The sequence below is a fragment of the Strix aluco genome, chromosome 6, assembly GCF_031877795.1.
Source record: "Strix aluco isolate bStrAlu1 chromosome 6, bStrAlu1.hap1, whole genome shotgun sequence".
Classification (NCBI taxonomy): domain Eukaryota; kingdom Metazoa; phylum Chordata; class Aves; order Strigiformes; family Strigidae; genus Strix; species Strix aluco.
In genome coordinates this window covers 41514541-41636068 of record NC_133936.1, presented here as the reverse complement: position 1 = coordinate 41636068, position 121528 = coordinate 41514541, and the positions used below count along the sequence as shown (strand labels likewise).

General features: G+C 46.8%; 1 protein-coding gene and 3 long non-coding RNA genes across 7 annotated transcripts; 3 read left to right on the top strand and 1 right to left on the bottom strand.

Moving 5' to 3' along the window:
• Positions 1 to 24792: 24792 nt before the first annotated feature.
• Positions 24793 to 38256, top strand: ACKR3 (atypical chemokine receptor 3). Of its 3 annotated transcripts, none has more exons than XM_074829807.1 (2): positions 24793 to 24814; positions 36265 to 38256. In XM_074829807.1, the coding sequence occupies exon 2, from the start codon at positions 36292 to 36294 to the stop codon at positions 37384 to 37386; it is 1095 nt and encodes a 364-aa protein (XP_074685908.1). In that variant the 5' UTR covers positions 24793 to 24814; positions 36265 to 36291; the 3' UTR covers positions 37387 to 38256. The 3 variants fall into 3 exon arrangements, with proteins under 3 accessions (XP_074685908.1, XP_074685907.1, XP_074685909.1); XM_074829806.1 differs by lacking the exon at positions 24793 to 24814 and adding an exon at positions 31916 to 32007; XM_074829808.1 differs by lacking the exon at positions 24793 to 24814 and adding an exon at positions 33714 to 34257.
• On the bottom strand, positions 28289 to 31146 carry LOC141925475 (uncharacterized). The gene is made up of 2 exons (XR_012623873.1): positions 30556 to 31146; positions 28289 to 29454 (listed from the first exon to the last, which is right to left on the bottom strand). It is a non-coding gene; the product is annotated as an uncharacterized LOC141925475 (long non-coding RNA).
• Positions 38257 to 38745: 489 nt separating the features above from the next.
• Positions 38746 to 48310, top strand: LOC141924991 (uncharacterized). Of its 2 annotated transcripts, none has more exons than XR_012623721.1 (3): positions 38746 to 38870; positions 39673 to 39838; positions 48166 to 48310. It is a non-coding gene; the product is annotated as an uncharacterized LOC141924991 (long non-coding RNA). The 2 variants fall into 2 exon arrangements; XR_012623720.1 differs by lacking the exon at positions 48166 to 48310 and adding an exon at positions 40282 to 40472.
• Positions 48311 to 58091: 9781 nt separating this feature from the next.
• Positions 58092 to 119919, top strand: LOC141924992 (uncharacterized). The gene is made up of 4 exons (XR_012623722.1): positions 58092 to 58160; positions 72934 to 73160; positions 76410 to 76500; positions 119766 to 119919. It is a non-coding gene; the product is annotated as an uncharacterized LOC141924992 (long non-coding RNA).
• The last annotated feature ends 1609 nt before the right edge of the window (positions 119920 to 121528 follow it).

Here is a 121528-nt window from a genome sequence, read left to right as displayed (position 1 = left end):
CCCCTTCCACCTTATTCTGCAAAATAGCATTGTGGCCACTAATGTCTTTTCCCCTAAAATCTATCAGTTGCTGTTGGGAGGCAGTGAAAGCTGCTGGGTATTTTCACAAACAAACCAAATATGGTTTTAAGGAAGCACTTGTATTTCCTATTTATGTTTTGCTTTTAGAACCTGCCTTCCAGAAACGCTTTTTGCCCAAGAAAAATGGAGACAATCAGACCATTATTTTTTTTAAAACAGGTAGGAGATGAAGGATGAACATCCGTGAGCAGCAAGTTTCCTTTCAAGCGTATCTGAGCAAAACCGAAGCCTTTTTGAAGTGGTTTGCTGCACTCACAGTTTGTCTTGTTTCCTGCTCATGCTTTCGGCAGTTCATTTCTTGGGCACACCTCCCAGTATGGTGTCTGTGGTTACAGGCAGTGGAGGAAGCTGGAAGGCCAACAAAAGGCAAGGGGGCTTTAAAGCCTTACTTATTTCTTTTTCTATTTAGAATGCTGCTAACGAGACTTTGCATTTTACTGCGCCTTGATGGTAGGAAGGAATATCTCCCCCAGCATCAGCAGCGATGGAGACAGGGGAGGAGGGGTATGAAAGAAATGGGAACAGGAGATTTCATGCTGGATGAGTCTCCAGTTAGGGGTCCAGACTGTGGGCAGTGTCAAAAAAAGCTTTGTTTAGTCTGCAGTCAGTAGCTGGTGGTTGCTTTTAGCATGAGCCCTGGGGGCCGAGCTGGGAAGTGGGGTGTCCTCCTTCTTAAGCTGGTGTGATTTACAGCGTTGGGATAGAGCTGTAGCGCAGCTATGGGATCGATGGAGCCAAAGCAGAGGGAAATGTGTGTGGAGAGCTTGTCTCAGTGCCAGAGGGAGAGATGTGAGGGCTCCTTCCTCATGCCCACGCTTTGCAGGGATGTTTCTCTTGACGGCCATGTCCTTCCTACCTGCCGCCCTCTGCAATATCTGGACCATCTGCTGCCCCATGGTTGTGCTGGCAGAGCTGTCTGCAGGACCTCGGGATGCACTGGGTGAGAATGAAGGAAGGTTAAGATAGCTTTGAAACCACAGCCTAGAGTGGTGCCGGATGGTTGGGACATAGTGAGTGACGAAGGCTGAAGACGTCGCTGCCCCGCCAGCTGTCTGGCCCCATCTGTGAGACTGGGAAGCACCTATTGAGTCCCTCCTGGCCTAATTTCTTTAATAAATATGTTGTCAGAGCAGGACTCTGCCGACTTGGTGAAAAGCTGTGACTTGCAGAGAGGCTGCGGCTTTATGTCACCATGGTCATGCCAGCTCCTCCAGTGGTGCAAACTAACTCATTGCCTTTGGTGCTTGCTGTATTTCATCAGTTTGTACCAGCAGAGGAGCTGAAGGCCTGAATTTTACTTGGCAGCTGTTTCAAAGCAAGATGCTGTTCTCTTTGCTTGATCAGCGTGCGTGTTAACGTATCTGTTAATCACATTAATGCAACCTGACGCTGGGCTCTTGCAAAGACCTCCTCCTGCTGTTGAAGGTGGTGATGGAGACCCTCGCTGGAGTGAGCGATGAAGCAGCATGTGGGGGATCTAGGCACATCTGAGCCACGTGAAAACATGCTGGATGGTGAAGATCTGTCCACTCTCTAATGTCCTCGTGGGTGTGGAGTCATATCAGTGGTGATAGTGCCACACTGGCCTCAAATCGCCTTGCATGGCTTGTAGCCAGGAAATGTACCTTCTGGCAAGGCTTCTTGTCCAGGTCTTCACCCTCTCACAGAAGAGTACCTTGGTCCCGGGCACATGTAGTGCTATCTCACAGAATCACAGAATCATCTCGGTTGGAAAAGACCTTGAAGATCCTCCAGTCCAACCATGAACCTCACCCTGACCGTTCCCAACTCCACCAGATCCCTCAGCGCTGGGTCAACCCGACTCTTCAACCCCTCCAGGGATGGGGACTCCCCCCCTGCCCTGGGCAGCCCATTCCAACGCCCAACAACCCCTTCTGCAAAGAAATACTTCCTAAGAGCCAGTCTGACCCTGCCCTGGCGCAGCTTGAGGCCATTCCCTCTTGTCCTGGCGCTTGTTCCTTGGCTCAAGAGACTCATCCCCCCTCTCTGCACCCTCCTTTCAGGGAGTTATAGAGGGCGATGAGGTCTCCCCTCAGCCTCCTCTTCTTCAGACTAAACAACCCTCATTCCCACACTGGTGGGGAGGAGGTCCCATGACAAAAGGAGAGGGGAGGTGGTCGTGTCTCCCTCTTGATGTGTGGAATGGGGCAGGTTTGTATCAGTAGCACAGGTTTCTGGCTCTTTTGAGCTACAGCTTGGTTAGATGTGGTTCCCTCATTGAATCGCCTGTCTCGTGAGCAAGGTCCCAGGTTTAATTAAAGCCTTAGTTTAGCTTTCAACCCTTTAAATTGCACTGATAAAGAGCAGCCTTGATGCTAGTTTTCCCACTGGCTTGTGCTGTTGTATGCTGTTCCCATGCAGATGGTACCCCAGGGCTCCAGTGTTGGTGTGAGGTGCTCTCCCATCCCAGCACGAAAGGACCACTTGTGTCCTGGAGGGCTCACGTGTTAAACAAATGGGCTTTGGCTCCAAACCCGGAGTCTAGCAAAGAGCATATGGTCCCTAAGAGGTGCAGCTTGTTTTTCTAGAAGTGCCTGGAAAACTGGATAGCAGCCTTTGCTTCTTACTAGTGCCTGACCTGAGGAGGAGCAGGATTTAGGCACGTACTTATATTTCAGTATGTGCTTAAGTGTTGTCCTGAATGGAGACCCCCTTGAGCTTTTGCTGAAGGGTTTTCCTGAACCAGGGCCAGCAGGCTGTGAAAGTCGTCTCTAACTGTTTCTGCCCCGCTGTGTAGATGCTCCTTGTGGCTTGCTGGCTATTCATCACAAGGAGAAAATCACTTTATTTAGTTGCAGATAGCTAAGTAACTGAGAGCAGGCAGGTTAGGAGAGTCACACGTGAGCTGGGAGCGAGACATCTGACCTTGTCTCTTGTCTGTCTTGTTTCTATGATCCTAATTCTGCTCTAAATTAATTCTTTTGTTTAGCTGCTGGGTGTTTTTTTTTTTTTTTTTCCTCCTTTTTGTTTTCGCATGAATGCTTGTCTCTATATTTAGGTCTGCCGGGGCGGGATGTTATGAATAATTGTTGATTGATATTATTAAACACTAACACGCTTGGCTGTGTTGCACTAATGATGGGGCTTTGGGGATATGCAAATCAATTAATTGCAGTAATTGCTGTAATAGCTGTTTTGGAGGATGCTGTTGAAGAGCCCTTGGGAGGGCGGACAAAGAGGGAGACATTTAGAAGCACAGAGAAGAAGGGGTGCTTGAGAGTCACTGGAGATGGCTCATTCAAGCTGCTGATTTGTAAAGTTTGGTTTGTTTTGCTCTCAAACCCGCTCACGCCAAATTCTCTCTTGCTTTGTTTCAGAGTTACCCCAGTGTGGCTACTCCTGGACTTTTCCCATGGCCATTTCTGCTGAGGTGGAGCTGAAGAAGTTCACAGATGAGACAGAGCCTTTTCCAGGTAATGTGTTGGCTTAGAAATCTGGGAGACCTTCTTGGAAAACAGCTGAGGAAAAAAAATATTTCCAATACTAGACCTCTGCGTCACCTTGCACTGAACAGTTTTGGTTTGCCATCTGATTCTCATTCACGATAAAACCTTTTTTCCCATTCTGTGGCAACATCACGGGGGCCTCACAGTGGGCACAGAAGGGACGTGAGATGCCTCAGGAACCATTGTGGGGAGGCTGTGAAGGCAATGGGATTTCGGGTATTGTGAGGATGGGGAGGAAAACGTCTCTTCTGGCTTCTTCCCCATCCTATATGTGCTCTCCCTGCCTTTGTGTATTATTGTATATTCTTTTGTCTGGGTTTCTATATGCAACGTGCTTTAGTCTCCGTGCTCTGGGGTTAGTGCTCAATGTGCTGCACAGATGGTGCTCCCAGAAATCCCGTTATTTGCTAATGGGATTTTGTGCAAAGCGTTTCCACTGTTCTTTTCAACAGTCTGCATGTTTGTGTAAATATGACCAGACCCTCATCTTGCTGAGACACCCCTTCCCGTGCAGCTGAGAACACGGCTTTATTTTTTATTTATCTGGATTTTTTTAATCCCCGAGAAGGATGTCAGGCCAGCTACTGTGGGAGGCAGTGGCTGCAGGATCCGGGCAGCGCTGCAGTCTGTACCTGTGCCTTGCACAGTGAAGGAGTGTCGGTCCCTGCCGGCTCTGCCAGATGTCACAACCCTGCCAGGTGGCCTGGCCACACTGGTCGGGCCACTCCACTCTCATGCCCTTGTTACCTTTCTGGTGGTCTTGTCCTTACATTTTGCACTTGATGTATGGCTGAGATATGCTTATCTATTCAGCATCTTCCCCGCTCCCTCCCCGAGTCCTGCAACATTTCTGTAATGCAACGTTCAGCTATTATGTAGCTATTCCCCTCTGTGCCCTCCATTCTTCAAGTAGTGCTCAAAATCATGATATAAATAGCAGTAGCCTAGAATATGTTGCTTTTATCACCAGAGGCCTTTCAGAATAGGTTAGATGTGTGCCTGATGGGGATAATACAGCGCTGACTCTTCCACAGGGCACAGAGCTGGACGAGGTGACCTCCCGAGGTCTTTTCCAACCCTTATTTTTCCATCGCTGTGTGACATTCGCTGCTAGTGTTGAAATGGGTAAGTGGAGCTTTGTTTTGCGTCATGCTCACTGGAGGGAGGTCAGGGCTCAGCAGCCGTCGTGACTAACAGACAGTTACGGGGCGTGTGTCAGGAAGTTCCCTGTCCATCTGCGTACTCGTGTACTTCTCATCCTGCAAAATGCTCTTCCCCTAAATGCTTCTCAGGCTCTTCTGTGATGGGAAGGTGAGTCATATGAGGGCAGAGGTTCTTCTTTAGCTGGCCAAGGACTCCAGGTGGTTCCTCTGGAGCTGGCCTTAACCAGAAAAATGTCACCGCAACCCTGGTTCAGAAAGTACAGGCAGCTCAAGGCAGGAATCCTGCCAAGGACTGTTCCCATTATGGTATGGTGCTGTTGAGCTGGCTGATTGGGGATCCGGGGCTGGCCATGGCTTGCTGACCAGGCAACGGAGAACCAGCTGTGAGATACTGCTACATGCAGATATAGGATTGACGCTTACAGCCCCACAGTGCTTCTCTGAACATCCAGGACTGTATTGTCCTCTAAAGTGGGGTCCCGGTCTCAGAAAACCCTCATCTCCAGCTCTGTGCCTGTGCCAGGGTCCAGCTCTGGGCTGGGGAGGTGTGTGAACAAAATAAGACTTGTGGTCATCTCTACAGCACCTGGATCTGTCTCCTGTGTTTTGTTTGGACATCACTGCACCTATTAAGCATCTGGCCAGCATGGTGTCAGTCCATCTGTAGTGGTTTTGTGACCACTTTGTCCAAAATTTAGGAGCCATGAGGGATTTTGGAACAGCCCTCTGTGCCTCATACCCCTCTTCCAGCAACAGAGTTTAGGAAATAACGTTTTTTCAGTCTGCCAAAGGTGGCAGAAAACCTGCAGAGACACCGATCTCCAGCAATGCCCCACTGTGATCTGATGTCCTCTGTGAGGTGGGATCTTTATCAGAAAACACCTCTTCAGAGGTGTTGGCTTTCTGTGCCCATCAACAAATACTGCCCCAGCTTGTGTTTTTGTAGCCTCTCAGTTTTGCTGATTTTATCGCCCTTCTGATAAGGGTGATTAGATCTGATTTGTTTGAATTATAGCCTGACGGCTTTCAGCTCTCACAGACACAACACCGTGCTGCGCTGGGTTCACACCAGCTTGTGTATGGGGGGAAGTGAAGAGGGGAGAGCCTTTCTCCTCCTCTGATAATAGCTAGCAGATGTGATATCATTACCAGGTCGAGACTCTGAAAGCATCAAACAGCAGGAAAAAAGCTGTGCTCCGATGGCACTTTAAAGCTGTAAAGGGGAGGATGTGGCAGAGGCTGAATCATCCCGTGCTCAGCAGCAGGTCTGAGCGTTGCTCTGCGAGGTTTCACAAGCTGTGATATATTTAAGTAGTCCTGGTTTGGTGATTTGGCCCCAGGAGCTATTTCTTTAGGTCTGTACTAAACCATTAACAATTTCTTCATAAAAATCAAGTGTGCCCATGTCTCGTTTATGTCTTGGGAGCTGTGTGCAGTCAGTTTGTTAGTGTGTCTTGTTTATCTGGAGGTGTGATGTCCCATTTCTTTTTCCTTTTTAGAGGCTCCTGGACCGCTAGAAAGGCTTTTCCCCTCTAACCAGGTTTTGTCCGAGGTTGGTGACCTGCTGTAAGCCAGACCATATTAAGACCTGGCTCTTCTGTGTTATTGGGAGCATTGTTTTTTTTTTTCCTAAAGTCCTTGCAGTAGCTTTCCAGTTCAAAAAATCTGGGGCAGGTCAGACTGCAGCTTATTACTATGCCCTTGTGCCTTTGTCCTGTGATCTGGTGGCTGAAAGTCTGAAATAAGACACGATCCAGCTGTTGTTTGGGGACCTTTTGGGCTCTGGGAGAGAAGCTGAGTTCTGTCTGTAGGTGCATCTTTTCTGCAGGGCTTGGCCAGCTGCATCCTTGGCTTGCCCTCCTCATCCTCTCAGTCTCCTCTGCCAGGTAATTTAAATCATGGTAGCAGATCCTTGTAAGATTGCTGTTTAGAAAACAGGATCTGCTTTAACTTAGGATAATGGTCTCAAGTGAGAACTATATGCTTTAAAAGCCATGTTGCAGTCCTGGGCTCTATACGGCCCCTGGAAAAAGAGCATCCCAGGTTCTGGCCGAATGTGGTCATCAAAGAATATGTGGTGGCTCCTAGCATGATGCTGGAGAACTGCAGGAGTTTTAAGGAGAGAACTGAGTGTGCCTACAGCATGCCAACGAAGAACAAAATACCTAAAAGTACAGGAAAAAGTCTTGAGGAGCCACTGTGGATAAAAGAGGACCCAGCCTTACTTGAAAGTGGGTGGGTTGCATCTTTGAGAGCTGCCATGGGGAGGAGGTATGGAAGTGGGCTGGAAGGGAGGATGTGGCAGGAAAGCAGCATGGCAGCTCCATCGTAACATCAGAGATGTGCGTTGGGGGGGAACAGCTCAACCTAGGCTATCTTTTCATTACAGCATTGGGTGGCTGTTAAATGCTCTAGTGGTGGCTTCATGGCAAAAAACTTGTCCCTTTCTCATTCCTCTGCTTCTTGCCCCCCGCCCCTGCTCCCCTCACCTCCAGCAAGGTCTTCTCCAAGTTAACTTTAGGATAAGAGAAGGAAAGTCTATGTGTTTAACTTAATGGCTGGTACATGCTGTGTGAATGCCACGCAGGGTCGTAGGTGCAGCCAAGAAAATACAGTGGGCGCACAGGTGTGTGTATGTGTGTTGGGAGAGGTTATAAATAGCATATAGATGTGCATTCTATTACGTTGTATTTTGCTTTTCTCTTATGCTGGTGGTACATTTTCTGGCAGCGTAGATGACAAGCCCTTCTATGTGGTATTTGCCAATATTGAGAGCACTTGTGAACTCTTATGCCACTGTGATTTGCTGTCCAATGGACATGGGAAGAAAACTGCAATGCTTCCAGTGCGCTTGCTCTCTCCCACCTCCCCCCTACATCTTCTTCCCCAGCTGATTTGACCAGGTCACTCCCCATCTTTGATTCTTTCCTCTTATTTAAAGACCTCCTGTGGCTGCATTGTCTGGAAAAGCTCTGGTAGAGGCTTCAGAGCCGTACTTCCACCTAACTAGAGAACATGCTCTCATTAACAGCCCTCGAGGAGGGTGAATATCGCTGCTACCTTCAAAGGAGAGACGGAGGTACAGAGCAAACTCCTGGCCCTCAGTCAGATGGAGCTCTGCTGAAGACATCAGCAAGATCAAAACGTCAGCTGGTGAGAACAGAAGTGATGCAGCTGTTCCTCTATGATGCAGGAGCTGCGGTGGCTTTGTGGTTCCTGGAGACATGAGGTGAACTGGCTTTAACTAGCTTTGGTACCGATAAAAGTGCAGCAGCCACTTGGGCGAACGGCCCAACTACTTGCTTAGCCTCTCGGGAGGGTTTCAACGCACATGCTGAACTCTGCTGCCACTGTCAGCAGTGACTGCTAGTTATCTTAAAGTTAGCTTAGGACTGCCTGCGCCATCTGCAGCTGCACCATCTGCAGAAGAGATGTACCCTCAGTTGCTGTCAAGTGAAACTGCGCTGAAGCTTGGGAGCCAAAACTCTCTTCTCAGCTGCTATCTGAACACCTCTGCCAGGCACTCAGTCTCCTTCCTCAAAGTTGCACCTCGGTGGATGAGCTCCAGGTGGTTGAGTGGGAACCTTGCCAAGCATGGAGGGCTCTCAGCAGTGTTACGGATGACTGTAGGCTTCCTGCTGGGAAGTATGTAAAGATCTGTTGGCTTCTTATTTTAGTCCCCTAAAAGAGCACTCTCATAACTACTTTTGGCTTTCCTTTTAGCCTAATGAGTTCTCCCTTTTCCAAAAAGAAGCGAGTCAGTCCTAAACTATCCACAGCATCTATTTGTCTGATTTCCCCCTTCTCTGGAAGAGTATCAGATGAGTGCAGTGGGGTGGAGGTAGGTTGGACTTCAGCCATCCTTTGGCTCCTGCTATGAGTGCATAGACTTTTATCTTTTCAATGTGACCATTAAGGGGAGGGAAAAAAAAAAAAAGGAAATTAAACCACAAACAACTGCATTAAAATAATAATCAAAGCCTTATGAAAGCACACAAAACCCCAGTAAACTCTGTTCTTTGAAACTTGAATCTTCTTATCTCCCCCTGTCAAGGTTAATTGTTGCTGGGTTCAAACCATGGACAAGCTTTCATTATGACTGGAGATCTGAGCTGTGGCTGGCCAGGTTCATCTGCCGGGTGGTTTGTAGCAGGGTTGAATGTGGTCCAGTCTCATACAGATGGAGTTTCATCTGTAACTCTGCATTTCATTATATTTGTGGATTTAAATCTGACCTTTAATGTTTCTTGAGTGTCTTCTCCCAGGATTATATTCTGTGGAGCTATTTTAAAGGTGGTCACTTTATTTCTTTCCATATTACATTGAAAACTACAGTATGGAGAGATGAGGAACATCTGATAGAAGGTCCCCTAACATAAGAGACCTTTCTAGTTTATGTGGCGGGGAGCAAATAGTCTGTTTGGGAAGCAAGTCCTCCTCATTTCTCAGTTAATTAAGCTACCAAGAGCCACAGACTGAATTTTTTTTTTTTTTTTCTTTGACCGCTGCAGAGTCACTGTTGCAGCCCAACCTGCATGTTCAGGATCCCAGCTCTCTTCTAGTCATGGTTTTCACTCCTGCAGCTCTTGATACTGTGAAGGGGTGCTTGGAGGAATGGGCTATTAAGAGCATTAGCCATGAAAAAATGCTAAACTACAGCACAATATTAAAAATACATTAATAAAATGGGCATAATGAGTATTGGAAATAGTTTTATACCCCCTTGAGCTAGGAAATATAAATATACATATACTAAACAACAGTTCCCCCCTTGCCCCCCACAGAGTCATATTTTCAACTGGCTAGGTTAATTTGGGAGACAGTATTTCGCATGCAAATAAGTTGGGATTATGGTTCTGCTTGGGTAAATCACAAACTGTTTGATGCCTCAATTTACTCAACCTTAAAAGGGGGTTATTGGTGTTCTCTTCACCTCTGCACCGTCTCCTGAGATCCTCAAGCACAAAATGAGGCTGAGGAGATATTAGGAGAAAAGGAAATGAACTTCTTTTCTCACTTTCACCCATTTTATGAGATGGGTAAGAGAGTTGCTTGTATCAGTGCTGGACTCTTTCCTGGTGTTTGTGTTAGAACTAGCGATGGGGAAAACAAGCTTGTTTTTTTCAGGAATTTGCATGACTTATCAGAACTTGCCAATTTTTTAAAACCAAACAAAATTCTTTCCTATGAACTCCTTTCCCAAAATTGCATAATAACTTTGTAAAGCATCGTTGAAAACATTGATTCTACAGGACTGAGCCTTCAGTGGTTTCTAGGTGTTTCTGTTGCAAAGCGATGGAGCCACGGAGCTGCCGATGCGTTGAAGGAGCCTGTGTCCAACAAGAGAGCCCCAGGTGCTGCAGGACTGGGCACACAGGATTATTCCTGTGCCACAGAGGTGCTGTGTTGACATGAAGAACCCTCAAACACAGCTAACAGGATGTGGCTGGCCGTGACTTGACAGTCGCTTAGCGTTACATCTCCCTCTTTTCCCCCATCCCACTTAATTCCTGTGGACTGTTTTCATTTCCTTGCTAATTCAAGCATGTCTAATGTTAGCATGAGGAATTTCTGTATGGTGCAGGCAGGTCAGGGAGATCTGACTGAGATTGCATTTTACAGGTGACCTTCATACATACAGGTGGGGGAATAGGATAACAGAAAGGTCGTGGAGATGGGACCTGTGAAAAATGCTGTTGTAGACAGTGGGGAAGTCTGGGAAGGTGAAATGTATAAGAATAACTTGCAGCAGTAGGTGAAATGAGGTTGAAACGCTTGAGAATGGGTGCAGATAGGTGCAGTCCATTGGGATTTGTGTTACCTTCTGCTGTCAGAGAAACATGAGCATCCGCTCCCTGTCTTTGGACACCAGCCTCTGGCACTGGGTACCATCACGCGCTGTCCCTGCCAGCGCAGAAGCGCTGGTGATAAGCAGGTGTCCCTTGCTGGCGTGTCGAAAGAAGAGTCGGCTTGCTTTGTGAATGCTTTCTGCAAAGACAACTTCAATTGTTGCATTTGTGGGGCTTAGTCCATTCACTCTGACTGTGAATTACAGAAACCAGACCTCTTGTTTTCATATGGACTATATCCACTAGCAACCAGCTGGTGCTGGTATTTGATATCAGCTGGTCAGGAAGCTTTGACTTTCCCTTTTTTTTAATTTTTTAAATTTCCATCCCTTTCTCAGGCTTGCTTCTCACACCCTGCTTGGTCTGTCTGGTTCATCCCCTTACACGTGCCCCAGCAGCTCACTTGGCACAGGGACCTACGCAGTGCCAAGCTACAGGAACTTCCCTGGTGTGTCTCACTTTGGGCAGTCTGAACTCAGCATAATTTCTATGAAACTGGAGAAGAAGGCTGCATAGCTCTGGAGCAGTAATTTTTTTTTTGCAGTCTAGTGCATTTCTATGCCTGAAAATGGGTAGATATGAAATTTATTAAAAACGATGCTTAAAAAACTAAGGGCTGTATCTTTTAAATTTCTTGTGTGTTTGTTTTTATGAAAAAGAATTGCCATGCTTCCTCCATTGATGGATAGTATTTACTTTAGGTACAGGAGAAATCTGATGTTGACTTTCAAATTAAGTCAATCTCCATTTATGAAAACCCTAAGTGCCTCTGTTTCCAGATCTCTTCACGGTACATTTAGGCTCCCTGTCCGTGTTGGAGACTTAAAGCTCAGCAGCCTGAACTTGGATCTAGCAGGAAGGGATCTAAATATTGGTCTGACTTTTAGGCTGTGTTAAAGGCTGGTGCCAAGGAGGGGTGTGAAAAGCCTTTCATGTGGCCAGAGGAGGACCCTCCAGAGACAGCCAGGGGCCAGCCTCGGTGGAGGAGAGTCTTAGGAGCAAGGTGAAGACAGGAATCCAGCCCATTAGAAGCACAAGATAATGTTTCACTTCTGGGGGCTGGTTCTTTTGCTCTAAAGCAAACAATACCTTGGTTTTGACTTTGCTTGGTTGTTTTTTCTTTTTCTGGAAATGTATTGCTTTATCAAGCCGTGCAGGAAGCCTCCAAAAGCTTGGTCTAAAAAACTGGATGCTCAAGCAATTTCTTCTCATTTTAAAAGATTTCTGTGTGTTGGATGCAGTCAGCTGATGACAGACAGCTGGACACTCTTCCAGATTTAGCAATTGAGGCACTTAGTGTCACCAGCAATGTCACCCTGCAGTATGTTATGCCTGGTGGCCAGTGGCATGAGAAAGCTGTTTCACATGTATGTTTGCTGGGTCAGGACCACAGTACTTGGCATTCTGCAGGATGGAGTTTGAGAGTGCTGCTCTCCCTGGCCTCCACTTCATTAGCAGTTTCTGAGTAACGAAGTTTAAAGGAGAGGTGGTGCCTATCTCCAGCGCCAGTGCTGTTGTGCTTTTTAAACTTTGTGTCCAGCTTGGTGTGACTGTGTGCCTTGCAGCAAGGATCATTAACAGATAATTGTCCCCTTGGGAAATCAGGTGAAGCCTTTGGATTTGTCTTTGATTTGTCCAGTGTCAAATGAGTACTGTAAGGCTCTCCCTCCTGTCCAGAGGTGATTAGTGCCCAAGGATCTCAAGATGAGGTAGGTTAATAGCAACTGTGAAAATCTGTCCTTTCTTTTTTTCCTAGCACTTGATGCTGTGTTAGGGTGGATGCACCGTTTTTAGAAGAGAGGAAAACAGTTGCTCTATACTTGCACAAGCAGATTTGGCTCTGTCATACACTTTTGCAGTATTCTGGTGCTGGTATTATATTAACTAGAACTGGTAATAATAAAACCAAATCATCAGCCCAGCAAGGAAAAAAAAACTCAACCAAAAGCTCCAGAAGACATTTGACATCTCCCCAGCCCTCCCAGTGTTCAAAATGTCAAAAAGCTTCTGTGTACTGGAAAAATACCTGAGGAAATGTGCACTGCTGCTGTTAGGCTATGCAGGGACTTGCATCCAGATGCCACGGGTGAGGGTCACGAGGCGCTCTGCCCTTGGCTCTCCTGTGTGGAAGCCTCCCTGCAGCCATCTTCCTGTCCTGGAATAAGGAGGCACATTCCTGCTTAAATAAATCACATTGCATACCACACCTTCTCCCCATCTCCTCTGCCAGGCAAAACCCACCCCGAAGTGATAGGCGTTAGCATAAGCAAAGCTAATTCACTAACTTATCTCCAGTGTACCGTATAATTGATTTCATCAAATAAAATCTGTGTAATAAAGCTCTGGAAGTTAAGGAAAAGCTACAACTTAATTGTAGTTCAGCCAAGAATCAATCCCTCGTTTTCTTTCTTGTTTTCTGACAATTTCTGCTTGCTGGTGAGGGCCAGAAAGGGTGGAGATTTTACAGATGCGTTGATATCCTCTGTATCATGGGCATTTCATAGCCAGACTAAAAATGAAAGGAAAATTGTGCAGATTTTCTTGGATCAGCCACAGTAAGGAAATGTCTATGTCCAAATAGTTGTCCAGTAATGAAGAGCTTTACCCCTGCATAAAGCTAAATATGGTTTTTATCTGTAAATTTTTGTTTTAGTTCTTTCTGTAGTTTCCCTTGAACACCGAGTTAGGGAAGAAATGGATTAAGACTAGCTTTTTTTACGGTGTCTCCATTTCAGAGATGCAATAAAAATTTAAAGCACAGTAAGAAGTTAAAACCTCAGCCCTCTTGCTGAGTGAAGACGTTTAGGAAATGTTTTAGATAAAACCTCTGCAGTAAAACCCTGCAGTCGTTCAAGCTGATAGATATTTAGGGTTTTTTTTTCAGTTCAGAATAAATGCATTATCCAGGAGGAAAAAGGAAGAATTGGACCACATTTTCTGGGATGCCTCGGTAGCTGGAGGAGTGATGGATGGTCTAGGTGAACAGCTGTTGCATAGCCATAAGTTGCCTGTGAAAACATATGCTGTAGGAGTCCAGCCCATCCAAAATGCAACATGTAGTTTTTTCTCTAGATGGAACTGTTTGCCTTCCAAGTGCTTTTTTAGGAATGGCTTGGATCTATCCAGTGGGTACATCAGCTGCAACTTTTGAAAGCTTTATGAGGCTGATTCTTTTAGAAAACCTCCATTCTACTCCACCTCTCAATTTGTTGACCCTTTTCATGACCAGAGCAAATGCAAGATACGTTTTGGGCATGTAATAAGCCTCAGGCTTTTCAGAGGAAGATGCTAAGGGGAATGGTGAAGTGAGAACTGGCATCTCCTCTCCCTAATCTTGTCAGCCTTGGAATTTCAACGTGGGCCAAGTAAGAGGTGGCTGCTTAAATGGAAGCATCATCTCGATTCAGACAGTACATCTCACTGGGGCACTAGTTTCTTTTCCAGGTAGGTTGAACGTGCCAAGTGCAGCAATCTGGGTTCAGTAAGGGTTTTTAAAGCGGTCATATCATTGCAGGCTTTTTATTTTGGGGATGCCCCATGTTTGTTTTGCAAGCTGAGAGACTGCATAGATCAGGGAGGGTCAGGGATGGAAGGAGCAAGAAAAATGAGCATGCTATCCAGAGCCTTAAATTTCCCTAGTCCACTATCCACCTTGTTTTTGAGCTGACCTCCAGCCCATGTGCTGCAGAGCTGGGCTTCACCAGAGATACTTCTCCTTGCTTGCTTTGCTTACACAGCTGGTTTTTAAGTACGCTCTTGAAAAACATACATTCAGTACAAATGTTATCCCTATACATCCTCCCCCTGTTATTTCTTGCGTGCAGGATCAGCAGTTTGCAGTGTGTACCTCGAATCCCATAAGACGCTAGAGCTACCCTGAAAAACGTTGCCTTAAAAAAAAATCCTTCACCAGGCCAGCTAAGAGGAAAATGCAGATGGTGACTGAAAGGTACCAGTGTCTCTGGGATGGGCTGTATTCAGCCAGATCGTAAAAAGGCAGTGGATCTTGAGAGAGGTTTCGGTCTGCGGGGAGAAATGGCGAGGTGTGAGATGGCTGGCTTTGTGCAGCTCATTATGCTCCCGTTGCCGATTTCTAAATGGAGTCCTGTTGCTGAGAGAGGCCAGGTTTGCTTTTACTAAAAACATAGGGGTGGATTTTTTATTTTTCTTGTACCGAGGTATGTAACTTTAGATGGCCATCTCTGTGCCTGGTCACCTCTGAGATTTTTTTCCACTGACATTCACCTTGACAAGCTACAAAGAGGTAAAAACTGCAGTGGCTTGCTGCGTCTTGACTAGTGTCTTGCTTTGATATAAATCCTCAGGGTAAAAAACCCACCTTGTGCAGCGAAAGCAAAGGCTGAAGTAGCTTTCATGAGGCAGGCTTAGTTCCCCTGGAGGACTGACGTCCCCATTTTTGAGTACTAATTGCATGAAGTCTCCTGTGATAATTTCTTAGACAGCGAGGAAAAGCGGCTGGAGCTGGCCTCTGGCATTGAGGGGTACGAGCCCAGCGGGTCAGTGTAGTGTCTTGATAGGGCAACAAAGAGATCCAAAGACTTGGACAACACTCATCCTGTTGGATGTGGTTAAAGCTTTTTTTCATCCATTGCTAACACAGATTCCTCACGTTGATCAATATTAAACCGCTTCACTTAAAGGTGCATTTCCTTTGCAACTTGTAATGATAAAGGAATTGGTATTAAGTTGTTGTTTTTCAGTGGAGGCAGTGTGTGTAAGAGTCATGGGTCTGACACTGGGCTGATGTTGTCAGCCTGGCCACGCAGAGCTATCGCAAATGCCCGTTGGCAGCATCTGCCCTTGCGCTAGCCGGGAGGGACCGCAATCCAGGCTCCCTGATACTCCCCAGGTCTGCAGCAGTACCCTGGAGGTGTTGTGTTACTGGCTCCCCTCCTTCACTCTGGACTGCAGGATCAGCCAGAGCTGTGCTTCCGACCTGCGCGTTACGCTGTGCTGAGGGGCTGTGCCTGGGGCTGCCAGCGTAGCCCTTCCTTCTTTGCTTTGCTAGTGATACAATGTCACGACCCCCTGGCTCAGTTTGTAGCAGTGTGTGGGGTATTGATTTCCGTTTCACAAAATGATAGCCTTCAAAGGATGGCTGGGCATAATGAGTTGGGCAGCTGCCAATAGCTCCCTGTCGCCAAAAGCCTATAACTCTCCATGTGTTAAAGCTTTCTTGCTCCTCAGTAGTTCAGATGGCTTTGTGTCTGTAAGAGCAAGCACAATTTCTCAGGTTCTTGGGGTGCGCCTACATCTTCTGAACCCTTTTTGAAGCTATTTCTGCATTTGATTTGACAGCCTAAAGCCCGCAGAAGGGAAGAACATAGATAGTTTTTAGGCATGCAACCCCCACGTTTAACCTGGACATCATAAGCCCGAAGTAACAGCAGTTTTGAAAGCCCTCTGCAGTATTGATTTATATTTTTCTGCAGCATCAGCATCACTTTAAAGGACAAGGGATTTTATAATGCAGTTGTAAATTATTCCTGTAAGTATCTTAAGTGCCTCATGGGAGTGTATGATCACTCAAGATGCTTCGTAATTTATTTCTTCTCATGTTTTTCAGCTGTGCAATAAAACACTTGTAAATACCCAGGAATGAGGGTCCTTCCAGATGGCACTGACATGCACCAGGCTCGCATGAAAACCCTTGTATTATCTGCAGGAAGGAGGAAAGGAAGATAGGAATAAGTCTAAAAGTTTCCTGAACCTGTGTGGCAAGTGTGTGCCCCTGAAACTCCTGAAAACGTTATAAACGTGGTAGTTTTGCTTCTTGAATCCTCCTCCTGGGGTCCCCACTGGAATCTGTCCTTGCTGTGTTGTGGCTCATGCTCTGAAGTTAGCTGCTCTCCTGACCTGATGAAAACCTAGGCAGGTGCAAGCCAAACTGTTAATAGGAATTAGCATCAGTGCTTACATCCCCCAATTTGTGCTAATATGTGCCCTGGTGATGAGGTAGAGGTGAAAGATTTAACGGCCTCGCAGCTCCTCTGAGAAGCAAAGAGCTTTGTGGAGAGGACTGTCTCTGCCAAGTACAACTGCTGCTGGTGGGACCCTCAGCTGCAGAACCAACGAGCAGCTCATTTTTTTCCCTGCAAGGCTTGGTGAGCCTTTTTTCTCAAAGAGTGTGATTCTCTGTGGGTGAGATCAGCTGTATTTTAAAACTGCACAGCTTTGCATTTGGTGATAAGACTGTGTTTGTCCATGTCTACCCTTGGATGGCTCGGGCAGTAACTTGTATTATCTTCAGCAGGTTTTGACTCTCAGTAGTGTTGTTTTATCCTCTTTCTGATTAAGTGATTGATAGGCTGTTTCATATTGAACTTGGTAGCATCAGGTCCTAAAGGATGTCAAAAGCAACTGTCCCAAAGTGTGATGTTTCATGTGTAACTTGGAGAAGACCTCAGCAACCAAATATATGCAAGGAATGAAAAGTCTCAGTTACCTCTTTCTGGTGAGGGCAGGCTTATGTCATCCCAGATAATTTTTCAGTGTAAATAAATGGCTTTGTTTTACATTATTTGAGAGAAACCCAGCATGAAATTTGCTGGAAGAGTGCTCTGTTGACTTCTAAAGTGACGGGTACCCGTACAGTGCAAGAGCCTCAAAGCTCAGCATTCCTGTGCAACAGCTCCCCAAGATATTGATAATCTGAGGCTTTGAATGAGAGCATCAGATGTGCTGTTTTGTCTTCAGTCTTTCCTCTAAACTGCCACTTTGCTTTCCCAGTGCCTCCTTATCATCTGTATTATGTAGCTTTTAACCGTAATGACCTCAGAAATACTTGTAGCCACTTAATCTGGCTGTGTTCCCCTGTTGAATTCTGTGTTAATCTGTGTGGATTTGTTACGGGGAGGAAAATGCTGGTTGAAATCTTAGAAGGGTATGTTTTTCTTGAGTGGGAAGGCCAAGAGATTGCTGTTCAGTAAGTAAAGATAGAGAAGTAGTCTTTATTTCTGGCTTGATGTTGGGATTTCTAGCTAACCGCTCCTGCAGGCACACTTACTGAATGCGAGCAAATTCTTGTAGGTAAGGCAGGGCATGGTGGTCCTTTGACAAAACAAATCTTGAGGGGTTGAGATATCATCAACGTTACCCCCCTCTCTGCTTATATTGGCTGATGCAGAACTAGTAGTGGTTGTATCGCTCAGGGCATAAAGTAAACACCAGTCACAGCAGAACATTGATCTCTGTAGCAAAGGAATTGTTTGTGGCGTGTTGACCTGCCCTGAACTCCTGGGCAATCACAAGTGTTATTGATACTTACAGCACACACGCAGTAAGCGGTACCTTTTGCTCCGTGCAAACAGACTGTGCGTGTTTGTGAGACCAATTAGGAGTCTCAGTGACTGCCCTAAATTCATTCTTGTTTTGCTGTGACCTCCCAGCATATCCTCACTCGCACAGGAGGTTGTTCTGAAGCGACTGGTCATGGGCTCCAGATGTTTGCCCCATCGTGGCTGGCTGTCCCTGCTAACCAAGCACCTGTCCGTGCTAATAAATACTTCATGCCCAAATCTTGAAGAATAAAACAAAATGCCTGCCTTGAAAAACCAGGAAAGCCCCGAAAGCGTGTGTAATGTCTGTTTTGCAAGACCAGTCATCTTTGATGTGTGGGCCTCTTGCCTTGAACAATTAATTGCTCGGTGAAGATCTTGCAGACCTATTGGAAGTGCCTTTTGACCCTGCTTTTATCCATCTGGCCATTAATAGCTTGTTCAGGGATCCAGAGGATTTAGACCAACCAGCAGAAATTGCAGCTGGCCTAGTGGCAGTCCTGCTGCTCACAGCTCCGTCTCCTGGCTTCATGTAATAATTCATAAATAACCCTCCCTTGCTTCTGGAGCCAGTTGTGGGTGTGTGCTGATTACACTGCTGTGGTTGACATCACCATCTTAACTCTCATCATTGCAGCCTGGCTTAAAAACCAAATGTATCTTTCCCTTTTTGTGTCAAGAACATGATTAACTCCTCCTGTTTCTGTGCAGGAAACACGATGGGCCTGCGCAAGAAAAAAGTAATCCGTGTGGAGCAGCTGCCTCCGTTCTCTGGCTGGACTGTGTTTCTCAAGATACAGGAGGGATGCCAATGAAGCAATGTCTCTCTTGGGAGAGAGTTGGATGAATCATGTTAGCGGAGCTCCAGCAGAAAGCTTCACCCACAAAGGGTGGGGAGTAGCAGTTGATCTAGACCAAATGATGACTTAACCTTGCCTGCAAATTAAGATGTCGTTCCTTCAATTTTTGTCCTTCTGGAAAACTCAAATATTTCTGTGAAACCCGACATTTCTTCTTCTGCGGAAAACTTTTTTTTCTATCCAAAGCCTGCCTGTTGGAAAGCTCCCCACCAGCTCTATTGGTGGGCCAGGGAATTTTACAGGACTAGTCTGAAGTTTCCATTGGCCAACACAAGGCGTTGTTGGGTTTTTTGTTTGTTTATTTGTTTGCTTTTAAGACAGCCAAGCAAAACAACTGCTGGCGAGAACTTTAGTACCTGATTTGTCCTTATAAAATTCTCTGCAAAGGGAGAAGGCATTTTCCAGAGCCATCTGCAACTTGCTTTTAAAACTGAATTTCCTTTAATACCACAAGCAGGAGTTAATAAACGGCTTAGGTGTTTGTTTCATTTTGGGTTCTTAATCTGTTCTCAATTTGTTTCAGATGAGACATGTTAAATTTATCCCATGACCCTGTAAATACAGTCTTTCTTTCTATCTCTTAAATAGCCATCCTCTTCTTTCAAACTTATTTTTTGTTCACCTTCCTGGCATCCAGTTTTAAGTAAATATTTTAAACTTGGAGGGGCGTGATTCTCTGCTTTCCGCTTTCCTGGCTTCCATGAGAACGGCAAGGGCTCCACCAATTTACGCCGGTAGACTTGAGATCAGCTCCAGATTTCCTTCTGGCCTCTCGTTGGAAAGCTATTTTGGTGGAGGACAGCTTTTTTTGGCTATTTAGTGAGTGGATAGGAGCCTCAGGGAATCTGCTTTTTCTCTTTGTCAAGCGTCAGTAATATCACACTCGAAAAACAATTACTTTTCTTTTTTCTTTTCTGCCTCGCGAACTCGGTGCAGCTGAAAGGTGATGGAGCAGACCCTGGATATGAAATATCCTGCAGAAGGAGGAGAGAATGGGCCATCCTGTCTGCACTGGGTGGAGCGGGGTGGCCTCTTCAGCTCTCTGGTAAATCATATGTAACACTACCCATCAGAATTCTGTGGATGACTTCCGACTGGCTTGGGGATGGAACAACACCAGCGGATGATATTTTACTTGCATTTTTTCAAGTTCTAGGCAGAGTCTCTGGTCCAGATCTGTGGTAGCATGTCAGTGTGCACTGGGAAGGCTTGTAAGTGAGCTCATAACTTTTTATGCATTTAAGAGGGAATGCTTGGCTTCCACTGCTTCACTAGGGGTTTCTTCGTGCTTTGAAATGTGACTGTCTGTGAGGTAATACCAGGGTTTGTTCCACCTGTTCTCCTTAGTGACTTCCCTTCCTTGCATTTCTTGTCCTGCTTCAGGCATAATTACACCAGTCGGGAGAGATGGAGTTGAAAGGGCCACAGCTTTAAGTTGAAGACTGCTGCATTAAAAGAACTGCTTAACTCCCTCTCCATCAAGCTTATGATATTAAAATCAATAATTCTCCCCCTCTTCCAATTAGTTTTATTGGTGCTAGCTGCCACGCTGTGCAGAAAGGGCTCAGATACTTTGACCAGTGCACTTGATACCTGAGCAGAGAAGGGCAGGTAGTGGATAAAAGACTGTGCGAATCTCCTCACTGTGACCTCTGCTGATGGGTGGGAAATCTCCAGGATTGGTTTTCCTCATGTTTTTGCTGTTCTAGGTGGAACTGACTTTTAAAAAGGAGGGTTAAGCTGGTCCTGCAAAGGTGTGTCTCAGAGAAGACAGGGGTTGAGAAGTTGAGCTGCTGTGATGATGGATCTTTTTTGTGAAGGAAAGATGTGTCCATTAAAAAATACTTGCACTTTCACATGTATAACCCCTAGACCAGTCCTCAGCAGAGCAATCCCTACTACACCGCAGGTTAGATGGGAAGTGATTGTCCCAGAGCTCCCTGAGATGACCAGTGCTTGGGCACCTACCTGTAAAGCCACTGCACGGAGACTGATCCATGCTTTTCTTCTCTCATTCCTGATCTGGAGGAGACACATGTGTTGGGAAGGTCTTTACTAGAAAGTTCCTGTCTGATGGCATTGGTAGGCTGTGAATATTCATGTGCAACTTGGTTTTGGAGCGAAACGTGAGCAGGGCTGTGGTACTGCTAATTGCAATTGAAAGTGTTAATTTTCACACAGTGGTAAAAGAAATCCCAATTTGCAAAGATTTCACTTGAGTCAGGGGTGAAGTTCCTGACAGTTTTAAAGGGTGCAGATGCGAAGTGCTGAGCTTGAATATTGAGTCCCTCTTAAAATACTTTATTTCATCTGAAAGATTCCCAGGCTCTCTCAGCAAGTTACTTTGTCAAACTCACCTTTTTTTTCCCCTAGAGAGGTTGGAGTCTTGACTTATTATTCAACTTTCTATTGCAGCTTTGTTTAGTGGAGTTTATACATTCTTAGATCAAACATTATACAATCTGACCAGAAATCGTGCAATCACAGTGGGAGATGGGAATAAGCAGCATAATTTATTCCATAAACAAAGGGACCATCTACATTAGAGCACAAGTTGATTAATAAAATGGGTTTTAGCGAAATAAAAAAAATAAATATGCAGTTTTCCCTGGGCTGTGTTTAGAAGTAGTTGCACTCAAATGAGGAATGTGGTGTTCATGCCTTACCACAGAAACTGCCTTCATCTCCTGAAAGCAGCTACCCTGGTCAGGCTTGTCTGAGTTGATGTGTCCTCAGTGAAGCTCCTGCCCTGTCCGTGTTGCCAGGGCTCCTGGGTGCAGCACCACGCATATCTACGCTGCAGTGAGCTGAGCTGCTCTGCTTCTTCCCTGCCAAAGCACAGAAGGTGTCTGTCCCTTTGCATGCTTGGGAGAAGGGGATGGTGTGGAAAGACTAGAGGGATTTGACCAGATCTTTATTGCAAAATGGAGTGGATAATGAATGCCAGTGGCAGGACTAAACCACGTTTAATATTTATCCTGAGATGAACCAGCTGTTCTAGGTTGGAAACACATGCAAGCTCAAGCTGAGAGTAGCTCTGAGGACACTAACCAGGCACGTTAAAAGGTGATGTCCAAGGATCACTAGATCTTGTTAATATCCACAGCTTGTTCTGGGTGTGCATGCATTAGATCCTTGTAGGACAGCTTTGCATTCTTAAAGCGTTAACTTTGGTAAAATTAGCAAATTAGTGTGGTTTGAGTGCTGGGTGGACAGAGGATCCTCCTGAGCATTTGCTGGACAACCAGCAGCTCCAGCCACATTGAGAAGCTGCAAAATTTATTGAGTGGGATATGTGTTATGGGTCTGGGCAAAGGGCTGGTGAGTCAAACTGCTGCTTCTGGATCTGAGGTCTGGGAAGGAGGAGAGCTGCAGGGGGGGATTTTCTACTTTCTTCTGTGGCTATATTGCAGCATGGGTAGGGAGTGTCTTGCAGGCTCCTTGCAGGACAGACCTGGGAAGTATCAGCTGGTTGAAAAATTGCTTATATCCAACAAACATTGAAAAAAACAAAGCTCTTGAAAGAGGAGAAAAGCTAGCTTCAGTGCAGTTAATGGTAGAACTCCACTTAGCATAAGCCAGGAGCAGGATTTCATCTTGGAGCTGCAGTGAGTACAACCAGCATTTCTCCTGGACCATAAACCAAAAGTTGCTGAGAGTTATTACGCACACGTGCACACAATAGAGCTCAGAGCCCGTTTGCTGAGATCTTTCCTTGGGGATCCATATAAAATACCTCTCACAAAAGCTGCCCTGTGTGCGAGCAGAGGAACTCCATCTAGTGACGTTAAAAAACAAAACAAAAAACCCCCCACAAAATCTTTTTCACCCACGTGTACTGTTGTGTACTTCTTATCTTACTGCCAGTCTGTTGAAGATATCAGCACAGCTAAACAGCACACACTGACCATATGGAACACTGAAAATGCTTCCTGGGAAGTGCTTTCAGTCCCTGCTCTGAATTCTGCCAATGCAAAAAATGTCCCCTTTGTCATGGTGGTGAATGAATGTTCCCCTTTCTCCTTGGATTTATGTTAACCCTGGGTTTCAGCTGAGTTTGATCTCCTCACTTTATTGTATTGCAAACAGTAGTCAATAGCTCTTCAGCTTGAGATTGCCTGGATTTATTTTCAGGTCAAGTCAACTCTCCTTGACCCAAGTCTGAACCAAAATACATTCCCAGAAGATTCCCCCACAGGATATCGGATCCAAAGACAGAGTGACATTGTAATGAGTTCAAGGTTTCAGTTCAGTACAACGGAGTCCCTGTTGACGTGGGGAAGGCAACTGAGCCATCCTTCTTATTTCAGAGCTGGGTCCTCTCCTGAGGCAACTCACAGCAGATTTTGTCATCCACCAGTCACATCTCTTCATTGAACAATGTCATAGCATTGAATCACAGAATGGTTTGGGTTGGCAGGGACCCTAAAGACCATCTAGTTCCAACCCCCCTGCCATGGGCAGGGACACCTTCCACTAGCCCAGGTTGCTCAAAGCCCCATTGCGTTCCTGGTGTTTGTGGTCTGAAGGGAAGCCAGTCCTAGCTCCTTATGTAGGTGTTCGCATGGCTCTAACATGCGTGCGTGAAATTTGGTGTGCAGGCTTTAAGTAACTGATGAAATGATCTGCATTCATGCCCCCCCCCCCCCTTTTTTTTTTTTTAAGGAAAAGCGGGATCTCTTTTGGGGACTGCCTGGCACAGAGGCAGCATCAACTGATACTGCATCATGATGTAAAAACACTGCTTTGAAGACTTGGGACAAAAATGGAATGAACTCATGAATTTGTCCTGGATGATAAATCTTCCTTCAAAAGAAGGCAGCCTTATGTTTAGTACAAAAGACTGTTTATTTCTTCTATGGAAAAAAAAGAAGTAGTGTAATCGGATAGAATTAACTTTCCAGGGGCCCTGGACAGAAGCTAAAGTACAGGCTGCCTCCTTCTTGTGCTCACATTGGATAATTTGAATAGTCTAAGACCTCTCTGGCTTCCTACAACATTGGGTCGTGAGCTGCCCCCAATGTGCCTTGCACCTAAAGCCAATATTAAGGACCCCAGCAACAAGAAACTAAAATTGTATAAGTGTTTGGCTAGTATAAACGGCTTGTCTCAGCTGGAACCTGGTCCAGGTATGGAGAAAAATACAACCTTTTTCATCTTGAGCAGGTAGTTGACTGCACTTATGGTAAATACATAAATAGCGTACAACTGACTTAATGTTGCTTTAAGAGTCTTTGTGGTTTGTGTGTGCTGACTTCGTCGTTCTGACTGTTCATGGTTAATGTCTCATCAGTCCTTTTTTGTTTTATCTAGTTATTTAATTACCTAGGAACAGTCCTGTGTGCAGTTTTGTCAGTGGGAGCAATGATGCTTCAAATTTCACACCTCATTGGGATGGATGGGATAGTTTTTATCGAGATAGCTGGGTTGGCAAGAGGAAGGAGAAAAGCGGGAAGTGCAGCAGGAGTTTGCATGTGTGTGCTCTCTTGTGCAGAGTGTCCTGTGCAATTCAGGTGATAAGCAAATCCCATCTTTTCTGATGGGCCAAGTTGAATTCTCTGTGCCTGAGCTGGTTAAGAGCGTGAAATGGTCAAACTGGCATGAATTGTATTATGGTGCAAGAGCTGCTCAGCGGTCACCGTTATCTTGTGCGGTAAGCTTAAGCTATCTTCTCCCCTTGTTCCTCTGGAATAAGGTAATTTGGATGGTGAGTTACTGCAGAGGAAGGACATAGTCATGAACAGTTACTGTACAGTAACTTGTATGTTTGATGAAGACCTTCCCATAGCTATTATAAGAGCAGCCATATGGCAGAACAACACTGCTTGGGACGATTGGGATTGTGTTTATGATGCTGTGTGCAGTTCTGAGCTCAGGTCTGCATGTGTTTTTGACTGTGATCCACAGCCTTCTCATGAGGGGAGATACACTCCAGGAATCAGCAGCGCTCGTCAGGGACTTGTGCGTGGGACGAGTGTCCGGAGAACGTGCACAGTGGGCAGGAGTCCGGTCCCAGTGTCCTCTATGCCTGGAGCCAAGCTGGAGGAGATTCAAACCTACATCACCCACGGGGCTGTGCTGACCACCATGCTAACGGTACAGATGGAAAAAGAGGGGAGGGATGCTCCTGTTTCAAATGAATACAAGATCTGTGGGGTCAGGGAGAGGTGGGAAGCTAAAGGTGGAGGGTGACTGTAGCTGGGAAAGGGGGCGGTGAGACCAGCCCCACCCCAGCACTGTGTGGAAGCTGCCTGTTGTGAGGAGACCTCATCCATATGCTGTGGCTGGCTGCGTGCAGGGTGTCTGTCAGATATGGTCCCTCAGGGGAGGGAGGTGTTTATTGGCCTCATCTGACTGCAATTTAGGCAGGAGATAGGTGTCAGGCTGCTGCAGACACTTCTGGGCATGTGTCACAGTAGGACTGGAGCCTCCTGGGGCACAGAGACCAGGCATGTAGGGAGTCTAGATCGGGCAGCAGCCGAAGGAGGGCTTTGGTGAGCCCAGCTTTTGCGGCTAGCCATTCAGTTCTACCTAAATCCTGAGTGTCTGGCTGGCCTGAGAGCCAGGAGAGCTGGCAATTTCCACTGCTGAGCCAGAAGCAATCCAGAAGGAGGTGGCCAGATGGTTCCCAACCAGTGAACGTCAAACTGTATGCAGCTGTAATGTCTTTCTCTTCTCACTTGCTATTGGTGTTTGCTAGCAGGCAAACAGTGACTGTTCACAACAGGCCCAGTAAAAAATTACCTTTTGTGATCATTTACTTAACATTTTCAAGGAGTTGCAGCTAAATGGAGGTGACCTTCATTCTCAGCTCCCATGCACGGGCTCAGCTCCAACAACTCCAGTCAAGCTGTGCTGACTTTCGGCAGCTGGGACTTGGGCCCTGCTTTTAATGTCCCTCACTCAGTGCTCATGCAGTCAGTTTTCCTTTCCAAGATTATATTTGCTTTCTTTCCTAAAGGACTGCTCTAATATCATACTTTAAAACAATATGTCTTTTTTCCCCCGCAGAGAACAATATGATATGCCACTGTTGAATTAATATGTCCATGAAAAGCGAATACAATCTCCCCAGTAGATCCCCTTTCGAAAAGATTTATGATTTAATGAATTTTTTTATTTCTTACCGGCATGTAGTATTTAGTCGTTTTACACCTAGCAGGACTCTTTCCCATGGAAGCAAGCGAAGGCGGGGGGGGGCTCCCATCATCCTAATTCAAACTCCTTTCTTCCCTCTCTGTCCCCGGTGTGCCACTTGTAACCCTTGCTGCTTGTGCAAAGTGAGAGTCCAGCTTTCTGTAGCACGGCTCCTGTCAAGACCTACCCCCCAACACATTAATGTCACCTTGCTAATTTGAGACAGCTCTGTGCAGAGAGGAGACTTTTATGAGTAATTTTTATGTAAAAATCAATGCCTCTGAAAAATCTTCACCACTAGCTGCTTAGCTGCTCCAAGCAGCATTTCTGGATCAGGGTCCTATTTTATCTTTCTCAGGTCACAGTCAGGCACGCTCTCAAATAAATGGCAATAATGCCTAAGACAGTAGATTATGAAGCTGCAAATAACGTCCAGAGGTAACACCTTTATTTAGTGGAAGGGTACGCTGGAAATGAACTGTGAAGGAGAGAGCCATCTTCGATAATTATCAGCTACACGGGTAATATTCCTAATTACACCACCAATTGATTTCTCTTAAAAGCTCTCATCGCCTTGAAAATGGTAAATTGATTGCTCTGGCAGCCCTTTCCTCGGCGGATCCTGCTGGGACGCGTGCCATACCAGTGCTTCGCTTTTGGGAAGCTTGCTGGGAATGATGGCTGCAATTCCCACTGGGACTGACAGAAAGTGTGCTGCTGGGTGGCTGGACCGGAGTGTTAACCTCTCTCCTGCTGTTTCTTTCGGGGGAAAAGAAGACAAAGAACGGTTAAAATCCTGGGTGGCCCAGCTGATCGAGACCCACGTGAAGTGCTGTGTGCTTTGTGTTGTCTCTCTGATTCAGCGCTGTTCACCATCACTTGTCAAGAGGTGAATGCTGACAGCAGCATCCCTGGGCTTGGACAGTCTGCCTGGAAAACACTCTCTACCAGCAGGTTTTGACAAGGCTTTCAGCTTGTGGTGCTTCAAACCACAGATGCTGGAGGCCTGTGACATCCCAAGGAGCTCAGCTTTCGTGCTCTAAAATCTTCCTCTTAAATTTAGGCCTTACTGTTGTGGTGGTGAAGTTGAAAATACAGCTTTGGAGCTACAGCATAGATGGAAACCAGCCCACAAGGGGCTTTCTGCAAAAAAAATAATCTCATGAACCTTTAAACTAACATGTGGGTGGTATGGAGGAGAAAGGGAAGTCCTGCACTGTGATTTCTCTTTTATTGCTTGGTTTAGTGGTTTAGGCTTGGCTAGCGGAAGCAGGAGCCTTGCCCTAGGATGGGTTGTGGTCGCCCTGGCAGCCTCTGCCTGCACGTCTCTTCCTTTGCTTTCCAGTTTTAAGAGGTCAACTTCTTTCTGCCGCAGTTTCCCTAGCTGTAAAACAGGGTAACGCTGTGTGTTTGCAAGCACGAGCCCGGCATCCCAGGGCGTGCTGAGCATCCCACCCAGCACTGCCGCCAGGACCCTGGCGCTGGCTTTTCCACCCTTCCGAGCTAAGGCAGCTCCTTCAGTTTGGGGCACTTCTGGCTCGCTCCATCCTTCTGCAGAGGACACTGGTCTCCTTGGAGCTGCCTACAAGTATGAGTGCCTTTCTCACGCTGCCGCAAGCATGAGTAGTGCCTTTCCGCAGTGCAGCAGTGGGGAGAGTACCTTCTCCCTGCTCTTCCCCTTGGTTTCCTCATCTTGCATCTCTTCCAGACTGGACAGGACAGAGCTGGGCAGGAGACCAGCCCTGTGGCTTTCCTGACGGCTGCTGGGGGCTGCTGACGCTGCTTTAGGCACGGCTTGGCATTAAATGACTTGATTGTTTTCTGTTGGTAGGGGAAGTGATGCTGGGCAGTACCGAAATTCGGTGCTCGTTTCCTTTTTGCCTGCGATTTCAGAGGTGACTCCTGATGTAGTCATCTATTTATTCCTTTTGTTAGTCCAGTGGCTTGTTCCTTCATCCATCATCCAACCGATGCGGCGAGGAACGTGACTGGGAGAGGACAGAGAACTAGCTGTCTTGGAAGAGGGAGGAAATGAGGGCTGCGTTTGCATCCAGCAGCCCGCTGGCGCTGGCTCCCAGGACTGCAGGAAGCTCTTTTTTACCTTTGTACACTTCACGGATCACAGCCTGATTTCCTCCAGGGCTCTCCCTGGCTTTATCGTCTCGATGTGGGTGTTTGCACTCCTGGCCGGCACGTTGTTCCCCGCCTGCACGTGACGCTGCTGCTTTTGGACACCCGCTCAGTGATGCTGCTCCTGCCTCACTCTTGCTGCACGCAGATCCTCTCTTGTGCAATGGAGGAATGTTTCCCTTTGTCCCTTTTTGATATGTGCTGTGCTATTGAAATGCTTCCCCACCCAACACATATATGCACTTTGCCCTATTGGCTTTCTCTCTCACCCCCAGAAAATCTTTCTACACTTAAAGCTGCCAGTTTCTTTTTTTTTTTTTTTTAATTTCTCTGTTGACTTGAGTAGGCAGGGCTGGGTGTTAGCTTCCATCTGCCTCCCAGTTGGAAAGGGAAGCCTTAAGAGAAAATGAGGATGCTTTCAGCCCACATTCCCAATGCCAGAAGGGAGAGGCTGTGGACACTGTGAGAAACGCCTCATTTTTTTCTCACCCCCATGTTAGTAAAAACTTGTGCTTTTGGAGAACAAATTAATTTTGTTTTAATGCTGTAGTTCAGGCAGTTAAACAAAATATAAATACAAACCACTTGGATAAGCAGTCAAAATAATAATCTGGCTTTCAGTGCTGCATTTTGCCCGGCACCCTGTGCCTGCCCCTCCTGCCGTACCTATCTCTGTGGGTCAGAGCTCACCCTTAGGTGTGTTTATCTTCAGCACTGAGCACGGTGCAGCCTTGACTTTGTGCAGGGCCCCCCATGGGTCCTGCCTGTGATCTGCAGAAAGCAGAGGCTCGTTGGGAAGGACCCCAAGAAAAACCTAGCAAGGCGAATCCGCTGCCCCGTGAGGGTAACCAGGCCCTCCCCAGCATGTTGCCGCAGAGTCCTCTGTAGCAGGGTGAAGAGCTGCGGAGCTTTGCTTTCCCCCTTTCTTAAATATCTGGAGCCAACTTGTTTTCAATGAGCGATGGACCACCTTGCCTGAATAGCTGCATCTTCATGGAGTTTCTGGTCGCTGGACTGTCTGAGATCACATCTCTTGGGACACCTGCTTGGACTGGCAGCAGATACCAACTAATCATGGCAAGCAGGTAGCATCTCGACCTTCTGTTGATCTTATCTGGGGTGCCCAGCTTCTCCCCAGCTCTGCTTGCTCTGTTTTAGGGAGGTGGCTTCATATCATGCAGGGTTTTTTCCAGACTGCATTGTTTTGCTTACCACCCAAGCGTTTCATCCTTGAATGCCGAGCAAAATCTGGCTTTCATAACAGAAAGGGAATGGGCTGCGTCTCTCCTGCATGAGGAATGTGCTCACTATAAAAAGGTAGCTGGAGGGAGAAACCTGGACAGGGCAGCGAGGGCTCTGCTCTCAGCAAATCCAGGAGAGGGGAGGTTGTCGGCAGCTCCTGGACAGCCAGCAGCTTTGTGGTTGCAGATGCTGGCCGGTATTTTTGGAGAGCTGTGGAAGAGATTGTACTACTTGATGTTATTTTCTGGCACACCAAGTAAGGAAAAACCACTTTGCTTGCTTTTTTGGCTAAGTGACTCTGTAGTTCTGCTAGAGTGCCTTTATTTTTTTTTTTTTTTTCCCTAGGATTTTCAGAGCCTGATTTAGCCAAGTGCTTCAGTACATGCTTATTTTTAAACCTAATCCTGTCGTTGTCTGAACTCATCGTGCTTCAATTCCACAGAAGTCTTGCGTTAGCACTCAGAATTTAAGCAGATGCCGAAACGCTTTCCTCACCAACCGGTGTAAACTTTGGAGGACCTCATCCAAGGAGAGTGGGGGTCAGGGAAGGAGACAAGATACCATACATCTCACCCTCTCCATCCGTGGGATGGCGAGAAACTCATCCCTGTGTTTCTCCTCCTTCCCTGGCACCTAAACCCCCAGCACTGTTTTAAGCGTGGTGGTTGCTGCGATGGTCCAGGTGTCCTCCTGCGGTTTGGCTGGAGGGCTGGGGGAAGCCCAGATCTCGGTGGGGACAGAGGCACCACCAAACGCCCAACAGGTCGGGCCTTCCTCCAGCACGTTTCTTTGCCACGTGCTCCCCAGGACACCCCGGTGTGGCGTCAGCTGGGAGATGCTGGAGGTCTCTGGGGAAGTGCTGCTGTGAGTTTTCAGTGCACGCTTGCAACTACAGGTGTAATACCTACAGCTTAATCTGTGCTGGCAGAAAAGCTGAAGGTAATTGTGCCTTCACTTGCGGGCGTGTAAATTTGATGCATTTGACTACTCCTTGATGAGCAACCTCTCTTCTTAAGAACTAAGAGTCCTCTGCGGGCAAATGGGATTCCTTTTAATCCGCACCCTTGCTCTTTTTAGATGGGTCCTTTCTGCCACAGAATAAAATGGCTGGTTTTGCCACGTCCCTGTCTTGCTTTAAGCTTGAGAATTTGTGCGAAGCACTTATGGGAAGGAACATTCTCTTTTTAAGCAGGTTTTAATGCAAGCTTTTAATTGCCTGTGGAAACAGGATTAAGCATCTTTGGGAAAACAGTTTGAAGCCCTTGGGCTGCAAGTGCTAAAACACCCTATATCTTCCCAAAAGTGCTGGTTAAAATGTTTTAGCTAACCTGTTTCTCCTGGCTGGACAGCGGCTCAGTGATGACGAGGTGATTTAGGTTCTCGGAGCTGTACGTGTCAGTGTGTGCTCCAGCGGCAGGGTTTGGGCAGGGGGGAACCAAGCCCCCGCTCTGGGTTATCTGGTGGTTTTGGAGCAGCCTGGTGGTCCGTGTGTCAGATCCCTCAGAGCTGTCAGCACCGTCGTCAGGCTTCAGCAAGCTGCATTGTGCGGCTGTTGTGTTGGCAGGTAGATTATCATCTAATCCGAGCATCTTCCCCCAGACAGACAGACAGGCTGGCCCTGCTGGAGCTGAATACAGACCTGCCCCTTCCTCTACACGGGCTCTTTTCATCTCCTGCCTCTCCTGTGCTGAGGAGGGGTGCAGAGAAGTGGATTCTCAGTTTTAGTGAGTTTCTAGCTTCCTGTTGCTTTTCCTTGGCATTAATTTTTCTTGCCCTGGGTGAGGGAGTAGACATGAGAATCCGCTCCCTCCCCTTGCCTTGTTGTCTTAGTACTTTGTAGTAGTGGGGAAAAAAAAAGAAATCAAAACAGAAAACAACTAGAAACCTGCGTTTCTTTCCCTTCATTTTTTTCCTTTCCCCCTTTTTTTCTTTCTTCCCCCTTTTTTCTTTCTTCCCCCTTTCCCCCCTTTTTTCTTTTTCCCCCCTTTTCTCTCCCCCCTTTTTTCTCTCCCCCCCTTTTTTCTTTCTTCCCCCTTTTTTCTTTCTTCCCCCTTTTTCCCCTTTTTTCTTTTTCCCCCCGCTTTGTTCTTTTTTCCCCCCTTTTCTCTCCCCCTTTTTTCTCTCCCCCTTTTTTCTCTCCCCCCTTTTTTCTCTCTCCCTCTTTTTTCTCCCCCTTTTCTTTCCCCTTTTTTCTTTTGCCCCTTTTTTCTTTTCCCCCTTTTTTTCTTTCCCCCCTTTTTTCCTTTTTCCCCCTTTTTTTCTTTTTCCACCCCCCCTTTCCCCCCCCCTTCCTTTTAATAAATTTTGTTCTCATTTTTTTCCTTTTTTTCCCCCTTCTCTTTTTTCTCCCCCTCTCTTTTTCCCCTTTTTCTTCCCGCCCTGGTGTCAGTCCCCTTTCCCTCGCTCCTACCACCGGGCGCCTGACGCTCTGCACCCCGCAGCCCTCCATCCGCTCCCCCCCTCCCGCGTGTGTAACCCCTTTCCCTTTGGGGCGCAGCGAGTCACCCCTTCCCCACTCCCTGCCCCCGGGCCGCCACCCCCCGCTGCCCGCGAAGCCCCCGGCGGCGGGGCCGGGGCCGGGGCCGCCCCCGAGAGGCGGTGCGGTCCCGGAGAGGCGGTCCCGCCGCCGAGAGGCGGTGCGGTGTGTCCCCCCCCCCCCCGAGAGGCGGTGCGGTGTGTCCCCCCCCCGAGAGGCGGTCCCCCACCGCCGATATAAGGGGGCGGCGGCGGCGGGCAGCGCTCAGTCGCTCCGGCAGCGCTCGGCGCCCAGGCCGCGGGAGGTAAGGGCGGGGGAAGCGCAGCCTCCGCCCGGCCGGGCTCGGAGGGGCTGGGGGGGGTGTGTGGGGGGGGTGTGTCCCCGCCGCGGGTGTCCGTGTCCCCCCCACCCCCGGGCCGTGCAGGGGGGCGGCCGCCGCAGCCGAGCTCCCCGTTGCCCCGCGGGCTCCCCCCCCCCCCTTCTCCAAATCACGTTTTTTGGGGGGCGGGGGGGAAATGAGGAGCCTCCTCACACCCCACCCGGTTTTTCCCGGCGGCGGGCTGGCTCCCCTCGCCGTGGTGGAGGTTGGTGGCGTGCGGGGAGGGTCTGGGGTTTCGGAGTCACCTGCCCGGGGCCAGCGTCCCGGCACGGAGCGCTGCTCGCTCCTGGGTGCTCCTCGCCCCTGCGTGCCTCGGTGTGATCCGCAGCTGCGCGGGCCGCTTCTGTCCTCGGTTGCTTTTTGTTTTCAACTCAGAACTGCAGAAGAGAGTTTAAATGTGCTAGGCGCAGTCTTGCAAAGCCCCATGAGGGCACGGGTGGCCTGGAGTGGCCAAACGGGGGCGATGCTCGCCCCCCTCCCCATGCTGGAGGACCAGGCTGGCCCTTTGACATGGGAAGGGTGAAGGTGTGTAGGTGACAACCTGACCACCCGTCCTGGCTTTTCCTGGTACAGCTCATTTCCTTCCCCACTCAGAAGGGCAAAGCCCAGTTTGCCAGCAGGACCAGGCTGCAGGATGCTCTGAGTAGAAGAGGGGATGCTGAGAAGATCCCAAAAGTGTTGAGGGCTTGAACGCTGCCATGAGGTGCTTGACTGCCCTCCTAGGCACGAATGCTTGTGCCTGTTTACTTTTTGCCAGCCTGCAGCAGGTCCTGGGTGGGAGGTGGGATGGAGAGGGTGCAGTCCTGCAGGCTGCATCAGCTCCTGGGACATCTCTGGGTGTCTGGAGCAGGATTTTGGGTGCATCTCCTTTCCTTCATGCCAGAACTGCTGTGAACTAGCAGGGACTGGCCGCAGCACACGTGCCTGCTGGGTGAAGGGGTGATGGCCTGCAAGAGCTTTGCAGTGCAGCGGATACAAAAAGCAGTTCCAGCTGCCTTCACAAGTTTTTAGGATATTGTGCTGTCTGCAGAGAGCGCTAAAGGTGTTTTTTTGGGAGCACAGAGCGGCTTTATTGAGTTTGTCTGGTGGGTTCCCCCCCACACCTCCCAGCTAATCTGGGTGGGAATCGGAGCTTGAGTTACAGCAGCTAATCCCAGACTATAGAGACCGTGCCCTCGTAAAACTGTAATCTCTGAATACAGCCATCCTCCCCAGCATGGCTTTGAGCCTGGGAGGCCGTATTGGTTTCAGATTTTTATTACTGTGCTGGGGATGCGAAAGAGCACAGGCATGCGGGCGGCCCCGGACAGACAGATGCACGTGCACGCAGCAGACCTGCTCTTGGAGTGGAGGCAGGCTGAGATTCGGGCTGAGCATCAGTTGTGTTCAGTAAGATCCCCAGGGTGGTTGTGAGCGAGCAGCTGAGGTGGTGATGCCCTCTCCTAGCTGCTGTCCTAGGCTAGTGGCCATGGTGTCCCCAGCACTGGTGTGAGCCCCAGCTTCAAGGGCTTTCTGCTGCCCTGTCGCCGCCTCCCTGCTTGCCCTCACTGCCTCTCTGTTGGCACTGGTGAGCTGACACCCTGCAGCCAGGTCTGAGTTTCTTCTCTGTTAGCTGGAGGCTTAGAGGGGGTTTCACAGCCCCATCCTGGATGTTGCCTTGAGTTGGGTTCTTGAGATGTGGAATGAGCCCACTCCCCTTGTTGGAACACGTGCCTTCCCAGGAGATGCCCAGGCCCACCTGCACTACTTCTGTAGGGTGTTACAGGGGTAGCCTGATGTTCCTCCTGCTCTGCTCACCTCGCTGTCCATGAATACCAGCAGGAGACAGTGGCCATGAGGCTTGAGAGTCTTGTGGCTTTTGGGGAGTTCTCTTTAGTTGCTGTGGGGTTTTGAGACACAGGGACTTGAGGATGGTGCTGCTTCTCCCCATGCTTGAGAGGCCTTGAAAAATGTTTGGGCTGGGGATGCAGTGGTAGTGGTGGGACCCTGGATGAAGTCTAACAGGAGACCCCCTCCCTCTCTCCCACTTGCAGCCCTGGGCTGAAACGAGCATCCTGGGGAGCTGCGCCTGGGCAGCACGCACCCCTGCTGCATGCACCAACTGGGTGGTACAGGCAGCTCGAGGGTGGCCTGCGTCTCTGTGGGGGGCAGGATCAGTCCTTCTGCCTTCTAGACGTGAGTTAAACTACCCTCTGCTTTCCTGAGCTGGAGACGGGAGCTTGTCTGTCCCAGGACAGAAAGCTGCTGCTGTCTCAACTCCCTCTTTAGCCAGTGTTTAGCAAAATCCGTGCTTAATTTGGTTTGAATCTCAACTCCATCTTTCAACGGGCCGCAGGATGAAAGCCTGGAAGGCTGCATAGGTTTGAAGCAATAGGCTAGATCCCCTTGTGGGGCCAAATTGGGCCCTGTTTGTGGAGAGATTTGATCTCCCCTGGATGCGTGCAGGGCCCTCCTCATTGTTAGTGCCACCAGCTTCCCCTCTGCTGGGACAATAGTGCCTTGAGACCCCCCTGGTAATCTCCCCCCTTATCTCCCTTCTCTTCCGTAGCCTGTATCCCTGGCAGGTGGGGAGGGTGGGAGGTTTGGGAAGAGCCAATTATGCAGATAGAGGAGTGAGAGGTGCTGTGTCAACTGACATCCCCTTTTGGGGAGCGGGGGCAGGAAGAGGATGCTCAGCACGGGAGTGTGTCTGAGCTCTTCCCTGCTCACTGTCCCCTCCGTGCTCCCGTGAGCCCCACCAAGAGCTCCTATGGTGGGGTCGAGGACGTTCAGAGATACAGGTGGCCACGGGAGTTTTTTCCCCTTGTTGCTCTCTCCAGCCGCTCGCTCATGCTGGCGTTGCCCCCAGGCTGGGGTGATATCAGGGGGTACCTCTCACTGCTGGGGCTGGGGGCATGTGGAAGAACAAGGTGGCCACCATTCAGGATGCCAGAAGTGTCCGCGGCAGGGACTATGGGTGGGCTGGCTGACCCGATGCTCCGGATCAAGTGAAGCCGTGGGGGAACAAGATGGGGTCCATCCCTTGAAAACCCACTTCTCCATCTTTATTTTGGCATGCCTCAAGCCAGAGCCTGTGGATACAGGGCTCCAAAACTTGTTTGGCTGAAGTGTGGCGGTCACAGGCCAAGGCAGCTGGCTGCTGCTGTGGGTGGTACTGTTGGCCCTGTGGGGTGGGAGGGTCCCAGCGAGGGAGGCAGCATTTTTATGCATCCCCAAAAGCACAGTGGTAATTAGCAGCCCGGCTTTGGATTTTGAGTAAGCTGCGTGGGTCTGCAGGGGCCCTTCCTTCTGCTGGTGAGGAAGTTAACGAGGAGCCCCTTGCTTTGTCCGCTACCTGCTGATGGAAGAAGGGGCTGAAGAGGCAAGAAAAGCAGATGTAGAAAAGCAAAAGGGTGGGGAGGAAGCAGTTGTTGTGGAGCCAGCTGTGATGGGGGAGTGTTTTGTAAATCAAAGCTCTCTCCTAAAAAGAAAACTTGAGCCCAGCAGATCTACCTCAGCAGTCAAGCTCTGACTTTTCTTTTTTCTTTTCTCAAAGCTCCGTGATAATCATTGAACATGGGATGCTTTTTAAAATAGAATTCAAGGGAAGGGGGGAGGACAGAGCAAGATTTAAATTTAAAATTGAACGAGGGTACAAAGCCCGTTCCTTCCCCATTTCTGCTTAATGCAGCTGGAGCTGGGCTTGACAAGATGCTGACCAGAGCTTGTGGTAAATGTTTTACGGTACCGTGTATCAGCCAGATCAATTCTACTATGCTTGAGGGAGTGCAGATAAAATGGCTTAAAGATTCCCCTGCTGAAAGTGATAGTATCATCATTTATGCTGGAGAAGACAGATCTAGTCGCCTGACATTTATTTGGCCATGGTGTACTTTGCGGATTTCACACCCGGGGACGATAGCCAACCTGATGATGTCAGATTTGAGCTGCAAGAAAAGAAGAAAAAAAAACCCCACCACACACAGAAAGCTAGTGCTGTTCTTCTTTTGTCAGCCAGATGAGTTTTGCTGTGTATCTGCTTTGGTTGTTTTACTCCATGGGTCTCTTTAATGGAAAGCACGCCTTACAAGAGTAGGACATTACTAAACCAGCGTATCCTGCGTGTGCTTTTTGGTGCAAAGATGGCAGCAGAAATATCTCTGTTAACTTAGGTCATTTCTTTTTATCCTATTTTGCCCGTAGGTCACTCAAACTCCAAAGTAAGCGAACATGAGCGCACTTGACTTGACTTCCATCCTCGATTTTCTGGAAACAGCCAACTTGACAGAGATCAACTGGACGTGCAACAACGGTGACTGCATCACGGTTGATGCAACAACATGCCCTGGCACGCTCAACAAAAGTGCCCTGCTATACACCCTGTCCTTCTTCTACATTTTCATCTTTGTCATAGGGCTGGTGGCCAACTCGGTTGTGGTGTGGGTCAACCTCCAAGCCAAAATGACTGGCTATGAAACCCACCTCTACATTTTTAATTTGGCTATCGCCGATCTGTGCGTCGTCATCACCCTTCCGGTGTGGGTCGTCTCCCTCATCCAGCATAACCAGTGGCACATGGGAGAAGTCACGTGCAAGATAACTCACCTTATATTTTCCATCAACTTGTACAGCAGCATCTTTTTCCTGGCTTGCATGAGTGTGGACCGCTACCTCTCAGTTGCCTATTTCACCAATTCCAGCAATCGCAAGAAGAAGATAATCCGTCGCTGCATCTGCATTTTAGTGTGGCTTCTTGCCTTCTCCGCCTCTCTCCCAGACACCTATTATCTCAAGACCGTCTCTTCCAACAATGAAACCTACTGCCGCCCCGTCTATCCAGAGGAGAGCTTCAAAGAGTGGTTGATTGGCATGGAGCTCATCTCCATCGTGCTGGGCTTTCTCATCCCTTTTCCCATCATCGCTCTCTTCTATTTTCTCCTTGCGAAGACCATCTCTGCCTCCAGTGACCAAGAGAGGAAAAGCAATGGGAAGATCATTTTCTCCTACGTTGTCGTGTTTCTCGTCTGCTGGCTACCCTACCATGTGGCTGTCCTGCTTGACATCTTCTATAGCCTTCATTTCATACCTTTCAGTTGTCAGATGGAGAACTTCTTGTATGCCACTCTTCACATCACTCAGTGTTTCTCTCTAGTCCATTGCTGCGTCAACCCCATCCTGTACAGCTTCATTAACCGCAACTACAGATATGAGCTCATGAAAGCCTTTATTTTCAAGTACTCTGCCAAAACTGGTCTCACTAAACTTATCGATGCTTCCAGAGTGTCAGAAGCAGAATACTCTGCTCTGGAGCAAAATGCCAAATGACTGCAACCCCATAATGAAACCTCCTTGACTCTCTGACCCTTGTTTTTTGTGTGTTGGTTTTGTTTTTTGTTGTTTTGGTTTCCCCCCCCACCCCTCCCCTTTCCCTGTGCTTGTTATGAACGGGGCATGAATTCCAGCCTACGAAAGAGAAATAGCAAACTAATTTAAGAGTAGAATCAGGTGCAAAACGGAAGTGGTACCAAAATTAAGCCTTTTGTTGCTGTGTTTTGTTTGATCTCCTCCTAGTCCGGTCTGGACTTCTTAACAATGCTATGCAAATGGAAATGACTTTCTAGCAGACAAAGCCATTGTGTACCATAGATAACATGCATTTCCAGGATAAGCTTTTTCTTCCATGTGTAGATTCCCTCTTGTCTCCTTGTATATGTTATATATATAGTGTGTTGTATTTAAAAGCTTGAGACTTTATTTTCTGGCTCTTGGTGTACCTTATACAATTGTATTTGAAAGTTAAATATATTTTTATCATGTATTTGAAATATATTGCTGATGAGTGTATCCAGGGTGCTGTAGTCTGAGTGTTAGATTGCCATTTGGTTTCAACTATCGTAGGTAAGAGGATGCTGATAAATAGCAGAATGGAAATGATCTCTTAGGTGCATCCTCTGTGGCTGGCACACTTCACTGACCATAGCTTTATGTGGTGGTCATACCCACGTGTCTGGAGCATGAAATGTATGTAGTGTAATATAGTTACCATCATGTTAAAATTAACAGTATTGTAAGAGTTGTTAACTCCTACGCCCATACTTCACAAAGCTGTATCCTTATGCACAAGAATGAATGATCTGAGAGTTGTCTCTATTTGTAAGTTATTTTTGTAAAATAAAGATCTGGGAAAAAAAGAAATCTATGCCTACCAGTGGTTTGACTTGCCATCCTCCTCCTCCTTAGGAAAAAAAAAAAAAGCTAAAAAGGAGAAATCCCAAAGCCACCTTCCCTCCTTTGTTTGGTGCAGGAGCAAACAGGTCAGTCTGTATTTTCTTGATGTTTGTTGACTGTGGGCAGAAACCATTGAATGGAGGAATGTGAGACAGCACCGGTGGTGTGTGGTGAGAGGGGAAGGGGTGGGAGGAGCGGGTCTGTGGAAGGCTGTGCTGTTCGGGAAGGTAAAGCTGATGGATTTATAAGGTGAAAGCTGCTGGGAGTGATGAAAGGCTGTGTTTGTAGCTTAGAAATAAACACGTGGAAGAAAAATATGGAAGTACCCAGATGGAGCGGATATTTGGACTAATCCAGGTTCAGTCCTCTGGGGCTTTTGCTTGTGATGGAATGTGGGAGTTAGCAATCCTGACAGCATTAAACCCCTTTTTATCTCTTCTTCTCTTTGTCCGTTTGCATTGACTTTGCAATGCCGTGTTGTCAAAGTGTGGGGCAAGATTCCACCGCTGCGGGATGTATGAAGTAGAGATCTTTAAGCCAGTGAAGCACTTGAATCGTGGTCCTCTTCATCTCAGGACAAGGTAACTAATGTTAAATCAGTGATATCTTGCAACCATCCCTGACTTGCTCTTGCTGGTTTCCATGTCCTGCAACACCAGCACAGTGCTAACTGCTTTGCTGTGAAGGCTACACTTAAACTCCTATTAAATCAAAGCATGCCCTCACCCTCAGAGATCCCAACAGCCAAACAATTTTGTAATGACTGTGTTTTGTTTGTTTCTACATGTTACATTACTGCCTCCTCAAAGGTGATCCTATAAAAATAGATGTTTGCCAGCACTGCAAAGTGTTCCATGCCCTCCTTGTCCTTGGTGTTTCTAAAAAAAGCACTGGTCCATCCCCAAATGGAGGAGCCAGTTGCAGAGAAGAGCTGCCAGCATAACTATCACGACGTTGCTACACAAGTACAGCCTTTTGTGCTGATGCTTCTTAGGAGAGATGGGTATTTTGAGCTTCCCATAAGCCTTTCTTAAGGTATGGCTGAACTGCAAGGGAAGTGCTCCCTCATGCTGATAGTTAAAATTGGAGGTTGTGTGTTCATACCGAGAAATGAATGTTCCTGATCTAGCTGGGCATTGCTTCCCATGCCCCAGCATCTGTACATGTAGCCGTGTGTCCTCACCAAAGGTGCATGACATCCCACTGCCATGTGCCTGCAGGGTGTTGCTCAGTGCATAGCAGTGTAACTATTTCAGTTCAGGTTCTGTCTGGGACAGTATGTTGTTTTCATGTGATACTGTAGCTGAATTGGAGGTTTGAGTTGGCAGAAGCTCACAAATTATTTTTTTTTTTCTCTCTCTCTCTGCATTTTGGTACTTGCAGTGCAGCATCAGCCCTGGAGATATCCTGGACAGTGCTGAGTGTCGGAGAGGTCCTGCAGACCCGCTGCATAGACCAGACCGATAAAGTCTCCAAGCCTCTTCCTTGGGGAGGTGAATCATGGTGGGACGATGCCTCTTCCTAAAACGGGATCAGTTTGAGAGAGCAGGTAAAGTTCGGGACTGTGACCCTCACTGTCAACAGCTGTAGCATCACTCGCACGGGTCCTTTCCAGCTCCTCGGATGGGAAGACCTGGGGCTGAGCACCCACCCACCTTGTCTCCTTGGCCCCCGAAAGGACAGGTGGAGCTGGGAGGCAGCAGCCCCCTCGCCAGCAGCACTGGGGCTTGGGAAGGGTGTACGATGTCCCCTCTGGGGATTGGCACTCCTTGTGTGGAGGTGGGCAGCCCTGAGGTGGCCGTGACTCTGTGAGAAGGGCGGTAGTGGGCAGGTGATGGGAAATCGGTGGAGGGTAGGACAGTGCAGGGGGACGGAAGGGTAGAGTTTGTCTGTTGATGCATATTTCTCATTAGGACTTGTTTTTGTGCAGAAAATTCTCAAAAATCAAACTTTGTCAGAGGTATAAGGAAAAAAACCATGTATATGTTCTAGGAAGCTTTCCTCATGGCTGTGTGAGACACAGTACCCCAGCTGGTATTTGCACTGAGACCACAAAGTGGGTTTGGACCCCTTGGAGTCTGATATGAGGGAATTTATGAGCAGCTAATGGGTGAGTGAAGATAACACGTCCTCAGGTAGATGTAACTGTGACTTACAGTGATTGATGTGATGGCTGCTGTCACCTTGTCTGGCCAAGTGTCCTGACCCTGGAGCTGGGGGTGTTGCAGAGGGTCTCTGCGTCTTCTTGCTGCAGGGCTGTAGGTTTGGGGCAGGACTGGTGGGCTGGCTGCCTGTGCCCGGGGATCTCCCTCTGACAGCTACAGGTGTACATGGGGGTTCAGGTCTTGCCTTTGTGAGGAGCTCAACTTCACTATGTTTAGGCTTCGGTGGAAAAATGAGTAAAAATCAAACATAATCCATGCTGGAGCAAGTCCTCGTGCATAACTCTTGGGGTTTATGGCTGAAAGGATCCCAGTGCTGTCAGACTCCACGTGCCTCGGAGGCACGCACTGAGCAAATAAAAATACATCTGCTCTGGGAGAAAGGAATTTTTTTTTTAAAAAAATTTCTTTGTATAAAAAGTGCAGTCCTGCTTTATTGTTACTTAAACACAGATTTCCTTTTATGAGCCATAAATGACATTCAGGTGTAGCACAGTGACTTTAAATCAGCTCTTCTGGCAACCATCTAGATAATGTATTGTAAGAAACGCCTAACTGGCCTGTTTCTCCTTTGGCTAATTCATCGTTTCAATGCTGCTGACTTTAGATACTAGCCTTTCATGAGTTCACTGAGCATAAAAGCCATTTAAAGTTCCTAAGAAGCAAGAAATAACTCAGCTGTGAGCAATATTTAAGCACGTGGTGGCGGCAGTGCTGCCAAAGCCAGCTCTTAATCTGTTTCAGAGAGCTTCTTGATGAGGAGAGTTGGGCTGGTACTTTGAGAAATGGGGCTCAGCCCCTGTGATGGGGTGTGGGGCTGAGCAGGGCATGATGCGATGGGGAACTGATGTGTACAGAGCCCATGGTTTGCTTGTAGCCTCCCCGCTCCATTATGGTGTGTGCCTGAAGAGTATCTAAGCCAGAGTCTGCTCTGATTTACACCCCAGATTTACAGTAGGATAATGCTGCTGATTTAAAGGGAGCTATCCAGGATTTATAGGGCTTTTTATAAGTAGAATCAGGACTTTTAGCTGTAATCCTGTGCAAATGTATGGGTGTGAGTGCAGATGTGCACATCTGCATCACTAATGCTGTGTAATACCCATGTACAGCCATAATGCAAAGACGTAATAATAGCAACGCAGCAGATAATAACGATGTGAGTTTGCTTTTGCAAAAGTCCTTGCATTACAGGGTTATAATACGTTTCAGACCAGGCTCACAAAGATCCTGTGATGGATAATCCAGCTGTAACCCTAAAGCATGTGTCTGACTCTTCTAACACCCACTGTCATCAGAAAAATCAGTCTCCTTCCATTTTGGTAATTGCTGTTTGAAAAAAAAAATACACTTTTTTCATGTAAGTCTTGATCTATTGTTTTTCTGGGATTACGTGGAATACATGCAAGGCCTCAACTAAAGGTCTCTATCCTGGAAATGTTATAACTTCATAGTACCAAAGAGATACCAACACCCCAGTGATACTGTGAATCCAGGGAGACTGTTCAATCCTATGGCTAAAATATCATCATCATCTTCAATCCTATGGCTAAAATATCATCATCATCTTCAATCCTATGGCTAAAATATCATCATCTTCATCACTGGAGTGAGAGCATCAGAATAAGGCCTTTCTGGTTATTTGTTATATTCTGGTTGTTATATAGGGCCACGAAGATGATTGAGGGGCTGGAGCGAGGACAGGCTGAAGTGAGGACAGGCTGAGAGATTTGGGGTTGTTCAGCCTGGAGAAGAGAAGGCTCCAGGGAGACCTTATAGCGGCCTTCCAGTACTGGAAGGGGCTACAGGAAAGGTGGGGAGGGACTCTTGATCAGGGGGTGTAGGGATAGGATAAGGGGTAACAGGTTTTAAACTGACAGAGGGCAGATTTGGATTAGATCTAAGGAAGAAATTCTTCCCTGTGAGGATGGTGAGGCCCTGGCACAGGTTGCCCAGAGAAGCTGTGGCTGTCCCCTCCCTGGCAGGGTTCAAGGCCAGGTTGGACGGGGCTTTGAGCAACCTGGGCTAGTGGAAGGTGTCCCTGCCCGTGGCAGTGGGGTGGAACTGGGTGATCTTTAAGGTCTCTTCGAACCCAAACCATTCTAGGATTCACCTTACTAAGTAGGTACATATGTTTACAAGAAAGTGCTGGAAATCCAGCCGGACCCTCTGGAGATGCCAGTGGGCTTAGCTCCAGTGTGAAGTATGAAATCAATGCAGCTCAACGGGTTCACTTCAACAGAGGGCCTGGACCGCTGTACGTCGTATGCTTCTTGACATCATCTGGTTTTAAGCCAACTCTGATGATGGATGTTTTTGCCTCTTGCCTCTAGGTTGCAGGGGGGGAAACAAACCCCTATCATGTTTGCTGTCTGTACAGTGCTATTTCCAGACTAAAGAAAAAGAGTTAAATTACGTTTTAACAGAACAATACCAAAAACAGCAAAGGTCAGGAAACTTTTAAGTAAGGTCAACCTATCGATTGCAACAGTGAAAGGATAGACATCAAATACTTTGCTGTGAAAAGCTGAAAAGAAGTAAATTCAGCATGATATATTGAAACCCAAGTCTCTTTCATATGTTGCAGAGCCTCTGACATAGCAGGTTTACTGTTCAAGCTGAGATATGTTGCCTTGCCAACATATATTCTGAGTTACCCAAGCAGATTTAATGTTTTTGCAGTAGTGACTTTTCCCTTTTTTTGGGGGACACTTTTCTTTTTCTTTTCAAAAAATTGTTGCAGAAGATTTCAAACCTACCTAGGAAATGACCTTAATCAATTTAGTTCCACCGATGAGTATGAAAACTCAGATCTTTCTTTTTGCTTTCTCGAAACATTGTCTTGCTTGCATTGAGTAGGGTGACGGAGTCACAGCTTGATAGGAAAGTGTGTTTTGTTTGTTGGTTTGTTTTTTTTTTTTTAAATCCATCCGAGTGGCAGCTCTGTTTTGTCCGGAAGGATTGACGTGACTGACAAGTGTTTTGAATTTCTAAGCTCCAAGGTCTCAAAATGCATGAAAAGCAAATGACACATACACAAAAATGTAAATCTTTGGAAAACAAGCACCAACTGCACACACAAAAAAAGTAGCAATTCTGCAAAAGGGTGACAGACGCTGCATTCATTCTTCTTCCCCCCCCCTTTTTCTTTTTTAGTAAGTCAGTGTTTCTGGGCCACCTACAGGCACATTTATGTCTTCTGCAGCAGGGAATCGAGATAGACAATAAGCCAAAGTCACAGTCGTCGTGCGTCAGGGTGGGTCTATCTGCACCTCAGGGTTGCAGCTCCCATCACCACCAGCTTGACAGGATCTGTTCCCATCAGCCCCATATCGAGCGGGGCAATGCCGTGGTCTTAGTCCCATGAGCACACAACTCTTGAATATCCTCATTATTTAGGGCTTGGGTTGCAGGCATCCCAAGAGAATGAAACTGTTGAGCCGGAGTGTGCAAACACAGCTGGAGGTGGTACCAGCATCACACAGAGCTCACATCCCAACCCTGTTGAGGGTGGGTAGGGTGGGCTTCAAGAGAGGGGAGCCCTGCTGGTCGCAGCACTTGCCTGGTGTGCACGGGTTGGTGGGGGGTTCCAGACTCAGACTGAAGCATCTTCTGGGCTGTGTCCAGACAGGCTCTGCTTCACTTGAGGTCTGTGGGATGCTGTTTACAGAGAGCAGAAGGTGTGAGAGGGAAGGAAAGTCAGATTTCTGGTCTCCCAACCAGTGAGCTGGCATTTCCCTTCCTCCAGGTACCCCATTGGAACCTTGTTGTTCTGGGTGATGACTGGGGCCAAGTGGATTTGCTCAGCTCAGGATTATCCATGACAGCCATATGAACCTCCTCTGGAGGGCATTTTAATAATTTTTGTCTCCTCTCATCAAGGGCTGGTAAAATATCTGCAAGCACACCACCTGAATGCAGGCCATCACTTCATGAAGCAGCCCCTGAGCCCTCTGCGATGTGGCCACGCTCCCTCCTGGCTCTCTTTTTCGACGTGGCATAACTCTAAAACCAGTGCAGGATGAAAGGTGTGGAAATCCTGCTCTGTGCAGAGGATGCTGAGCCCCTGAAGATGTGGTCCAGAGCTCTTGTCTCTAATCTAGCCAACTTGTTCCAATGGCTGGCTCAAATTTCAAGGTTGCCCTGTTGCTTTTGTGGGAGGCGGGGGTGGCACTTTTTATAAAGAAGAGTGGTGATGGAGAGAAAGTTTTTCTTCTCTTTTTCCCGTCCCGTCTGGCCCAGTGAATGCGGTGTTTTTGGTTGAGGGGTTCAAAGGAGCGAGGGAGGCAGTCAGTTGGAAACGCCGATTCTGCAAGCTCCTGAGAGCCACTGGCCGCTGCTTCCTCTTGGTTCAGCTCGACCGGTTCATCATGGGCCTGAGGTGGCTGCTTTAATGGGAAGTTGGCTGGCGGAGGACAATCTATACCTTCCCTTTGCAGTGAATCAATAAAAAGCTGGAGTGTTTTGGATTCCTCCTTCCAGGAGAGAATAGCCCTCATTGTAAGTCTGGAGAATAAAATGGCAGAGAGAGAGGGAGGCTCTTCCCCGTTGCACGCTCCAACTGTTTTGGCTGGGTGGCAGCTTTCCTTTGCACGTCTTGGCCACATTTGATTTTGGCATTACTTGAGGCTTTCTAAATTTTGCCTGAGTTGTGTCTTTCTGTGGAGGTGAACGCCAGGCATTGTTTGTTCAAGCTAATTATGGGATGAGGGTGATGCAGCCTAGGAAATCCCTGGGAAAGGATGAAAAGTGGGTGTTTAGTGAGAAAAGCATCAGCAGCCCTAATGGATTGCTGTCACGAGCTGTTCTCTGGGCACCATCTCAGCTCTGCCTGTCAGCTCCATCACTGCTCTGTACCTGGTGATCTCTTGGTCCTGCTTCTGCAAAAGATGCTTCAAGATGAGAGCGTACTTCAGGTTGGAAACTCCCTGACAGGTAAACATCCTGAGCATCTGAGAGGGGTGACTGCTTGGCTCAGCCCCTGAAAGTCTGGATGCAGGCCTGAAGTTCATTAAAACTTCTCCAGGGAGGGGGGGTTTCACACTTGGAAAGCTTTGCACGGTTTCAAGTGTTTGCTGCTTCCACTCAGGCTAGAATTCAAAAGTGCAAAGGCCCATGAAAATGATTAATAAAGAACAAAAACCAGAGCCTGAGACAGGATCAGCTCTGTGACTCCTCTGAAACTGTAGCCTTGCAGAAGTCTCATGCTTTACTCGGGTACATTTGCTCTTGTAAAGCTGAAAACCCATTCTTCAAACAGGGTTCAACCCTGGGTGCTGTCTGTATAAGGGTTAAGACCATCTCCAGGTATAAAATCCTTGTCTCTAAATTGGAGAGACATGAATTTCATGGATAGACCACTTGGTGGATAAGGAATTGGCTGGATGGTCACACTCAAAGAGTTGCAGTCAATGGCTCGATGTCCAAGCAGAGAGTGGCGATGAGTGCCATTCCTCAGGGGTCGGTGTTGGGACTGGTGCTGTTTAACATCTTTGTTGGTGACATGGACAGTGGGATCGAGGCACCCTCAGCAAGTTCTCCAACGACACCGAGCTGTGTGGTGCGGCCGACATGCTGGAGGGAAGGGATGTGCCATCCAGAGGGATCTGGACAGGCTGGAGAGGTGGGCCTGGGCAAACCTCATGGAGTTCAACAAGGCCAAGTGCAAGGTCCTGCACATGGGTCAGGGAAATCCCAAGCACAAATACAGGCTGAGAGATGAGTGGATTGAGAGCAGCCTTGAGGAGAAGGACTTGAGGGTATTAGTGGATGGAAAACTGACTGTGACCAGTAATGTGTGCTCGCAGCCCAGAAAGCCAACCGTGTGCTGGGCTGCATCCAGAGAAGTGTGGTCAGGAGGTTGAGGGAGGGGATTGTCCCCTTCTCCACTCTTGTGAGATCCCACTTACAGTGCTGTGTCCAGCTCTGGGGCCCCCAGCATAAGACAGAAATGGACATGTTGGAGTGGGTCCAGAGGAGGCCACGAACATGCTCGGGGGGCTGGAGCACCTCCCCTGTGAGGACAGGCTGAGAGAGTTGGGGGGGTTGAGCCTGGAGAAGAGAAGGCTCCAGGGAGACCTTATAGCGGCCTTCCAGTACTGAAAGGGGCTACAGGAAAGGTGGGGAGGGACTCTTGATCAGGGGGTGTAGGGATAGGACGAGGGGTAACAGTTTTAAACTGAAAGAGGGGAGATTTAGGTTAGATATGAGGAAGAAATTCTTCCCTGTGAAGGGGGTGAGGCCCTGGCACAGGTTGCCCAGAGAAGCTGTGGCTGCCCCCTCCCTGGCAGTGTTCAAGGCCAGGTTGGACGGGGCTTTGAGCAACCTGGGCTAGTGGAAGGTGTCCCTGCCCATGGCAGGGAGGTTGGAACTGGGTGATCTTTAAGGTCCCTTCCAACCCAAACCATTCTGTGATTCTATAAATTGCCAGTGTCCATCAGCATCAGTGGGTTATACTCCTTTGTGTGGCTGGGAAGTCTGGTCCAGGTAGTTTGTTGGAAGTAAATGGGATTAACTTGCATGGGTGGGCAAGTACTTCTGTACACAGAGACTTCTCCCCAGGCTTATCTTATGTCAGTGAGAAAGTCCCAGACACCTCTTGGCCTGGATGTCTTCGTATGAGGCTTCTTGATTCCCCTCTGCTCTGTGAGACCAGCAGCTCATTGCCTGCGGTGTGAGTTGGACCTGGGAGCTGTTTGGAGGAAGGAGAAGCTGTTTCCCGTTGGGGCTGTCTGCATTGCATGTAAGGAAAGTCTAGGCAGGTGAAGATGCCTTTGGAGATGGTATAACCCCAAAGATAAATTGTTATCACACAGAATATGCAAGGAAATAAATGCTTGGGATTATGAGTTGAGTTTTGGTGATGATTTAGCATTGGCTGGAAAGCAGCCCTGGCTTGAAGGGTTCTTTGGCCACGCATCTTCTGATCCACTTCCACCATGTTGAGTGTTATTCCAATGCAGACATGGCTCCTGTGAATAATGGGACATCCCCTACATCAGTAGCTCATCATCTCCATCAAGGGATGTCCACTCCTGAGCTGGTGCTCCTCTGCTCGTGGCTGACACCCAGAGCAAGAAACCTTGGCCTGGCTGAAGCCAGTGGGATGTCAATGACAAATGGGAGCTGATCTCTGACTCACAAGAGCAGACCCTGGGGCCTTCAAGGGGTTCCCTGTGACCTCTCGTAACCTTCAGCTGTTCAGAAAGTTGGGGCATCTGCCAAAGGTGCAGCGAGCTATCTTGAGGCTTGTTGTGTGGTTGGCATAACAAGGTCTCAGTCTGATGTATGAGGGTGGCAGCAATCATTAATAAGAAGAATTGTGTGGTCATCAATAAAAGAGACTGCTAGCACTTACTGAAATTGGGTTCTTTATACTATTTGTACTATATATATACATGCTATACTGTATATTTATACTAATATCAAGCTAGTCCTGGGGGTGGAGAACATGGCAACATACAGCACCAGAAATACTACCTGGGATCTCACAAATCCCTTCTCCTTTCCTTGGGTGAGTTACCAACCACTTCCACTTTACAAGGCATTGGATTACGGCCACATCACTTACGAGCTAAAACTGTTTCAACTTGCACAGTGATGGAGAAGGGAACTTTGAATGAACTGCAAGTCGTCAGATTTGTGTTACATGAGTAGTACCTTCCTGCAGGGAGTCGTTAGCCGATTTAATCACCTTCCCCCCTTCCATTGACAGCTGAATTTATGCATTAGAGGAAGACAGCAAGGGAGACAGGTTCAAAACAAGACTCTGAGGTAATCCATCATCCCATGCCTCATAGGAGAAGGCGACTGAAGGCAACTGATGGGGAAGAGCAATGCCATTGACTGTTTCCAGGACCTGTGGTTCAGAGGTAAGGAGGGGTTTTTTTTGTGTTTTGCTGCTCTATGATGTAAGCTAAGCTGCCATCTTAACTTAACCAGAAACATGTTCAGTTCTGATTTTGAGTCAGCTGAGGTGGTGTTTGAGTTTTTTCGTAGTGCACAGCCTCTCTGGTCGCTCTTGTTCATTTGCAGGGGGTGAAAATAAGACTGTGGATTTGGGAGAGCCAAGGAGCCCACGTTGAAGTGACAGGGTTTTGCACCATTTTTAGCAGCAGCATCTGCTTGATAACCAGCACTGTATTTGTTAGGATAGATAAAACTCATTCCAGGTGTTCTGCTGGATTGGCTTGACTGTACTCTTCCTCTCCTTGAGTGGTCATCTTCACCTCCTCCTCCAACCAGGGGCTGATCCGTGCCCTGCGTTTCCATCGGTCCCAGGGGCCTTATCTCTGCCTTGCAGCTGGGAGCAGGACTCTGTCCTATCTGTGGTGCTGCAGGCACAGCTCCACGTGAGCCGGCACCTGGAATCCTAACAGCAGAGCTGGTAGCGAGCACCAAGTTCTCCGTTCATCTTTTTCCTTACCCTTGCAGGTCCCTCCCAGTCAAGGGTCATTTCTCTGGGGCCCTTCATGAACATGCACAAGCGATGATGCTTTGTAAAAGCCATTTTGTAGCCGTACTGCCATGGGAACAGGAGTGATGTGTGTTTCAAACCAGCTCCCTCCCCGATGCACTGATGGTCTTGCTGCCTGCAGCGCTCCCAGAAGCAGGGCGAGGTTCATAGGAAGTAATATCTCATGTTAGATTAGCCAATAGATTTGGGAAAAAAACAGACAAGCCATTCTTCAGGCTAAGAGCATATCTGTTTTTCCCCAGTTGTATCAGTGCTGTTTTTTCCAACTGTATCTGTGTATCCCATATAGCCAGATGATGGAAGACAGGCACTGTGGTCCCTGTGCTATCGAACGCTGAGATGCTGCAGGAATTATATGCCTGTTATTGGCAGCAACCTGTGACCTGGTAGAGTCCAATTCTTACGTGCATCTGTCTGAAAGCCCCTTGGTAGATGATCAGGTGGGGGCTTTCCATCCATACTCCATTATTCAGTGGCTTACAAAGACATGAGGGTCTCTTCCCTTGGTAGAAACCATCCGTGGAAGCTCATTCCCCAAGCAGCTCATGAGAGCCAGGGTTGCACGCAGACCCCTTCCAATCCACATTTGATAGACTGAACTGGCTTGTTATGAAACTCCGAGATAATACCATAGCTATTTGAAGTCTCTTTTGTTTTATAGCATAATCCACTTTTTTCCCCCTTGGCTGCAACAGCAGCCAGTTGTTTCTGTGCAAGTCTAATATGGGTCAGTAATATATCATGGGGTAAAATTATAGGTTCTTCTTTAGTGCCAGATATTTAGAGCATCTGGTTAGAGAAGTACCCAGCATAGATAAATCATGTTTAAAAAGCTTGTCATTTTTTTAAAAACTGCTTTTTTAAAATTATTATTATTATTTTTTATGTGCTTCTACCTCCTGGGGCATCTCCCCAGCTGGCTGTGGAGGAGTGATTGTCAGTGAAAGCCCAGCTCAGCGGATGCTCTGCTGGAAAGACAAGAAAGTAGTGGAAATGTTCTGAATTCAGTTTTATACCTCATTTACTAGGGATTGCCTTTAAAAGTTGATCTTTCAGCTAAAGAGGGTTTCCTTTTACTCTTTTGGCAAAAGAAATATTTTGCACGGGGCTCTTGTCAGAGCATCTGTTCCCTTCATTTAAAAACTGGCTTTTTAAGCTGTGCTTTGTAAGTATGTGCTTATATAGTGATTCCCTACTACTACTTATGATAGGATGCCCTTCTCAGTTACACATACCTTTGCCTCTTGGGACTGGAGTTTTCCAGCTGATGTGTCTGCCTTGGACTGAGTTCTTCTGGAGAAATACCAGCTCAGAGTGAAACAGTCACTTCTGAGAATAAGACTGTGGAAAACGATATTTTTGGTCCACACTGAAGCAAGCCTGTCTCTCTCTTGTGAAAAAGGCAAGGGGAAAAGCAGAGAAGATGTGTTAGAGCTTTTCAGTTAATTCCCTATACGTGGACTGTGTTTTACCTTACCAATGCCTTCCTCTGCACCCGGGAATACAGGGCAGAACTGTCCTTATGTTTGTGCAAGCCTGAGGGCTTTGGCCTGAAAGATATGGATGGCCTGTTGTTGTGGGGAACTTGATCTCCATTTGGTGGCTTCCAGACGAAAAGCAGTAGTGAACTGACTGGAAACTTGATCAGTTTGCAGTTCATGCTTTTATCGTGTTTGAGAACTTTTTTTTTTTTTAAAAAAAAAAGGATAGACCATATCACAAAATGGAAGAAGTCACATGGTTTCCAGAACACGTGAAAATCTGGATAAACTAGTCACACTGAGGTGTGCCTGGGGCAGTCCATCATCCTAAAACCACAGGGGATGTAAAGTTGCCTACTAGAAGGATGGAGCTGGCTTTGTTCCGGCAGCAGGACCTGCAGTGGTCTGGGAGGCAGCCTGTACTTCTGGCAAGGAGCAGCACCAGTGAATAACTGGTGTGGCTGTCGGGGAAGGAGCATCTAAGTGTAGGAGATGATGGGCAGGTTGGACTGCTGGGCTGCCTCCAGCCTGGGATGTGCAGTTTGGAAAGGAGAGGATAGTTCCTGTGTTTGTGCCCCCTTTGCTAATGGCTGCTGGGCCAGGCCAGCCAGGGTTTGCAAGTGGGAAGATCAGCTCAGTCAGCATCTGCCTTTGGGTTCATTTTCCTTGATATTGTAGAGGGGGAGTCAAAGTGTTGTTTATTAGAGACTCTGCCGCAAACTGCAGTGATCCTGCAGCATCCATGTGTATTTGCATGCAAAATAGCCATGAATCAGTCAAATGCAAGGTCAGAGGTGAACAAAGTGGGAGTCAAACTATATTTCCAGGAGCACTGTCTGCTGTATTTGGCCAGAGCTGAGTCCAAACGCAAACCACAAACCTGCCCTGCAGTAATCTTGTGTCTGGATTGCGGGTGAGGAGCCAGGCAAAACGCGGTGGTATTGTTCTCCTTTTGCATTCAGAGAAGATGTCAGAGGGGCGGTGGCCGTGTTCTTTGAGGAGCCAGATGAGTGCAAGTCCCTGCAAATGGGTGCAAGCTGGAATCACGCACTGCGTTTCCCAGCCTCTGGTAGCAGTGATGCGGGGCAAAGAGCCTGGGGTGCACTGAGCTGGCTGGCTGCTGCTCCAAAGAGATGACCATGGCATTTTTCTCTCCAGGGTAGCCTTGATATTAAAAGCTAGACAAAAAAAATAATCATGTTTACATGAGCTAGAGCCCTGGCCCGTTGTCTGTCGGCTGACGGGCAATTAAACTGTCCCAACAGGTTGCCTGCCTGTACGTGATAAGATAGGAGGGTGTGAGTGGGGTATTATTGATAGTTTTTGGATGTACCATGTCCTGGGGATTTACGCTGGGGAATGATGCAAGGGGATATCTCCCCTGGAACACCCTTTATGTTCAATTCACAACCGATTTGCTTCGAACAAATGAAGATGTGTGTAATCTGCATGACAAAAGCTTGCAGAGGGACAGGGGCTCGGCTGGCTTCGGCCGTGGGGTCCGATCTGATAATGTACTAACGTACGTGTGCATAGGGTAACTGGGTGGGCTCGGAAAGGCCTTCTTGGCGGTGGCCCAGCTTCCAGGGAGAGCGTGAGAGGCAGCTGACTCCTGGGGCAGGTTTGGTAGCTGAGGGCTGAAAACTTCCTGGAGTTAGCATATCCTGCAAGCCCGACTTACTAGGCAAAATTTCTCTGAGCTGATTTCTGCAGGGCTTGATCTCTGCATTTATGTATCTTGACACAAAGAGTGGCCGAAGCCTGCGAAAGACATTGTTATCACTAATCATACAAAGCAAAAATGAGCTTCGGCAATGCTGCCCTTCCTGGGACAAAGGCAGGAGTGGTGTTTTGATGTTGCAGAGAATGCTGGGGCAAGGAGGAAATTCCTGAAGTTTGTAGGTGTACATTAGAAAGTCAAAGAAAATGCCTGAGCTTGTAGAGGCACTGTAGTGAGAGATGGTTTTTGAGCAGTGGCGTGATGCTGTGCATGTAGCACCTGAGCCACGTGCTTAAACTGGCATGTGTGTGCACCCTTGCCAGCCAGGAGGGTGCTGCCACCTCTCTGTCACATAATTTGTTTTGGTGGGATGAGTTTTTGTGCTGAGCTGTGCCCACAGTGTGCCTCACAGGGTGGGTGGATTGAGTTAGTCTTAGGGAGGGAGGTTTTGCCATTCCTGCCGTAGGGATGGTGATGGAGGGGACCAAGCTGAGGAGGAGGATGGCGGGAGGTTGGAGGGTCTTCAGAGATGGACAGAGGACAGAGGCTTTTGCTATTCTGTCCCTTTCCATCACAGCACTGACCAGGTGCTGATGCTGGCAGGAGAGGTTGGTACCCCAGCTGTGGTTGCCTCTGGCAACCCGTTACCCTTAGCAACATCCTCTTCTGCCTGTACGCTTGTGCCCTTCAAACTGTGAGTTTGGTGTTGTAGCAGAGTAAAAGGAAGGTGTTCTGCTGGGGTTACTTTACTTCTGTTTGAGCTGACCTTTCCCAGTTCTCTCAACTCTTAATTAATCCATCCCCTGGAAATCTTTACATTCAAGGGCATTACTCAGCGGAGTATTTAGCCCAAGTACATTAGGGAAAGGCAGGAACTGCTTCTGATTGTGCTGTATCTGTAGCGTAGGTGTTAAAGATGTATTTGTGAGCCAGTCAGAGAAGAATGCTGAGGAAATCCTGTTTGGGTTAATCTTGTTTAATTTTATAATAAAAAACAGATGGCTGGCCATCTGGTGCTTCTTGCAATCAAATATCTCACAATTAACAGTAATTTACTTGCCCTGAGACTTCCATGATCTTTGTGTGTGTTTTTTTCCCTTCAACCTGAGTATGTGTGGTCCCTTCCTAGAGCAGTGTTGAGCATAAGCCTAGCTTTGGAGCTGGCTGTAGAAACTCATGGTGGAGAGCAGTGTGGGGGTCCTGGGGGTATCTGCTTTCCTGCTGGACCTTCCACTTAACACCCCCAAAAATAGGGGCAGGCAGGATATCTTCTGCTTTTGAGACCCAGGAGGAACCACGTTCAGGGTAAGCTAAGTGAATCTCAGTGCATACCTACGTATGCATCATTGCAAGAGATGTAAGATGACACTAAAGGGAAATATACAATAAGATCTACATTTTTCAGCAGGCTGTGGGATTTCTTCAGAGCTCAAAATGATTATAGCTAAAGTGGGTTTTGTCCGGCAGTTTTAAGTTACTGAATGTAATTAAACAAGATGCAGGTGATCCTCTGCACTAGGAAAGCTTTCTGAGGGAATTAGCAGCAAAATAGGATGCAGAATAAAACCCATTGGGCAAATACGCCATTCTTCTGTGCAGTCTTTCCTCCAGGAAGTTCAGAGACCCCCAGGATTCATCCCACATAAGCTGTTCAGTGGTAATGCCAGGCGTGATGGGCAGTTATCAGCTGCAGAACCAGACATTGCATTGCTAGTTCATCTTGGTTGATCCCAAGGATGATTTTGGACCTTCGTGACTTGTGGTATAATAGACGTGCCTTCTGTTTCTGATAACACTAATGAATTTGCTGACAGGAGGTGGAAGTATCCTGCCTTTGAGGTGATGGGAGCCACATCTGTTTGATGACGCTGGATTTTTAGGTGGTGCTGGTGAAAATGGCATTTCTTCTGAAACGCTAACCTGTGGTTTGGTTACGTTATTTCCAGAGGTGACATTGGCAGTGGAGCCTGGCTTCTTCAATAACTTCAGGTCTCTTCTGAATATGTACTTCCTCAACCACCTCTGTAGTTTCATAGCATCAACAGTGAGCATAAGTAAATGAAATCCAGTTGAGAGATCTGCATGCCAGTAGGTAAGAGCTCTTCTAGGCATTCCTATGTGATTACTAGCTGTTTACTATCCTAATATTTTTTTGCTAGCAGATGAAGAAAAATAATTAAGCTCTTCCCCTCCTCCTCCTCCACAAAATTACTGGCTTCGTTTGCACTCAGTGTGCGGGTGCTAGCTTCATCAGGGAATTGGGTCATGGAGCTAAAAGATACATTCATATATAGCAGCATACGTTTGACTGCTGCTATGCTCCATCCTCCAAGTTGTTTATTTAAATAGAGAGGACCCTTCTGAAGGGCAAGAGCTCATTTTAACAGGGGTCCCAAAGGGGACTTCGGGCCATTGGTGGGATCTGCAGAGCTGGCAGGTGTAGGGTTTCATGCTGCCCTGGTCACCAAAGGATCAGACCTCGGAGGTGCAGCTCGGACGTGGATCTGACATCCATCCATAGCAGCTCACCATCCAGTCTAGATAATGGCAGTTAGAAAAACAAAGTGATTAGTGGAATGGCATGAACACACAGGTCAATAAAATGGTTGTTATTATTATTAAGGTAGTGGAAAAATGCTGCATATGGCGATCTGGGACCTGCATACATGAACATTTCTAGATGAGTGTTGCTCAGCTCAGCACGAAGTGCATTTTGGAACCTCTCCACCCTGTTTCCCCCTTTTCTTTTTCCCTCTTTCCTGGTGGGACCAAGGCAGACTCTTCTGTCCTTTGATACTTATTTTTTTCCCCCACAGCACAACCTGTATCTGCAGTATCTTTTTCAGAAGAAGGATGAATGATGCAATGATTAGGACCTGTATCTGGCAGGTAACCCCGCAGAGGGTACTCTATTTTTTCTGGGGTATGTGCCACTTTGGGATGTCACTAAGGATGTGAGAACAAGCTTTAGTCCAAAGTCTGCTCCATTTCAGGTTTTCCCACCCTCCTGGTTAATTATGTGGAGTGGATGGAGGCTCTGGGGCTCCCTGGGTGGGATTGCTCCCACCTGAACTTCTCCTTGGTCCTGCCACCAGCATGGATCTGGGCTCCATCTGCTTGGTGTGCATGCTGCCCAAGGGGTGTGCAGACCAGGAGACTTGCTCAAGCCTGCTCTCCACCCTGCCCCTTGGACACTGGGAGTCATTGACCCTGCAGGGCTCATCACCCTGTTGCTCTCGCTCACCAGGCTGAGAGGAAGCCTGAATGCCCAGCAGACCTCTGATGCTGCTTTGAAGGGTCTGTGCTATCCCTGCTAGGCAGAGGAACGTCAAGAGGCACTGGGGACAAATAAAGGATGATGAATCAGCCATGCCAGGAAGTGAACCTTGTTCTTTAGGAGAGCTGGATCTTGCCAGCACAATGGTTAGATTACAAAGCCATTTCCTTCAATTACCTTCTCTGTCAAATCTCTGTGTCGTCTGGCACTAGGAAGGCTTGGATCCAAATTCATTGTGAATTGGGGCAACGACACCAGAGATTTCTAAATTAATATCCTGCCAAGAGGAATTGAGCTTGTATTTTCCAATCATGTCAGTTCCGATTTCTTTGCTTGTCAGAGAAAACTTTGACTTGCAATCTGGTTTCAAGGGCACAGGTTAGGGAAATCGTAGGTTGCTCAACCCAGCACGTCAAGCTTGCTGCAGAATGGCTGCAGAGAGCTTTGTGTGTGGGGAAAAAAAAAAAAAGGGCTTTGTGGGCTATTCTTGGCACCTGGCAAAGTGCAAAGAGGGAGACCAGAGGCACAGGGTGGTGGTGAGGAGAAGGCATGACCTCCTCCTTGAAGCAGCCAGAATGTGCAGAGGTTGTGCACAGGGAAATTGGAATGTGGTGTGGGAGTCTCGTAATGCAGCAAAATGCATTCATAGGCTGCATGTACACTTGTAAGGAAGATGGTTTTGTGGTCTGAACTGAACTGGGGAGCATTAGGAATTGAATGGCTCAGGCAAGCAGCGTGTGAGCCCATTCTCTGACCCCCATTCATTCTTCTGGAGGAGAAATAGTAATGAATTAAATAACACCCAAAGCTTGGGGGTGCCTCTAACCAGAAGTTAGGATCCTGCTTTAGTCTCCCCCTTAGCTTTCTGCCTCTGCTCCCTTGGGAGGGAGGTCTGCGATCTCCCCCTTCTTCATGTGCAACTCGGTGCTGGAGATGGCTGATGCTGAAAGGATGGCAATGAGATGTTTCCACAGTGACCTCCTCTCTGCAGAAAGACAGTGGCATGTCTCTCCTTGGTAGTTGTTCACCAGAAGTGCCTCAGACCCCTTGCCTTTATTCAGTTCTGGAAAATGAACACTGTTGCACTTACAGGGCTTTTGGAAACCCACAACAGAGTGGACTGGGATGCATTACTGTCCTCTTTGCATCTTCCCTGTAGAAAGTTATGAGCTATTCTGGATACATTTGAAGACCATGGTGTGTTTGCTCAATAGGCTAAGTTAGATACATTCAACTGAATGTCAGAGGACTCCTTTGTACTGCAAAACCCATGGACCTTGAAATTTCCAGGAAAGGAGCAGCACATTGACCAGCTACTGTGCTCTAATGCCACCTAATTGGCATCTGGTGGCCACGTTACCCAAAACACATGCTTTTACAGGCTGGGATGACTCCAGGACAGTGGTCTCCGCAGTTGATGATGGGAATGCTGCAGACCCAGAAGATAAGCTGTGGTGGGGTTGGTGGGAATCGGGAGGGTCTGTGTGTCCTTGTCCCATTGCAGACAGACTGGAAGAGTCTTCAGAAAGGGGGGGTGCAGGTTTTAGGGCAGGACCATGCAGCAGCAGGGGACAGCTTGGTGCCTGGCATGTCTTCCTCTCGAAGCAGATTTGGGGTGCTGGTGAGCCAGCTGGCTCCATGGCCAGAGCATGAGGGGAAGAGGCTGAGCCAGGGATGCCAAAAACCGCAGACCTTGAGTGCCAGCCACGCTGCTGTGAGGGGGCTGGTGCATGTGGCTGGGGGAGAGAAGCCCCTGAAGAAGAAATCCCATAGAAGCTGCCAACTTGAGCAACATGTGAAGGGCTTTTTAGGATGGTGAAGCTGATTACCATGTGAGTGATGGTTTACGTTGCTCCTCTTAGCTCTTCTTCTTAGTGGGTGAAGGAGCCTTGGGGTGCACCGAAGCTGAGCCCCCTTGGCCCGTGCCTGAGGATGCACAGCTCCTTTGTCAGGGTGTCAGACAGTGGCAGTGGGCGTTCAGCCAGCGGGTCACATCGCTGCAGAGGCACCGGCAGCCCTGGGTGCCAGCATTCCCTCTCAGCCGTTGGGAAGGGGGCACCTGCTTCCTCTGGGCATCCCTGCTGTCAGCTGCAGCTGCCAGCGTAGGGACTGTCCCCATGCCTGGGACCGTGTCCCTCCCCTCCCAGCCCCTTCGCAGCTGCAGGCAAAGGGTCTCTGTGTAGGCAGCATCTCGGGGCACGCAGCACTATCGGTGCCAACTGCCAGCCAGGCAGGTGGAGGCTGACGCTGTGCCAGCGGGGAGTTTGGGGAGGTTTCCAGACCTCTCCCCCATGAGCTGTTTTGTACAAAACCATCTGCCTGCCCCGGGTACCGAGCTGGGGTCCGGCAGAGCCGCAGCAGAGCTGGAAAGACGGAGCAATGGGTGACATCCCTCTTCCCTTAATATTAAACCCACGTCCTGCCTGCGTCTGCCTGCACTGCTCTGCTTCTTACAAAAGGATGAAAAGACAGGCAGCCTCGTGCTCTCCGGATGAGCCAGCAGCTGCGGAGGTGTTGGTGGTCAGTGCTGGGAGCGTGGGGGCTGTGTGACCAAGCACCCCATTTATCACCACCCCCACACACCCAGCAGCCGCGGCTCCTTATCTCTCTTCCCAGCACTGGCGTGGTCCGTGCCAAAGGCTGGAGCAGGAAAAATTGGTCTCTGTGTCATCTCCGCAGCCCTCTTCTCAGCCAGTGGGTTCTGCTCTGCCCCTCTCACAGGACTCCAGCTTGCTGGGTGCTGGGATGTTTTCGGGTGCTGTGCTGGGGAATGTTCATGGCTCCTTCGGGGAGGGGCTGTTGGGTGCTTTTTCAACCATGGCTTTATAAATTTAAACAGATGTTTGTTTGAAAACTCCAGCTTTGAGGCATGCTCTCATTTTAAATAGTTTTAGTGGAAATTTGCACTCCAGTGGATGCGTGGAAAAATGGTGTTTTCAAAGTGAAAATGAAATGAAAACCAGCCTGCCCTCTCCCACCAATTCCTCCCCAAGTGAAATGTTATTTGGAAAGTGGGTCCTCTGTTTTGAAATATCTGAAGCACAGAGACATCCTTCTTTTTACTTCCTTCACTTTTCTGTTCCTTTCTTTGCTTCTATTTCACTTATTTTCTTTATGTCTTGAGCCTGTCCCCAGCCAGCTCCCAGCTCCCCTCGTCACTCGTAGAGTGCAGGGTGTCACGAGAGGTCTGCTGAAGCGTGTCGAGTGCCTATATTTTCCATTTTTTTTTCTTAGTAAAATGTCCTCAGAACTGAAACTCTCTGTAGAAACTTTGTGCTTTTTACATAAATTAGGCTTTATAACATGAGCTGGCTGCCTTGGGTCCTGCCCATGCATGGGAAGGAAAGCGGATGGCCTCTCAGGAGCTGCTGGTTTACCTGTGACTGACAGCTTGGTAAAATCCTCACGTCCTGCTGCACATCCTTCCCTCTCTGGTTGGAGAGATGATGCTGTGTGCTGCGGTCCCGTGCCCACAAGGTGGATTTAACGCAGAGGGGCTGTGCTGCATAAGCTCGTGGTGTCCTGAGCATGGTCATCTCAGAGGTCATCCCCTTTGCTGGGGAAAGTCTGTGTATGGAAATAGCTGGTACTGATGCCTAGCTCTTCTTCCAGCTCATCATTGCGTGGCCATGCAAGAGGAATGGGCAAGACCTACAAGGAGGGATGCAGTGGGGTGATCGAGACTGCAGGGGATGATGTCAGTGCTTTCATAGCTGCCTAGACACCTCTAGAGAGATGTGAAGGGCGTGCCGGATGCTGGCTGCACATCACGGAGCCAGGCCGGTGGGGCTGAGATCGGAGGGGTGCTGCCGGTGCGGGGGAGGACGGACCCGGCGCTGCGGATCGGTGGCGATGAGATGCTGCGTCTGTGCATTGTACAAGTTGCTGCTCACGTGGTTTCAGTCGAGCCAAAATATTCTTTCAGAAAGAGAACGGACCAGATGTCTTATTATTGCTGCTCACAATGCTGTCCTCCAAGTACAACAATCCATCAGGGGGCTCGGCACAGCCCTACAGAAAAGTCCCTGACGCGTTTTTACAGCAGGGCCAGGTTCTCACCACTTGTGTGCATTTGTATCCCTTGACAAATAGCTGTTTGACTTCAGTTTTGTTCAAAGGCACGGTGGTGTCAAGCACAGGGCTCCTATTCAAGTGCCCACCAACGGTGGTCCACAACTCACTGTTTCCTCTTCTTTTCTTGCTTTGTTTCCCCGTGACAGTCACTCAGGAACTTTTTCTTTTTTTATCTCATAGGGTTTTTGAAAGACAATTTTAAAGGATTTAGCCACAGTAAAACACTGCCTCTAATAAGGACTGTAAAAATGGCTTGGAAGTATATGGTGTGAGGAATTCCCATTCGCATTGATATGTTGCTGGCATGACACTTAATTGTGCTTTTCTTTGAGGGTGATTTATAGAATTGTTTGGCAAAGCCTTGCACGCATTGAGAAATGCAGCTCTTTCTACAATGGACCAGCTCATCCTTATTGATTCCTCTTAAAGCTGGGAGGTGTGCTCCAAACTGCTCTGAGCACCTGGTACACATTTTTGTCCTGCTGTATAAACCCATATAGGTAAGGCATTGACTTTAAACTGCTTTCTAAGTTATGTGTGTGCCCAAAGTGGTCTATGGAGAATGGACCCCAGATGTGTCATGGGCTGTACAAACGCATAGTGTGAGGATGTCCCAGCCTGCAGCAACTGGCAGTGCAAGCTCCCAGGGTGCTGGTAAAACCCATTCAGACCAGTCCGTGCCACCCTGGCCGCACAGTGCCGATACGATGTTCCTGTCTAGGTCTCCTGGTCATTAAAAATTTGGTTTTATAAATGAGGAGTCCTTTGTATTCTCCAGACTGACTTTCTGCCGTCCTTCTCTAGCTGAAGTTCCCCTTTGACTTCAGTGAATATTTTGTGTGCTCAGAGAGCATTTTCCGTCACTTGAGCCTGAAAGGGAAGAAGATTTATGGAATGGGGAGCATGAGGCACCAACTCAGCAAATACCAAAGCGTGTATGTAAGTGTTTGCAGGTCGGAGAAGTATGCAAGTGGTCTTGATCTTCATAAGCCACTCTGTATTGTTGGGTCCAAAGGCTGAGCTGAGAACATGCAACACAGTTTGCATATTGACAGTTTCAGATGTCTAGTCTAAGGAGACCTTTCTCTCTGCTGTGATCTTGCATCTTCTTCCAATCTCTCTCAGTCTCAGCCTGTTTAATAGGCTTACAGCTACTCAGCACCCTTAGCAGATGCTGAATGTCGTGTTGTCAGTGCAGTAGATTCATTATCTTCTTACGGTCTTAGTCTTCATTCTCTTCAATTTGGGCAAGTAGATTATGATGTATCCGACCTATTATTGTTTCTCTCTCCTTCTGACCTCTTGATGTCCCCCAGCTATGGGCCATCATTATGGAGGTCTTTGGTGGCCCTTCCTATGCTCTCACACTTTCTGTAGAGATTAGCTTTCACTCTAGCCTTCAAAGTCATCTCTCAGTGCATTGCAAGCTTCTTTCTAGCCAGGTAAAGCCTGGGGGGGGTCTTGTGGCAGATAATGTGAGCATCTCGATTGGTAATTGTAAAGTCAGGATCTGTAATTAATTTTTCTATAAAACTTTCAGGTGAGCCTCCTTCCCTCTATTAATTAGCACAGGGAAGGGATGCTCTTGACTAGAGGCAGAAGACAAAAATAGGAGCAGGGAGGAAAGAGAATTGGCTCCTTTGAATGATAAATATTGTTCCTTTCATGCCTTAAATAAAACAAGAGTTTGGCTAAAAACAGTGAGGTTTTAACTCTCAGAAACACAGACTTGAAAAAGACTGAAGAAAACGGTCCTGGAATAGGCAACAGAGACCTCATCCAGCAGATTCCTCTCATTCCAAGGCAAGTTCAGTGATACCTGTGTGATTCTTCGTAAATGTTTGTTTAACCTGTTTCTGGAACTGTTGAAGTGTTCTTTTTCGCAAATGCGAGGCTCAGAAGCACACACACGATGGCTTGGGTTCTCACGTTAACCCCTGTGAGCTGTGGCTTTGGGAAAAGCACCAAATACCGCAAAAGCTGTTAACACTTCATTATTTGCATAAATTATTTTTTCTTTTTTCTTTTTAATAGAAACTTGGAAGCAGTTTAAAAATCCTGCCATGGAGGGCTCTGTCAGAGAATAGATTTTTTTTTTTTTCACAAATTTTCATGCGGAATTGATTATACAGTCCTATCTGCTAGAACCCTCTGTGGAAGGAGAACTTGATGTACTTCCATATAAATCTATGGGCAGCAGGACTTGTTCTGCCAGATTCAAAGGAAAACGAACAGTCCCTTAGAGACGAGAGCAATATCTAGCAAAAGCAGATAGTGTCTGACAAATCTTATTTATATTGAGGATTCAAAATCTGCTGAGCTGGAGAGTGTGGCAATATGTACCTGTAGTAGATGGCAAGGATACCTGCCCAAGGACCAGGCAGCTTTGTGAAAGAAGAAATGCGAATGAAAGAAAAGTTGAAGTAGATAGTTGAAGTGTTTGTTCGTTGGCTGGACTAACTAAAAAAAAAAAACCAAACCAACCAAAAGCAGTTTCAGTTGACTGTATTGGAGGCTTTTGGGGATCTCTTGGGAGAAAAGCTAAAAATGCTTTTGATCCAGTATCTTTCCTTTGCCCTGAAGTGAAGAACTACACTTTTTTAAGATTAACATGTAAAAAAAAAAAAAAACAAACCCACAACAGAGTTTTTTTTAATAGTTAAAAAGTAGCCCATAGCTGTATTTGGTATGACTGTAACCTGTTGCTAAGCACAGCCTGGGGGGTGGTAGGCTAGAAGCAGCTCCTAGAGACGGCGTTTCTGACTTTTCACCTTCTGATCTGGGCTGATGGCTACTCTTTGAAGACCCACATGATTAAGGGTGATTAAGGGTTGCACTGTGATTACATTTTCAAGCCTCCAATACTCACGTATCCCACTAGAAAGCTAACGGGAGAGCACCGTGTTGTAATACTATGCACCGCTTTGGAGACATTTAAGTGTAAGTGTGTTGAGATATGATTTATATTCACCACTGAGCCTTGAAATTTCTTCCAGGAGATCCCAGCATGCTTGTGTGTCTTGGCACTACAGGTTACAGGGACATTGAGAGATAGCTGAGCTATTGTGGGCAGTTCTGATTGGTGGGGTTCCTTGAGGCAGGCAGCTTCCCCGGTGGGTGTGATTTTTTTGGTTTTGGTTTGTTTTGTTCATTGCACAATTCCTTGGCATGACGCCTTTCACCTTGTCTCCAAATGATTGTTTTTACCTCTGTATCCCACTTGGTGAGTCAGATTGAAATCATCTTATTCAGTGCAGTATGTTTCTTGGGTTTTTTTTTGCTTTTCCAGATGTGGATGAGCTCTAGGATGATAACTGGAATGGAGGCAAGTGTTATGAGTGGCTCTGGTGCTCAGCTCTACTCCTCCCAGAAGGTGAAACGGGATAAGGCTTCAATATAGTACAGGGAAGCTTCACTTTCCATCCAATTATAGTTGATGGCTGTACCCCTTTGGAGCTGGGCCAGGTGTCCATTGAGCCATTTTATTCTCTAGCAGTGCTGGCAAGCATTTCAGATGAAACCACCACCAAAGTGCAGGACACAGTGATTCAGCACAGACCTTCTTTAGAGACAGCCTCACAAAATGAGGGTGCCAAGTCCAAAACTGGAAACTGCCCAGGCCTCCCTACTCACCTCCCAGCTGATGCTGTGAGTACCTCTACTCAACCTGCTTGATCCTGGAATCTTTAGAGTGGCTTAAGGTTCTACCTCTGCATTGGTCTCAACAGCCTAGAGTCTTATCTACTGACTGAGGCTGATCAGGACAGAGAAATCAGGTACCAGCATGTCTCAGTTTGAAGGCTCAGCTTCTCTGGTACAAGCTCATGGGATGAGACCTCCTTGTAAAACCAGCTGTGGCTCCATCCGTTGGCCGTGGAGCTGCAGGACGTGATGTGCCCTCACTCTTGCCCTGTAAGGACTTGTGTTGAAACACTTGCCCAAGGGAACAGGCAAGCTGGGCCACTTGCCTTTTTTTCCCTAGACTGAAAAATCCTCACCACAATTCCACCTCTGAAACTAGGCTTCTGTGCAGATAAAAAGTAGCCAGAGTGATGGCCAAGGAAAGCAACCAGCACCACCTCCTCCCACCACCTGGAGCACTTGCTTCTCCCTGGGCACTACAAGGGAGCAGCCCCTTGGGTCAGGATTCCCCTTTGGAGAGCCCAGCACATGCCATATGTTCAGGATCAAGCCACACAGATTTCCAGTTTGGACTCTCCACAGCCAAAGCAAACTAAACTCTTAAATACTTCTGAACTCTTGAAAAAACCCTCAGATACTCTGATGATGAGCCCAGAAATGCTTAGATTATTAGCTGCTAATAACCGTGGAGGTATGCCAGCGCAGGAAAAAAGGCTGGCTGAGCAGTCGAACGCCTTCGTGTAGGTGTTTCTGAAGAGCTTAGGCTGAGGTGCTCAAAATGGGGGGTATAGCTATAGGGCTCTCATGAAGCTCCTACTAATTTCTGATCTGGCTCTTGAAATCCTGGCCCGTATGCAAGTCAAGCTGGCTTTATTCAGCTTGCTCTTTCCTGTACGACAGGCATCACCTTACTCTGAAACGAGAAGGAATGTGCCTCTGGTATGCCGAGGCTATGGATTTCTGATGAGATCTTGTGAAAATGTTTCTGACTGGGGTTTTGGCCTCTTGCTTCCTGGGATACGTGTTTCACTTTGCACTGACTTGCAGTGAAAAATATGCAGTGGCAGTTTGAAGAACTGTGCTCCCCACCCTTTTACCAAGCCAGATGCTTTTCCCCTAGGCAGATCTTTTTTTTTTTTCTCCCCAAGATAAGGTTTTAACTGAATTCCTACTGGTAGAGTTTCCTCCCTTTCGTGTTGTGCAAGGACCTGGCAGTGGGGTCAGGACTTGTAATCTGCAGATGGCCTGAGGTCTTGTGATCCAAAGCACCATGAAGTAAGTTGGGAATGGGCAGGGGGAATTCCTGTGTATTTCAGAGGGAGTACTGTCTGATGTGGAAGCACATGTGCTTTTGTCTAAACTGAAGTCCATGCAGCCAAACCCCTTCATATTGGAATTATATTGTTAATTAGACCTTACCAGGAATTTCACAACGTTGATATACAGTGATTTCTGCAGGTTGAAGTTTCCAGCTGAAAGTACATCGAAAGACTGGAGGGTTTTTGCCAAAGCATGTCTTTTAAACAAACAAACCAACCAACTGCCCCAAAACCTTTTAGCACACACCTAACCTGATTTTGCCATGTTCTCCCCTAAGTGACATGCCCAAGGTCCCACAAGAAGTCTGTGGCAGAGCAAGGAGCAGACATGCTGCTTTTCTGTTCCTCAGCCCACATCTGGCATTGTGGGATCATTTGTTCCAGCTGGGAGCGACCTCAGCCAGAGCTTGGCTTCGCCAAAGCAGGGTTAGTGTGTCCTCACCATCAGTGCTTCCGCTGGCAGAAATGGAGGAGGGGGGAAAATGGAACCAAGAGCATGTGAAGTGATCGTTACAGGGAAAAAGAGACTGAAACCACATGCATTTCTGCCTCCTGTCTGCGAATTTTCAGCTGTCTTTGAGTGACTGGATGTCTGCTGGGAATAGCAGGAACCCGACTGTCATCTCTGGTGTTCTCTGTCAAGACCAGGCAGCTCTGAAAGAAATTAGAATTGTGTTTCTTCATCTTGTTGCCACAAAAGCTTATATAAGTTCCTCCTCTGCACTCTGACTCCTGACTATCAGTGAGGTGGTTGCCATCTCGCTTCACATGTGGCATTTCATTATAGCACAGCTTCGTATAGCTAGGGAGAAGAGGAGGTGGGAAGTAGCCTCTTCTTTAGGTGACACCTCTAATGACCTTAAGAGAAACAAAACATTAGGAAGTCTGAAGGGCTTCTTAGACTTCTAGCTAAGTTTCATGTTACCAAACACACTGTACCATCTCCCCTCATCCGAAGCTAGACAAGGCTTAATGGGCTATGCAAATAGCGAGGCCTTATTTGTATGCTGCAACACGTCTACAGCACCAGACACTGATTCATGCGCTAAGTTGGTACTAATGTGTGCTCTAAATTGTGTATTACATCATTATCATAGTTCTTGCTTGTTATTGAACCATAAGGAGAGCTTTAGACATTGCATGCATTATGATTATAACTGCTACAGATGTTCATAACATACAAAACTGACATTTTTGCAACTCTTTGACCTTTAACACATGAATAGCAATGCAATCTTGGCAGCACCTTGCTTTTCTTAGCACTTTGGATGTCATAAAATTACAGAGCATCCCAGGCATCTCAAGAAAATGTATGTCTTAATTTATTCCAGCCTTGAGAATATTCTTAGGCTGTTTTGCTAATCAACCCTTCAAAAGATGTGCTTGAACCCTCATCCCCCCCCTCTCCCACCGCCTCTAAACCTTGGCTTGGTGAAGGATATTTGTCCAATATTCAACTGTCCTGAGCCTTGAGTTGAATCAATGTTCCTTATCTTTCTGTGGATGATGATAATGACTTTGCAGACCATGTACTCCTAATGTTTCTCACATGAAAAATAAGTCACTGAAGTCTAGAGAGAGTCTCCTTAATGTTTCTGTTTATAAGCCCAAATGAATATGGGCCCTGTGGAGATCATTGCCTCCTGTTGCTTCTCCCAGACCCAGCCTATGTGTTCCTTGTCAGTCTCTGGCTTTCCTTCCGCTTCCCAGAGCCGTTGTCATGCTTCCCTGAAGGTACTCCGACCCTACGTTCAGCCTGGAAAGTGTTCGTGTACTGCAAGTAGCTTAGTTTGTTGCTGCTTAAAGCAAGACCCGAGTGGCCACCCTGACATCTCTGCTGCTCCCAAATAGGAGCTGGTTTTCTTGCAGGAATTGTCTTCTCAGTGGTGCTATGGGTCACAGCATGAAAAAACTCAAGCCAAACAGCTCTGTCCTGAGGACCTACTGCTGACTGGGAACCTGGCCAGAGATAAGCCAGTACACAGACTGCACCCCACACCTTGGCTCAGGACAGGAGCTTAAGTTTAAGGAGGCTTAAATTTGAAATCGTTCTCAGTTCAGGTTAGAGGCTTTACTGTGTAATGGTGAATCTGGGGAGCTAAAAGCAAGATCCTGATTGTTTCCTACATAACCGTATATTTATCCTGGTAAAAGTACTGCTTGAAATCATCTGATAAGGTTGTCAGGATAGGTCAAAACAGGGAGGGCTTCTCTGTGGTAGAGCTGGATGGGTAAATTCCTCCCTTTTTATGCAGTTTCTCACTGGCATCTGTGTGGTATCAACTGAGTAACCCATATTGGTACAGGTAGAAGCTTCTTGGCACCCTGCGGTGGGTGAACCTCCACACATCTGAAGTACCTCCAGGCTGAATGACTTGATCTTGAGAACTCAAGCCTTGCAAACTGGGTTCGTCCTCCTTAGGCACTTTCCCCTGCTGCTAGAAAAGCTTTGGGACTCTCTGCCACTTGATTGTATCTTAAATTCTTCTCAATCCTCCCCTCTATGTGTCTCCCTGACCGGTCATCAAACAAAGGGTGATTCAGACTTTTTTTTCCCCCCTCAACCTACAGTCTTGAGGGCATAAACAAAGCCTTTCAGGCAAGGTCAGGGACAAAGATTTGAGGAAGGATTTTGCTGTGGAGGATCACACTTGGGTTGCTACCTTGATTAAATTAAATTAAACTAAGCATTGTGCATGGTGAACTCATGTAAAATTCATACTCTCAACTTCCCTCAGTGCTTTATTAGGTGTTTTAATTGTTTTACACCCTTTTCTGCATGTTGTCTTAGATGTGCTTTACATCAGGGACTTTGTCTACCTTTGTACAATGGTTGGTAGTGGGATCTTGGCACCAGTCTTCTGCTTTGAGAAATGCATCAGACCAGCCCCATGAAAGGGCCAAGAGAAGTTGATGACATTGCTTTGCCCAGAGGCTGCTGCAGCAGAGGAAGTCTAATCACAGACTTCAACAGGCTTTGGCTCAAGTCTACAACAAAGCTGTTCTAAGAAGACAGTGTCAACATACTGCTATTTCCTGCAAAATCAGCCTAGCTTGGAGCAGGAATCACAAGATTTCTTATTCGGAGTGCTCTAATCAGTCCTTCTTCTGGCCTGTTAAGTGGGATCCAACCTATAAGCTCTATTACAGCAGATACCAAAGACCCATGCAAGGACTGAATAACTTCTTTTATTTATTTTAAGCATTGCTTCAAGTATGAGACTGGTCAAAGTAGCGCTGGTGGTGGATGAGCAAAGAAGTTGAGCCTCTCCACATGAAGTGTTACTTCAATATCCAGCTACTTCCTATTTGGGGAAATATTGTTTGCAGATGGTGTAGTTGCGACGTGGTTGTACGCTGCACCGTTATTATCAAGATGGATTTATTACTGCAGAGAAATCTTTCTGCTATCTTATTTCCCTTCTTCTCTTTCCTGAGGTTCACTCTCCCCACCAACATGTGGAATGGTTCTGCTCAAAATCCATCCAGTGGCAAGACATAAAAACTCAACATCTATAAACTTGAAAGACTGGTTTGCTGTTGCTTTCTTTAAATCCTAGCCTAGGCTTGGCATGGTGGACAGAAATGCCTGGTGCATCTCCAGAAACATCTGGAGATCTTTAGTTCTTTTGGGGCCAGATATGGAGAGACTCCATTCCTTGCAGGAAAAGCAGTTGCGATGCTAGATAGCAGCCTTGATGTGAGGTCTGTTGACTTTGGTCACGTCACGCTTCTCGGAGGAGATGGAAAAGGAAAAGTACTCAGCATTTCAGAAAGAAGGTAAGTTGAGTTGCTGCAGGTCCCTGCCTCTGACCTCTTTGCTCACCTGCTGACATGAGTTGGTTCATCTTGCCTAGACCAGCTGATAGAGGACAATACCAGAGGTAATTGAGGAATTTTGAAGAAATAATATAGGATATGGATGTAATGCCATGAGACAGACCACAGCCAGCAAGAGCTACCCAGGGATCCTAGGAAAGGGCCCCTCCATCTCATAGTGTGGCCATGCCTGAATGGTGCTTACATCTGGCTATGGCTTCCCTTGAGGCCACCTATGAAGACACCCATTTTTAGGCTCCCATCAGTCTGCCCTGAAAGCTGGGGCAGGTCCAAAAGACCATTCTACATTCAAGCCAACTGGGACGTGTCTCACAGGGGAGATGAATTTCTTCTGGCCACCGTAGTGGGGAAACCCAAAATTATACCATTATCATGATTCTGAAAGAGCAATTCTCTCCTTTTCCACCCAAAGCAGAGGTCAGGCAAACAGCAGTTATGCAGGGTTAGAGCTCCAGGCTGGGTCATATATCTCCAGCAGGTTATTTCTGAGCCTGTGCAGGTCTCCATGCCCTGGTTACGCTCTCTTACATTTCCGAACTTTCTTGGCTAGCAGCAGTATTTTTGAAACAGCATCCATGGAAATTATGGTCTTGCTTCACTGCACACACTTGTATGATAGCTGGTTATGACTGTATCTTATCCATAGCTCTTTAAATCTAATGGCCTGCATTTAAGTATGTTTCATTTATTAAAATTAGTGAAACATAACTCTTTCTATAAATATTCACTGTTTTTTTTAAGACCTGCTCAGTGATTTAATCTTTTTCTTTAATTCAACATTTCAATTATTATTTTTTTTTAAAGAAAGGAATATTTACTAGCTATTTATGTGTGTATAGACCATATTTGTGTGGGTTTGATGCTGATCGACTGCATGTGTGTTTACAATAGCCCTTGTGTTATCCCAGCCGGCAGCCTAAAAACACTTCCAAATTATTCCACATCTGAAGCAAAGAGGGTTTGGATAGACTCCTAGGGGAAAGTCTTGAAGTGGTGCCCAAACCTCAGTCCCAGTGCTGTAAGTCAGGCACGTGGCTGATATTTTATCCAGCCCAACTTGGACTTTCGCAAGCTGTTTTGTTTGTGGAGGAAACGGGAACTTGGGAGCAATTTTAATCAGTGATTTCTTGGAGATGGGCTTCCTCCTTTCCTTTGTCCTCTTCTTCTCACTTGACACACATGCACACGCTCTGCCCATGTTTTCTAAGAAATGATGGAAAATATGTGCACGTAAGCACAAAGGCTGGGCTGTACTAAAACAGACCCTTGGTGAATAGGGACTGACCTGAATACAATTTGTGCTTTTGGAGTGACGCTGATCTTATGCATACAGCACTTGAATGAGTGTAGGTGGAGCAGCACTAGGGATTTCAGTTTCAGCTCTGTCACTCAGCTTTGGTGTTTGCTGCTAAGTTCAGACCTAAATGGTGCTGTAATAAAAAGCTGGAAATGCTCCAGTAAATGTTCCAGGCTTTGTCATGAAGGTGGTGATCAAAGCTTTTAGACTGCACCTTCTGTGAAGGAGAAACAGAACTGCTGGTCCTTAGGGTCCTCAGCTCTCCGGCGGCTTTGTTGCATGACTGCCCTGGGACTGAGCATTGATGGACTTTCCAGGGCTCAACTTCACAGGCAACGTCCTAGGACGTGGTGTCCTGAGTCAGGTGTCTCCCAGCTAGGCTGAGCTCTGCAGCTTGGAGAAACAACTGCCCCTATGGATCAGACAGCCCAGGAAATCAGCTAGCCTGAAAGCTTTGAAGCCATCTTCCAGTAGGACAGGCTGTAAGGTAGGACTGCCTTGGTGTTTAGGACCCCAAACTGTAATTCCCAAAGTGCGATGCATGGACTAGCCACAGCCAGTGAGACTTTGTATGCAGCCTTATACTCCCCTGGCACGCAGGTGTGTTTCACTGCAAATCATTCATCACACTGAACTCCCACGAACAGCCCAAAATCTGCAGTGGTCATTCATGAGAACACGAGGCATCAGTTTTGTAGCTGTTTTTCAGGCCAGTTTAGGTCAGCAATGGCCAAGGATGTTGGGGGGGGGGACGGGACAATCCTACATCATTTGGAAAAAAAGCAGTATTGTCTCAAAACCAAACTCCTACAGTATGATTTCATTTCTAGAGCTCTTTGCTTTTTAGATGCACTAAAGATGACATTGTTTTCCAAAAATGTTGGCATTACTGTGGCTTGGAAACTCAATACTTGAGCCAGGTCTGGTCTTGGACGTCCGGTTACTCATATAATAACCCGCTTTACTATTGGATTAAAGATCACTTTTTAAAAAGTAATTTAAAATCAGCACACGCATCGATTTAGGAATGCAAAATAATTTTATTACTATCTCATCTCAAAACCTTCACTGTCTGCAATTCTGAATTGCAAAATGTATTACAGAAACACATCTGTCATACTTTATAATGTGAGGTAAGACATTCTATGGTGATTGTTTGTCTCAAAAAAAAAAAATTTAAAAATCCAGAGCAATGCAACAATAATACATCAAAGCTAGAATCAGGTGCATAACATTTTGCCTATCTGAGTATTGGCTAAAGGCTTGGGAGGAGGTTATGCTTTGGATGGGACAGACTAAAAGGTGTCTCTTACAGACACCGGTAATTCCTTTAATTGAACTGCCTTGCAGAGGTCATGCTCTGAGGCTGAGAGATAGGCCTAAACCTCTCCTTCCTAGGTGGTGCAGAAGTTCAGTAGAGTATGCACAACGCAGGTGATCACTTGACTCCAGGATCTGGAGCTTTCAGACCCTCATCTTTTCCTCTGGAACTTTATAAAAGAAATTCAGGAACCTGGCGACACTGAATGACCTTAGAGAGAAAAGCAATAATCGCTCTGGAACTTGGGCCAATCCTTTTCCTCATTAGGGCAATGAAGCTTTTATCGCTGCTGCAGTAATGATGCATTTTTAAAGCATTTCACACCTACTTTAAATCTCAGTAAAGAGCATGAAACTTCTTTGGTCGAGGCCACATGGTATCTATTGTTAAGCAGGCTGTTAAAATGAATCAACCCAGATTAAGCAGCCAAAATTACCACTTGCTATCGCTCGCCTGAATCTGTTCCCTCAGAGACAGCCCTGTAAAGAGGCTGAAGGCTGATTAAACACTTATCCGCCAAGCGGAGTCCGAAAAATTCTGGCAACAATTGCCTGTAGAAAGCACGGAAAAAAATGTATGAGACGTAAAAGGCTCGATGCGTCGGTCTGCTTGAATCCAAACCGTCCCCCGCCGCAAAACCCTTCGTTAGCAAGCCTTCCATCTGCCCAATGAGTGCTTCTGTATCCTGGCCCTGAATTTCCTTGCTCTCTCCCCAGGGATGTGATCGTGTGAGTTCATTATTACTGCTGGCTGTAATTCACACTCCAATATGCAGTGCTATTAGCAAAAAAAAAGATTTAAAAAAAAGTAAATATTGGTAAATGGCCTTGATTTGCCTCAGAGTTCAGACCAGAGGCTTAAACTCTTCCTTGGAAGCAACCATCCGGGGCAGGGCTATGGGAACGAAGCTCAGCCCATGTGTCTTCAAATGCACTTGTTGGCAGTGGAGGGCAGGAGGGTAAGGAGCAACTTGCTTGTGACTTTTCCCACCAGGCTACTTGAACAGAAGCCTCTGGTCCACTTCTAAAAGGTCTATTTGACCCCCGGGCAGTCTGGATCCTTGAGTGGAAGGGTGCTGCTTTGTGCTAGCTGAGCATGTGGCTCTACAGCCTCCAAATTAAAGCTCATGACTTGTGGAAAGCTGAATGGAGAGTTACTATCTTGCGTGCTGGAGAACATGGCTTTGATTTCACCTTCCACCACTGGGCTGGTGGTTCTTGAGACAAGGGGTATACTGAATTTGAAATATCTGCTATGTTACTGAAACCTAGTTCCAAAAAGAAAATCAATGCTTTGTTTAGATTTTCCTTTTCAGACTCTTTCCTCCTCTCCTTTCCCCTGGTCTTCCCTCTCCCCCTCTCCGAAAGCATGCACATCAACAAGCCTTAAGGGAGCAATCACGCTTGTTCACAATGAAGGAATTTAATCTCCTGGTAATTATAGAAGTAAAATCACAACATCGGGATTGTTTTCACTCGAACAGAGGGGCATTCCTGCCAAGACTTGGATTGTCTTGGAAGAAGCAGAGTGCTGTCAGGATCACAAGATCCTGAGCTGGAAAATTCGAGGTCCAGATCCTGTGGCTGGAAAAAGTGGGTGCAATGCCGCTGACTTCAGCAGAGCTCTGATTTGTGTCACCTGAGAATGCAGGTCCCCTGAAACTGTGTTGGGATCATGAGAAATGTTGCTTCCCTTTCAAAACACAGCAGATGATGTCCAAAACCCAGCAATCTGTTTAATACCATGTGCGGTTCCCCTCCACCAGCTCTGTGTAATCTGGCCCTTCAGTCCAAATGACCATCTGGTGTCTATAGTTGTTTTTTTACTTTTTTGCCGTTGTTTTGTTAAAGGCAAATAACTTTCATGCACGGCTGACAGAGGAGCCACCATCCCAGCTGATGGATGTGCCGTGCAGCCCAAAGCTGAAGAAATATAGTGAAACACAGAAGTGATCACGGACTATAGATCTGCACCTCTTACAAGGCCTGTCATCTTGCAACCCTCACTAATTGATTTTTTTTTTCTTTTTACCCAGCAAAGACTTGTCCAGAAGCTGGTCTGAGATGGATGTAAAACCATCTGGTGCCCAGTGTGTCAGCCAATGAGATCAACCCTGGCTTCTCCTGCCCAGGTGACTGCCACCAGCTGTGCCCAGCTGCAGCACTTGCACCAGCTTACCCAACCGGAGGGGATTCGAAGGGACCTGGTGGCAGAGTCTGGGATAATTCTTCAATTGCGCCTACACTGCAAGAATTTATTTTGGTAGGTCACAGTTTTTACTGAAAATACTCTATATTGAACCAGAAGTGCAAGCGATCATGCCACTGGGGCTGCTGTAGCTAAAGATGTGCAGAGGTTGTTGTGGTTGAAGTTGTGCCCCCTCGTTTAGCTGAATCGGTGCAATTTGTGTGCCGATTTGCACCTGAACTGAGAATTTATCTGTTTGCCTGGGTTTGTCTGTCAGCTCCAGTAACCACTGGGAAGGCAATAGTGGGTGAAGGGCATTGCAGATGGGCAGCAACCCTCCGGCTCTCCAATGAGCCAGCGCTGCTCATCTCCATCCTTTGACTGGAATTCCTTAGCTTTGCAAATGAAGTTGAAAAATTGATTCGAGTGCCTTTTTGGGAGCCATCCCCCCAAAAATTGGGCTGATTTGGTGTGAAGGTGGGAGATGAGGGGCTTTGCCTCCTTTTCACTGCTCTGGTATTGCTGTCCTTTCAGTAAAGGTACTGTGATTCTGGGGGAAAGGCTTAAAGGAAGAGGGGAAGAAAGCAGGAAAAAGAAAGATGGAAACTGCTCTTCTCCAGCGTGTCACCTGGTAGAGGAGGACTGAAAAGTTCTGCTCCCACCATCCAGTATGGACCCTGGCTAAATGGGATCACACGTGATGCACAGCGTCAGCAGGGTGGGGTAGGTGGGAGCAGGACATCTGAAGACAGAAGGCTTCAGGGGCTTGGTAGGGTTTGAGGTATTTTTCAACCATTTGTCTCTCCTCTGTTGGCAACAAGCAAGTTGGATTCTAGAGAGAAAAATATCTATCTGCTTGGCAAATTCCCTGAGAGCCTGTCCTAGCTTTTTGTCCGAGGACATCTGAAGGCTTCCTTCTTCCCTGCCATTATCTTTTGTCAGGAAAAAGCAGTGATGGAGCCCTGGGAGACAGCATATTATCTCCGTCGGCAGGGCCATCCAGCACGTCTCTGCAGCTGGAAGCCAGGGCAGCACTTGGGTCTCTGCCTGCTTTGCATTACCCAGACTGAGCCTTGGGCTCATTGTTGGCCACGCACAGGGGCTGGAGGGCTCCCACAGTATGCATGCCAACCCGGAGGGCCTGGGGAGCAATTTCTAGCAGTCTCTAGGACTAATTTGCATTTCTTTTGGTCACACCAGCCCACCTTAATAAGCAGTTCTGCCTTGCATTTGACTTTTTTCCAGGATGCCAGATTTTGGAGGTTGCAAAAAGGCAGAAAATCTGCAAACTTTGCTAAAGAGGAAAACATTTAATAAAACCCTGAAACAGTACATACTCTGTGGTGCTCTGGAAATGCTCCCAGTGTGAACATGTGAGCGTGGGCTAGCAAACTCTGTGGCACCTGCCAGATGCCATATTCTCTTCTAACTTCAGATTTTACTAATACAACTTCACTCCAGGCTGAATATCCCAGTAGAGCTATTGCCTTATTAAATAGAGAAGTAATTCATATGTTCCAGCTCTCTGCAGCTGAACTTAAGAATTATTCAACGGTGGCTCTGGTCGGCAGTCCCATGGCACGGCAGTAACCTGTAGTGAGAAAAACTGGAGGAATACTGCAGTCGGATAACTCCCCCTAAAAGAGGAGGTGGTAAACAGAGATAAACAGGTGCTTGGTAACCAATATCCTTATTTCCCAAATAAATGCCAGTTCTCTCTTTCTTCCAAGCTCTGCCTTAATATCTTATATCCTTTGGAACTCACTTTGCTAGCTGCGTGTCGTTACATCTATTTTATGGTGTTGGCTTTATCTGTTAAAAATAGATTTTTTTAAAAAAGGAGATTTTTATTTTTCTTTGTCTGCGCTTTGCCTCATAGAAAACTCATTGCCAAGTGTTTGAAACCCTGTGTTAATCACCAGTATTTTCTCCATGTGAAAAGGAGAATAATTTGTATTCAAATGTGACTTCAAAACGTAGAGTTTTGGTTTTTTTCCCCCAGGGTTTGAAATAGGTATAATTTGAAGAGAGTTTCTTATGTCAGACTAAATTATAACTGTAATTATTTTTTTTTACAGAAAGTTGAAATTACTGATAATGAGACTTTTGACAACCTCACCTGAAATGTTGACACTTTCAAAGCTGTGAAAAATCTGGGAAACACTGTCAACTTTTTTTAGAAGCTTAGTTAAAAAATAATAATGATTGTGGGAAGGAGTTGCTTATCTCTAAGAGCCTATATTGTCACTGGTGATGGAAACCCATCCCAGGCTGCTGTGTGCTCTTCTCCTGGACCTTGCTCAGTGTGGGACTTGCTTCTGGAAGTGCTGTCGCACCTAACCAAAGCTTGTGGCTCTTATAACTTACTCAGAGTGAGACAGCCTTGCATTTTCCTCAGCAGGCTAATGCCATACTAATTTGAAAACTGCAACACTGAAAGGCAAACAAAGAAGAGGATTAGACCAAACTAGTTCCACAGCACACATTGTACATACTAATGTCTTGTTGAAACAGGAGAAGGCTGAAAAAATACTGCCCATGCTTTAACAAGAATGCAGGCTTGCTTTCTGAATCCCTGCCTCCTTTTGCCAATCAGATAGGGGTATTCTGCATTGCTAAAGGAGCCAAGCTAATGAGAATTATGGTTTAATCACTTTTGAAAATAAAACTATACCGCTGGAAGAATACAAGTTATATAGGAACTGTGCTAAACCCTCAGTATAATCACTTGACTCTCCTCCTGCTGTAGTTTAGGGGAAAGCACTGAGCCTGTTTCCTAATAGGTGCCTGTGCATCCCCAACCAAAAATCCTTGAGCCACTTTATGTACTGAGTTTCATCTCAGCTAAGCAATGGCCCGAGCGAAATCAGGCTTGGCAAGAAACAAATGTGCAAATTTCAAATCCGGTGTTTCAAATGTGGCATGGCACAGATCTCCCCTTGTATTAACATGGCTGAGTAGGCTGTGCCTGCTGCATGACAGATAATGTGCATTCCTTAGGATTTTCCCCAAATGCTGCCACCTAATTGCACCGCACCAGCAGGAACAGATTGTCTGCAAGCAGAGGAGGAAAACCTTTGCGATGGTCATCTTGACTGATGCCATCCACCTCTGTAAGAAGAGCTGTAGCACCCACTGATGTTTCTCCACCTCTGTAGCTCTGCGGTCCCCCACCACTCCCACCCTCTGGGCAGCGATTGCCCTGCCATGTGGCAGCAGCACTGGGACCCCAAAAGGGGTTAAGGGATAGGAAACGTTTCCCAGCTCTGTGCCTGTTTTAGAAGTAGTTTTACAGTTGTGTTTCTTTATCTTTGTTCCCTACAGAATCCCCTGCTATGCAGAGTAGACGGTGCTGCCGGAGAGAGAGAGGTATTTCTGGAAAGAAAGAGTATTCACCCACTGCAGTTGCTGCAAGGTAGTAGAGGGGCTGTTTCAGCAAGCCTTAAACTACTAGCTCAGTAGTAGTTCAAGTGAGGGAAGAACAGTTGTCAGCATAACGTGCCTCTCTGGTGGGCTTGGTGGGTGAGGATTTAACCACCTCCGCTTGGTTTCCCTATTGATATGCTAAAGGTCTGGTTTATAGGGTCAGGGGATACAGCAGCAAGCTGAACTTGGCCTTTTAGCTCCTTTCAACCCTTCCCCCTCCTCTTTTGCTTTTCACCAGCAGGAAAATATTTGCAAGAGGGCATCAGGCAAAAGGTGGCTTGCTTTTAGCTCTGACACAGGGCATGTAAACAGCTCCTTGGACCACCAAAGTCAGTGGCACGAGTCCCACCATCACTTAAGGCTTTGCTAGGCTTGCTCCTAGCTGGTTATCAGAGAACAAGCGGGCTGTAGTTTCTGTGCTAGAAATTCCTGACGTTTATGGACTTTTGACTTAGTTATTTTTGGAAAACATTAGCTATGGCTTGGCATCCTGCCTGATCGTTCCTCCTGGAGTATTGGTAATTCGCTCTGTTTGGGGAATATAGAGGCTTCCCCCTCCTGTGTCCAATTGTTATTTACAAAACCTCGTACCTATCTAAGAGCTAACAGCAGTGCCAGTTTTCCATTAGAAAGCTAACAGTAATCCCTCCTTCGCACTTTATCCAAACAAACCCGGTGTGCCACATTCCTCCTGTCTGCTATTATGGTGGAGAATCAGTCCCAGGAAAGCCTAAGTGTGATGTGAAAAGAAGCAAGATAGGAGAGAGGGTAAAGTTGGAGATCTTCTGCTTGGGAAAAGCTTGTGCTCTGGTGTAAATATCTGGTCATGTCGGTCCTGCTGCTCCCTTGGGTAGCAATTTGAGTGTAAATGCTGTAGTGAAGCTCTTGGAAACTCCCTTTGGGGTTCAGGGTTATTTCAAATCAGTTTTGCTTGGTTTTGTTTTGTTTTGTTTCGTTTTTTTTAAATTTGCAGTGTGCTAAAGCCGAGCTGCGAAGCCCTGGGAGTTAGCTTCTCCTTGGGGACTCTCCTGATCTCCCCACCCTTAGCTCAGGAGCAGTGTTAAAATCCCAGAGTTTTAAACATGTGGGTTCTTCCTTTTCAGTTCACAGCTTTTAAGGAGGCAGTTTAGAAAGAATTTTTGTTCCCCTTTTACAGAGAAAGCTATGTTTCTCACCTGCAAGTCAAGAACAGAAGATTTTAAGATACAAGTATCAAAGCAGAGTTTTGAATTAAAGGAGTCGGTGCTCTGTGCTCAGTGTTTCTCCCCCTCTCCCATCCTCTCTAGGTCTTAGACAAGCACTTGGGATTTCTCAGCATCTTCCTAAAGTCTGAGGCTCTCCATGGTTTATTCTTGCCAGCCTCACTGCAAAGCACCACAGTCCTGCTTGAGCTCTGCTGGCCCATAAATCACTGGGGTCTATGAGATGGGAATGGGATTCAAGGTGATTAAATAGTGGCTATCTGCTAAAACCAAATCTCAGCCAGTGGGAAGCAGATCGGGCTGAAGCATCTTCCCCTCTGACCTGCAGACGCCCACATCAGTTGGACCTGCCATCAGTGCAACCCCCGTCCCGAGGGCCTTGACGTACACCCCTTCCATCTCCTTCCTAGTGAACGGGAGGTTGCAGGGTGCCTGTCAGGGCAGGGTTTGCCCTTTAGTGTCAATAACTTCTCTGATGACCTATTTATGCTTTCATCTCCGGCTGTTTCTGCTGATTTATGCAATTTGCAGTGCCAAGTGATGTGGCAGCTACAGGGAGGAGGAGATGAGAACCAGAAACTCTGTAGGTTTCCTAAGAGACGCCTTTTCCAGTAATAAATCTGGAATGGAGGAAAGCCTGCTCTGATCCACTTTGTGTGCCCCGGTGTGTCAGGAAAGGACCAAACACCTGGATGATGCTCTCCAAAAGGAGACGTTGCCTCTTTGTTTCTTTCCTCTGCGGCTCTTTGGGATGCTGGAGTCTTACAACCACGTTGGCTGGAAGATGCTGTTGACTCAATGATCTCCTAACGCATTCAGCTGTCAGTGACTCTCACCAAACACCATTCTCCCTCCGTCACGCTTGAGCACTTGCCTGTAGAGTTCCCCAGGCATAGGCTGGAGCCCATGGGGATTACAAAAGGAATGGGGATTACAAAGAAATGTAATATCTGTCAAGCCGGAGACTGTGTGGCTCTGATCAGTGATTAGAACCACACCGTGCAAGGGGCTGTACAAATTGCTACCAATGGAGATGTTCTTTGCCCTACAGATCTTGTGGTGCTTGGCTGTTAACCTCACCGTGGGGGCTCTGGGTCATTTCTGCCACCACTGTTGAATGTAGGAGATGTTTACTGAGGTATTCCTTGTGTTGCATGAGTGAGGGTGTTGGAAATGGTGGACAGGATGAATTTCGGGTTGATTGCCTGGTGCCTCCTGATGCTGTGCCTAATAAAGGTGTGCTGTTGTCACTTAGTGTGCCCTGGGTAGATTGACAAGGTGGTGGGATGGAGACCACCTCGCTTTCTCCTCCTATAATATGAAAAGGGATGAGGTGCTTCGCCACACAGGCCTTGACAACTCATCTATTTTCATTACGTAAATGAAACAGGAGGACAGCAATAATGTCCTTTAATGGAGAAGCACACTGGCAGAGCACAGCAGAACTAATACCAAACAAATCAATTGTCACTGTGACAATTCCCTTTCCAATTTTATCTGAAATACCTACTGAGCACTCACTAAACTTGCTTGCGTGCTGAAATAACCAAGTAATTAATGTTTTTTTGCAAGGAAATGCTTTTTTCTCTAAATTGGAGAGCCGCCTTTCATTTGTGGCTTTCTCTGTCGGATTAACAGTTGGCTTTCCCAAAGGAATTAGAAGCTATATAGCAAAATCTCTACTCAGGGCAGCAGATAAACAAAATGAAATATGCAAGTTATTTGAGTTTTCAATAGGTTATAATACACTGTAGTTAAAAAAAAAAAAAAAAAGGTTGGTTTTTTTTGTTTGGTTTGGATTTTTTTACAAGCTTCTTACTGAGGGCACAATCTGCTTTCTGGCATCTGAAGTGTTAATGCGAAAGGGAAAACCTGCAGCTGTTAGCACAGAGCTGGGTAGAGGGCTTGCTTCCACTCCTTTCCAGTGTTGTAGGTCTCTAATCTCCCAGGGTGAGTGGCTCATCTCCTTGCCCTGTCTCCTGACACTTCCCCATGGCCTTCTCCAGTTCTTTTGTACAAATGCTGAGATTTTTCTCTGAGTGAAAAAGCAGTTTTGTCCAAATGCCAGGTGGACATTTCAAGCAGGACCATTCTGGTGAGGTTCGTGGGGAGGGTTTGCTCTCTTCCGACAAGGAATTGCAATGGCTAGAAGAGGTTTGGTTTCATCAGAAACCATGCAGTGAATATTCTGGATTTTTCAGGCACAGGACTGTCACCGGCAGTTCCGGTGAGGGTCTTGTGTTGCATGGTGGTCTCAAGGAGACTAGGATAAAACCTACATCCTTGCCACAAACTCCCTACCTGCATCTGAACCAGACAGGGCATCTGTATGTATGTTAACACCTGCTTCTTGCTCAGGATTGCTCAACTCATGCACTTGAGATGTGGTTGCTTGGGGTCTGTCTCCTAGCAAACCTTTCCCATACACAAGACTTAGACCTCTATCAGAGCAAGGCTGAAGACCTTGAGAACACCCGGCAGAGGCATAGGGCATCCTCCAGGGTATGAAACTCTCCTGCTTGGGCAAAGGAAGGAAAATATATCTCCTGACTCCTGCACAGGCACTTTGGAGGTTCAGCAGTAAGTTAATAACGGGTTAAACTATAGGTGCTCTCTGCTTTTCTTGAGAAAACAGCTGGCATGGCTTCAGCACGTAAGTTGAAGTTCAGAGCGAAGCAACCAAGAGAAGCTAGTGCCCTGCTGATTTCTGATTCCTGAATGCCTGTGGTCTATTAATTTCTGGGGAAAAAAAAAGAGAGGTGAATTGAAATGAAGAAAATGTGCAATCTTGCCTGCACCCTGTGCCTGGGGAGCCGTGTCCCATCTCTTCATGTGATGCCATGAGGCAGATACAGCTCATCCATCACTCTGAGGCATGCGTCCAAGCCTTCTAATTAGTGAATATAACCAGAGGTTTGGAGCTTAAACTGGTTCTGACCTGTATTTTTTAATTAAGGAATTTTTTAATATAACCCCTGCTTCAGGTCATCTGATAATACTAATCTGGACATAATGCCTAACCTTCTTAACCCTAGATTGTTACTGCTGCGCTTTAATGCCAGTCTTAAAGAAACATTGCCCCATAAATTAGACGCCAGGTATGAAACAGGAACAGAACCGGCTGCAAATTAAAATGCTCTTAAGGAATAATTAGATGGACCCTGAAGATAACCCCCGAGCTGACATTCTTGCCCATAGGGTCAAAGGGGGTGTCCTGTCTTCCTATTGCCAACCCCATGCCTGATAACAGTTCAAAACGAGCAGGGATAGTATCTCCAGATACTCCTCGGGATCGTTGTTTTCAGCTGGCTGGTGGCCACCACTTGTATCTTGGAGAGCAGAGATTTTTTGATAAGTGTAAGAGCACTGTGGAGGAGACCATTGTTCCTATCAGCAGACGGAACAACTGATGAAGTCAGGGGATTAATGAAAGAAAACTAAGCACTGTGCAATTTTACGAGAGCCTTTTTTATGGGTTTTTACTTATCCTGTATTGTTCTGCACATAGCAATATCACGCTGAGAATCACAGGGAGAAATGCTAATTCAGTGTTTTTATATAGGGGAAACAGCATGCTAAGTGCATTCCTTAAGTCAGTCCAGAAACCACCTCCTGCAAAAATTCATGAAAAGCACATGTAATGCCTTGTCAAACTTGGCTCTTTTATCTGGGATTGTTAAAATATTTTCACCAGGGGAAGAAAGGTTGCTGGGTGGTTTGTTTGTTTGCCTGTTTCTGGATAAAGATCTTCTGAAGGTGGGAAAGCACTCCTCTTCCATCTGACAGGCAGAAAGGTGCTCTCCTCCGCAGCCCCTGGGCATGGTTTGGGCTGTGATTTCTTAGGGGAGCCATCATGGAGCCAATGACAGAAAGTATATAGCCACAAATTTTTTCTTGCTTACTGATTCTGGTAGCCACCTTATCAGCATGGCATACCAGGAGAGTGAGGAAGAGAAAAAACCTCCTCATCATCTGAAATACAATAAAAAGAAAGAGAGGAAGGAAAATTTGACTGAAAAAGCCTCAAAACTCCAAATCATTCCCACCAGTTCTCCGAAGTACAGTGTTTCAAACACTCATGGCTCAATTTACCACCTATTTGATGGGGGGAGTGTTTACGACACATTCTCTGCATTCTTTTACCAGAAGTGCCATAAAATCGGACTTCTTCCCCTGTATGTGACGCAAAGAATGACTCGCATCTGGAAAATTTACCTTACAGCTCAGCACTGAGATCTTCTTACAGCAACTTACCTAAAGGGAAAATCAGACATGACCCTGTGCATTTGCTGCCCTGCAAGCGTGGGTGTGCAAATGCACCTTTTCTATACTTAGGGTTAGTTCAAGTCACGGTAATAGCAGAAATGGAGAAATATGGGCTTATGTGGAGGATCTATAGGCTCTAAGTGGGGAGAACTGGTTAAATCAACATTAGGTCATGCCGAAGGGTGTGTTTCCCATGGTCATGGTTATCTATACTCAGCATGGCAAGAGTGGGAAGGAGAAACTTGCTGTTACAGTTGATTAGGTGATCTAGAGGCATGGAGAAGGTTGGAAATGTGGTGATCAGAGAAGCCAAAAGCACCAAACTCTAAACGTTTGTTACCTGGGCCCTAAGGGCATCCAGGGAAAGATAGCAGAAAAGCGTGGTTTGTGGCAGTCCTTGAACTACCACTTGGAGGTGGAAAGATCTCAGAGGAGGACGTTGTAGGAGGGGAACTGTGCTGCTTCTGGCTTCACGGGGCACTTGGAAATTGTCGCTGCATGTCCCTGCGCTCATGGCCCCGCACATCTGCCACCTGGATCAGCCACTTGCACGTCACTGAGCTTTGGTTGTAGAGGTGTCCTCAAGCCAGCAGGAGAAAACCCAGCCAGGTACAGTGACTGCAAGCTGAAATCAGAAAACGGGTATTAGATTAATGCTTTCTAAAGATGAGAGGGTTTTAACCATTGGAATAGATGTCCAAAGGACCTTGTGCATTTTTTCTCAGCTTTGTCTCAAGCGTATATCTATCACGCAGTGGCAGATTACTCCTCAGCCCTGGGTTATTGAACTTGATGGAGGAATTTCTGGGTGAAAGGCACAACCCGCTGTAACACAGGAGGCCAGGCTGGGTGTTTCTAATGATTTCTTCCTCCTTTCAAAGCTTCTGATTAAATCTGTGTCATTTCCCACAAGTTGGGAGCTGAGCCCAGAGGGTGAAATTCCATACGATTCACCAATTAATTCCACCTTCATTCCTGCACACTGCCTGATTGCGAGGTCTTAATTGGTGCAGAAAGGAAAATCTCTCCTTTCCCAAATACCTTCAAGACAGCAGCCTCAGCTCCCCATCAAACCTGCTCCAACAACACAACAGTGCCATAACTGCTCTTCTCAACTCGAGTGCAGTTGCTACCGTCTCTTCTGATGATATACGAGGGTGTCATGACTTGTTATATCATGTCAGACAATGCAGTGGGATAATAAGAGTTGATCGGATGTGGCAGTAGTCATTTTGAAATTGAAGGAGGAGGTCTCTGTGCACCAAAGAACACATCTGTTTTGTGGCATAATTCAAATTAACTTGGGGGAATTCACTACATCTCGGGTGTCTTCCATGGTGACATGCAATGTAGAAATGCAGTCTTGGAAAGCTTTTATGAAAGCTCAGCAGCCAGAGCAGTTTTAAATTGCCTTTTTTTTTTTTTGTTGATTAAAAAAAATTACCTTTTTCTTTTTATTAAAAAAAGAAATTCTGACAGCAATTTCCTCCTCTTGACTGACTCTACCCAATTTGTGCTTGCCCTGATTGCAGTTTTATAAACAGGAATTCCAGGACTATGTTTCTCTCTACCAAGGGGGGAGGTATCTCCCGGGTGAAATGTGAATTGCCTGCCTTAAACCTCTCCGCGGAGAGTGATGCTGGGAGACCAGAGAGCAGCCATGCCTGCTGCTGCCTGGCTCACACAGGAGCACTTCAGTCCCCTTTGCAGGGATCCCTAGGAAAGTCCCATCTATTGACTCTCTGTGGTTGGCTCACACCCAGGGGAATGCGATTCAGGGGTTGATGTGTGCAGATAGAACCTCGGGACCCTCCGGAGGGAAGTGAGTGTGCTATGGTGTAAACTGAACTGCACCAGCCAGGAGCCCTTCAAGAGGCATCTCCCAGGGAATTAAAACTTTAATCCCTAAGGATGCAGCAGAGAGATTATTTCCAGGGCGAGGAAGCATGAGGTGGCTGCCGCCTGGGCTGCAGTGGTATCTTCAAGTCTGGTCCAGATGACAGCCCCTGCTTGCAAAGCTCAGCATCTTCCTCTCAAAGATGGGTGGAATAAGGGTCCAGTGGGGGTCTAAAGGAGAGGAAATATGTCCTGGTACTAGCTGAACACATGGTTCCCCTAGCTGTCAACAAGCACTTTGCTGTTGGGAGCCAAAATTGTTCTGATACATCCCTTATGTCAAATGTTGACAGAGCTCTCCAAGTACTTCCTTTTTTTCCCCCTTAATCTTAACTGAAGTATATCTCTTTTCCCTTAAATCTGGAATAGAAGTTTTGAGCCTCTCTGAGCTTTGTAGAGATTGCAAAATCTGACCGATCCTCCCTGCAGGAACATCTGCCAAAGAGCAATCCTCACAGCTTGATCGGGGGCCGTCTGCTCGGAGAGGGTCTCCCCCATGGGCTGTTTGCTACAGGTAGCTGCAGAAAATGACCCCGTGTCTGGTCTTGTGGATCTCACATTGGACCATAACTCTGGGGAGGTGGATTCTCTGCCATGGGTCAGTTGGATGAGCAGGAACAGTCACATCACCTCTTGTGCCTCAGTTTCCCCAGTTGCTGAAATGGCAGCAATGACGTTCTTGCTTATGTGGCACTTCAAGACTCCTGAGGAAAGGCTGGGAGTTACAGTCGTACTCTGCCTCTGAGCTTTCAAGGGGCCTTGAAATTCAATTAAGCGCTGAATCTTGCTAACAGCAGTATAAAATGTGTGACTTCTTGTTGCAATTAATCTCAGATTGTGGTACTACTCAGGAGACTGCGTGGGCATTACTTACTGGAAACATACCCCAGCCTTAACTCAAAGCACATGTGGCTGATAGAGCTGGCCCAAGGGAAGGGACTTTGCCTGGGCTGCACACTAGCTGTGTGGGGCTGGGGGAGCTTTGGGTGCTCACTGTGGGGCTGAGCAAGGTGGGACTTTGTCCTAATGATGGGGTGGAGCTGGCTCAGGAGAGGATATAGGGCAGGAGCTGAGCCAGCAACAAGTCTGGGAATGGGCATAGCAAGGGAGGAGAAGGAGGATTTTATGGCTGTTTGCATTAGTATGGGGCTACTGAGGACATCAGCTGAGCTTGCTTCTTGCTCTTCCCATCTCTGTCTATGCTGTCTCAGGTAGGCTACACCTTATTTTTTCCTGCTTGCCTTAATAAGCATAGAGTAGGGAAAGACAGCAGTAATCTTCATTAGAGGGCAAGCTATGCTAATTAACTATGGAAAGCAAACATCCATGGCTCAGGAGACCCGCAGAAAACCCCAACACAGTGGGGGACACCCTATTTATTGCCCAGCCTCTGCAGGTGTGTCTGATCAGCTGCACGTAGGAAGGCTCTGTGTATGCACACAAGGGAAGCCTGAGCTTGGCATAGAGAGCAGAGATATTGCTGTGTTAGGAACTGGGGATGAGAGGAACCTGTACAGTCCTAACACCCACAAGAAAAGATGCCTCTCTGGATCGGGTCCTGGTGGTATCCAAGATCAAAGTCAGTAAGTGTTGGTCCAAGAGATGCTCAGTTGTAGGAAATGCAATGGGGCCCCAGGTGTTGGGACCAGGTGCTTCAAGACGCTTAGCTCCCCAGAGGAGAGTGATGAGAACAAAACAGAGTGCCTTTTGCCAATAAATAAAGCTTTGGTGCTCATGGGTCTCAAGCATTTGAGGGCACTTCTTGTCTCTGTATCCGAGGAGGAGCATGGTGGAGGTAGATACAGGTAAAAGGGTAGAAGGCAGGCAGTTAGAGACCGGAAAAGTTGGATTTGCTCAGTCTGGAGAAGGGAATCACAAAGCCAGCAAGAAAGGCAGATGTGGGCCTGTCCTTCACCAGCCCCTCTGTCTGATAAGTGGGTGCACCTGATGAAAGCAGAGGGAGCCAGGGAGGGGACACAACCTGCTCTGAGAACATTTTTGTTCTGCTTTTTCCACTTTATTTTTTAAGTTATTTCACTGTTTCTCAATCAATTTTATTTTACCTCTCTCCTGTTCCACCCACCCCAAATGTCACAGCTGATGCTTTGAATACAGCTTAGCAATGAGAAGCACTACATGAGACTGTCTTGCCTACACCCACCTTGGGAAGACTAATTTTATGCTTAGCAGTCATACATGTGGGTGCCAGAACCAAAAAAAGGAGTAGCTGTTGGATTCATTGTTCCCTCCTTAGTCCAGGAGCCTGTGCAAGACTGTCTCCATCACAATCACCAGATATCAGCAATCTGTAATGTGTGAGGAGGTGCCTGGGGATGTTTTGAGATGGGCATTTTAGGGTTTCCTATGTTCTGTTTCTGAGGGTCAACCTGAAAAATGCAAAGAGCCTTCCACCTTCTGCAATTGGCTGGCTGATTTTTGACACCCACAGTCAGAGTTTTGGGCTGAAATTTGGATCTTGAGGCCAAATGCAATGGTTCCAGACAGTCCCTTCTTCTTGTGAATGCATCTGCATGGGCTATCTCTTCTAGCTGCCTTTATCAAGCTCTTAGGCTGCCCAACCCAGAACTTGATTTTTGGGCAGGTTGTATTTTGCTCTCTTTCTTTTCTTTCTTAATCCTTGCATTTACTGGCTGGTGGTTTTGGTAGCAGCTGGCTGTTTCTTGCCACCCTGGCTCCCAGGGTTTGAGTCTGGGAAGGCAGCTGGAGGCAATCTAACAATGCACTACCTTAAAAACCAGGTTTCCCTTTTTTATCCTCCTTGCTCTAGTCCTGCACTGCCTTTGTTTATCTAGTGCTGGCTTCAATGCTTGTTGGACTCTGGTTTAACCCACTAACCTGGCAAAAATGGAATCCACGGAACGATTTTCTTTTTTTTTTTCCTGCTGGGTTTGTGAGTTAAAACAGTTCTGAGTGTCTGGATGAGCAGCCCATCTCTGGAGCCTGCTGCTACTTGCATTGTTGGCAAAAGTCCTGCTGACTTCAAAACAGAGTGGACCCAGGGCAGGACCTGTGGTGCATGTGCTTCAGCTGCCCCAAATTTACAGAGTGTGTCACTCAGCAAATGATGCTTGGGCTGAGTCCTACTCTGTTTACTGTGTAAGTGCTTTGGTGGGGCAAATCCTTCTGGGTTCACGGTAAGTCCCTGGTCCTTTCCTTTGCTCTGCTCTTTCCTTCCCACTCCCATGGTGCCTGCTCTTCTGTTCCTGGTTTTGGGGATTAAGGGGTGAGAGGTCCGTCTGCCCCAGAGGCATGTTTAGCCTTGGGGCACATGCAATGTGCAGACAAGAGTTTTAGGTCAACATCATCTCATGTGGTGCTCAGCTTCTTACAAAAGCCAGGTTCTTTCACCACATCCCCTGCTTTAACTGGGAGAGGAAATCTCCAGCTCCACCTTGAGCCAGTCTGGAAAGAGATTTTATTTATCTATTTATTTTAAACTAATATGTATTTTGGTGGTGCTATTTGTTTCATCCCATGGAATAATATCCCAAAATCTTGCATCTAGTTCTTAAAATGTGGGCATGTCTCTGGTGGCTGGGTACCTCAATGCTCTGCAGCTCCTGACCCCCTCCCAATGGCTTTTCTCGAGCACGAGGGAGCTAATTGTGTTGTTCTGGCTCTTTTTCCCTATCCGCTGTTGCTGTTCTGTGGTCAGAGGGTTTGAATGAGGAGGGTTGCACTAATTAAATGGGGAAAAGTTGCCTCGCCGGGTTTGCAATCTCTGTCAGGCAGCTGGACCTGGAGGAAAGGGGTCTTTGTGTGACACAGAGATGGGGCTGGATGGGTGCAGCTCATGTATCAGCAGAGAAAGGATTTTGTGCATGGGGTTGTAAACTGCTGGCAGGTGGAGCTGAGTAGAAAAAGGACCCTACTCCCCATGTGGATAACTGCATCAAGAGGGTCCCCTCCTCCCAATAAAGAAAGAGGAGGAAAATCAGCAACGAACAAATAGGTTCTGTTTTCCCAAGAGCCTTTCCTAGATGGAGTATTTCAGCTTCACCTTCCTCCTGATGGCTGTGGAAAGTGAGTTCAACAGTCTCCCAGGGCTCAGCTATTCAAGTTTTCCAGCAGAAAAACTTTGCTTTTTCAGGACTACTTTCCCCTTTAAACAAAAGGGATATTGTCCAGGGAAGGATTTTGATTTTATGCTTTTTAAGTCGGAAAGCATCTCCTGCAGAAGCTTTCTAGCTGGCTTTCACAGCAAGTTTGCTCTCACCACCTCTCTGGGGGTGCTTGGCAGTGCCCCCAAGCACGGCTCACTGCAGCGAGCTGCACCCCTGATCCCTCACGTTAGTCTGGCTAGCTTATGAGAGCAAACATACTGCAAAATAACCCTCAGACTGCAGCATCCACCCTGTCCCTGGTGCATATATTTGATGCCAAGGACTCATGGCATATCCTAAAGTACTGTGAGATAATTTATCTATCCTTTCTGGGTTCTTGTGAATAGCTATCCAAAGACACTGAAGAATAACCAGCCTTATAGACAAAATGGTTGTGACAGCAACTACCGTGTTTGTTCAGCTCATCTTCTGGTCTGCACTCTTAACAGACCACCCAATGCAGCTTCATTGATATGGTTCTCTTGAGCTAAAATGACAGTGGATCTTGGGCTAGAATCGAGTCAGCCGCAACGAAGGAGTATCACAAGTAAAGGTAGTGTAGGTTTTGGATTTTTATCCCCACATCTTTGTCCCATCATATGCCTCCAGACAGCCTGAAACAAAAAGAGAAAGCTCAAACTCCCCTCAAAGGGATAATGGAAAGAAGAAAGAGGCCTTGTTTTATTTTGTTCCTAGGAAAATAGCATGCATTTCTCTTTCTGCAGAAGCCCAGTATAAGTTAAGCTGCCAGACATTTATGATAGGAATTTGCTAAGCATGTATGATTCATGGTTTGGATTGCTGCTCACCCCCAGCAGGGATTTCTGAGCAGTCGTGCTGGAGGTTGTCCTCTGCGGCTTGACATGAAGGAAGGGTGTGCTTCCATGTGGCTTGGCACCACCTTCCTAAAGGAATATCCCAGAGCAGGGTAGATGTTTGATAATCAATCTTTTCCTGTTTCCGTGAGGATTTAATCCCCTGAAGGAGTGGCTGGGCTTGAAGTCAAGCTGTGATAACTTTCCCCTTCTTGGGGTGCAGCACATACCTGGCTTTGCTAATGTAATCTCTGCTTCTGGTGGTAGCCCTCTCCCTCTGGCTGATGGCCATGCGCTTACCCTGTCACGCAGCACCAGAAGCCACCAGATGTTGAGATATTCAGACTATTGCTGCCCCTGGGTGAATCGCCCATATCAGTGCACATGTCCAGTGAGGGATGTGTGGGCAGTACTGTTTGCAGGGGGAAAGGCTTAACCAGGGTTGGTGGTGCTACTGCCTATAACCCCCCGTGCTGATCTGCTTCAGCCCTGTGTCGCTTAGCTGTGAGCAGGCTGGAATTTCCCAGGGAGCCACCCAAACCCTCTGGCGTAAAGGTCCTGGAAGCATCAAAAGGCTCTGCTTGGTGCTGCCCATTGGGTCCCTTTCAAATGCTGCCTTGCAAATAATAAATGAATGGACCAGGGAACTCAGCACAAGTGACGGGGGGGAGCCTTGCATCTGTGCTGCTCTGGGAGAAGTCGCTTGAGCACAGTGGTGGTGACTGCTCCAACTTTGCACTTGATTTTGGGGCTTCTCTGGGCCTGAGCCAGAGCCTGAGGTGGGTCCCTGGGCCATGGAGACCATCTCCATGTTCTCCCCTCGAGAGCCCTTTCAGAAACCAATTTGTGTAGTTCTGCTTTTAAAGCAGTTGTTGTTTTTCTGCCTGCTCCTGGAGGGATGCTGTCCTGGCATGCAGTTGCACTAACACTTGGGAGCTGCATGTTTCAGTCTTCCCCTGCTCCCAGCACTGTGTGCACCCATGTCTTGTGCTAACAGATCTCCTTTGCAGTAATACAGCTTTTCCTTCCTCCCCCTTCTGGGATTTTATCTGTGTGTGTATATATGTACGTATATTTATCTGCCCTTTTTCTTCCCTCCTCTGCTCTTCTAAACGTGTTGAGCTTTATTCAACTTGATGAATGCAGATTGCCTCTGTAAGAGTATTAAAAAATGGATAAAAGGAGTGAGGCATCTCTACCCATATTCAGATACAGTCATGAAATGGTGAGGATGGAGGGAGAGAGATCCAGTGTTGCTGATTAAGCTTACCTCTGGCCAGTTTTGGCTGTGAGAGGTATCCATGACCCTTTAAATCAATGTGGCAAAGGAGCAGCACCCTGCCAGACCTTTACAGCCCCAGCAGGCAGAAGCTGCAGGGGTTGAGCACAGTTAGGGCTTCTCATCTATCCAAAATCAAGTGAATACTTTACCAAAGCATGACCTTTCTGTCCGCTGTCTGTTTTGTGCTCACAACCCCTTTGGCTTGGCTGGAAGGCGATGGGTGACAGATGTTAGAGATCTCGTCTTGGAGGGAGAAAGGGCGGAAACTGTACTCTAAACAAAATACTCCCTACTATCCCGCAGTTTCCTAAAACTGCTCATTTGTGAACTACAGATATTTATCTACCCCCTCCTGTGTGTGTGTGTGTGTACATCTATAAATATGTGTGTAAACATATGTATATAGAAAATGCTTTATTCTGTTACCAGTACGTTCATGTTATTTCAACAGTAACAGCAGTACTGGGGCCAGAAAATGCATCACAGAGCTCAGCCTTACAAATATCATAATTTTTTTGATGTCAGAACATCAGTGGCTTCTCTAATGTCTCGTAAGGACACTTGATGCTAACCATCCTTATTACCTCATCCATATGCACACCAACTATCAAATTAATGTACTTTGATTTCATGCTTTTTAGCCCATGAACACAAACCACATGCCTGTTTCCATTAGAATCACAGGGTGACTTTGCAGGGACTGAAGGCGGGACCAGCAGTTGCGTGGAAGAAGATAGACCCAGCCTAGCAATCTGCCTTCATGGCTCTTGGGACCAGCCTGCAGTCCTGTGGGGCAGCAAACATGGGATGGAGAAGAGCAAGACCGAGGAGCAAGGCAGGAGAAGCAGCAAGGAAAGGGAGCTTGGAGCTACAGATGAGCGAGAACAAGCAGGTGAGAAGCCAGCAAAACCTCTGTAGGGCTGTGGGCGTATGATTTGTGACACTCTGGCCCTGTTCTTTAAGCAAAGAAAGTTTGAGGGCTGGCTCAGGCATGTCAAAGCAGACGCCAAATCAAGGTGTCGCCAAGGGCATTTTTCATGTCTGAGCAGTCTCTCTTCCCACTGGGGAAGACGAGGGTATTTTTCCCTGACTTCCCCTCTGAAGTTGAGGTTTGGTCTTGTGGGTATTGAGGCAAGTTTGTTTATGGCAAATAATCTAAATATTGTGTTGTATGTGTATTCAAATCCATATGCAAAGTGGCAATTTCTTGCCTAATCTATTTTTTCTCCTGCAAACAATTTGCCCTCTCACTTCAGTGTAAATCAGGAGTGTGTTCTCCAATGCTGATAAATTCTGGGCTCATATAACCCCGATGGGGGAAGAACTGGGCTCTATGTGTTTATAAACAGTGAGAGAAAATATATATCTCTGCACACAGAGTTTACATTCCATGTGGGTTCTCTTGCCAGGGTGTCCAATAAAAGAAAAGATGCATTTCTTTTCAAAAGGCACTGGAAACATCTGGCTGGGTGGCACCAACACTGAATCCCATGCGTGGAATCCAAAGGAGGTCAAGTACAATGCAGCAGCCCCATTAATTTGGGGTGCTTGCTAGGGACTAACAAGCTCTGTGATTAAGTAAAATCAATCAAAAGCAAGAAAACTGGGCCCTGGGGCTCTCAGGAGAAGGCTTGGTGGGAGAGGAACTTATTAATTAATTTGGAAGGTGTTTAGAGGCCATTTTTGTCATTGTTATCTATACACAGTTGTCATTCCATGCAGTTCTTAACTCACTTGGAAGAATTTTTGGCAGGTTCCTAATAGTCTGAGGTTCAGAGAAATTATTTTAATCATTAAATATTACTGTTGCCTGCTCTCCTGTCCTAACATTTTACTGTTCCTTCACAAGGTGTCAAGGCTTCTTCTTAGCAGTGTTTAGAAACTGGTTGGAGATAGGGAAAGAGAACTCTGTTATCTGTGAAAAGGAGAAAGCAAACAAAACCCATGAGTGGTTCATGTATGCATTGGCTTCTGAACCTTAGGCTAACGGTTCTGCAAGACCTTGCTGTGTTTCTGATGTGACAAGTCTTTTTTTATGTCACATAAAGGTGGTGCGCACACTGCACTGTAAAATTAGCCAAGTAACCTCTGATTAGATTTAAGGGATGAAAGGCAGCCAAACAAATCTGATTCTGTGCATAAACTACAAAGTCTTCTGTGGTCCAGTGTTGAAGTGCTCTTTCCAGCAAAACCAGGTATAAGGCCATATAATAGACTTTTCTGAACTATTTTGAAAGCAAGTGTTGGAAGGGGTTGGAGAATGGATGTATCGTTTAAGCCCCACAGGGAATTTCTAACAGTCAGCAACTGGTTTTGCAGAGGACAGGCTTCTCTGTGCCCACACCAAATATTTCCTCTAGCAGGATCATTAAAGTCACAAACATCAGCACAACTGATTCTTTCAAATACCTTCTCTAAACAGGCTGGACTCAACAGTCCTTGACTTTGAGATACCTGGGGAAGAGAAGCATTTTTAACAGATTTCCAAGTATTCAAAGCTAGCAAAGGTATTTAAGTCTCTAATTCACCTTTTTTGGCAATGGATAAGATCATGATAACCTTTCTGGGTACTGCAGCAGTATCTATCAGCACAGTGGCAGGTTAATTCACTTGTATCTAACAAAAGTCTCAAGCCTCTTTTTTTTTTTTTTTATTTCTGCAAAATAAAAATACTTGAAGGGGGGTATTTTTCTCTGTAATCCAGTTTGGCTCGTGCCTTTTCATTATACAATGCACTCTTCACTGGCACATTGGGGTAGCTATCTATGGATCCGTTCTTGGAGATGCTCAGTGGAAATCTGTTTGACAAACAAATGGGGTGATTCTTCCTCCTTTTCCAATATCCTCAGTTTGTTTTGTTTTGTTTTTAACAACAAATGGACTGGAGGGAAAGGTGATGCTCCAGTTGGTACAGCCTCCCCATCACCAGCTCCCCCTATAATACCTCTGCTAAATAAGCCTCGGTGTTGGTTGCCTACCGTCCTGCTGGGATCACTGATCTGACCACACTCTCCCTTTTAGGAATGAGGACAAAAGCAGGATTTAGGGGAAGTCACCAGTCTCGTAATTCTTCCCACATTTTACCCATAGCTGTTAAACGTATGTGGGGCATGCTGTCGGTCATGAACCCTATGGGCTGGTCCTTGGCTGCAAAGCTCCCTAAAGGAGGAATTTTCCCACTGCTAATCTTTTTGGCAAGGAGCATAGCCTCGCTTAATGCAATTGTTATTTTTATCCATCACTGAATGCTCTGCAGCTCAAGCTGGGTGGTCTTTAAGACGTCGTACACAATTAACGTGGGCTGAGTCGGGAGAGGAGAAGTATTATTGGGGAGGAACGTGCGAGTGTCAGACTAGCCAAATTCCTCTAACACTGCTGGGACAATGGGCTGACAGTGAACTGAAGCCATTCCTCACATGGTTCAGCAGAGGTGAACTGGAAGGGACTGTCTTATTTAGAGGTCTGCATCTATCTGCTGTACATCTCTTAGAGGAAGAGCTACGTGGAGCTGTCACTCCAGGCAGGATTGCATCAGATCAGCAAATCTCATTGGACTGGCCTTGTCAGAAATGGGGCTGACTGCTTTGTCCTCAAAAAGCCCATCCAAAGAGTGCTGACTAAACCCATCTGTCATGGGCAGAGCTGACCAGAGAGAACTTCTGAACCCGAGGCAAACCAAGGGAAGGCTAAAGGGATTGACTTCAGAGCATGGTTTCGGATGCAAATAGCGCTGTGTCTGGCTGAGAGCCCACCATGGCTCATGCTTCACTGCTGGACAAAGTCAGAGTGAAATCTCCTGGCCCTCTGGTCCTCAAGGGGGGCTCATTTGCCTGCAGCGGGGTTGCGTGTGGCCGGAAGAAAAGTGACCCCATGGTCTGGTGACCAGTGGGAAGGGCCAGCAGCAATGGCATTGCTGGAAGGAGTTTGGGAGCCTTCTCTAGCAGAGACCCTAGAACTGTCAGTGGTGGGACACTCTTCAAGGACTTCCACTTCCCTAGGCATTTCTTTAAAAGAGAATTGAGAGGGAGATGGGTTGGAAATTATCTTCAGCAAGGGATTGCTTTTTTCCCAGCTTTTTTTTCCCTGATAGTGAAAGCATTTTACAAACAACTGATTAAGTTTTGCATCATCCCGTGGCAGCTGTAAATAGATCATTGCTTTATTTCCCTCTTCGTTTCTTCAGTCTGGAAGCCTCAGCTAGTCATTGGCAAATTGGCAAATCACAAGGTGCAGGCAGTTAATGAAACATGTAATTGAAAAAGAAGGGTAAAATAAAATCTCCATATGCGTGAAAAGTTACGGAAATCCCCGTACACTGAGAAATAGATTGGCGACAGGTTGGAAAATTCACTCTGGTTGTTCAGTGGTAGCTCATGGATGGATGCAGCAGCTACCACCAGCTTGGCCCAAGGGCTGTAGGCAGCACTAGCCCATCCGCTGGTGGTGTGATCTTGGGGGTGTTGCCCTGTCTGAGGTGGAAGAGCCCACCCCACTGATGTGCTGGAGTTTGACTTGATTGAGTTGCACATCCTGTTTTGGGATGAAGGCCAACTGGATGTGACATCAGAATGTAAGCTAGGCTGATTAGAACCTGCATGATCTTGGGCTCAGTCCTTAATTTCTTTTGCATGTTTTTCTCTTGGGAAGCTCTGTTAGCCTTTAGAGAAAAACAGCAGCTTGTTAAGGGAATGGCTGGCACGCACCTTCATCCTGCTGTGGGCTACTAAGCACCGCCAAAATAGCACTGGCCTCCTCTGCCCTTCTTCAGGCATGGCAAGGGCTTGTGCATGTGTCCTGTCTCCAGGTGCTCTCCCTGTCCAGCAGACACTGCGAGGATGTTCAACAGCTGCCGTCGTTTGGGAACGGAGGGTCTGCAGGTTGGATGTTTGCTCATCATTGGATGGAGACCACCAGCTCATTTGCTCTGGAGCAATGAACTGCAAGAAGCTTACAGCCATCTGAGTTTCCACAAGGCAGTATTTGTCTTTGGAGAGATCCAATTTGCTCTTTTCTCCCCTTCCTCCATCCGCAACCTCTGCCTTTTCAGTTTAAACCATCGTACTGCAGGAAAGCCCAAAGGCTGCAGCATGACCAGGCGTGCAAATGTCTGGATCACCGCAGGGTGAGAGGCTTAGAGGGCTGAGGTGACCCCAGAAGAGGCATGGCAATTCAGCTCTTTTTGATTAAGTTTGGGGTTTTTTTTTCAGTTTTCCATGCAGAAAAAATATTATTTTAAATAACACTTTTCCTTATTTTCCTTCCACCTCCCATATAATTTTCCATCTCACCACCAGAAAAAGGGAAAGGGGGATTTGTGAGAAAAGCAAAATAATTTTGCTTTTGGTTTCACTTAATTCTTTAAAAACTGGTTTGTTTTCTGAGTGGAAAACCAGAGAAAATGTGGAAGAGGAAAATATACTTCTCCCTCAGCTATAGGGATGCTGCATGGCAAAATACTTTTGACAGAGCGGCCGCTGGGGACTGAGGGGTTGCCAAACTCATCCTTTTCATGAAACTGAAATCCCCGAATGTCTCCATGTGCCAGGAGCTGCCAGGACCACATGGAGGCTGCCAAGTGCATTGTTGTTGACCTTCCAGAGGTGACATTTCAGTTCCAGCTGTGATGAGCACCATTAATATGTCCTAAGGATACCCAAAATGGAGGAAACTGGGATCTTTGGTATCTATGGCTTAAGGGAGATGATAATTTCCCATCAATCTTTAACTCTAAACTCCAAAATGATAATTCCAGAGCCAGGTTTAACTCTTTCACCTCTTCCTCCCATGGCAGAAATGTTCAGCTTTACAATCTCTAAGTAGAAATATGCTTTCCTGAAATAATCTGTGACACCAGCCCTGGCAATGGTTATTCCTAGATGCTGCACCTCATGGTGGTACAGCTGGGAGTGGTGGTGCCTGGCTTCTGTCCTAGGAGGTGTTTGACTGCTTTAGGAGTTGGAGAGCAATCCTGAGGATATCTGAATGACATCTTATAAATTGACAGGAGCACCCTCACCTTGGGGAGCTCCCCTATGCCCAGACCAGAGGGAAATGTGACAGAAGCAGGGCCAGCAAAGGGAGGCAGAAATGATGAGGAGCTTGGAAAGTCTTCCACAGGTGGAGGAGGAAGAGGAGGGGGTTAAACAGATTAGGGCTGTTTAATTTAGTGAGGAGCAGAGTAAGAGGTGCCTTGGTGGAGTTTATGAAATAGTAAGTGGTGCAGAGAAGTGAAGAAACCACTGCTATCTACCAGCTCATATATTTTACAGGACACCTGATGCTACTCAAAGGGAGGGGTAATAATACTTATATTAATATATAGTAATATGTAATATTAAATCAAATGTTTAAAGTAGGAAAGAAAGTATGTTTTCAAGTACATGTCAGTGCTCCAGCTGTTCTTGAGTGATGATGTTAGGATGGATGGTGCCCAGGCCTTGGTAGGAGTGTTTCTCCATGGTCCATGAGGGGTTGCAGGATAGTATTCTGCCTGCCCCACGAGGCAGCTGAAATAGTTGCTGATGTATATGGAAATTCAGTCTCTACTTGGCAAGATTTTTAGGATTTAAGCTTGTCCTAAGGCTGAACTTTTAAAAGACTGCTTAGATGTTTTGCATGCAAACCTGGTAGTGTCAGGACATGGCAAGTGACCCATTGAAAAAAGGACTGGCCAGGCTTGGGAGTGAGCACCAAGGGTGGGTGGGCACTGAGGGGCCAGTCCCAGGGGGGACCTGCCCCAGCCGGGGCGTGCCCAAGGACTCTGGCAGATGAGCCGTGGCAGCGTATGGCCCCCAGATCAAAGGCAGCAGGGTGTTGTCATCTTTTGGCCGTCGGGAGTTGAGGCGATGGTTTGCTCTATAGGCTACATAGCATGATTTACTGTGTGGTGCTGATGTTTCAAAGAGACAAATGAGGTTAGGACAAACTATGTTGCCGAATCAGAAGTAACCCTGTCATTCCCCTGACACTTAGAAATTGCAGTGATTTACCCTGATGAAGAGCTAGCCAAAAATACATGCTGCCTTGGGATGGTTCATGAAAGCGGATTTGTCTCTGTCGCAGCAGAGCAGTGATCAGATCATTGCAGATGGTGCAGGGGCTGATGGCATGGAAACGATTCTGCAGCTTTGGGATGGAGCTGGGACCCCTGTGGGCTTCTCTGGAATGGGATGGAGGCAGAGGGTCTTCCCGGACTGCTTTGGATGCAGGAGCTGTCATGTGGTGCCTTGCTCTGCTAATGATGCTGCTTTGACCCCTGCTGACACAGGGGACCCTCTGCCGTGCTCCTGGCTTTGTTTTAATCTTCAGTAATAACAAAAGAAAACAAACTGATGCTTCACGTTCACCCTGGTCTGAAGATGCCCATTAGATTGGGGATGAGAGATGGATTTTCTCCTGCCCGTCTCAAATGCTCACGTGCCAAAGCTCGCAAAGAGTTTGCTGGGTGTTGCTCTAAGATTTGTATCTAATGAGGGCTCCCTGGGGAGGGATATTTAAAATGAATAAACAGGAGCTTCTTGAGAGGGGTTGTTTGGGCAGTGGGTTGCAGCAGCGGGGCTAGGAGAGGAGCACAGGGAGGAAGGATGGGATGGAGAGGGTGGGAGGTGCTTGGGGAGGACAAGCCACCATGTTGTGCCATCCCATGTCTCTGCCACGCTGCCTCTGTGGCATCACTGCCTGCCACAGCACCATCAGTGCATTCTCCCTCTGGGAAATCACTATCTCTGCTGAATCAGGTGTTTTATAGATTACTGAGGCTTAATGCAAAGCTGTGTAAAAAACCAGGGTGGGATCAGAGGGCTGGGGCTGCTCTCTGAAGGGGCACAAGCGGCCACACTTGGAGCCTGAAGACCACAGGGAGGGTCTGGCTGGTGCAGCCCTTGGGCAAGAAAATAAGCTGTAGGGGGAAACTTTACCCTTCAAGGTAGGACTTCAAGAGCAATTGCTCCCCATCCCTCTCAGTTCAGCCATTTTCATGATAGGGCAAAAATAATAGTAATAGTATTAAGAATAGTAGTAGTGTAATAATAATAATAACGACAACAATACTACTGCTAATAATAACAATAAAGGGATAGGGAAGGTTTAGTGGCTTCTCTGCAGCTCCTGATGTGAAATCTCTCTCCTATGCTCCTTCCTTTCCCAGCATGGCTGGCACCTGCTGGCCTGGCAAGAAAGGATCTCCTTGTGCTCACTGTGCTGCTGTCATTCCCCCAAATACAAGTGACAACAAAGCATCCCACCAGAGCCCCAAATGAGCAGGAACACTTTGCAGAGAGGAGCTGGCTGGGGAGAGCACCTCAGCCACGAGCCACCCTCTTCGAGGCAGCTGCATCCCCCATCAACCCAGGACACCCAGCAAAGCACAGGCCTTAATACAATGATAAACACACAACTGAGATTGTTTCTCTTACAGGGAAACACTAAAGACCGTTACCAAAGCCACAGCGAGTGGGATTGCCCAAGGGTTTCAGATAAACTGTGAGATGAGGCGTCCTTCTTCCACGGATGCTCAGACCGCATTCCTCACCTTAGAAAGGGCAAGGCAGCAGCAACATCAAAGGTTTTGGGTGTATGTTTTTTGAGTGTAGGACAGCTGCAAAAGCTTAAGCCAGGGAAGTTGATCAGAAAGTTGGGTAGCTGCTCCCTCCTGTTCTGCTGGCCAGCTGGGAGCTTGCTGAGCTTGCCTCTCCAAGCAGCTTGCAATGAAAGCGGTGCCTTGCTCCTAAAGGGAGTCGTGGTTTGTGTCAGACAAATTCATTGCCCTGTGCGTGGAAAAGTGATGGTGTCGCCAGAGATTTCAGATATACTTTAATGTTTTTTTTTGCTGGTATTGTGTCCAGCCTCCATAAGAGGGGTTTCAATTTTGGGGACTAAAACCAACCCCTTTGCCAGCTGCGCATCACGAATTAATTCCTGTGATGTCAGTGCATGTATTTAAGGCTGCATGTAAACAAGGCTATGATGTACAAACAGTTACTGCCCGGGGGGAAAGGTCTGAAGCCAAACACCATGCGTAGTCCCATCGGGGAATTATACTGAGCTCTGATCGCTTGCTAAAATATGAATGGGTGCTGCGCATGAGTCTCACTGTTTCCAGTCCCTGCCGCTCCTCGTTCTCCCATGTGCAGTGAGCCTCGCATGTGCCACCCTTGACTTTGTATTGTCAGATGAGATCTGATTATCTCTGTAAGGAAGATTTATTCCTTCACCAGCTCAGTGCTGATGGCTCACCCTCATTTCACTTTCTGCAGGGGTCTTGTCCTGCCTCTCTGCAGTTTCCCCAAAACCAGGGGCCAGGTTTCCTTGTGCCATACTCAGAAGGAGGAAGGATTTGGGTGACCAGCTCTGAGCAGATTTCATGGGTCTATGGTGGTGATGACTGCAAATTATTACGGATGGGTGATGGAGAGCCGAGAGATGCTGTTTGCAGAAGCACACAGCTGACTTGCTTTTTCGCCACACTGGTACAAAAGAAAAATCATATATATGTGTAAATTGCAGGGAATCAGCAGTGCTAAGACCACTCAGGTCGAGTTAAACTGAGCATGGTATAGCCTGTCATATAATATCTTCTTACAAAAGCCAGACATAAATCATTTTGATGCAAGTATTTTAACCACCTGGTCCTGTCGTTCCCGTAGTGCAGTTAATCTAATACTGGAAGTAAATAATTCAGTCGCGTTTTGTCTCCATCCTTCAGAAAGCTCTGCTCTTTCCCTCTTCCCCACCGAGTTTTGTCAGGAGCATAGTTAACAGGTTTGTCCATGGTGACTGACCGACAATTGATGGATCATAGAATTATAGATTCTGTGTTTAGGCACAACATGTTTCACGGCTATTTCTCTTTTTCCTACTTTATTACCTAGAAAGTCTTACCTTTGCTCAGAGGATGCTCAGCTTGCTTGCTTTTCAGGTTAGAAAAAACAAAGGTCACACACTGCAGTGACAAATGTGCTTTTCTCTTGGTTCATCCAGAAGCACGAGGGATAAACTTTTGCTATAGAAGCCAAAAGTTCTTCCCTCTTGTCGTGAATACACAGTGCCAAGTTAGTCCTCTCAACAGTGCTCAGGATCTACCCTAGATCATGGGGCAGATGTTGGCTTTTGGTGGCTCTATCATCAGTATCCATCCATCTTCAATATGAAAATGTTAACTGGGAAGAAAACATATGCACATTCTTACAGTGACCCATGTTTTATCTAAAAACAAGGAGCATGTGCAAAGTAGTATTTGTTATGGTAAAACTTTACAAAAAACAAAAAAAAAAAAAAAGAGAAGAAAGAAATGTAACTGAGCCTTTGAAACCTCGAAAAAGTTGTGGGATTGTTTTTGGCAGGAAATGAAAAAATTTCCTTTTCCTTGATATTCTTTTCTTTTCTTTTTATTTTTTATTTTTCTGAAGACGATGTAATTTCCTGACTATCCCTAATCTGAGCTGTATAATCAAAAGGAAGAGGAGACAAACTGGGATAGCTCCTTCCTGTAAGGAAATTATTTCGAATCTTTATTTAAACGTACTATAGCTTTGTATGCCTTATCCTTCAGATATAGCTAGAAGTATTATTTGGCAAAGGTCCTTGTTGCAGAGATAGGGGCTGGGGATGGAGGAAAGAGAGGTAATGGGGTTATATGCAGGCAGCCCTAAAGGTATGTAAAACCCAGAGTTGGAGAGAAGGCTCCGAAGTAAATTTGCCTTTGTTTTATGGCACATTCATATAATCCAAATAGTGCTTTAGGTTTATTTTTTGAGATCATACCCTGGCTTATGTATTTCGGAGTATGGTACTCAGAGCAATTGCTTTCATTATCTGATTAATATGGTTGGCTCTTCCCTTCCAGGCAAAATTATGGGAGTAATTAAATCTTGCTCAGTTTGCAAATGGGAAACATTTTGAAGCTTGCAAAACAGACTGGAATATTAACAGCAGTTACTAGAAGGAGAGCCAGGCAAATGAAGGAAATGCTTGCCTTCAAAACCATCTTTCCAAAAGGATGCAGGACTCTGTGCTTGAGCGAGCCTCCAAGAAAGCTATGGAAAGCTGCCGTGGTGTAGTTTGGTTGGGAATTAGGTTTCAAAAAGGTTGTTAACTTAATTGAAAAATGGTCCTAGAGTTGACGCTGACAGATTTTGCTAGCGGTACCCATGCTTCTTGGCTCAAATCAGGACTTGCAGCCATTTTGCAAGCAGGAGAACATTGGAAGATCTGTCGCTTGCATGAGTTTTTCAGCCACATCTGAAACACTATTATGAAACCAATCTGATTTGGGTTCCCACATCAAAATGGGAGTCAACTGATCCAGATTCAGGGCATCTCATCCAAACCACAGCTCAGTTTTTAAGAGGGTTGGATTTGCAGCTCTAGTTTCAGTCCACTTATAATGGGAAAATTACTTTTATTTTGGATGATCCCCAGGAATTTCTTCATCTTGCAAACTGCTGATTTCCAGATTTGTTCATAGCATAGAGCAGGGGGGGGAAACCTGACATCTTTTCAACTCCTATGTGTATTCTGCGTAATCCAATTGCTTCTCTTTTCAGCCGAGACAAATTTACTACTAGAGAAAAGTGGAAAAAGTTGCATGTGTTCTTTGGAAATGCAAAGAAATTTGCATATGAACAAAGCCCATCTCTTATCAAGTCCCAAAGAAGCCCTCCACTCCCAACCAGAGGGTCCACACCACACTGCAAACACACCCATCCTAGGGTGTGAGGACGGCTTATTGAAACCGTGGTTCTCATTAGCATTTTTAGCCACAGAATTTCCCCCTGCTGCAAGAGTTATGGCCTGATCTAAAGAAAAGAAAATGTAATACTTACGTAACTTCTTAACAGCATGGTTTTTCAGTTGTTTACTTGGTGTTCTGTAGTATAAAAAAGAGCAAGCACTCGGGAAATGTTTGCTATAATATCCTTGTGAAACCATGCTCCTGTCCCTGGAAAAAGCCAGCAGCAATTAATACATGTTGCTCGCTTATGAGTGTGAGCAGGCCTGCTCAAACAGCATGTTCAATATTAGTAGATGCTGCAGAAACACAGTATTTCAGACTGGAGTGGTTTGACTTTTAAAACTTCAAGAAAATGTTGAAAACCATTCTGGGGTTTATAGGGGGAAAATATAGGCTTTGAGCATGTATTGGGATTTTTTTCTTTATTTCTGCAACAAATGGCAGCTTCTGTTGCAAATAGTCAAGACTCATTGGTATTTATCACTGCCTTATTGAAAGATCATTTTCAGGTCCTTTAAAAAAGCAGGGGGGGAAAAAAGGTTTCTGGTTTAAATCAGAGCCTCAAAGTGGCAGCTTTTCATAGGAAGATGTGACAGTCTTTTTCCAGCAGAGAAAAGCGGGTCAGTTATCAGTCCTGAGCCCTTTTGCTCCAATATGGCACAAAGAGGTACTGTGAGCAGGGTTCTCCTGAAAAAACAGATGATGGATAAGCCTGCTCGCTGATGTGAATTCCTGACCCAGTTTCCGTAGCAGACTAGCTCAGGAGCATGAAAGAGCTGCCGGGGATGGAGAAAATGCCTCGCAGGCAGAATGGCCCTTCCGTGCATGTGAACGTAAGGCAAGCATTGCCATGTCAGAGCAAGTCACTGGGCACATTGCAAACTAGCCCACTCAGAGCCAGTTCTCTAGGGGTCCTGCCCCAAGATACAGCTGCATAGTTCAGGGATGGGTTGATGAGTAAAAATCCCAGCTAATGTGATAGATAGGGAAGAAAGTCTTGTCGTCACTGGTTGTGGAAGGAGGTGAGTGGTGATTTGTAATATTTTCCACCAATTCCACTATTTTTAAAAGTTTTCCACTATCTTCCAACTACCAGTCTCCCTTCTACTCTCTGTCCATCCTCCTTCCCACGTGAGATACACCAGTTTGTCCCCTGGGCTTGCAAAGAGCTGGCGCATGCTTCCACCCGTCCTATTTTGGGTTTGCAAAACAGGACACTGGTGAGATCCGTGCCTGTGCAAAGGGCAGCAGCTGGGCTGTGGCATTCCCAATCCACCAAAAAATATCTCCCAGGGTAGCAGGCACCCAGGGTATTCTGTTGGATGGCAGTGGGGAAACGGGAGCTCATGCTGATGCTTTTAGCTATTCCCAAAAACTGAAGTGAGGATTCATGGCATCCATAGGAGCTGCTCCCTCAATGGGGAGAGCTGAGAGCCTCCTCCAAGCCACGGCGCGTGAAGAACTGGGGGATGAGATGAAATGTTTTTGATAGTGTGAGTGTAAATGGCTCCTGAGTCAGCTGCCCTGGGGGCTGGGGGCTGCTCCATCACTTGAGAGCACTTGGCTCAGTGCTTAATGTGCTCTTCCTAACGTAATTGCTAGCTCAGGGCTGGTTTATTGGGTTTTGCTCTGTGCGTTTGCGTGGCAGGGAGGATTAATTCTCTCTGCTGCAGGGGTCACTGGATGGGGCCATGCAGAAGGTCTCCTGAGGATGGGGGACACCTATCTCCAACATGAAAGTGAAAAGGGAAATAACGTGCTTTATCCTGCTTCCCCCAGACTGCCACAAAAATCCCAGTTTTCAGAAACATGTGGATGTCTTCTGGCCTTGCAATGAACAAATCTATGGTCTTGTCAAGGTAAAATACTCCTTCAAGTGCCTGTTTTGTGCTCCAGTTTATCCCATCCAAGTGTATTTCAGTCCCAGCAGCGATCTGTCCTCTGAGAAGGATTTAATGTTAGGAGGCGGTTGGCCCTAATTCAGCAAAGCACCAGGTCATCGGCAGTGCTCACACGTTCATGGCTTGCTCCCTTCTTAACATCATACTGAGCATGGGTTCCTTGGGAGACCAATGTTTGGAGCGAGGAGACAAGTTGGTTTTGTTCCTGTTTATTTTGTTTGCTGTCCAAATTAATAATAGGTTAAAGATGCCCTGCTGATTAGCCATAACATCCCAGCAGCTTTATTTGTTCTGTCACAGTTGAGATCGGGGTCCTGGGGTGTTAAGGAAAGAAGACACCAACTCTGCCATGGAGATGGAGGAAGGAGAGGCTTCTGGTCTTAAGAAAAGGGGTGTCAGTGTTAAAGTGGCCTTAAAAAAATGAACTTGCAGCTGGTAGTGTGGATTTCTCAAGCTGATGAGAGCAAGATGGCTGAAAAGCAAATATAGGGAAAATTATAAGTGAATTGGAGGTCTTGAGTTAAAGAAGGAGGTGCATAAATGCTGATGGTGTTTTTGAAACTAAATGGAAGCATCTCCAGGCATCCCTTTTCCACAGCAGCAGAGCAGGAGTCCTTCCCTGACAAACTCTGGGGTATTCAGAGTTCCTTTCTGCTCCCCAGCCTCTCGCCATCCAGCAGCATGCAAGGAATAGCATCCTTGCTCCACAATAAATCAGTGCTGCCTAGCGGTCTGCATCTGGCCAAGTGGGCTCTGTAAGCTTCAAAAAAGAAAATATTGAAAGCTCTTTCTTGCTCAATATCTATCTGTATATATATATATTTATACATATATATAAAATGGATGTGTATGTATATATATAATAAATCTATAAAAGAAGCTTGTCTAGAACCACAGCATGCAGCTTTTCTCTGTCAGCAGGCTTTCCACAAGGCTGGGCTTACACATGGGGACCAGATGTGGCCATCCAAAAAGGTTTGTTCACTTCTATACCCTCTCTTTTTTTTCCATCCTACTTAAGTACAGCATGAGACATGTGGGCCAACCATCCGTCTGAGGCTAAGCGGAAACCAAGAGTGATTGCTTACAATGCCATAAATAGCTGAATAGCCGTTTTCAATAGTAAATAGGGATATGTGAATTAAGAATGAACTCTCCGAGCAGTTTGTAGACATTCCAGTTTCTTGTTTTAATATCTTCATGTGGCTTTCCCCCCCCTTCTTCGCTTCTCTTGGTGGGAGGTGACACATTTAACAATGCTTCCCATGAGTGAGAGGCCCACTCTGGTTATCTAAAGCAGAAGGAAAAAAAACAACAAAAAAAAAGGGCTAGGACTCTTCAAAAGGAGTCTAGCAGAACTAGAGACCTCAGGCATCTTGGGAACCATATATTCAGTTCTTTCAGGGCATCCTGAAAAATCCCATCCACACGATGCTGGCAGACGATGCAAGGATTGAGGGATGTGTTGCCAGCTTAGAGCCTTTGTATGAACTTTCAAAGCTTTCATGAGCTGTCTCAGCCAGCCACTCTTCTTGACAGCAATGAAAGCTGTCCAGAAGTCAAAGTCCCGTCGCATGGAATGAAATTTTCTGATGTTTTTCTATTGGCTTTTTTTCCAGATCAGGAAGAAACGTCAAAGTTTTTTCACTGAGTGGAAGTTCTTGTGAAACTCTCTGAAAGCAGAGTCAGAACATGGGAGTGACCTTATTGAAGCAGATCATTTAGTTCCAGTCTAAACAGCAGATAAAATGGTACAAAACATGGGTGTTAGGACGAAAGGAAAGGGTATAACCAACATGAAAAAGCTGAAACGAAGATTTTGGTTTCAGACTTTTGTTTCTGAGATTTTGCTGTCCAACTCTTTCAAAATCAAAATTCTCCTGCAAGTCAAATGATTTTGGATGAATCAGAATTTACTGTTGAAAAACTGCTCTGGGAATTTTAGTGGTTTGCCCCAAACACAGCTTGATGTCACATCTGTGCTCTTCTTTATAGTGCAGAGTTGATAACCACATGCAAAACTTGGGATCCAGCTTTGAGGCTGGCCCTGCTTTGAGCAAGGGGTTGGACTAGAGACCTCCTGGGGTCCCTTCTGACCTTGGTTATGCCCGCAGTCTTTGCCATGGAAGATAGTAACTTTGCTAAGAGATAATGGGGAAGGAAGAAAGGGGGGAAAAGAAGCAAGAGGGGGGAAAAAAGCAAAATAGAAGAAGAGAAACAGAGGTAGAGCAACACGCTTCTCAAAGCCATGCCTAGAAGGCAAAAACAAGAAGAGTACTTGTACCTTTTCAGGCTGCAAATTTAAAATTCCTTCCCTGCTGTTCTTCCAAAATATCCCCAAAGTAATTTCCTCCAGCCACCCTACAGATCTGATCTCAGTTCAGCGGTGGAGGAGGGATTTTCCCAGGCACGTGAAGCATCTTTGGGAAAGTGGTATCTCTGACTGCAAGGAGCATTCATTAATGGGGAAGGCACAGGAGAGCTGGTTAGTTAAGCAATAGACAAGTGTCTTTAACTTCACCCACTTTGCTCTATAGAGAGGGCAGAAATACCAAGCCATACGGCAGGAACCATTGCATGAATCAAGAGGAAGGAGCAGTCCTGGTCGCCCAGGCTCAGCACCCCATGGTCGAGGTGATGACATATCGAGAGGTTTAGTACAATAGGAGGAGCATTTTGGTTATCCAGTATTGACTTTCTCTGCAAATCTAATGAGCTGCATAAAGTCATTTGGTAATTCTTGCTTGTGCTGATCTTCCTTGAACTTGGTCTGCTAAGGAAATTAGAGCCTACGGCCATCCCTGACTTGATGGGATGGTGGCATAGGAGGAACAGTGTGACTAGTTCAGCCACAGCACTTGAACATCTGGTGTATTTTGGCTGAGTAATTTTGGTACTAACACGGTGCGAGGTTGATGGCGCAAGTCCTGCTGCAGAGAGCTCTCTCCAGGCCCCGCAGAGTGCTCGATAAATACGTTGGACGTTTGGTGTCGTAATTCCAACAATGCTCAGTATTGGCTCAACTCTGTTTTATTCAAAGTCAGCGGGAAGTGCTGACGGCAAGCCAGCACGGCTCTTAAAATCCCTTTCTCTCGCTAATTGCTTCTGGCTGCTGTGGAAGCCCCAAGGACTTCAAAGGGATGACACTGGATTTGCACGAGGCTGTCTCTCTGGATCTTCCATCCCAGTTTCTCAGCCCATGGTGGTCCATAAGGCTTCAGAAGGGGACCCACTAAACAACTGCAGAAAACATTAAAATATATTATGTGTTCCCACAAATGCACGTTCCCACACAGACAAAGGCAAGGAAAATGGAGAGAAATCAAAGCGCTAAATGAACAATTGAAATGCAGCTTTTTTTTCTCTTTTTGGCTGTAAATGAAAAAGCATGTGCACAAGACGGGGTTGGGTTCTCCAGAAGGTGAAATAGTTCTTAAATAAAATGCACAGAAACACATACTCTGCCCTGCATCAAGAGCACTCTGGGATGCTGCAGAGGTGGCCCAAGGCCCTGGCCACCATCCTTTGGGGCAAGTCCAAGCCTGAGCCCTTAATCCCACTGACATCTTGGTGCTTTTAACATCTCATCCATAACTAGCTGCACATCTTTGCTCAGGCCAAACACTGTAGACACCCTTCTAGTTATGCTTTAAGACCATGTAGCCCTCCTGCCTGTCTGCTAAGGCAAGACCAAAGATAGACCTCTCCAAGCTGATCTATTTTGTTTCCTAAAATTATTAATGAGTCTTCAAGGAGCTTCATACACCTCATGCCTAAGCAATTGCACCCCTGGCACTTTGCTGCTCCATTCTCGGGGGCCAAATTTTGAAGCAAAATATTGACGCACCAACTTTGCTTCAGTGATGCTGCTTTCCCTTGGGTGGGGATGTGCCCCACTTTTCTACAAGGGAACAGAGAAACCCCAAGACGAAGCAATCTGTAACATCCACAGCCATGCCAGCACACCCACCAAATCAGTGCAATTCTTCCTCCTCTCTCAGTGGCTGGGTCAAAGAGGAAAAACTCTGGTCCAGGCTGAGCAGAAAAAGCACTTTTTGGTCTTTGTGGAGGTTTGAAGGAGATGCTTGTGCCAGGGACAGTGATGCCAGCTTGGGGGGCACAGGGCAAGGTAGGCTGGGAGGTGATGCTCTCCATGTCCCTTGGAGGAGCAGAAAACATGACTCTGGAACCACAACAGTGAATGTGTTAGAGGCTTTTTTCTCTTTTACAGAACACTGCCCACCTTTTTGGGCCCTTTTGGGTTGGAAAAGTGGCATAATCAGAGCCTTTCTGTAATAAAAGCAGCTGGAGACATCTCCAGCACCACTGCATATCCTAAAAGAAACGGACAGATAGATTTTTTTTTTTTCACTAGAGACAATCAACTTATGCCTCTTCTGGGCAGTTTTCTGCAGGGGGAAGAAAGGGGAGTGGGGGGCTGTTTATCCCCAGAGCCTCCATCAGCCCTTCTCCCGCAGGGCACCCCCTTTGCCACAGGGAGGTTCAGCTCTTAGGACACAGTAGTGGCTCTTTCCACCCGGCAAGGGGCCCTCAGCCCCAGAGGGTTTTCAAGGCATGACCCTTGAAAAACACATCCCAGGGCTGGATTAACCCTGTCCAACATGGAGATGCTTTATAAGCAGTTTTTGTAAAACAGGGAAGCTTTATAACTAGTCAAGGAGCTGATGGGACAGCTCTGGACGAAGCAAACAAATAGCATCATCAGACAAATTTAAGTGATTTTGGCCAGACTCTTCTGGACAAAACCAGGTTGGCTCCGTTTGCTCCACTCCTGATTTTTACCCTTTTCAATGACGGGAGAAACAGAGGTTTCCGCTAAACCATTAAGAAAGCGGTGATTTCAAACAGCCAGGCAGATCTGACTGTACTCATTTGAACGGGCTTTTAGTAACCTTCAGAGACTGGCAATTCGGGTGATAAACCCGCTTTATGATCTGTTATTACCTGTGCTCTGCTCAGAGGCAGCAAAACTCATTACGGGCGTAAATGGCTGGAGCGCCCCCGTGTACCCATGCAGGCAATGTTTTAATGCTCTCCCTTTTCCAGCTTCTCAGAGATAAAAATACATTATTGGTAAAAAACAAAAGCCACAGAGTTAGCTGCCGGTTTTCTTCGTGGTCGGGCTTCTGTGCTTGAGGTTTTATTTTGCTGCTGATGTCCCATGGATGACTGTAGAAAATGCACTTAGTTTTTAGGAAGTCAGCCAGTATGGTACGCTTTCTGGTTTTTATTTAACTGCACATTAAATGTTCCCCTTTGCCCCAAGTTTTATTAAGAAGAAATTAAAGAGAGCCTTGTTAAGCTGGAAACACGGAAGAAAAACAGTCTATCCTGCTGGGCCAGAGAAACAGCCTCAGGATCAACCCTACAACATTAGCCTAGTTCTTCAGACTTGATATAATTATGAGCATCGCAGTCTGCAAAGAGCACAGAAACTGCAGACATTCCTCTTGTAGAAAACTGGGGAGAAACAAAGGCTGAAAGGGACCTCAAAGTCCATCAAAACTCATAGCTGATACATGTCAGTGCAAGATGATCATGTTGGGCGATGGAGACCCCTCAATGGCCCTGCACAACCTCTCCCTGCTATTACAGCATTTACCCTGAAATAGAAAATGTTTCATATCTCTAGCAAGCAGAAATACCAAAGTCCACCAAGGTCCAAGCCAGCTTTCTTGACCATAGGGTATCACTCCAGAAAAGCTCAAGAAGCTGGTTCTGTGGAGGAGGCCTTCAAGAAATGATACACCAGAGGGTTTCCAAGGGTCTCAGAGGTCCATGGGCATGTGGTACGTAGTCCTGAGTGTCAGGGTATGCTCACATTCCCCACCGACTTTGCTTTTCCCATCTGTCCCAGTGTTTTGGCTCAACACCATGGTACAGCCAAAGGGCCATACATTGCATTTGGGCTTGAAGGTGCACGCTAGCACCCATAACCCACCATCACCTCCAGATGCTTCAAAAGCATGTTTCTGGTTTTTGGACCACATTATGCCTGGGACAAAGCCATGCAATCTGTCTGGTGCTCTAGGAAAGCGCAGCAATCTGTTGCTCTTGGTGGTGTTTCTCCACACCCTACCTGTGCTGGAGTTTCTCAGTGGAAGGAAGAGGTGCAGATTAACTCAGTATTAACTAATACCGAGAGCACCATCTGGTGGGCTGCGGGGCTGGATAATACGGGTGGTCAGAGCTGGGGATGGGCTTGGGGCCTGAAAGCAACCCAGAAGTTTATCTGGCCAAGCCATCGAATGGTTGTGGTCCACCTGGTCCGGCTTCCCGCAGCCACCAGCTGGCAGCTTCAAGGAGAAGGTGGAAATAATCCCCACGGTGGCGGTTAGCAAACAGTACATCTTCCTGCCTTTAAACGGATAGAGCTTGATGTGCTTCTTGAAGTGTGGAGAAATCCCTAACTGGGATGACTTAGCTGCTACCATAAATATCTATCCTTTCTTTGAATATGGGTAAAATCTTAACATCAGTTATATTGTGGCAATGAGTTCCATGGGGTTTTGATTTAAATATATATATATGAATATGTGTATTTCTCTTTCATATATATAAAAATATATATCCATTTAAGTTGACTGATATTCAACATTACCATCTGTAGCCTTTCCCTGTGACTTATCAGGGCCTGAGTTACTTGGACCAGCCACGATATTGCTGGTCCTCATGGTTTTGTCCAGAGCCCTGTGACAGCCTATTAACTCTTGCAAAGACCTTTCATTTACTGTGCTGAACAAAACCTAAAAAAGGTGACCTTTAAAACGCAGATGAACCCCATGCAAATCATGCACCATTTTTAGAACCTCAATCTTTTCATTCACCCTTCAGCATAACCCCTCAGCTCTGTGTGCTTTGGGGTGGGAGACATCCTCCCAAGATGTTATACGGCTTTTGCCAGGCAGCTGATCCTCTTTCTACTGGTATGAAAGCAAGTCAAAGATACTCCTCAGATTTGGAGGTCCTTCACCTGCCCCATTCACTGCTGGCCATGGGTCTGACTGAGAGGTCCCTCCTTTAGTTGATCCAGCACCATAAGGGATGAACTAACCCAGTCATTTTTTTTATGCTATTATCATATAAATTTTGATCCATCAATGTGTTTCTTATATTCAAGCTGTCAGGGAACATGTCTTTCTACATGCATGTGCAATTTGGTGCAAATTAGGGGCCTCAGCTTGAGGGGAGCACTTGAGCAGGGCTGCAATAGGAAGAGTACAATAACAATAAAGATTTTGTGAGGTCTCGAGCTGTTGCCAGCCTCGGGGGGAGAAGCTCTTGCTTCTCTGAGCTGAACTTTTATCCCCAGACTCTGTCCATCTGATTTCCATTAAAATATCCTCCAAGCAAAGGTGAAAACAATCAGACTTATTAAGCAATTTTACCCGAGCCTCAGCTTTCTGCTTCCCTTGCCCATGGGGTGCCTTGTCGGGCTGGCAGCGATGGGTGAATGATGGCAAGTTTTTTTAGAAAATAAACAAAGGTGTTTGCTGTGGTCTGCTCTGCTCCTGCACCTGCAAGAGGTGAAAGAGATGTTGGCAGAAGTTTGACTGAAGACATAAGTGAATATAACCCACAAATTTGTTATATCTTAATGGGATGGCATTGCTGAGCAAGTGTTGTGACTATCTCTGGGGCTCTGCAGAACAAGTCAGGTGATGTTCTGTAACATGCTTACACTGAATTTTATTATCATTACTTGTTGTGTTTCTATCTACACAGCCATCAGATACTTTATAGAATTATAATTAATTTGAATTACTCAATAACAGGGGTAGCTCATGGTATTTTATCCTCAGCATCAGTGCTGTTTTTCTTAAATCAAACATGAAGAGAAAGATTAGTACCAAGGGAGTTTGCAGCCGTGCCCCTCTGGGATGCTTTTCCATTGGTTCTCTGTGCTGGTTGGTTCCCAGAGCTTGCTGCTCCATCCTCTGTTTGTGTCCTCCTCGGTGCTTACCCTCTGTATGCCCTTCTCTCAGCTGAGGCAGCATGAGACCAGTTCCCACATTTTCTCAAAAGAAAAATCTCATAAGAAAACACATGAGAATTTTCTCATAGTTTTCATACCGTAGCAGGTGGAAATGTGCAAACTGTGTGGAAAAAAAGCCAGCTGGGTGGACCCAATTCTGTTGTCAAAGTGTCAAAAGCTAGTTAATAGAAACTCCTACTGTTGCTCTTCTTGAGTAAACACTCCCAAGGGCTGTGCTGCCAATAGCAAACAAGTCACGCTCGAGAAACACTCGCTAGCGGGAGCCTTGGGCAGATTTCCCAACCTAGATGTGGGTTTTCCCCTTCGGGCGGAGAGTCATGGGAAGCACTAAAAGTGCTTCATGGAGATTTTCAAGTCTTTGCCCTCTTGCAAGCAAGGTCTTGGTGGAGTCCCAACCCCTTGCACAACCCACCCCTGGGTTTGCTTTTCCAAGTGTGAGCAAACGTTTTCCTGGAGGTGTACCAAGGTCTTCCCTAGGACAGGGGCAAATCTCTACCTCTCCTCCTCTTCCCCAAACCCACACCAGTGTGCTTGGACTGCCATCGCCGTCATTGTCGCTCTGTCCTCAATGGCCATGCAAAAGCTCCATGTGCATAGTGCCATCACTGTATTTTCCCAGCGTTAAGACCCTGTTAAGGTAAAACCATCCCCATGCAGCCACGCTGCTGCAGGTGCTGCTCCCCAGCATTCCGGTGTGCTTGCTGCAGCAGGGTGTTGACTCCGCTGTATTTTGAAATGAATGGAAGAAATCAGAGTTGTGTTCCACACCAGTATCTTGGCCACAACCCCTTATTTTCTTCCATGCCAACAGTTTGGTATCATCAGAGACGTATGCGGGAAAATGGATGCTTTGGTTAAAATCGCTGGCTATTGATGCCAGCCTGATGCTGTTGAAGCAGGCTTTGACTTCTGGTGGTGTGCCCTTGCAACGCCTCCCCAGCAGCTACTTGTCATCCTCTCGGAGGAAACTAGGAGTGTGGACACAACACCGCTGCGCTGCAATTCAGTGAGCCAAAATAGCGAAAATCCCTCATGCAGATGAGTTTTTCCCCGTGATGTTCCCCTTCCCCCCCCAGCCCCTGCCCTTTTCTGTGGGCTCTGAATTGCAGCACCTGCTTGCTTCAGCTGCTGTGATTAAAACTGGAAAAGAAAATGATCAGTGAGGCTTGCTTTCTTCTCCCCAAACAATACCCAAAATCTCCTGAAACTGGCATGCTCTGTACAAAAACCTCTGCATTAATAAGCGTGCCTTTGGACCCTAAGAAATGTCTTTTGTGTGGGGTTCTCCTTGCATTTTAATAAGCCTGGCTTTTTACAAAGACGCTCCCCCAAAAAAGAGAGAAACAGACACACGCACAAAGACAAATTTCATTAGGCTCTAATCTCCTTTCTGACAAATACGCTCCTGCCGATCTCTAAGCCCTTTCAGCCCAGCAATGTTGTTTTGTTTTGTTTTTTTTTAATCTTGTTGTTGTTTTGTTCCCCACCAAAATAAAACTTGTCCCAGGAGGGGACCCTGGTGCAAAACGCTGGGTACCAGCATTAAACGCAGTGATGCTGAAATGAATAACACTACTTTTTTTCCTTCTTAAAGGTGTGAAGTTGTTAATGAGGTGTCCCACGTGGTAGAAACCCAGAAAATCCTTTGATTAAAACCAGTCCAAGTGGCAAAGGCTGAATTATTTGTACTTGGTCCCTTTGAGGTATGGTAGTGGCAGTGGTTGGGGGGGAGGAAAAGATGAGAAATAACATATGCTGGGCAGTGGGTTTGTTCAAATTGGCAGTGCAGTTTAAGGTAATGTCTAGAAAAGGGAGGGCGTTGTTAAATGTCATCAGCGCTTGATACTGTATAAATAGAGATGCTGGCAGGAGGATTTGCTTTGAAATGCAGCATTTTGGGGGCGGGGGAAACTTAGCGAAATGTCTTAGGTCAGCATTATGGCAGCAAGACTGTGCCACCCTCTGGCAGGGCAGATTTTCTGTCAGGATGGAGGGAGATCAGGGTGTTAGTCCGCACATCTGTATATTGCCTGAAGTGGTATCGGCTCCCTCGCTGCAGGGTGAGTTGTACAGCAAGGGCTCAGTCATACACAGTGCCATGATGGGGCTGGTGTGAATTCCCTCAGGAAATTGTTCCCAATGGCACTCAGGGTCCAATCTTTGAGCTCAGATCCTCAGAACTAAGGGTTTGGTTTTCTGTTGTCATCTTCTATTTAAGTTAGGTCCCCAAATCTCGTGTTTTCCCAAGCTCTGAAGACTTTGGCTGTAAGGTCCCATACCTACAGTCACACCAAGGAGCTTTCCCTTGCTCTCTGCTTTGCAATTACTCACCTGCACAGTACAAGCTCTTTAACTCTGTTTTATTCTCACTTTGATCAGTGGAAATATGGGTCCACCACGTGTATATAGGAAGTGCAAAGAAGAGATGAGCACACTTGGACTGCTGAGGTGCAGAACTGATGCAAAACCAGCATGAAAAAGAAATTGCAGTGGAAGGAGCAAAACACCCAATTCAAACTATCTAGCACTGCGTTGCCGGAGGAGTTCACATTTTTGGCTGGCAGCCCACCGGAACATTCCTGGCATAGCTGCTCTGGCTCCAGGGGTGTTTAGTTGCTTTTGGGTCCAGGCATTTTGGCTGGCTGTGCTGGACTCCTATGCTTGGAAAATCCAGGGCAGGGTGAGAAGCCAGGTCATGGGTGTCCGGGCACTTTTGAGGAAGGCAAGATGCTGTGGCTTTGGGATCTTGAAGGCTGATGAAGAGTCAGTACCCTGTCCTGAAGGAAATGCCCCCTGGGCACCCCAGAGCAGGCAGGGGACCACGTACCCTGCGGCAGCTGCCAGCCTCAGGCATCCACAGGGATGGAGCCAGGAGAAGGAGCTAGCAATGACCAGCTGTCCAACGGGAGCAGCCAGGAAAGAAAAACAGCCCCTATTTTTCTCGCCTTTGGCTGTCGAGGCTCAAACACACTTAGCAAGTTTCCAAGCCTTAGCGGAGCTTCAGCGGGTGCTGGCAGCTGCCTGCACTTGCGTGGGTCCCCACCCCAGCCCCGCTGCATGTCAGGCTGACAAAAGCTTTCGTTGGGAGCAGGGAAGGGCACACAGGCAGCCGGCTGGCAGACAGCAACTCATCCGGCTGCTACAGTGCCGTCACTCCCGTGGGCATTTGGGTGTAGCTCCAGGGTCCCCTCGGCTCAACTCTGTGTGGATAATATGGCATGTAAAGGCTGTCACATCAGCTGTCTCTGGAGCCCAGCCATCAAAAAAGCAGCCCCCTGGCCAGGAAACATCACAGCTCCAACCCTTGCCTTGCAGGGCTGGCGTCTGTGGTCCCCAGGGTTTGGTGGAAAATGGTTTTCATGCCCTGCAAAAATGTTGTAATTGCAGACAGTCTGTCCAGCCCGCAAGGAATTCACAGTCTGAAAAATATCCACAACCTCTCCCACCCGAAACGAGAGGAAAGGCGTGTCAAGGATGCATAACCCAATGACTGAGACAGTGCTGGGCTGCACGCTGGCATGGCCACAAAGGGCCTGGGCGATGCCAGGGATGGTAACCTTCTGCCTGAAAAGCCGGGTAACCGAGGTGGCAGCAGCATGGGTGCTCAGGGTCTTCGCTGTGGAGGTTAAAGCACATCTATAGCTCCACAGGGCCTTTAAATGGAGCCAAGAGCTGCACAGAGGTGGATACTCCCCACTCTGACAGCGGTGTTCTCCTGATCAGAGAGCTGAGGGGGCATAAAAACAACTGGATTTTTGCAATGCTTGGGAAAACAACCCTCATTAATTCACACACCGAAAAGAAACCCCCTGCACGAGAGGGAGCAGGATGGCCAAGCTCCCCACCACCCCACCAGCGCTTCTCTGCACTGCTGCTTTCCAGCCCTGATGGAAAGGTGCAGCAAGACTCTATCGAACCCCAAGTTACTTTTAGCATTGATTAATTTACATTTAAAAATTAAAGAAAATGAAAAACCCAGCTAGGACTGTGAGATTCCCCTGTCCTTGGGGGACAGGTTCGGATCAGAAGTGTGAGGTCCTCCGCCTCTTTGTGCCTCCTGGTCTGTGTCCAGAGGATGCTCCCGGCCATTCAGCAGGAGGGGGACACAGCTGCAATTCTGCAAGGTCTTCCCAGAGGAAACTTTCTGACTACTCGTGTAGAGAAAAATTGGGAAAAAGTCTGATAATTTCAAGTATTTTTGAGCGCAAACTTTTTTGGAGGAGTTTCATTGGTGCAGGAAGTATTTGGTCACCTAAGAGATTTCCTGCACATCGTTTGTCTTCTGATTGAATACTCTGGCTTCATTCCATAGCTGTTAGTGCACGCAGCCATTTTTTTCTTCTCAGTCAAAAAGGAGTAAAACCAGTCATGCACCTTAATATTTCTGTACCAGCTTAGAGGTGGGCTTCTGCACAGGTGAAATAAAGCAGGGGATGCAGCGAGTGGGGAGGTCTTGAAATTTGCCACGTTCGCTGTAGCAGAGACTCCTTCAAATGTGACAACCAACTGCTGCTAGCAAAAATCTTGTTTGGAATCACTTCATCGCTGCAAGCAGTGTAAAGTTCAAAGGGCAAAATAAACCCAACCAAATTATCTGGTGATCTTTGGGCAAACAGTCAGACAGAAGACTTGCAGGACTTTTGAGCTTGAAAGCTCATCTGGTTATTTTATCCAGTGACATCATTTGGGCTAAAGAAAGATGTACCCCTCTCTGTAAATGCTCAACGCTCGGCTATGCAGATTATAATAACACTGCTTTAAATGTGGAAGATAGCAAAGACTTCCAAGGAGAACATAGTGAATGCATTTGAAAAATTGCCCATCGCTTATAAACGCAGAAACTTTTTGTGAATCATCTTTAAGAAGAGGAGAAAAGCTGTTAGATACCTTCTTCACCTCCCTGCAACCCGATAGTGTGATCTCCTTCATGCTATACAGGGCAATAGTAAATCTGTAAAATGTGAATTAAACATCAGAGAGATTTTGGGAGAAAAATCCCAGCACTAAACATCTGTTCCTGGGTTTCCTGTGGCCAGAAGGGATAGGTCAGGCTTAGCTGGAGTCAAAGTGACTTTTGCATCCTGCTCCTCCACGCAGCTCTGCACAAGCTCAGCTTTGAGCGGGCAGATGGTCTGCGCTCTTCAAATTAAACACATGTAGGAGCTCTGCAAGGATCCATTTTGAGCTAAAGCAAACAACAGGTTCTGGGCCAGACCTCAAAAAAACAAATGAATAAGCTTCTGCCCTGATGGCTGCCTTTACATTTAGGTGAAAACGATGTACAGAAATGGCACATTGCTGTGCACAGCCATTGCTATCAGGAGAAAATAACTACCTGTCCTTACCCAGCTACCAGGCTAGGTTTTAATGGAGCCTCTGTGGGGAGGTCAAAGACTCCCCGTTGGAGAGATTATTATGGAATAAATCAGAGCAGCTCCAAGCAAGCAGATTTTTTCCATTAGCGAGGGCACAGCAGAGAGATCGGGTATCACGCGTTCTGTCCTGCCTCGCCTGCAAGAGAGGGTGGAGGAAGAGTGCACCAAAACACGTGTCTTCTCTGGAAAACTGCGGTGGACACAGAGTTAAAAAAAAAGGAAGTTTTTCAGCTAGGAATGATTTACTGGAAAATGGACATTGGATGTAAACTTCTCTTCCGTCTGCCCTGTCTATAAAGTGATCTTTCACATGCTCGTCTTTGGGAAGATTTTACGAGAGTATGTTGCAGTCTGGGCTTTGCTCACAAGTTCTTCACTGCCGGGCTGATCAGCATCCCTTTCACTCCAAGAAATTTGGGGAGGGGTGGAGGGGAGGAGGGGAGGAAGAGGAACAACAATTCCTCAGTCTCTGGAGAAGCCAGGGTTGTGTCACACCTTGTCGGAGACGTTGGGAGCCCCTTTTTGGGAGGGGAGCAAGGGCAGGCTGGGGGATCCTACACAGAGCACCATCCTCAAGTGGATAACTGCCTTTATCTTGGGGTGAATTGCCCACTTTAAGGGGTCATTTGAGCTGTGATTCAGGAAAGAGTGATTTGCCCCATCTCTACCCGGCTGATCACTGACAATAAAACTTCTGCTGTGAGGATGCACTTCATTTTAGGCAGGACCAAGGTGGTCTGGTTGGAGCCACAAAACCAGTCACTGCTGCTGAGAGGTGCTGGTTTCCCTGGGAAATTTGGGGTTATGCCACGGTCCTTGGGAAATGTAAGCTAAATTGGAAGTGGAATAAACTGGAAGAACAATAAAAGCGAGGGAATGGAGCAAAGGGTAAACAGAGCAAGAATCATGCATAATGTTTCCCTGAATCTGGCTCTGAAAGGCATCTAAATATATCAAATATTGAAAACTTTAATTCGTCCAGTATAAACAACAACAAAGTGTTGTGTTTATTTTTCCCTGCCTGGCAGAGAAATAGGAAAAAATTCCTTTTGGATCCCACAGGCAAATTAAGGACAGGATGAAACTCTGCCCCACGTGGTGGCATGGCCCTTCTTAACCTTTCAGGATGCTCAGGGTGGAGGCTGGATACGGCCCCGTTGAGCTCAGATTCCCAGTTTATGCTAGTTTGGCTGGGATGTGGCTGGGAATATCTGAGCATCTGCAGAGCTGCTCCTGCCAGCATGGCCTTAAAGGAGCACAGAACCAAACCCACCCTATATCTTTAGCAGACCCTTTTACGGCTGCAACTCAGGCTAGAGTTTTCTCCTTACCAAAGGAGCATGGAGCTGAGCAAATCTGTGGCAATAACATCTGGCTGCTCTGACCAGCTGTAAGATTTTTAACTGTGTGTGGTTGTCCATGAGAACTGGAAAGACCCTGCCCCAAACTGCATCTGCTCAGGGTTATAATAAGGGTGGGGTTTTTTTGGTATCTTGAGGAGGGCAGTGGAAGTACAGCAGGGACCAGGAAAGGCAGCTGAAACCATGGAGGGGATGGAGCTCTTCCAAGAGGGACTGAAATGCTGGGGCTACCCAGTCTGGGGGGAATGATGGATGTTTGCAAAATCATGACAGCAGTGAGAAAAGAAAATGGTGGAATACTGCTTCCTCGATGGGTGGAGGCAGGAGCTGGGGCTGCTGGAGGCATCTGAGGGGAAGGGCAGTGGAGAGAAGCAGGGTTCATGGACCACCCAAACCAGCATCTCCTATTGACGTTGGGAGACTGAGAGCTGGGCTACGTGGGCCCTTGGGTTGGCAGGGACAGTAGGGTATTTCCCATGTTGTTAAGTCCTCAAGCCTGAGATGGCCTCTATCTTTTTGAATGCTGAAAGTCAGACGTCTTAGCACTCACTTTCCAAACTTTGGTGATTCTTCATGTTTCAAAGGCCCCCCCTGAAGCCCTGTAAGGTATTCATAGTACCATGCCATGAGCAGTTATCCTCCCAGTATTATATATGGGGAGACATAGATAGAGGCTTCCCCAGGCACTAATTCCCCAGAACAAAGCCTTTCTCTGCATATCTCCACTGACCCAGCTTACGAATTTTAGTAGGTCATTGGCTGGAAAAATGTCTCCCAGCCTTCATCCTCTTCCTCATCCTACCACCCCTGAGGTATTGAGCTGTTTAGCCCCAAACCCTCTGCTTTGGGGCTGGGGTCTGTAACCCCGATCAATAACTGGGTGTAAGTCCTCCTTATGCAGTCGATGACTTTGGGCACCGATGCTCAACATGTTGCCCATCTGCAGAGGGTCCAGCTGGGCAGAACCCCAGGGCTGAGCCTGGTTGACTTGTGGTAAATGCAGAAGAAAGGGGCTGATTTGCAGGGAGGATTTCATCACACAGCTAGTCCACGGTAAATGTTAAAGTCCTCATGCTGTGTGGTTAATAAAAACTCCCTTGATAGAGGCAGAGCTTAAAAAATGAATCGGATTAGATTGCAAAGACCAAGAACTAATGTGATACAGCAGAAACGTGGGAGTGGAGAAAAAGCTCCTTAGCTGGTAAAAATGGGGGTGGAATAATAAGAGTTTACACCCAAAAACTTTTTCTCCTCTCAGCCGAAATGTTTTGGCTTTTGCAATAGCCTTCGTCCTCTAAAGCCAAGGGTATGTGAAAGAAGGAGCCGCCAGCAGAAGCCTGTGACCTGCTGTGGATTCAGCTGGGTAAAGAAATCCCTAAAAGATGAATGCAAGAATTTGAAGGTCTTCTTGTGTCAGCTATTTCTGATGTCCGAGAGTTGATGGTGGGAACTCTACCTTGATATTTCCGGCATATCTGAAGTGGGGAGGAAAGTGTTTAGGAACAGAAGAACTGCTGCTGTAAAATACAGAACATCGTGTATGAATCATGTTTGCAGTAGTGCAGATGTTAGTGTGTTAATAAAGTTGGAAGAAATTTATAATTCTTGTGAACTCCTCATTCCAGTAGGATGAATTCAGGCTTGGAATAAACTACCAGGTGGAGATAAACAGCCAACAGCCAAATGTAGGCTGATCTTTGCTGTGCAATGAAGTTAGGCTGCAGATTTGTCCTGCAGTGGGCTGAATTTCAGCAGTTGGTCGCTTAAAATAGATTTGGCTCCTTGGTAGGAGAGAAATTCCCGCTTGCAGGCGAAAGCTAATAGAAAGCTCCTTAGCCATCAGAAAGAAACCTTCCTGGAAGAGTGAAGTAGATTGGTTTATACTGCAAAAGTGCGTGTCTGGGTCTGAAGGAGCTGCTACTGGTGATGGTTAGAGCCAAGGGGTTTGCAGTGGCACAGGTTGTTGGGGACAAAAGAGCTGTAGATGGGTGGCAAAGTGGGACTTTTTCCAAATATGTGGCCAAGACACTAAGGATAAACAGTGCTAACAAAGCAGTGCGTAAACAAAGGATGTCAATATGACCTGATATTTATCAGTATTCACCAGTATTGAGTCAGTTCCCTGCCATGTGGCCATGGTTTCCTGTTTATACACTGCTCACAAGAGAGATAGTCACAACAAAAACTGTAGCAATTGGCGTCTGTAATTTATCTTATTTCTAGAGCGAAAACCAACCCCCATTTCTGCAGACATGACAGAGTGGTGGAACTCTTGTTGCTTGCTGTGATCAAGCATGGGCGATCAGGCATCAGTTCTGATTCCCAGGTCCTGTCATCTAGCCACATCTTGTTAGGATCTGAAATAATTTATTTAATCTAAGCAAGGGAGAAAGTGTCATATGCTCTCAAGAAAAAAGACAAGAAATTAATTCTCTGTAATTTTTGTAGCTTCTTGTTTGACATCCGATGACAGGCATCTCTGGAGTCAATCTTAGGAACATATGTACAAAGCTGTTTAAGGGGAAATTCTGCCTTATCATCTGTAATAATTTATACTCCCAAGGCTGCTTATCTTGTGCTGACTGGTGGGATCCCTGTGTGCAAGCTGAGCTTCTGTAATTAACCTTCTTCCAGAAGACAGATACTTTTAGTACCTCCTTTGGTGCTCTTGACAGGAAAAACCTAGATCAATCAGTCATCACTCCCCTCTCCTGGCATGGCTTGAGGAAATCTGCACAGGTCTTTGGATTTCCCTGCTGAAAGAAAGCAAAAACCTCACGTAGTTTTGGTGGAGACTTGAAAGAGAGAAGAGAGTCTTTGGGGGATTATGGTGAAGCGAGGTCTCTTGGAAACACCCAGCCTCAGTCTATGCTACCCCTGTCAAGGTTGGTAGGGCTTGCAGGGATGACCATGAAGGAATGTTGTTGCTTTTAATGCATTATCCCACAAAAACATCTGCTCTGGGTCTGGTAGTTGCTCTGTATTTACTAAGCCTCAGCGGAGTCCTTATTGCATGAACCTGTCCAGACCTCACAGCGTGACCACCA

Bases quoted from the DNA above. Each gene is read 5' to 3' on its own strand.
- ACKR3 (XM_074829807.1), top strand. From the start codon at position 36,292: ATGAGCGCACTTGACTTGACTTCCATCCTCGATTTTCTGGAAACAGCC.